Below are 144179 nucleotides of genomic sequence, written 5' to 3' on the forward strand. Positions count from 1 at the left end.
TGCCAATGTAATTTTTTGAAGTGTTTTAGTAACAATAAGCACCAGGAACTTGTGTCAGAAACTGTGCTGGCCAAAGTCGTGAAACCTCTACTAAGTAATGTAGGGAATTACCATACAGACAAAGTTTCCAGGTTTTCTTGTTCGTCGAAACCTCTTTCTTGAAAAGTGCTGAAGCTATAACTCTCTAGAGCACCACTTTATACGTAAAATTCTTTAATATTTCTCTTACTTTAAGATTTTAAATTTTGCTGGTATGCGTATCTAGTTGTATTCACGCGGTAAATGGGTACGTTTGGTGCTGCCATCTAGCGGCAGATTGTTTGTAAGGCGTGTTACACGTTTGAGTATGGAATGAGCAGGCAGTTTAAGCAGCCATCGGATGCAGATCGAGCAGGCAGTGAGTTTAACACAGGAAGGCGCGACTACCAATATTTCTCCAAGTCGCCGTAAGAGTGCAGCAGTAGACGCACAATCTTCGCTGTCAGTGTGGGTGTAGCACTGTGTTATTGGTGCATGAATGTGTGTGAAAACAAGTTATTTCGTACTATGAGTAAACGTGTCTGGTCATTTCCGTTCGTACAAGAGATATTTTGTATAGAACTGTGAAATGAATTAATTATGTTATGCTTATAGATATTTCAAAAGTGATTTTAAGGTGTTGGTACTTGTTTCTTTCCATTCGTGCAAGGTATATTTTTTTGTAGAACTGAAACTTCAGATTCCTTCCCCGAAATATTCAACTGTTGTATACCATTTTGCCGATCTCGGCAAGGTGGTTCGCAGCCAGAAAAGATACGACTCCATGAAATGCCGTCTAGAAGGGAATGAAGAGAAAAGCGGCTGTCGGCTTTCTCTAGGCAATGACCTAATAAAGGAAGTAATTGGATATCCTCAGATTACTCCCGCATCTGTGCCTTTTCACCTTATTTCAGAAGGTAATGGAGCCTGCGCGGCTCAGGCGGCAGTGCGCCGGCCTCTCCCCGCTGGGTTCTGTGGTTCAAATCCCGGTCACTCCATTGAGATTTGTGCTGGACAAAGCGGAGGCGGGACAAGTTTTTCTTCAAATACTCCGGGTTTCCCTGTCATATTTCATTCCAGCAACACTCTCGAATATCATTTCATTTCATCTGTCATTAATTAATCGTTGCCCTGGACAGGCTTCGGCAGCCGGCAAAATTCCTATCCTCGCTCCTAGATGGGCGATTCATTCATTCCATTCCTGACCCGGTCGAATGACTGGAAACAGGCTGCGGATTTTTTTCCAGAAGGTGATTAAAGCTGTGGAGGATAGTGGATTCCTTGCGATAAGAATTGTGACAGACAATCACATTTTGGACAACCTCAGATATCCAGACGATAATATTCCAATTAAACTAGAAACAGGAAATCAGATCCGAATTTGCGGGTACAAGGTTCGTGTTATTGAAGAGAGGATGGAATGTGACATTTGTGTCAGCAACATTTCATTGCTTAGACACCGCTAAATGGAAATGATTATGCATCAGGACAGGGGAGGAGTTTGATACCCAAAACCTTGTTTTATTGTTCTGGTGAAGCATCTGCAGGAGTTCGTTTAAGCTGCTGTGCTCTATTGTCGAAGTCCTTCAAACGTACGAGAGTAATACGAGGACTTGCGACGTCTTCCCTTTCAGAATACCGGGCGAGTTGGCCGTGCGGTTAGGAGCGCGCAGCTGTGAGCTTGCATCCGGGAGACAGTGGGTTCAAACACCACTGTCGGTAGCCCTGAATGTGGTTTTCCGTGGTTGCCCATTTTCACACCAGGCGAATGCTGGGGCTGTACCTTAATTAAGGCCACGGCCACTTCCTTCCCATTCCTAGGCCTTTCCTATCCCATCGTCGCCATAAGACCTATCTGTGTCGGTGCGACGTAAAACAAATATTTAAAAAATCTTTCCGAATGTATTTTGTAACAGCGTTAGGTCAAAGAACATCAGCAAACTGTTAATTATATTATCCTATCCAAGTTCGTAAGACCTCTATTACGGTATTTGATATTGCGTTGGCAAGAACACAAAAAGTACCTACGGTATCACTCCAAGCCTTAGACCAGGAAAATCTTTAAATTGTGCATGAAGAGGCCTACTGCGACTTCATACAGGTAATATTGCCGATATTTAATATTACTAATGTAATTTACGAGCTTCAGTGAACATATGACCATACTGCATAGTGTTTTGTAGGCTGTCATCATTAGAATAAGTTTAGAACATTGTGCGTCTATGTCTGCCATCTAGCGGAGAAATTTTGTCGCAGCGTAGTCGCAAAAAGGCTCGCATAGAGCAGGCAGTATAGGAGGATCGAGACGGCGGTGGTTGTTGTTCACACAGCATGGGTATGTCACCCGCATAGGTCCTACCCTTCCGAGGGCTCAGCTCAGACTGAATACTTTCGCCCTCCACTCTTGTGAGCGCGCTGTTGTACATCACTTCACTCACCCATAGCCCACGTGACGAATACGGCAGCTCCTATTGGTAGAAACATCTTCCGATTGCTATTGGTCGATTTGAGTTTGACACCTTGGACCACGTGGGACGACCACGTTTTTGACGTTTGTGACATTTTGCTTCACTTTGATTTGGATGCGTATATCTATTTTCTTCGTTTGCGTGTTTGAAGAAAAAGTACAAGATATTTGAGGTAAGCATCCTTAAGTAAGTTAATAAGTTGATGATTGATAGTTGCTTCTGTTCCCAAAAATGTATTTTTATTATTTTTGACTGTCACCTTTTTATTACCTTTTTGCATGGTGGTTGATATGATAGTTACATAAGCCTACTTGAAACAGACACCTTAAAATTCAGTTGATGTAATGTTATATTATGTCTGATAAGCCACTATCGTTTTGATAGTATTGATATTAGCAGTAAAAATATAAGCTGATTACAGTGTCCTTAATTATTTTCTTCTATTTCTTTTCATGTCTCAGACCGTGCATGAAAAGTGTCAGATCTGTGGAATGTACACAGATAGCGAAGAAGGCCGGCAACAGGGAATCTTATTTCATCATTTCCCTGTTGCTAGACCTAACATTTGCAGAGAGTGGTTGGACGTTGTGGTGGTCGAATGGTTGCGGCAGCTTCCCCCGAAGCAGCTGAGGAACCGCACTGTGTGTTCGAGGCACGTTCGTCACTCCAGCTATCCAGGACCCCTATCAAAGATGCTGTATAAAGACGCTATCCCGGAAAGAAGTAAGTAGTTGTTATTATTATTATTATTATTGTTCACAGTACCGGTACTGTGACCTATCACATTTTCCTGCGATTCATTTCAAATTGCTCTCCAGAGGTAATGATCATAAATTCATCAGTGCCAGATGAGGGGGAACCTCGCTTCTCATAATGAAATTGACTATAATGCCTGTCATACCTGAGCTTGCCTTACCTGTAAGTTGAAATGTGTACATTTCTTTGAGGCAGAGTGTAGCTGAAATACCTAACATTTATTATTCACAAAATAGTGCACACATGTGCAAATGTTATTCCTTGTTATAATCCATCAATGGCTTTACGTTGCCTGTATTGTGAAGGCGAGGTATTTAAATGAGCTCACTATCCTAACTGCCTCTTTATCCGAAAACGATTTGTACCGTTTTGTCCAGGTTAATTTTAAGTTTGTTGTTTTCAGAATATTTTTCAAGGCTGACCATAGTTGCTTGAAGATAATCTTTGTTGTTAGAACCTATATCTAGGTCATCAGCGTATAAGTACAATTTGGTTGCGTTAAGAATTATTTCTGTAACGTCTGCTGTGGCGATATTGAATAGAAGCGGACTGATAGATCACCCTGTAATACTCCACCCCACTGTTTAATAGTATCTGAAGTTGTTTTGCCATCATGAATTCCTACTTTATTTTGTGACAAGACATTGTTTAGTATTTACCTGCTTGTTACCATCATGTTTCCCAGATCTGTGTACATAATCTGTTGCACTAGAATCCATACAATGGCGCCTTTCACAAAAACTAAGTCAGTGGTACTGTACTGTTTAGGGGTATGTATATCTTTTCCATTGAGTTGTTGATTACTTTGTATCCTTCATCATTTATTAATTATAGTATAATCATTGTCTTTTGATATGGTTTATTAACTCTACAACTTAGGTCACCTCCCAGAACTACAGGCTCTTTATTTTTCACTATTTTGATGGCTTTCATAATGTGCTGAACTTCAGTGTCCACTCTTCATTTAGAGGATGGTTTGAGGTCAGGAGTTCTGGTCAGTGATCTACGTTGACTTGGTGTCTGCACAGGTGACCCTGGGGGTGCTTGGAGTGACCGGGTTGGCTAAGCAGAGGTGAACCAGGCCCATGGGGGGAGGGGATGGGGAATTTCTAACATTTGAATGTACCATTTTGAATTTATTTCCAACATCCTCTCAGCATGTAGGGGATCTTTTCTGGACTCAGTGAATATAAAATGTGCAAGTACAATTAGGTTTTCTTCCTTAAGTTCAACTGAACATGAATGGAGCAAAAACAGTTGTATGACATCTCTCAATACAGTTACTGTTAATATATTCATGTGCTTAATATTTAGGTGGACAATATCATATGCTCAATGTAATTTTATTGCTGTTTTGCCTACTGTAAGAACCACAGAGGGACCATAAGAACCATAATACATGTTTATGAATGAATGACATTATGAGATTTGAAAATCAATACCCTGCATTCACTGTAGTAGAGGAGGAAAAAATGGTACCATTCTTATTGTTTTTTCTTGTGCATGTAGGTGTGCCTGAATACGAGTCTGGTCCTCGGCCAAGGCCTTCAGCTGCTATGACTGCTGCTCCCACCACCTGCACTCCTACTGCCTCTGCTACTACTACTACTACTACTACTACTATCACCGGTGCTGTTGCTGCCACCACCATCTCCACGCCTGCTGCTACTACGAATAAACTTTTAATGAGTCATCGCTCGTCTGTGCTGACAGTGATATATAACCCTTAGAAAGAAATCTTCCCTTCCTGAGTGGATGTCGTTCATTGTAAAGAGTTGTTATTATGAAGAACTATTGAGGTAATTTCTTATTCTCTTCAGCCTGTGGACTGTAATTGTTGTTTCACTAATTGGTATTTATGTGCTCAGTGTTCTCCCTAGGACCTTTCTAATGGGTGCACCACCCTGCCGGTTTTAGAGACCGCTTGACTAAACCTAGATATATGCTAATTACATAATATTATTAATAGGTACACATTTGAGTCATTGGGTGCTCCAAATTCACCTATAAATACTGTAAATCTGCGAATTTAATTGATAAATCATTACCATAATTGCATCAGTTACATCGGAGATCAAATGTTTAGCTTGACCACTATGTAGTCGCGAGCAGGGGTCTGGATTAGCGTGGAATCGCATGCGAGCCCTCTATTCCGTATGACATCACAAACCTGTATGGCAGTCCACATGTCCACAGCAACCGAGTGGGAGGCCTAAGTCCAGTGTTACATGATTTGGAAGGAGCAATAGAACACTAGACGTTCAACGTACTCTGTTATAACTTGTTCATGATAATAACATTCAAATAGTTCAATTGTGCAGTTAATATTTACCTGTCTGATATTATTGTTAACGCCCTGAGGGGAACGAATTGAAATTTATATTCATATTGAAGTTTTACGTAGTATTCCCCGCCCGGCTACTCATTATTGCCACCCGCCTGACAAACATTTCTGGGGAGAACACTGGTGCTAATGTTATTATTGTTAATTTTACATTCAAATTAAGCAATTTCAGTTTATGAATGCTAATGATTGTTTAGCAATATATTTAATTTTGTATTACAAAACACCCAACAAGTAGGCTGTGCAGTGTGGTCATGTATCTATGAAATTGCGCTTGGGCAGTGGTGGGTTTGAACCCCACTGTCAGCTATCTTGAAGATGGTTTCCCTTCTTTGCAATAGGCAGGCAGATACTAAGGCCATACCGTAATTAAGGCCACAGTTGCATCCTTCTGAGGCCCATTCCATCGTTGCCATGAATCGGTGTATGAGCCTCATAGGCAAAAAAATGAGATCATTATGAAGCCCAGAACATCATTATAATTGTTCATAAAGGTGGAAAAATGTTAAGTTCATGTTCAGTGTTGTAATTCAAAATATGCCATACATCTGCATGTTTCAGACCCCCATTTGTCTTAATTGCATTCATAATGACTTTTATAAATTCCTGCCCTACAGTTGTTATATAATCAAACACTTTATTTAAACTTCATGGGACATGTATTATTATCATTAATATTAGTATTACTATTAATATTATTATAGGGAGATTAAGTACAGCATGAAACATATCTGCTAAATGGGAAGTGAAAAACTGTAATGTGGAGTTATTTTCAAGAGCAATGAACCTTTCAAACATGTGGTTTACTGAACTCATAGTCTGTTCCTTTATATGAGATCATCATTTGTATGATAATATTCAAATACTGAAGTGGAAGTGTCGTGTGATATTGTGTGAATGATTTGTGTAAAGAAGTCATAGTTTTGGTTAAGCATCCATTTCTACCAAAGGAGGTTTCACTGAAAATCTTGTATTTTGGAGAACATTTCTCATCAGAACACAGGAAATATATTATGCTCTCTCCTCTCTTATTTGCAGTTTGTATGCACATCCTCCTATACAAAAGTATGTACTGGTATGTATGCAGTGTCCAAGTAACTAAATTAATATTTGTGAATTTTGTGATGTTGGTAACCCATTCACTTGATGTGATGGTAACAGTTCTACAAACTTTCCTTATCATAGTACTGGGCAAGTTGGCCGTGCGGTTAGGAGCGCACAGCTGTGAGGTCGCATCCAAGAGATAGTGGGTTCGAACCCCACTGTCGGCAGCCCTGAAAATGGTTTTCTGTGGTTTCCAATTTTCACACCAGGCAAATGCTGGGGCTGTACCTTAATTAAGGCCACAGCTGCTTCCTTCCCATTCCTAGGCCTTTCCTGCCCCATCGTCGCCATAAGACCTATCTGTGTCAGTGCAACGTAAAGAAACTAGCCTTATCATAATTGTCCCCCTGTGGGTAGGGGGTGGGCAACCACGCAGCCCTTAATTGAATTTTGGCATTGTTTCCGCTTACTTGTGCCAGGCTCCCCACTTGGTTGGCCGGGTGGAGTGCTTGCTGTCAGACCACAGATCAGCCTACTCTGCAACCACCAACATAGATTTCTGCCTTCGATATACAGTAGGTACTAATGGCACTGTCTGAAGTGAGTTTCCACTGTCTTCAACAGGCATTTTGTCTAGATCACAGCAAAGGCCTTTGCACACCATAATGTTGTGGAAGTAGCAGCATATTGTTCATAATACTGTACTAAATTAGCATACAATTCCTTGGACATAGCTCTTAATAGGCGGAGCTATGTTGTGACTTGGCATGGTAATGTTTTGTGCTGGATCAGCTGCCATATTATTGTACGTAGATCCTGATGCTACGTATTTCTGTCCATTTATTGGAACTCCTCTCCTGCGGATGGACTGAAAGGAAGCATTATTTGTACCTCCTGCATGTTGTAAGAGGGAACAATCACAGAATCTGTAAGCGCTCTCTTGTCTTTTAAACCCACAAACATATTCATGATTCCATCTTTTTCCATGTAGCAGAAAAATTTAGATATATCCTACTGTCACATAAAATAGAACATTTTTAAGTATTGTAAATAGTGCAGATCAATGAATACACGGGATGCATACAATTTTGTAGCTTGACATTGTTTATCATCTAAATGCAGATGACTGATTGAATGATATGTTGTGTTTTGGTGCAGTATGTAGGAACAGAGTATGTGCTATCATGTCTTGGTTTCTTCAAACACTACTCTGCCAGAGATTTGCCATCCTCTAGTAGATGCAAAAGAAGTACAAATCTCAATATTTCTCAGTGTGTGGCGCTAGGTGCCTCTTTTGACAGACTGAAAGATGTATCATATAGTAAGTTCCTTGGGAAAATACAAATGGTGTTGCTGAAAACTTTTGCAATGTCAGTGCAACGTTAGACTCCAATAAGAGAGAAAAGTATTATGTTGTAACTTGTCAGTTCCAGTCTTTCTTTCCTAAATGAATGATTTTGTATTTGTGTTGTATTGCATAGTTTTCTGGCTGATGAATATTAATTGATGATTAACACTGCTGAATGTAATGTCATGAGATTATGATATACTATGATCACTAAAACTTTTGTGCAAATTTCTACACAATTTTATACCTGTAACACTGTGGATAGTAGGTAGAATATAGCTCCATAAACCAAAAGATCATGTTTCATTTCAATTTATCTTTGAATCCTACAAACTCCCTCCTTATCATATGAGTTTCCTTTCATCATTGTGGTTCCTGTGTATGGTTTTCTTTCTTACATTGTATTTATATTTTATTTCCTGCATAAGTGGCATATCTTGATAATATTGACTGTTACGGTTGGCTTAAGTAGTGTTAAAGAGGACTGATGTACGAGGGGATGTTAGTGCCTATTTCTATCATAGGTCTTAATCTGAGATAGGGATTGCCAATCCCACTCACCTTCTGGTCACTTCCTTCCTCCCTTTGTGAGTTAGCTTCCATTTTCCTCAGCAGAAACAAACAAAAGCAGCACAGGCAAGGCCAGTCACTCCCATCCTTCATGGCTTTGTGAATTAGTAAAAGTAAAATATAACTCCATAAATCAAATAATTATAATAAGCAGCACAAGCTGGTAAGCTTCTTTTCTCCAGCAAAAAATTATTAACAACAATAATAATAATAAAGCACAGGCCAACCTCCAGGTGTATTGTTGTTCAGAATGCAGTATTTCAGAAAAAGGTAACAAAGAAGGAAAGAAAGAAAAGGAAATTAAAGAAAAAATATGAGGAAAAAAAAGAACAAAAATATATTTAATATAATATTTAAGAGTGGGGGGGGGGGGGGCGAGAACCTGGGGACCCTCCGCGCGCTAAACGATTTAAATCGCCCGCCCGGTAATTTTAGTTCAGCCCTGTACTCACTAGAGGCGCTATTGTGCAATCCCTGGCGATCTTTGCGCAGCCGTTGCGTACAGAAGTGAAAAATAACGTTGGGAGTCATCTCTTACTAATTCTCTTTGTCACACAGCAAAGCCAAACTATAGAATTCATGCTAGGAACACGTTTCGCATTGGGAAATGTTATAAAGTATTATATATTGTGTGTGTGACACAGTTGTTTGCTTAAGATAATAAAGGTTTAGAAAATTCATATCGACTGATCATTCTGTTGGCAGTATTACCAGAACCGACAGTGCTCCCTTCTTACTCCTCCAACAAGTACAAAAATCTATCACTAAAAAGTGCGCATACTATACGTTGTATTTACATTGTATACGGATATTGAAGTAAATTACTGTACATGCAGTGAATAAGAATTTTAAAAATTGCATGCCTCTTAGTGCTATCCAGAAGCAGCAGAGAGAGATTCCCATACGTTGTTTCCAATGTAAAGTGCGAGTTGCAGAGTTGCGATGATAATGTTAGACTCACTTGCCTACTGCCATTCACAATCAAGTAGGAAAGTTTTCATTATAATGGGAGACCCCATTACCTACTGCATGGTCACAATTGATTTGGGGAGTTTTCATTACAATGGCAGGGGCCATTTCCTACCATACTTCCAGACAGATTACAGTCAAGGAGTTTTTATTATAATAGCAGGCACCTTCCCTACTGACAGTCAAAATTGAGTTGTGCTGTTATCATTATAATGATAGGCCCTTTTTCTTAATGACGGTCACACCAAGTTGGTGAGTTTCCATTATAATAGCTAGGCCACTATGCCTAATGCCAGTCACATTTTAGATAGGTAAATTTGTTTGTAATGGCACACACACTTGCCTATTCCCAAACACAATCAGTTAGGGGAGTTTTGAGCAAAATTGCATGCTCCCTTGACTTCTGCAAGTCAAATCGAGAAGGGAATTGGTAATTACATTGTTATTCCCTTCTTACTAATGCTAGTTACGAAGGAATTGGAGAAGAATCCCATTCCTACTGCCATTGAAAGTCGATGTGGAGAGTAATGATTACAATACTAGATGCCCCCCTGCTGAGAGTCACTATTGATGTGAAATATTAATTATAATAGCATACACACCCTTTCTACATCACTCCAAATTGACTTCAATGAATATATATATAGATCGACATACAAAGTATTTGCATGTTTAAAATATTGCAAACCTTCATTTACAGATTAACCGCTGCTAAACGATACATCATATCGACAAACGGATTGTACTATAAGATGCCTCATTTAGTGGTCTAAATGGCTGGTCTTAAGATATTTTCTCCTGTCTCATCTGTTTATGGGTGAAATTGAGTTAGAAACGTTGAATAGGGTGAAATTTGGGTAAGGTTTTCTCACAGTGCATTACTTTTCAGTACTAATATGACAGCTACAAACATAGATTTTGGCTCATGTATGGATACTGGTTGGGCCATGTTCATGTAGAATTAGATGATTCTACCTTTTGTATAAGTGATTTGAACTATGAATTATATGTGTACAAAGAGCAAAATGCAGGTATAATAAAAAAATAGAGTCAAATCTAACATATAAAGAATAGAGATACAATGAAACACCATAGGACCAAAGTTGTACATCACTTCAAATTAACTGAGATTGTGCCGTCCATTTAGTGATTCGACTTACCATTTAGCTTAATCAATATAAGAAAATATCATTGTTTAAGAAGCTTTTCTCGAGGACAGTCGAGATTTCTTCTGAAGACGCAGAGCACAGTTCCTTGCAAAACATTAAGAATTTCACCTCATTTTCTTGACACGGCATAAGCCCAAAAACCTAATACAGTATCATATTTCCACCTAATCGATACCTTTCTTTTATTTTGCCTTTGGCAATTTATAAAATCATTAAGAATAACAGGACATGTCCTGTATTGATTAGGTGGAAATATTTTCTTATACTGATTAGATTACATTATTGATACGTCAATGAAGTGGATAGTTTGTAATATTACCGTTTAGCTGAGAAATACCTTGAAATGAAGGTCTGAACCGACATTAAAATTGCCTCAATATTCCGATATTTTTGGGGGGTAAAAAATGAAATATGTAAAGATCTTGGAAGCTTCCGTCGATTATAGGCTAAGACATATAATTTTACCAAATGTCAATTTTCTAGCTTGTCTGGCAGATTGTGCCTCAATCGTGTTTTGGGGGAGGGGTTAAAAATAAGGACTTTCAGGAAACTAAAGATTGCAAATATGAAGATGGTCTTGAAATGGATAACTGTACAAAAATTTAGCCAAAAGGTCAATGTACAGACACACGGTCATTACTATTTTATCTATATAGATAAGGAATCTGCTTTATGTACACCTTTTGGGCTATGTCCACTGGACTTGGCCTGCAAAACCAACCGTTCATGATATCTCCCTTATTAATCCTCCTATCGAAAAAAATGCACATGAGAAAAAAGTTTTAGAAATAAATTTCCATCAAGGTTGGTCGATTTCCTGTCAGGTTGATCTTGTATATATTGTGGGAGAGTAAAATCACTGTTTCGGTTCCCTAAAAACCCTCAGTCCATTCAGCGAATTTGACATGGTATGGACCTAAAAACTTACCCGTGGACGGGTGGATGCTAAATATGAAGTTTGGTTGAAATATCTCCAGTAGTTTTCAAGTTATAAGAAATATGCTTTATACGCACCGGCTCTTGAGTTAAGTCCAGTGGGACTTGTACCGAAAACCGGTCCGTTAATGATATGTCCCTTAATAATCCTCGAATTGAAATTTATTTATTTAGCGTATGACATTAAAAATAAAGACACACAATCACAAATTAAATATACAGTACACTATGTAGGTTACAATTTCACTATCAAGCTTTGCAAATAGTCTATACAAGAAGGTTTTGGGTCAAGAAAGTCTTTTGGGCTACCCTGATAAGCACTCAGGGGACACTGTTCCACTATATGACGAACTGTTTGCTTAGAGGCACCACAGCTACATTCCGGAGAGGGAAGTTTGCCCCATTTATAGAGGAAGTCAGCGCACTTTCTATGGTCTACCCTGATACGATTGAGGGTTGTCCAGGTTTTGCGAGGTAGGTCAAATTCTTTTGGTATACTTGTTATACAGGGGAAGTTCTGATACTCAGCTGGAGCCATAGAAGTCCATTCTTGAAAGCAATCCTGCTGCAGGCTGAATTTGTCAACCAGGATTTTGGCAGTCCTTATTGGTGGATTTCTGGACCGAAGTCTGTTGTTCAAGGCATAGGGTATATCTCCATGAATTGGCAGATTGGAATTCCTCGACAGCTTCTGGTACTCATGCAACAAGACATTCTTTCTCCATAGGTGAGGTGGAGGAATATGGCTCAGAACTGGTAGCCAAGAAGTGGGGGTAGATTTTATGGTTCCCGATATAATGAGCAAAGTATGATTTAGCTGTGTATCAACCAGTTTTGTGTAACAGCTGTTCAGCCAGACTGGAGAGCAATATTCTGCAGTTGAGAAGACAAGGGCAAGGGCTGAAGTTCGTGAGGTCGAAGCAGAAGAACCCCAGGTGGTGCCACACAGTTTGTGGATGATATTGTTCCGTGACTGGAGTTTAGCTTTTGTCATCTTCAGATGTTCCTTGAAGGACAGTGTTCTGTCAAGGGTTACTTCCAAGGTATTTTGGATATTTGTTGTGAGGAAGTCTAGTGTTCTGGAATTTGACATTAAGTTCACGGTGGGCCAGTTTGTTGTTGAGATGGAAACGTGAGACTTCAGTTTTACTCAAACTTGGCCTAAGTCTCCACTTACGAAAGTACTGATCTAAGGTGGCGAAATCAACTGTCAGCGTATCTTCGGTATTCTCCATAGATTTGCCCTGCATTGCAAATGCCCAGTCATCCGCATAACCAAATGCTTTAGAGGCTGTTTTCGGTAAGTCTGATATATATGTTAAACAGCAGAGGTGCTAGTACCAATCCTTGAGGAAGACAGTTATTAAGGATCCTTTCCTTACTTGTCTTGTTTCCCAAAATTACATGAAACCTCCTGTCTATAAGCATGTTTTCGATGAGCTTGGCGATTTTCTTGCCATTCTCGAAGCAGTTTGTAGATGAGTCCTTGTCTCCATACTGTATCGTATGCTGCAGTAAGGTCCACGAACACAACTGAGGTTTTTAGTTGATTTTGAAAACCAGCTTCAATATGTGTAGTCAGAGAGAGAACCTGGTCTATGCAACTTCGATTTGGGTGAAAGCCCGCTTGTTCAATGGGTAGATGGTCAAGAACTACTGAGCCAATTCTATTGTAAAGAAGTCTCTCCAGTAATTTGTAAACCACACTCAGAAGTGCAATTGGGCAGTAGCTTTGGGGATTTTTACAAGATTTACCTGGTTTGAAAATGGCGATGATCTTTGTCTGTTTCAGAAGTTGAGGGATGGACCCTGTTTCTAAGATATTGGAGTAGAACTTGGCTAACCAGATCATTACATATTTCTCAGCATACACTAAAAATTCTGAGTGAATGCCATCGAAACGAGGGGCTTTTCCTGATTTCACATCTTTTAAAGCCATAGCAACTTCCTCTCGAGAGAATGGACAAGAAAATCTGCTGCCCTCAAGACTGTCTGTTTTCAAGGCTCTGATTTCCCTTTTGATTGCAGTGGTATGGTTGCGATCTTTAGGAGCATTTGAACTTGACACGATGTGAGATGCAACTTTGTTGGGGTTTATAGGAATAATGTCTCGAGCTACTCGGCTCCCATCTCCTAATTTCCTTAACAAGGTTTAGAAATTGATTACCATTAAGGAAACTGGGAAGTGTGAAACGATAGAAAAATGTACCTTCTGATGTTTAGTTTAATATCTCAGAAACTAAAAGAGATATTTCCTTGAACAATCTTTTGATATATTCAGAATTCATTCATCATTATTTGGGCAGAATATGAAACTTCTCTGTTTAAAATTTTGTGTCAGAAAGAACATTATAAAAATCATATCTTTTAAAAGTATTGTTAAAACTTCCCTTAACTGAGGTACCTTTTTCTGAGGAAATACTCAAACCAGACCCAAGAAACTTTTCATGCATGATATATAAACATTTTTGAGCTGCTGAAGTAAAATTATTGTCATATAATTTACAGGAGTTGAGAGTTTCTTTTTTAATATCCTAGTAAAAACTGAAATTTTCTGTAAGTTTTTAATACTCTTCAAGCTGGCCTCCATGAAACAATCAGTATATCTGATTAAATTTACTTCCACAAGCAGATCTATATAGTATCTAAGAGACTACTTAGTTTCAAATACATTTATGTGTTTAGTTTCAGAGAATAAGGTACACACAATTTCAAAGAATATGACTTAGGGAAAATCCAAAACGAATATTTGACTGTAGCTGGCATCTAATGATATTCAGCGTGCAGAGTTATGTTTAAACCTAGTTTTATTGCCTCAAATATAACTTCAGCACAATAACTGATACACCAAATTCTTCAGGAAAGATGGAGATTTTCTAAGTTCAAGAACAAAAATGGACTTTTTTGAGCAAATCACACTTCCCAGTTCCCTTAAGTTTGGTTGTGTATATATTTTGTGGAAGTGCAAAATCACGGTTTCGGTTTCATATAAACCCCCACTCATTTCAGGGATTTAGAAACAATATTGGCCCTAAAACCTACCCAAGGACAGGTGGATTCTAAATATGAAGTTTGGTAGAATGATATCCAATAGTTTTCAACAAACAGACACCAAAGCTAAAAAATATGCAGATGGTCATTATTACACCAGAAATGGACAACTGTATGGAAATTTTGCCAAAACAGTAAATGTTATATAGAAGATTCTGATATATGTGATTTTCGCCCTTAGTAATGTCATTGCGTGCAGTCATATTTGATTACTGCCTGTCAAGTCAAGCCTGATCACAGAAGAATACTATTCCCTGCTAGATACTCTTTGATCCTCTGACCTTCCCCAACTTCTGAATATACTCAACAGATGGCAGAACATTCCTAACAACGTAGATGCTGCTAAGAGAAAAAACAGTCTACGTACGTACAGATGGGAAGGTATCAAGTCAACTGGCCTTCTGTTTGACCGTTAACAAAGCACAGGAACAGGCTCTTGAAAAAGTATTCAGTGACAGCCAATTGTGTGTTGCACTATCTCGGGCTGGGTCGTTTGAAAATGTTAAGGTCAAGGTACGGCCGAATGGTTGATGCACAGAGAATATTGTACGGAAACAAGTGTTATAAACTACATTATGATTGAATCAGTTATTATGTACCGCTGTTAAATGTTCATGAAACTATTGAATAGGGCAGGCAAAACAATATGACTGTGACAGGAATATCAAGACGAGTTATCTGAGGAATGCTCCGGACCTGCACAGGTCCACTAGCATTATTATTAAATTGATTGGGTTGTCATATGCAAGCTTTCTTTAGTATAAGCTTCATTGTTATTTGTGTCAATATCATGCTGAAAAGAAAATCCTAGTTATACCAAAATATTTCTAAGGCTCGGAAAGAAAAACGAAGGTGCCCTTAGGAAACAGAAGAGGAGTGGGAAACTTGACTGTCTCTAAATACGTTCCACCACTTCTCAAAAACCAGTGAACACATTTTTATATAATCTCCAGTGTTCATCAATGGACACAAAAGCAATTCACACCTGTGCAAAGCTGTGGTTAAAAGCTAGTGAGTAATAATCAGAATGATGAGTGAAGACGTTGATGATGACACTTCATACTTTAAATTAATTACAGTTCTTTGTTTTGTTGGAACTCCCTTCTTTATTTTCTTTTTATTTTCTCTTACATAAGCTTACATACTAGACAAAAACAATAACAATAAGAACAAAATAACAAATGCAAGAAGCAATATGACAACATGATCTGCTTATTCACAGATTCTTTCCAGCATTTAAAGCAAGTGCGTAAGCAAATTGAAATTATGATAGTATAATCAGATCAGGGGAATTTACTTCATACTTCAGAAAGAGTTCTTCATGAGAGGATTGGAAGAAGTAGGAAACAGGAAGGTGAAACGTGTGCATAGAACATTGTGAATTGTCTTGTTCCCTTAAATCACACTCTATCTCTCATCACCTTCATTTTCAGAATGCATTAAAGAACATCATACTTAACAAGGCACATTCAAACTGCATTTTACCAAATAAAAGAACATTTATGCAGACTGTTCAGTAAGAAAGTACTTCCAGGAAGTGGGGAGGTCTTCTGTGAAATTTATTGTGGGAGGCAGTAGTACTGAAGAAATATCTGGCTGTCAAATAATTTTGGACCATATCTTGATTGATCTTCTGGAATCTAATAAATTGTTATTCATGGGTAGGAATGAATAGAAACTGTTTATACTGTCCTTATGTTTGATAACTTCATATAAAAGTGTAGTATTCCAAGAAGAAAGGGAACACTGAATTTATACATCAAGAATCATATCATTGTCACCACCAAATGAAATGAAGGTTTATACAAGCAAGCACATTTTAGTATCAGCTTATATTCAGCTTACAGCAATACTGAAGAATTTCAGGTACTCAGTGTACTTCTTGATCACAGCCTCGATCACTTCTTGTGGTGCTGTGCTGATGCAAGGGATATACATTGCAGTACTGACATAAAGAGTATTTTAACTATTTGTTACAAATTCACTAAATGAGTGATTATTTTATTTAAGCTGGAAATCAACTGATACTAAAATATAAATGGCTTATGTAAACCATTCCCCTTTCAGCAGTTATATATGTAGGAAATGATGTGCTTTTTGATGTATATAAACATGTTCTCTTTGTTTTAGACCTTAAGAACCTTCTGATCAAGTTTCATGAACTTCCTAAAAACTTCCAGGTTGTGTTCTTTATCTTGCATATTTTCTTCTGATCATCGGTATGAATGTTCCTTAAACAGGTTTTGAACTGTATTCATTACTTGTATCATCCTATCACAAAGTTGTATTCAAACAAAATTCCCAGTGAAATAAACTGCCCACAGCTTTTTGTACAATTGTTTGTAAGCTCCAGGTCATTTTACTAATTCCAGTTTCTAGATGCTAATTTGAAGATTGGCACCAAGAAGAAGTTTAGAAAGGTTTTGATGCTGTGAGGAAATGAAGGTGGATTTCAGGCTAATGACAGTTCATAATGAAGGATCTTTTGAGTTAATATTTGTACATAACTTCATCAGTTACAAAATTTATAGAAATATAACTCATTCACATTTCCGTAATTTGAGGCCCCAAATAAAAATGTTATAGGTGTAAATGTTCACAACTTGCAGTCATTAAGATGTAGTTGTCTGAAATACATTGCTTCTTACTGAAGTTCACTTGAGTAAATTAATCCATAGAACTTTCTTTAAAAAAAAGAGTAGTCTTTTCTCAGTCCATCTGTACTTATGATAGGCCTACTTATTATGCAATGCCAACTGAATTCCTTAAGTTGCATATTGGAAAGATTACTTTTCTAAGAAGCAATAAATGCAGATCTTATTATAGATTCATTGATATGCATAATGAAGAAATGACAGAACTATGTATTCTTCTATAATCATCAGGATGATAGCAGTTCCTTGTGGCAATACCCATATAATAAACTTTCTTCTCTTAGATTAGATGGAGATCATCACAAATGGATTGTGTCATGGCCCAATTGGTATAGTGTTAGTTGCATTACTACCATACAAATTAGTGCAGATATGGGACTGTAATGAGTGTCCACTGTGTATCTGAAATATACTATTTAAGCAGGTGGAAAGAATGACTTGATATCTACTGGTTGGTATTGATTAGTGACTGCCAGGTTTGTAAGTTAATTTTGATGTGTCAGGAAAGCAATTTGAATGCATATGTTCTTCCACTTACTTAATGCAGAGTTTTTTTGAAGCATTCAGGAATCAGACAAATAGAAATGACTTATCTGTTTCAGAGAATATTGTAATAAAAAGTACTGTATGAACAGCGGTCAAACAAATTGAAATTATGGAATGCTCTGACATCTCAATGAGATCTTGTTCCAACCTTTAATACTATAAAAAAAATATTCTTTTTTTTGGTAGTTTTAAAAATAGGACAAGGGAGATTAAAAACAACAGGATAGTTAAAACTTATTTTACATACATATCTTCATCCTGACACAACAAACATTTGTACTCTTAAAAATGTAAAGCAGCATACAAAAATTGCAACAGCCCGGCATTTCATTTATACTTTCAGTTCATTTGACCACTGCACTAACAGTTCTTCTGTGTACATGCCTGTTATTCAGCATGTATTTAATAAATCCTCAGTAATTATGAAAGCCCAGATTTATACTAATAAAAAGCCTTTTGTTACATGGTTTCTGCATAAATAATTAACAAAATGTAATGCCTGTTCGATTACAACTTATTTTACAATGCATGCAATAGCTGCATTTTTTTCTTCGTAGGAAGTGATGAAGCTGGTTGGATTGTAGGATTGCTAGGGAAAAGCTGCTCAAGCCATGGTAAGTGTGCCAGCTCCCATGCCAAAGCCTACACCCTTAGGACCAAAATTGCGACCGTAACAGCCACGGCAGTAGATATCTCCATTGGGGCCATCACAAAGGTTGGTTGAATCAAGTGAACGACGGCAGTCTGCACAGCTAAAGCAACGTCTGTGCCAAATCTGCAATGAAAAGTACATCATCTTTAAAATGCAATGTATGAATTACTTATACTTGTCAAGTAGCATCACATATGAACTTATAGCTTGATTTTCTAGAAAATATCCTGCACAAAATTTGGCTGCACATTTGAGCGGAGAACAGTCGTCCAGCATTGTTTAAGGAATGGCAGTGGGAATCCTCGCATTTACTCATTGTGCTTGATACCCAGTGGGCTCAATGAAAACTATATGCCACCAACATAGGTTTTCTCTTATCACTCGTGTATTATTGCTTCCATCAACGCTAGTGACGATTGTTACCGTGCAATATTTGGATCAAGACTGGGCCAGGAGGAGAACTTTCCTGCATGGTCATTCTCACTTCCACTTAGGATATTGTCAAGAAAATCGAACTATAGTAAACAAAAGCGGAAGACTGCATGATCAGTGTGAAATATTAGTGAATTATTTTGATAATATTGTTATGGCCTGGAACACTAATCACTGTAATGATGAATACCTTGAAAATTATTTTGATAATATTGTTATGGCCCAGAACACTAATGACTGTAGTGACCAATGTCTTGAAAATTGAAATGTGCTGTTAAATTAATCGGTATAATGATGACAAGGAAATTAAGTTGTTTAACATAAATATGTTAGGAGTAAAGACTTACCCTGGATTTACTAATCATTTGTTCTGCAGCATAGACAGCATAACCGCATCGTGGGCAGCCCTGTCCCTTCGCAGCTTTGAGGCCAGAATTAGGCCTAGCTTCTTGACTGAAACCACAAATGAAATAAAATTACTATACCTAGCATATAAGGCAAAGGAAGTTGATGTCGCTGAGATACTACTTTCTAAACAACAGGGCTCTTAGATCTGGATTTGGAGGATAGTTACTCTTACAGTGACCATTACGTAAGATGACGTAAGAATTGAACTCTTAAGATCCTGAACACAAATCTCCCACTGTCTGTATTGTACATGAAAGAGTCCCATTAGGGTCCTTGGTTGCTGCTTTTTTTTTTAATTTTTTTTTTTTTTTTTTTTTTTTTTTTTTTTTTTTTTTTTTTTTTTTTTTTAGCAAAGAATGAACTCTTCAGCAGGGATTCTATAAATAAGGAATTCCACCCAAGGATTGGAGGTCAGACATTTTCCTTACTTCCTCTGTGCTAAGTCATATTGCGGTAGAATTTCATTAATTCAACTTCTAATAGGAATTCTGTGTAACTCAACAATTTGATGAGCACTAATGGTTTTTTTTTTTAAATTGCTAAATTGTTTTCACGGGTCAAGAAATAAGAGCCATGTCTCTCGCTCTCTAAAGCAGACCCGGTCAACAGCTAGAAACTGCAGATGATAATGATGATGATGTCTCTCTCTCTCTCTCCTAAGATGACTTTGGTAATGGACCAGGGTGTCTTGGAAGCGTTGGAGAAGAGATACAGACATAAACTTCTTTCTTCTCTTGTCTCAGTTGTGGAAGAAGGGTGTCACATGATTGATAAACTGAAGAAAATAGATATGTTGGACATAGTGAGGTGGATATCTGAATCTTGGAATGAAATCAAACATATAAGCCTCGTTCGTTCCTGGAGAAAGTTGCTGCACTATTCATGGAGTGAGTTTCAAAAAAGGGAAGAGACTGAAAATTGTTAAATAGTGGACTTATTGAAGAAAATTCCGGGCTGTGAAGATGTTACTGGTGGTGATGTTGGGCAGGATGAAAACTGTAAACTTGTAGATAGTTAAATAATTGCACTAAGGAAAAAGAACAAAGATAAAAATGATGATGAATCATAAGACGTGAAAGACAAGGGAAAAGTTAGAAACATGACTGACAGAGAACAATAGGCTGCTGAAGGAATGCTCCATTTAGAGGAGCAAGGTGCAACTGCTCTCGATATTTTGTTTCTCCGTCATCTACGTGATTAAGCTGTACGAAGACAAAATGAGTACAAGAGGCAGTCAAGCACCACAACGTTTTTTCCTACAATGAACTAATCATTTCTTCAGTTTTGTATGTATGTTTATTCTTTAATTTTTAACAATTACTGTATTTTGGGGTTTGTTGTACTTTTTCTGTGACCTGTATTATGCTAAAATTTTCATTAGAGTAATATGCAGTAAAATATGAGTTCTGAATAACCCAAACCTTATACCGCAAAACTGAACTCGACACCCTCTTCATTCATATTAGGTTGAGTTTGCGAGACTGCTGTATTACCTTCCAACATTTACTATCAGCTGATACTGAACCAACAACCTCTTGCCTGAAGACAAATAACTCCTACTACAAATAGATGTCAAACCTTACTTGATTTTTAGATCTGTACAGATTTGTCTAAAATACCTTCCAAGACTGCCCAAATTTCAAGGTTATTTTAATGTTGAAAACAATTCTTAGTAGACAAACTAGCGGTCTCCATACTATGAAGAATGTAAAATTAAGCAATTTCCTCAAATGTGCCGAAAGTTGAAGGGCTAAAGGTCCAGGAAAGGTTTCAAATTGTGAGTCTTGGATAGCTCCATCAAACTAAAAAAACTAATTTTGAAAATCACTTCCAGTCTAAGTGCAGTTTTTAAAAAACAGACTAAAATCGCTTGTTTTCTTACTCGTTTTCTTTTTGATTCAAATCCTAGCCAGATTAATTTATTTACATAATTATTTCTGTATGTGTTCCTTGGTTCAATACTCTCAGGCATTTTTTGAGTTTTTGAAAAATGTCCACACCGAATGTAGTTATAAGGGCTAGAGTGAAACTCTTCCTTGACTCACTTTAGCGCTCGTAGTGGTAGAAAAATCAGTATCTATAAGCTTGACCATAATGGCCACAATGGTCCATAGTAATAACAGTGGTAGAAAAAGGCAAACTGTTAATCTAATTGACCAGATAACAAGATTAAGAAAAGGATTGTAACTTTTAGGAATAAGTAAAGAATATATTCTAATACTTTCATTATATTTTATTTGCCTAAAATTCATAGCTCATATCCCTAGAAGTTTTCAGTATTGTGTTGCTTGCCTGAAGGGATTGCTTGCCTGGAAATTTTTGGAGATGATACAGGATATTTCCATGAAATGATCTTCCTTAATCTCATTTACATAGGAAGAAAACTTTATGGAAATATCCTATTAAAAACTGTCTGTATGTATGAGGTACTTACTATGAGGCAGGTGGATTCTCCCCAGTACCGGTGGAAACAAGAGTAGGAGCGTGACCATAACCAAATCCCTTTGGACCAAAGTTCTTGCCATAGCAAGCCCTGCAGTAAATTTCCTTGTCTGGTCCATCACAAGCAAGGACAGAATCTAGTGGTCTATGGCACTGGCAGCAGCTGAAGCACTTCTTGTGCCACATCTGGAAAGTAAAAATTGAGGACATTCAATTTTATATGAAACCAAAATTAGTCCACTGAGTAATGATTAGGAAATTTATTTTATATACTCATTAATGCATAGCCAGAAACTGAAATTGATTTCATTGGCAATTTGTCATGACAAGTTTAGTTCAAAATTACTATTGTAGTCTTATGAAAATTTAACTTTTACAAAATAAAAACTCAATTATATATTTCTCACAATTATGTCTTTTGTTTACAATGTACATAAAGAACCGTGCTCCCACATCACTCTACTACAGACTCTGGAGAGGCCTGGTGGCAGGTCTTTCGAGTTGACGCCCTGTAAGCAATCTGCACAGCTGTGAGGATGGGACCCTACCTATGCTGAAGATGGAACACATACCTAACCCCCAAGCCAGAAGACTTAACCAATGAAAGTTAAAATTCCTCAGCCACCCGGGAATCGAATGCAGGACACCTTGCACCAAAGGCCAGCGTGCTAACCATTTAGCCATGGCACCAGACACTACCACAGACTGACAGGTATCTTTAGGATTACTTTTGAAAAGTCTGCATGCTGTTTCTTTGTTTATCTCTTTACTAATAGAGGTTCTGCATCCATTAGATTTATGACTTTCTGTCTGAAAAGTAACCCTCACCCAGCAACAACTGTTGCTAAAATTCAGTGGCAGGCTAACCATTATTGCAAGCAGAAGTGCACACATCTGTAGGTTACTCCTAAACCTTGTCAGTGGTGAAGGAACTTGCTGAAGACAATTGCCTTGAAGAAGTGCTTGAAGAGACTGAATCTGTCATGACCTGTACTGAATGTGCTAGATGTGGCATTGTGTTATGCCAAGCAGCAAGCGGAAGCTGAACCTACTGACACTATACTTCACAGAAGATTTGTACTCATAAATGAGACTATTTTAAAACAAAAGTCTCTGGACATTTTATTTAAAATTTAAGTTTGTGATTCTTTTAAACTTGGTAATGTTAACTCATATCTAACACAGGTATGTGCTGTGATTTTTAATCTTTTTTGGACTCATTAAACATTTATTCATGCATTACTCTTTGATTTGTTCTTATTTCTGTGTAATTTGAGTCTTTTTCAATTCGTGGCAGTGTCAGCTCGAATTACTGGGGCTCTACTGTAATGGAAATTCACGTTTACCAAAAGTGATTTGACATGATTATATAATATTTTTCAGATTTTAATTAGCTAAACGATATTATGTTGACTTACTGTTCCCTTAGCTAGTTGCTGCTCTGCAGCAAACACAGCCCCTCCACATCTAGGACAGCCTTGACCAGCTGGAGCCTTGATCGAAGTCGTGTCGGGATTGTAGAAAGGTCTTGCCATTGAAATCTCATCCTCACTGTAACAATAATGAATAGGAGAGTAAAATAAGCAGTCTGGATTGGAAACTTTCAATATTATAATTAATGAAAATGAAAATCACAGCCTGTTTTCAGTCATTCGACCAGGTCAGGAATGGAATGAATGAAGCCCCCCATTTAGCAGCAGGATAGGAATTATACTGGCTGCTGAAGCCTGTCACACTCCTCTGAGGCAATGATTAATGAATGACAGATGAAATGAAATGATATTGGAGAGTGTTGCTGGAATGAAATATGACAGGGAAAAACCTGTCCCGCCCCTGCTTTGTCCAATACGAATCTCACATGGAATGACCGGGATTTGAACCACGGAACCCAGTGGTGAGAGGCCGGTGTGCTGCCGCCTGAGCCACGGAGGCTCTCAATAATATAATTAATATTAAGAGATAATTTTTGGCTCTTTTTTACCAACAAGAAAATTCTCTTGGTTTAAGTATTCATAATTCAATTTCTTTTGTGAGGGTGGATGAAATTTATGAGAAAAGTTTTATTATCCCTTAATGGTAAAATATGTATGTTGGAAGCTGTGTTAAAGTCAGAACCAAAAGAACTGGATGATTTAAGTTAACAAATGGTATAAATCAAGGAAGTGCCCTCTCACCTCTACTATTTATAGTGGTGATGGATGATATACAGCAGGGCCTCTCAAATGCCCAAAATCTCACGCGTGCAAATCGAGGCGCATGAGATCCGTGCACTATGCATCGGTTCCACTCAGCTTGGCTCGGACCACTGCTTCTTCTCTGGGCTACCCGGCTAAGCTAGGCTCAACTCGGCTTGGATTTGGAGTGCTACAGAGCAACTGAGGAAGAGGGAGACAGGGAGAGCAAGCGAGGCAGGCATGGGGAAAGAGAGAGACAGTGCTCTTGCTCCAAATCAAGGAGTGGGGGTCTGCACTCTGGCCAGTCATCTTTTGCACCATGCACAGTGCATGCACCAGGCACATGCATTCTGAGAGACCCTGATATAAAGTAATACAGAAGGTAGCACAGACTATTCGGGAGAGAAGAATGAAAACAGTGTTGTTTGCAGATGATGTGCTAAAATGGGGAAACAGTAAGAGTGAAGTGCAGGAACATATGAATATATGGAAGGAAGTTGTGTCATCTTATGGAATGAAGTTTTCAGCCCAAAAGAGTGAAGTGCTGGTAATGGCATGAAACAAGAACTGAGCGTATAATAGCATGACAACATTAGGAGGGGAGCAGTTGAAAAGAGCTGAAAGCTTTAAATACAAGGGATACGTATTTGAAGAAAGGAAACAGATTGGAAATCAATGAAAGAGGACGGTGTGCAAATGGATTCTTTAAGAGTATGGGAGGATTGATATGGAACAGGGATGTAAGACAGAGATGTAAAGGAATTATCTACAAGACTTATTTTGTGCCAGTTTTGACATAATGTGGGTGATGAAGGAGAGGGATAAAAGTGGGAATACAAGCAGTGAAAATGAAGTTTCAAAGGTGTCAGGTAGCTTTAACAAGAATGGACAGAGTAAGAAATGAGAGAGTTCAGGAACTAGTAAATGAGCTACCCCTACATGAAATGGTATGGACATGTTAAGAGAATGGGAGAAGAGAGGATGCCAAGAAAGATGTTAGAAATGGAGTTGAAGGGAAGGAGATCTAGAGGAACACCGAGGAACAGATGGCTGAAAGGTATAAAGAAGAGCATTGAGGCAAGAGAAGGGAACTGGACCACATTGACAGAAGAGAAGTGGTGGGTGGACAGAAAATGATGGAGAAGCTTATATTCCAAGCAGACCCAGCCTGTGGTTGGAAACTGCTCCAGATGATGATGATGATGATGATAATGATGATTATCCTTAATGAATAGGCCAGCCGTATGGTGTAGATGTAGCATACCTGTCTTTATTCTTTGATTTCTGGCTCATCCAAGGATTTGGTAAATTAATTAACTAAATTTCATTCATCCAGGCCACCAACTACTCAGTGCGTTTATTTTATATCTGAGATACCATGCTGATTCACATTAGGAGTTAAAATTTAAGCAGTATGTTTATCACTCCTTGATTAGTTCACACAAAGGTGAGTGGATATTATAGAAATATAGAATATAGAATTTGCCATTGTAAAGTTATAGAAATATGGTGTCCATACTCACGTTAGTCCATCTGTCTGAAGGAATCCTGAACCACAGGCAAATCCATAACCATGAGGGCCAAATTTCTTGCCATAACATGTTTTGCAGTAAACATCACGATCCGGTCCATCGCATGCCAAGACAGAATCCAGTGTTTTTGTGCAGTCACGGCATTTGAAGCATTTACGATGCCATTCCTAGTGTAACAGATACCAATGAACATAAGTTTAATTACCTAGATCTTATTAACAATTCTTTCTTTGTGTACTTATATTTATTAATGAGAAACTGTATTTATTATGTATAGGTAGAATCAAGAATTTAAGATAAACAATGTGGAATCTGTAATCACCTCTAAAAATATAGAATAATGATATTTTCTCAGTCAGCGTGTCTATAAGAGTAAACTTCAGTAACATTAAAAAAAAAAAAAAGCCATTCAAAAAGAATGAACTCTGAATTTAACTCAAACTGGAGGTAAGAAGACAGGTATAATGATGACAAATCACTAAAATGGCTGAAAATGTTTGCAATTGCTATTACAATTTTTTTTGTCATTATGTACTTTGTAAATTAATTTTACTAAATTTAACAAGTTTATAACTGTTAAATTAAGTAAAGATCATCATTTTACCAGATCGTCCAAGAGGCATTTGGAGGGGTGAATTAAATGAGCTGGTTCTTATATATTGCAGTTGAGGAAAGTAGAGTTTGTTGAGGGAATTATTTGTTCATGCAAGAAAGTACAAGACAGCAAAGGAGGAGTGGCTGAAAGAGAAGTGTAAAGATGTTGAAGGTTGCATGGTTGTAAGAAAGGTATATGCTGCATATAAGAAAATCAAGGAAACCTTCAAAGAAAAGAGAACTGTGTTCACTACTCACCCTGCCCTTAGCCAGCACCTGTTCTGCAGCGTACACTACACCTCCACATCGTGGGCAACCTTTACCAGCCGGAGCTTGGATCGCACTGGTGTCAATCACTGTGGTTAATGGTGCTGCCGATTCACTGCACAAAGATAACAGACACCTTTGAAGTAAAGGTTGCAAAAAATATGGTTTAGGTAATATTGTTTAGACTATAACATATCAAAGGGGCTGCCTAGACAAGGTGGTAAAGGTATGCTCGGTTTTCTCGGAGGGACGTGGATTTGATTCCCCACCAGGAAGTTGATGAATTTAAGAAACAGAACTTTCACTTAAGTGGCACATGGCCCTGCACAAAATGAGAGTACCATATTAATTCCTTTGAACAAAGGTGGTCGGGCATAGCGTTAACCATTTTAACCTTACTTAGTCCTGAGGTTATGGATAGTGGAAATTTTTACCTTCCACCCCTCCAAGGGCCTTCATGGCGTGTACAGTGATAGCTTTGCTGTAACATATCAACCATATATAACGTGTGATCAAAAAGGTTCTGTTTGAGGGCGTTGCTGCAGCGGACATAAAACATAGTGCGACTCCAATGCAGGTATACATTTAAATTTAAGATTACAAGCACAGACGCGTAGGCAAAGGGATCAATGGGGCAGTTGTGTCATCCCAAGGTACGTACGTTAAATGCGGCCACGTGAGCTATGGCGATGTTATTACCAAATGTGTCCAAAAGGGGACCAATGTGCTGTTATTCTGCTCTTGGCTGCCGAAGGACAGACTCACACCAGTGGACATCCATCAGAGAATGAAGACTGTGTATGGGGCAGCATGTCTCTTGAAAACCACTATTGTGGAATGGTGCACCATATTCTGGGTAGGTCGGGTTTTGACACAAGACGTTGGTCGATCTGGAAAGCCAGCCTCATCCATTACAGACAACAACAAGCGGTACGTCAACTCAAGCGGGGGACACACGAGTATCCGACCTATAGTCCCGATCTCTCCCCATGCGATTCTCATGCCCTCAGTCCCCTCAAAAAGGCCTTGAATGGTCGACACTTCCTGTTGGACGAGGATGTGCAGCAGGCGATTACGAACTTCTTCACGCAGCAGGACACAGTGTTTTACCACAGGAGGTTCTTCAACCTGTTGTGTCAGTGGGATGAGCGACTCAATATTCATGGCGATTTAGCCTGATTGGCATACCGATTCAGGACTGTACGGCTATCAAATGGAAACTTTTTGATCGCCCCTTATAATAGGGTTAAGATTTCCTCTCATAAACAGGACTCACTTTATCTCACAGTACTTCCTGTTCTTTTAAGAGCCTCATTTTGATGTGAAAGATAAAGTAGCCAAGAAGATGAGCCCATCAAATTTTCTTATAGAAACTAAAGCCTAGAAAGTTTCAGTTACAAGATATTTCCTGAAACAGAACTGAGAAAAATTCTGTTTGGTGCGTGGCTTAATGGAAAATTTTTGTATTATAAAAGGGGTCCAATATCCGATTTTATAACATTAAACAGAAAATTTATGAAGTATTTATAAAGTGTCTACTTGTGAAAGTTACATAAATTTCAATTTAATTCGTTTATAAGCTATTTTAAACGTTTAAGACCTGATGAGGATCACGTTTTACATAATAGTATGTACTGAAATGCCACTTTAGTTTCTGCCAGGTCTCTTTTATTCCTCAAATGACTTAAATTTGATTTAACAAGTTGTTAGAAGTGTTGAACAAGAACGATGCCTTGCTCTCACCAGAGAGGGCGTGGTAGCCGATTGGCAGTCACTGGCTTCTCACCAAGGAGGCTGCAGTTTGAATCCTGAACAGTGCATGTGGGATTTTTGAATCTGAATCTTACTAGTGATTATACAGAAATCTACATGTACAATAACCATTTTCTGCCCATCCTGAAGGTGCTCAACAGAACTGAGATTTGAGAACTTGGTAGGTCTCTGAAACAAAGAAATGCCTTTGCCATGTTTCTGTAACTATTGAGCTGCATCTTTGAGGGCATTATCCTGTTGGAAATAACTAGTTGACTGGTGAGAAATTATTGTTGTGAACAGTAGCACAGCCAGGATCGACCGATGTGGGGGCGTTATCTTTACAATATGATGATAGCACATATTGAAGGTGCTTGTGTGGTGTGGGCATGCACTGATGCAATTGAATTATGTTGATATTCAGATTGCAATACAAAAATCGTGCATTAAAATACAGAACAAGAACAATATGATCAAGGTCAACAGTTTTACAGTTTATAGTCTAAAATCCAACTTTCGAGTCTTCTTCGAAAATTGATTCAAGAGATCTGTTGGTTCTACAGTTATGTCTCTGTGAATATTCAAGAGAGTCAACTTTCACTTGTTTATTGTCAGTTTTTGTGTATTTTCTTTCATAAAAATTCCACCCATGGGGGTTCTGCCCCCCCCACCTAGTAACCACACCCTTGACTACGCCCCTGGTCGTGAAGGAAAACACTTCCTCAGCAAATGATATTCTGATGAATTTTGATATAATATAGAATTCTGACCTAAATCAGCCATCACCTACCAAATCTCAGTCCTGAAAATTTTGTCCTTTTTCACTGATAATTATGAGATTCAAAATCAGGTTTAACATGATATTCAGATTGCAGTACAAAAATTGTGCATTGCAATACAGAACAACAGAACAATATGATCAAAGTCTGCTGTTTTACAGTTTATAATCTAAAATCCAACTTTCAAGACTTCTTAGAAAACTGATTCAATTCATATTTGTTGATAACAGGACATTGGCAAGACAAACATAGCCAAAAGAATAATTCCTTCAATATTGCACATAAAGACATACATAAATGTTTGTTAACATACTGTACTGCTTTTTTGAAGGTATGTATTTTAATTGTCCAAGCAAGTAAACAGATAACTAAGTAACTAACTAATAAACAAAGAATTAATCAAACTATAGATATGAAGTTAAGGTAACTAATATTCTGTACAGTCAGTGATACATTTAAAATAAGGGTAATATTATACCAATGGTTACAGTGAATGAAAACATTGAATATCACATGCCCTTCAACTAAAGGTATGGTATTGTAGTTAGATGACATTCTTTACACATTGAAATGTACTGTATTTCATTTGTTCTCATCACTATAAAAATAATTCTCCTTTTTTTAAATGTAAAATGATTTATTTTTCTTAAATAATTTAAAAGTAATTGAGCTCATAAAAATGTACATATATAGTACTCAAAAAAATTGCAATTCTGTGGGGGGGGGGGGGTGGAAAGGGTTGAAACTTCTTGTTTTCTATAGCTTTTTAGAAAGATAGATAAAGTCTTAATAATAAAATGTCAACCACTACTTAGTTATATATTTTTGTACATTTTTTACATGAAAAATCGACTATATATTATCTAATCGTGCATTCAAAAACAAAAACGGTGAATGACAATAGGGACACACAAAAAAAGCATTTCATGAAAGAAAAATGTGTACATTTTTTCCAGAAATGAGCATGAACTCAAAAAAACATAAAAAACTGGGTAGAAAACATTTCCAGGATTCAGCATGCTATTGTGGAATACAGTATCTTTTTTCTCAGATAGATCTGTTATCTTGCAAAAGTTAAAGTATGGGGCCAACCAGGGCTTCACAAGATGGGTTTCTAATCACAAGATACATTCTTACAGTTGGTTGATTGATCATTCCAAAGGGGACATGCAGGTAGTGCTGAATGTCTCTTATTATAGTACCAGAGTTCGAAGCTGTATTCCGTGGAGGTTCATAGAAACGGCTGTTAATTATGTAGAGATAGTGCCAACTTAATGTGTGGTGCTGTTTCAGTTTTCCATTTGAATGTTTGTGGGTTTCATGAGAATGGAAAACCTATGTGTGTCGTGAACTTCAAATTTCTGATAGGTGTAATGTAGTTCTCTTTGCACCTGACTTTTTAAATAATATACTAACAGATATGATAATAATGAAGCTTTTGGGGTTTTGTCCTGTCAAGAAAACAAGGAGTAATTCTTTACCTTTCATGGAGCATTCATACCTGAACATTTATAATTCTATCATTATTGTGACGAAAGAATCTCATACTAGATGCAAATGGATTAAGAAGACAGAGTACATGTTCTTCACCTTTGTGCAGCCAGGGCAAGCGGGCCCACACAACACTGTTTTCCTTGCTGGTAAACCACTGATGATGATGGACAAGTTCGAACATCTTGGATCAGTCATCGCAACTGATGGTAATATCGATGCAGTTGTCAAGCATCGCATCAGTGTTGGTTGGATGAAATGGCAGTCTCTTACTGGTGTTCTATGTGATAAGCAGATGGCAGTCAAATTAAAGGGCAAAGTGTACAAAACCACTGCCCCTATGAACGGCTCCAAATGTTGGGCAAGGCAGAAAGAAGCATGACCAGCGATTGCGTGTCGCAGAGATGCAGATGTTGCAAAGATCGGCGGGCGTCACTCTGCATACAAAGTGTGCAATGAGCATGGGCGAGGATCCTTTAAAATTGTGCCCATCCGCGACAAGATGGAGGGAAAACAGCTCCGCTGGTATGGTCACGACAGAAGAAGAAATGAACACCATTTAGTAAGAAAGCTCTTGCCATCAAAGAGCTGAACAGAGGAAGAGGGCATCCTAAGGCAATATGGAAATTAACTGCTGAGGCTGATTTAAGGAAAAGTGAAGTGCCATCAGATCTGGTAACAAGAACATTGGACATACTCTCTCCGAGTCAGACGAGCCGACCCAGAGTGAGCTCGGGAGTGCCTGTTTTATGGGTGCATATATGACAAGGAAAGAAGAAGAAGAAGTATTGTGCTGATGAAAGCTAAGAGTGTGTGGGGCTGGCAGAAGGCTATCCCCCTGTGGGTGATGTAGAAGTAGAATAACACCTATGGCATCGCCTGTCTGTAGTAAGAGGCGACTAAAAGAGGCACCAGGGACTCTTAACTTGGTAGCATGGATTAGCTGAGTCCTGGTATTGCTTCCACTTTCTTGTGCCAGGCTTCTCACTTTCATCTACCCTATTCAACCTCCCTTGGTCAACTCTTGTTCTTCTCTGATTCCACGGTATTTGGTTTGTGACTCCTATGGAGTCTTTCATTTTCGTGCCCTTGGAGCCCCTTGTCATTCTTTGACCAATAAACCTTCATTTCTTAAAGTGTCGGACCCCCTTCCATTGTTTTTCCTTCTAAAACCAAACCAAACCCCATGGCACTACAGCCCTTGAAGGGCCTTGGCCTACCAAGCGACCGCTGCTCAGCCCAAAGGCCTGCAGATTACGAGGTGTCGTATGGTCAGCACGACAAATCCTCTCGGTCCTTATTCTTGGCTTTCGAGACCGGGGCCGCTATCGCACCATCAGATAGCTCCTCAATTCTAATCACGTAGGCTGAGTGGACCTCGAATCAGCCCTCAGGTCCAGGTAAAAATCCCTGACCTGGCCAGGAATTGAACCCGGGGCCTCTGGGTAAGAGGCAGGGACGGTACCCCTGCACCATGGGGCCGGCGTTTTTTCCTTCTGATTAGTGTTAATAGAGGATGGTTGCCCAGTTTTACTTCCTCTTAAAACACTAATCACCACCACCATTGGTGGCAGGCTACACTGCTGGTGGGAGGCAAGAATGCTCGGCCTGCAGCGAGCAAAACAATGCCACTGGCGAATTGTTGAGGCTCACGATAAAGAAGTTCATTAGAAAGAGCTGTTAGCTGATTAACAATGGAGAAGCACCGAGAGGGATTAGGAAATGGAAAGTGTGAGAATCTCGTGCTGGCCTTCATAAGGAACTGAACCAAAGTGTCAGCTGCCTTGCGAATCAGCAACGAGTCATTTGGGAATTCATCAGTAGTTAATAAAACAGTTTTGAGTATGTGAAGACTGAGAAAGTTGACTACATGGTTTGGAACATTTAGCTGTTAGCTTGCATTTGGGAGATAGTGGGTCCGAATCCCACTGTCAGCAGTCCTGGGAATGGTTTGCCATTTTTGCACCAGTCAAATGCTGTGGCTGTATCTTAATTAAGGCCATGGTCGCTTCCTTTCTAATACTAGCCCTGGTCTATTCCGTCATCGCTGCAAGACCGGTCTGTGTAGGAAATGCAGCAAGCTGTGTAGCGAATTGCTCTGTAAACGAGGCTGCGCTGCGAGCGACCATGTTGGAGAGTGGGAGTTTGATGCATCAGAGGGCTGTGTGTTTGATTGCATTCATCAGTAGAAATACACTACTTTTATGAATAGGATTTTAATTGTACGGACCCTGATAAACTATTACATTACTGTATCTGCTCATTTGGGAAGTAATTTATTTGGCTTTAGTATAATATATAAAACATAGCATGCAGTTTCAGGCTGTAGTATTTATATGTTTTTTTAACTGTTTTAATGTGATAATTTTTCAGTACTGTATGTAAAATTATTTTAACTCTGGGACTAGTAGGTAAAGTGAGCTACTTTTCAGCACTGCCTTCTGGTAGAAACAATAATATGATAGGTACATATTTCTCGTGCTGTAACACATTGTATGGTACATTGCACCGAGCTACCTCTCTTCTGCATTACACCCGCCAATGCATCCCAACATCTTCGGACCAAACTGTTTGGCGTAGCACACTGTATGAATGAGAGAAGCACTATATATAGTAAAGTTCTTAACATGTGTACCACCAGGGCCAAGAAAGCAGTCCAAAACAACAGTTTTCAACTATGTGATCATGGAAAAGTGCTTGTTTCTTTTATAGTATGCTACAGAAAGAGACTAAACAATATCTGCAATATTGTCATAGACCACCTAAAATTAATCAGAAGTTATTGTCTGAAAAATCCTAGCTATTAATTTATAATACAGTGTGTGATTCTGCAAATGTAAGGAATTAGGCATAAAATCAAAATTAAAAGAAAAGAATTGTTTTTTGTGTTTTAAGTGTGCATTTTGTAATCCTTCTTAAGTGACAGTGCTCTGTAGAATTGATATGGATATTAAATATATTTTCTGTGAATTGTTTTGTACTGCTTAATCTTAGTCCTGAGGGTCATCTTTCAACTATACTACATACCCATCAGCCACAGCATCACTCTGCAAGGCACCACCTCCCTGACCATAGCCGTAGCCCTTGGGTCCAAACTTCTTACCATAGCACACTGCAGGGATAACATTTAAACATTAACAGGACTACTACTAAACACACAAAAAGTAAAGACCAGTTGAAGTGTTTTTAGTTCGAGTTTCGAGTTAGTATTGCTATTACTTTTCTTTTATTTTTCCTTTCATTTAAGTAATACCAGTACATAATTTCAGTTTCAATGAAAATGTGCATCTATCTCAAAAAGAAGAAATATTTCATGACTACTTCTGAAATATTCTCAAATATTTGCAACAAGTGCTGTGGGAAACAGACAGAAGAGAAGAATGCATGAACAGGACTGCCTTACTATAATATGAATTTAAATTTAAATGATTCCTCTGGATAATAGTATTAAGATGTTTGACATGATATGGGCTTTTAGGCTTATGCTGTGTCAAGACAATAAGGTGAAATTCTTTATGTTTTGCAGAAAACTTTGCTCCACATCTTCTGAAGAAAATCTCCATGAGGAGTTTTTTTTTTTTTTTGCTAGGGGCTTTACGTCGCACCGACACAGATAGGTCTTATGGCGACGAATGAGGAGTTGGACACACTCAAAGTCACATTCAAGGGTAATGGTTACAGCGATGTAGTGATTCATAGAGCTCTGCATCCCAGAATAATGACCAAGCAAAGTTCACAGTAAGAAGAAGTGAAGGGAACTGCCTGTCTATCTGCTGTATATTCACAACACCACAGATCGAATTGCCAAGGTCCTCCACAAGTACAATATAAAAATCGTGTTTGGTGCCGTCATTATAATTGGTTACATCCTGGGGTGTACAAAATTCCCTGTACTTGCAGCAAGGAATACATTGGCCAAATATGCTGGTCCATTGGTACTCGTATCAAGGAACATGAACAAAATATTCGTCTCAACCAGCCAGACAAATCAGCAATAGCTGAGTATGCCCTGTCATTGGGTCATGACGTCATGTTCCAAGATGTTTGAGCTCTTACCCACACTAGATACTAGAGGTCTGGGATTATATGGGAAGCTGTGGAAAAACATAGAAATCCTAACAATTTCAACAGGGACACTGGCTATCAATTAAGTAATACGTGGTTGCCAGCCACTAAGGATTTATGTAGGTAGTTCTCTTCCCTCTCCTTTCACTATTGTTATTTTGTTTCGGTGTTTTCCAAATTTGTATGTTCCTCATCACCAGATGTTTCATTCCAGGCTTGTTTCAGTGTCATACTTTCATAATGTGTGTAGACTCCCTCTCAGAGAGATTCTGATGGTGCCGTCAGCTTCCGCTTTGAATGCTAGCGCTGTACCACATATGGTGAGCCATCTGGTGATGAATGAACATACCACTTACACTTCTATTATAACGCCTGAATTAAAACCCTCATTATTGTAGAAGTCTTCCTCATGAACAGTCGAGATTTTCTTCTGAAGACTCAGAGTTAAGTTCTCTGCAAAACGTAAAGAATTTCACCTTATTGTCTTGACAAGGCATAAGCCACAAAAGTCTATATCATGTCTATAATTACGGGCCGTGAAAGTATCAATGGTAATACTATTAAGATGTTACTCGATTGAAAGTCTGAACGAGTAAGTCTAAACACACCACATATTGCTTTATTTTGCTCATTTTAAGATGTGTGTTGTAAGGTGTCATGTGACTTTGCCTATTTTTTTCCCTTTTAACTTGCATGGTTTGATAATGATATCATGATTATTATTAACAAGGAAAGGAATTATTCTTGCTCTCCAAGAACTAAACAGCATCTACATAATATTTTCAATCTGAATTCAGATCAAGGAAATATTTTAAATGAATTACTCTGGTGTATTGAACATCTTAGAGTGCATTTAGAGAAATATTCTATTTTATCCACGAGTAAAACATCTTATTCACTGAAAAATAAATTTCATTTAAAACATGCAGTTAGTTTGTAAATCATGCAAACGCACATATCATTCTGATTTTCACATACAGAAATGTGATAATGGCATAAAATTGAAATAAAAATTATTTCCAAACAACAACAAATTTTCATGAAAGTTGAACTTTTGCAGGATGTTAGGTGTGTATAAGTACAGTATATATGTAGTGTATGTATCATGAGTTACTGAATTCCTTGTTATTTAATAGTCAGTGTGAAGAGAATAGAAAGGGTCAAAAAGAGACCATTTTCCCTTTGCAAAAATCAAATGATCATAAATATATCTCCTGGTCATAGCCATCCATCAACAGTTGCTGATTTCAGATGGCAGCCAGCCCTAATACATAGCCTGCACGGTTGCTAGGTAACGTTGTCTGACCATCCATGTTATGGTTACACTGCCATCACACATTTTGTCACGTCATGTTACACAAATTTTTCAGATGACCCCCAGTCATAAGACATATTCATGCCAAAAGACAATGTAGATTATACCAGAGAAACAGGAAAACAGAAAGTCTTGCAGAGTTGATAGTTATTACCCCATAGCTATGGCTTTAGAAATGAATATACCCACTGACTCAAAACCAAGTCTCACAACCCAAGATGTCACAGCATTATGTACATAGCTTGAAATTATCATATTAGAAACTTCTTCAAAATCCACTTCCAGTTGTCAGTTTTCTATGAAATAAGACGACAGAACATACCACTGTTAATCTGCTTACTCCCAGTACGAACAGTAGCATCGGGCTATTAAAGTGACATCCCATCACGAGTACAGGAGACTTGACCTTAAGTTTTGATTGTACAGTAGGCCTATGAAGAGTTTTCAGTTTAGTTTTATTAGGAAGTTATTAAAAAATTCTTTCTGAAAATTCTCTCTGCTATGCGCTTACTCTTGTTTTTACTCTAAATCTCTTCTAACTGTAATATATTTTATTCTCCTGCAGTTTCCATAACACTTATCCTATTTTATGGATATTAATTTTGCATCTCTGAAATTAATTCTGTTAGTTCATAAATGTAAGATAAACACTCACAACTAAATCATCTACAGCATATACTTTTTCTGTGTTTTAGAATTAGTTCTGTTATTTGACAGACACGTCCACTGAATGTAAACTGTTTATTATCATAATTTACACACCTTTGCAGTAAATTTCCTTGTCAGGACCTTCACAACAATTGACAGAATCCAGTCGTTTTGAACATTCATTACATTTGAAGCATTCCCTGTGCCAGCCCTTGAAAATAATCAGATTAATGGAACAGTGAATTTATTTCATGTTAATGAAAGTTGTGGAAATCCCAGAAATGACAGGAAATGTAGAAAGTTGGAAAAGAAGAAATAAAATATAGTTGATATTATGAGTAGATTTTAACCAGGCATTTCATGTAAGTGATTGTCTTCAAAATGATCAACTTCATGAAATGCCAAAAAGAGAAAAAACGAAGAAAAACCTTTTGAGGTGTACTGTTGTGAGAGGAACTGGCTAAATTTCCTCATATTTACTTATGGTGCGGTATCCAAGCTTTGAAAAAAAAAAAATTAAAAATATAAGAGGAAAATACTGTACATGATGAACTGGTTCTAAATATCATAAACAGCATTCTGGAGGGAAAAGTGCGTGCAAATATCAACATTCAACTTGCATATAAAACAAAAACAACACGCATGACCAGAAAGGGGAAAAAAAGTAAAGGAAAAAAGTCAGTTACTTAATGTACTGGTCTTAAGTTTCAGTGTTCAAAAATTCAAAATAAGGTACATAAGAAGAAAGGGATGGATGCATCATGGCACAGTTGGCAGCCTATCGTATCACTTGTAGCTGCAAGAAAGAAGATAGTGAAAGAATGCAAGAAGGGGGTAATGCACATCTCAGATTAAGTCCGACCTAGGGTGCAGTATCAGGTTGAAGCTCACCCGTCAAGGCTGGAATTCTGAATCCAATGCTATTGCACTGCTCAGCATTATTTATGACACACTCTTGATCAGACCGGAATGGACTGAAAGATTAAATCAAATTACTCCTGATTATAACTCTTAAATAAGAAATTAATTTGGTAAAGCGCCGGTTATACTGCAATGTTTTAGATGAAAGATGATATGCCACACAGAAAAAAATAAAAACACAGAATTAACTTATTTTGGGAATATAATATTGTTGAAAATAAATTTCTAGTGTGTTTTCTTGAAGTTTTAGAGTATAAATTATATTTTAAAAATTGTGATTTGTAAAATGATAACAGATGTTCCAGTTTTAACCTGAACCTAATTGTTGTTTTCTTTCTTTATTATCTTGAAAATGGAAGACCTAAAACCCGATGGATGGACATTATCAAGGTTGATCTAGTTACCAGAGGATGGACAGTGGATGATGTTCTCCATGACAAGTTGTATATGGACAGGAAGAAGTGGAAGAGGCTCATTAACAGTACCTGGGAAACTGGAACTGTATAATGATGATGATGATGATGATGATGATGACAGTATTTCTTACCCTACTCTCGACTTTATTCCTCATGACAGCAACTGTGGTATAGACACAGTAGTCTTTTGGATTTGTAAATGAAAAGCAAGCAATCAAACTTGTCACTTTATATGACTCTTGATGTTGCATGGGACCACCACTTTTAACTGGAATCCAAACCACAAAACTGTGACTTTGCAATTTAGAAATTCAAAAAGCATGGCCAGTATTTGAACCATGGCCAATTTGTAATTGTTTCTCAAAAGAGTCTTTGGAAACATCATGACTGCCAAGAGGTATGAATACAGAAAAGTACTGTAAGACTATATCTGTGGTCATTTTGTTTGACACATTTTTCTAGGTGGCTCAGATGGCAGTGCGCTGGCCTCTCAGCGCTCGGTTCTGTGGTTCACGTCCCGGCCACTCCATGTGAGATTTTCACTTGACAAAATGGAGGCGAGACAGGCTTTTGTTCGGGTACTCCAGTTTTCCCTGTCATCTTTCATTCCAGCAACACTCTCCAGTATCATTTTATTTCTTCTGTCAGTGTTTACTCATTACCCCAGAGGAGTGCAACAGGCCTCAGCAGCCAGCACAGTTCCTGTCCTCGCCGCTAACGGGAGCTTAATTCATTCCATTTCTGACTCGGTCGAATGACTGGAAACAGACTGTGGATTTTCATATTTTTCTAGGTGGTGGGCAACAGGCATATCAAAATATTTTCAAATGGTCTCAACTCCATATAAAAGTTCTGCAAGATATGCCATTCATGGTTTTGAAAGATTCCCTCCAAATTACACAAAACCATCTGTATGTATGTCCATACTAGTTCCGTTTCCTGATATGGAATTGAACTTGAAGTAATTACCATTGAAATAAATAGAACCCATCTGTGGATAGCTGCTCAAAAATAATGAAAATTGCAATTAACATTCCTTAAATTCCAATGGAAATGAATGAAATTATCTTCTTATATTCATGGGTAGGCTGAAACTTTGTGGTTTCCTTCATATAAGGGCAGCTATCCATAGTGAATTTTCTTCCTCTGTCACATGAATATGCAGAAATATATAGTCAGAATTTCTTGTTAACAGATTATGGAGAATATGAAACAATTCTTATCATTCTTGAATGCCTGATTTTGAAATTGGTCAAGATTTGATCATGTCAGTATTATTCCACAGATTATTATTCTAAAAATGTCTCCCAACAGTAGGAGGAAAAGGGTTGACAGGTGTCTTAAGATACTTTGTATTGACACATGTATGTACGTTAAGAAACTTGAAATTTTTTCCTCTTTGTTTTAACTATGGTACATTTTTGCCAATAATTTTCTAATTATGTAATTGAGGTGACAGAGAAACTTGCAGATTTGGAGTTGAACAGTAACAATTTTGAGTACGCATACACGCATAGAGTTTTAATCATGACAATAACATCATTTTCCCCTTAACTTTCAGAATCTGCATGTTTGTCTGGATAATTCATAGTTTTACCTTTTCAAATGATAATTAAGACTTTTGCAATTCACTTGGCAATAGACTTTGAATGATATAATAAAAATGATAAAAATTTGACCCTGTGGGATTCTAGAAATAAATGTTAACATATGAAACTTTTGTGTTTTACAGATCAAAAATGGTTTGTCTCCTCAGTGAGGTCTCTGTCTAGGAAGATGGAACAAAAATCATGAAGTATGTAATCTGAAGTGAATTGGGTAGGCCTGCTGATGATGGAATTGTTTTTGTTGTTGATCCTTAATTTGGTTTTGAGAGGTAGGCACTCGTATGTGTGTGTGATCAGTCCAGTGACTTGAGTCATTCATAATAGTATGTGTTACTGAAATTATTTGTGATGTGAATTGAGAAAAGTCCACTTGAAGTCCAAGCAATTTGTTGGGACAAAACCATATTCAGGGTGGATACTGTCAGTGCTGAGATTTGAACTCTTACAGTTCCATATGAGAATGACCTCAGAAATAAGTCAGTTAGACAGGTCATCGAACCATCACCTCTCAAAGTTATTGGACTTTCTTTTCATTTAAGTCTTTGCCTTAAATGTTTCATACCAATTATTGGCCAAAACTATCACTGATTTACTGAATACCATAAGACACTGATAGCATTAATTAAAATGACCAACATCACCTGGAAGTTAAAAGTTTTGGTACAAATTTTACAGAATTTGTATTTGAAAAAAAAGAAATCTTACATTGTAACAACTGCAAATTAGATTTCAGAGCATGTGTTCAATGAAGGAGAAAACTATAAAATTTGGTTTTTGGTAAGAATACATGTTCTTGTTCATTATGGTATTCATCTAAATGAATGACAGATTGTTCTGAAGTATTTGTGTGAATGTGATTTCATTTTGGAGACTTTTCCATTTTTTGTTTTGTTTGCACTTTTTTTAAACTTATAAATATCAATATACATTGATTAGAATTGTATTCTAAAGAACAGTTCCATCTTCATTGGAAGAAGTGGATGACATAATTTCAATAACAGAAATTTCAATGTAATAATGATGGACAATAATTTTATTATTTACTTTTGTGGAAGCTTGCAAATATAGCATTGGACATACTCAGAACTCCATGGTAGTAATACAAAACCTAGGTCGGACTTTATGGGTCCACCACTTTCCCTACCTTTACAGTATATTTCTTTGTCAGGCCCATCACAATGTGAGGTGGAGTCCAGCGATCGATTACATTGCTTACAATGGAAGCAACCTTTGTGCCAGGCCTGTTATATTGAGGACATCAAATTGACAGTATATTGCACGTCACTTACACATCAAAGTTCTTAAGTATATTTTGAGTGAACATGTATGTCTTTGTGGTACATATATAGGGTTGTAATACAAATGTCAAAAAACACAGTTTTAAGGGACAAAATTTAGTTACTACAGGAAAATATTACTAAATATAACACATAATATTGACATTCACTTTTTATATCTTAAAATCACTTTATTATTTATTACTTCATGTAATTTTAATTTTCTAATTTCATATATAAAATGTCAAATTTTCAAATAGAAAAATGATAAAAAATTAAAATTAAGAACAAATATAAACACAGGGTGTAAGGAAAATCCTCTAATGTCCAGAATCAACTGGGAGAAAGTAAAGTAATGTAGTTTACCGGTTGGGAGTTACTGCGGTTGTTCTGCTGGTCCTGGTTCAATATTTTACTTTCGAATGACTGTGCAAGTGAAAGAAGTATTGTGTTTGTGCAAAATTTCAACATCTGGTGTTTGGCGTATTTTGATCTTCTATGATCACTAGACACCAAAAAGATGGGTTTCAGTACACAACTGTGATTTAACACGTTAACGACGGCGTATTGTTTTCAGAGTTTATTTGTTAGGAATAAAGTAAAAATTCAGGGATACCTGAACTCTAATGGATATATTAGATACTATTATATACTGGTATCTAAAGTATGGCCTTGAAGTATTAAGGTGCATTGAGTGCTGAGACCACCCGATTGGTCTCATCATCCACTAGTAATTCACAGGGTTGGCACGCACTCTGTGACCTGCCAGTGACCTCCCTGAAATTGGCAGTCTTAGGCAGTATTGTACAAACAAGCTAGAAAGTATAATAGCATAATCTGTGAATGACAGGTGGTGCAGCTACGTTATGAGATCCGCCTGTAGGTCTTGCTCTCCAGAAGTGAAGAGTCGCTGTGACCTGCTGCCATGTCTCTTAGTCACCAACATGTTAAGATGTTGTGATGGCTCATTTTGTGACATTTGGGCCGCAGACCTTTTCTTAAACGATGTTACGTTATCTGCCCCAGTTAACTCTGGATGAAAATTGTGATTCAGAGAGTTGGGTGGTATCCTTATTTTAATTGTCTTGATCCCTTTTAACATACCTATTATTCCTTTTCTCATATGAGTCACAAAAGCCTTGTCAGTATGGATTCTGGTAATGGATTTTAAGAACAGTGGATAAGTATATGTTTAGCTAACAGTTGTTCTTCTTGGCATAGAAGTAGATGTATATTCTTTCTATGTAAAATTTATTTATATTTTATAATGATTGTAAGTAATTTGGAGTATTGTTTCACCTGCTCTGTTCTCAGAAGAATCATGGGATGTAAAATTTGATCTTTGTATTGTCCCCTGTTATGAATAACTTTTTACAATTGGATTTATGTTACACTGACACAGATAGGTCTTATGCCGATGATGGGATAGGAGAGGGCTAGGAATGGGAAGGAAGCAGCCGTAGCCTTAATTAAGGTACAGCACTAGCTCTTGCTTGGTGTAAAAATGGGGAACCAAGGAAAATCATCTGCAGGGCTCTTGACAGTAGGATTTGATACAGTATCTCCTGAATGCAAGCTCACAGCTTAAGAAAGACTGTCATATACTTTAGTTCTAATGCCATACACCATTGTAGTTCAAATGCAAAGGAACTGAGTGAAATTCAGTAGTGTGACATTTGCAATTTCCTGAGTGTTACCAGTCGAAATTGATACTGTGAAGGAGAGGATGAAATTCGTACGAGTGTCCTGCTAATGTTTATGCTTTATGTTGTATTGGTCAGACCTATACTGAGAAGAAATAATTCTGTAATACTGACAATGGCTTGAATGTGATCTCTTAAATCTATGCTGTAATGGATTTGTTCTTACCCGTCCTCTGGCCAGCATCTGTTCAGCTGCATATACAAATCCTCCACATCGAGGGCAACCCTGTCCCTCGGGGGCCTTTATTCTTGTGCGGGCGTCCAGAACAGCGCTGTTGATAGCCGAACTGTAATCAGTAGGTACAGTGTTAATGTACATGAGTATTCCTTTTCTGTTTGTAGTATGTTCTGTCTTTTGTGGAATCTGATGAAGTTACTTTAAAAAAATGTAATATTCTGAAAGTATCCAAGTAGCTGGTTCATAAAATTATCTATTGTTTACTGTACAATTAAATAAAATTGAGATCTTGTATCTCTTTTATCACTAGAGCACATGATGTTAATAACATACATAAATTATGTTTAGTCATCTAATTAACAAATATACAGTCATGAAAAGTTGTCATACAGGACATTGTTTAATAAGTTTCATCAAAGTAGTTTGTTCTAAGCTACTTAAATCTGGGTGTAGGTAATCCAGAAGAATTTGAAAACACCATTATCAATGAAATACTGTTTTTGTTGTGTATGTTGAATTTTCAAAGAAATGTAGTTTACTGTGAAATCACTTCAAGGCAGTTAAAATTCCAGTACGATTTTAATATATACAGTTACAGTCACACTCTCAATGTATCAAATGTTTAATAAATTATTTTTTAAAAGTAAGAAAATTAATTTATTTTTGGTTCATATTTCAAAGGAGTCAGTGTACTCAGTGTTTTTGACTGTGACGACTGTGATTGCAGGAATATTCCAAAGGCGTTAGATGCAAAATGTAAACCAAAATATTTAAAATCATGACAGAAAATTAAACTTGAATATTTTGTAAGTTTCTGGAATATCTTAAAAATACCATGTAATTTGAACTTCCCCCTTATATATATATTTCAGGGGCTGTCTGGCGGTAAAGGCATGCTTGGTTCACCCGGAAGGACGTGGGTTCGAATTCCCGTCAGGAAGTCGTAAAATTTAAGAAACAAGATTTCCACTTTTGGAGGTGCATATGGCCCTGAGGTTCATTCAGCCTACACCAAAAACGAGTACCAGGTTAATTCCTGGGGGCAAAGGCGGCTAACCACTCTACCCCATCACGTGCCAAGATTACGAATAGTGGAAGCCTTCACCTTCCACCCCTCCACAAGGATTCTGAATGTTACAATTTGGAAAATAATAAACTATTCATATGCACAAATAAAAAAAACTGTTTGGACTTTATGAATGCAACACATTCATAGGGGATTAACACACAAAGTGGCCTAGATTAACAATTATGAGATATAAAGGTGGTGGAGAATGCTTAACGAGTCTCTGATAATGCCTATTATGATGTTGAGTGTATTTCTGGGGATACCTAACCCTTTCAAGATATTCCAGGTGTATTTTGTAGTACCTCCCCCACTACCAAAAAGCAATCCTTTAACTGACCAGTGCTCAAGTTGGATGTTGTAATATTCGCTTAAATATGGGAGGCACAGTTCACAAATATCTTTCTTTTCTCCGTTAACCTCAATGGCCTGCTCAATGTCTTTTTCAAAATGAATAGTGGGATCCAAAACTAGAGCAGTACTATTGCAATATCTTTAGGTAAGTGCTAATGGAAATGTTCTCAATTAAATTTAATAATCACCAAATCATGATTTTTTCTCATTTAGATAGGTCATGAATCTATCAACATTGCAGATCCTCCTCTGATCCAGTTCAAGCCTAACAACTCTATATTTATCTTGGACTAGTATAATGGTACTGTACCATTCTGTGCCTGCTGCAAAAGGAAAGCTGTGATCAGAAAAGAATAAAGATGTAAAATAAGGTTTACGAAACATTAACGGAAGCTATAATAAATTATTGATTAAGAACTTCATGTGTCTATTGCAGCATATTTTTCTTTTCTGAAAAGTTACGCATTACATGATTGCATTTTAAACTAATTTTAGGTGTCACACTATTGAAATTGAATTTGTATCATAAATTATATTTTGTGAAAGGAAAATTTTATCCAAATCATTGTTAATTAAAATGTTGTAGGTATCACCTCCATTAACACATTACCCAAAATGGTAGTATGTCTCAGACTTTCCTCAGCTTACTTCTCAAGTAGTTGGAGCCACTCGGGCTCATTTTGGATTCGGCTAGGTGTTTAATACCAGATGCCTTTCCTGATATTGTATGATTTTTCAGGACTTCAGAATATGAACTTTGATTGTCTCAACACCTCACCCTGCCAATTTAAATGCCTAAAACTCTCCACAAAATTGATAAAAAGGACAAATACTTAAATTCAAAATTTCACTGTGAAGGGGCTGTTAATGAGGATTAAAATGGCCAGGACAATTAAAGAAATCCAGAAGTAAAACTTCTTAAGGCATTCCCTGCAGAATTTGGCCGTAAGAGAATTGCTTAATTATCTGAGAAGAAGAAACAGTATTTAGCAGGAAGTATTCAAATTAACTTAAAATAAATGTACAGTTATAAAACCAAACCAAAACTAAACTCCACAGCACTTAATGCCCTTGAAAGGCCTTTGGCCTGCCCAGCGATCGCTGCTCATCCCGAAGGCCTGCAGATTACGAGGGGCCGTGTGGTCAGCACGACGCATCCTCTCGGCCATTATCTGGGCTTTCGAGACCGGGGCCGCCATCTCACCGTCAGATAGCTCCTCAATTCCAATCACGTAGGCTGAGTGGACCTCAAACCAGCCCTCAGGTCGAGAGAAAAATCCCTGACCTGGCCGGGAATCGAACCCGGGGCCTCCGGGCAAGAGGCAGGCATGCTACCCCTAAACGTACAGTTATTGGGATTTAAATTTACTGAAAAAATGTAAAGAATTTATAATTATTTTCTCAGAGGAACGTTTTTTTGTGTATGCTGATGAATATAAATGACCCAATTTTTATCTGTACAGGTCAGTTTATTTCTTCAGTATGAATGTTATTATTAGTGTCGCATTGCTTTAAGGTTACAAATTATAAGAGAATACCGGCTGGTTCCTTATTACAAGTGTAATTTGCTTGATATATAGCTCCGTTAGCATTATGTTGTCTTTATACATAACCCTCTTAAAGTTTTGACAACCACGTGCTACAAGATTCTGCTGAAGGAGTCACAATGAGTCATCCCGTCAGATATTTCTTGTTAAAAAATGCTTAGTAGCAAGGTAGTGAAAGCATTTTGTCTACTTTTCAGGTGTTATGGAGTAAAATATTTTGTCTTAATAAATACAGCATAGTAACTAACACCTAATTAGGAGTCAGAAATTTGTAAAGCAATATATCATTTTACTTTAGATAGCTTGGATATAGTTCCAGATTTTATTGTAGTGAAATTTTAGTCTTAACAAAACTACATTGCTGTAATAGTAGCGTGAAAGCGCAACAGATGGAATTTAAATTGAACCCACTTCTGAATGTTGTATCTAATGTAAGAAAATCTCCTAATTCACAGGAATTCTTACATGAAAATATTCAATTATTGCACATTATGATCATATAAAGCCCAGATACTGTTTTTTTTTTGTTGTTGTTACAATATAGCTGTATGTTTAGCACAGGCCCTGTGTTTAATTCTTGATCAGTTTGGGGGTTTTAATTTTAAAATTTTAATTTGAGAAATTTAAGAAAGCCAAGCAATGCTGCTGAGGAAGCTGTCATGCTGACCGTGTGGCACCTGGAAAGCGGTTGTCTTAGTATGCCAATGCCCTAATGGGCTGTTGTGCCAAGTGGTTTGATTAAAAAAATGACTATCATACAGTAGAAGCCCGCTATAGCGTGAACTCCCTTGTTAAAACCGTTTTTTTCTGTCCCTTGAAAATGCCTGTATTAAACTGTGTATTATCCTTCATTTAAGCCTACAGCTTGAATCCTATGTCTAATGCGTTCGTTATTACGAGTGATTAAGCCTGTGTTATTTTTTCCGTTATAGATTATATTGAATGCAATCGATCATCTTCGGTATCGTTTCATCGCTACTTGCACTAGTGAGCTCCCTCGTCGACATTCAAAGGCGATGTCAGAGTCGACTAGTAATACCCTCGTTCTCTCTGGTAATACCTCTCGACTGGTGTTCTGTAAAGTGTGTGACTGTGTAAACTAAATTCAAAATGATAACATGTTTCCTTCATAAATGCGTAAATGACATGACCTGTAACAGTTGTTAACTCGTTAAAAATTAGGACTGAAATAAATGATCGCTTAATTTTAATGCTATATAGCAAATTAAGTATGAATGTGAGACACATCCAGATACGGTAGGTGCAGAGCTTAGTTTATATTTTCTTGCGCCTGGTTAAATTTTGGAAAGGCTGTTCCTGTGTAAATTTATAGCAGAAAGGTTTGCCACAGAAGCCTCTGAGTGAAACTACTACAATTTTTAAGAATGAAATTGAACATAAATGTTCACATAGTATCAAAATTAGAACAATAACTAATGAGTAAGCTATAGTATGGAAATCATTCGCGAAAATGCAAGTTTTGAACAAACTGATTGCCGTTTCATACTGGGGTTTAGTGTTGACCACATTCTGTGAGGCAAATTCAGAGCATCAGGTTTAACACTGCCATATCTTCTGATAGAACATATTTAATACTTTCATCAAACCGACTTGGTCTGATCTTCAACAATATGAAAGTGGCTGAGGTATGAGCTAAGCCAATTACACCATTTCTTAAACAGCCAGTCCCTGTGATGACTAACGGGAAAGTGTAGCTTGTAGGATAGGTTGGCATGTACATTTTGAGTGGGCCTGTAACATCTTCTGACTTGCTGAGGAAAGCAACAAGAAACTACCTAGCTCTCCATTTCCCTATTATGTTCCTTCAGTGATCCCTGATGGTGGGTCTGTTAAAGCTGAGGACATAACGGTATAACTTTACATCCCGCAGCCCAACGTTTATAACATTATAAGGAAGTGAAAATAAGTTCTTCATAATAACTTTTAATATTGTATGTCATAAGAACCATGAAAAAATATAAGGCTTTTTAATAACTTGAAATTGTATTTTACTTCTCGTTATTCTGTTGTTAGTTTTCTTTGAAATCTAAACTTTTATATATCCTTGGGTCTTTATTATAATGTAATTTAAGGAGCTTCAATGTCAAAATAGGGATTAGGACTACCAACTTTGAATTTTCAAAACATTAGCGTATTTGAATTAAATAGTTATCTGTTTTTTTTTAGAAAATTGTCAAATTTCCTCTGCACATTCAAATGTAATAGTATGTGTAACTAGAAACAAAAAAGAATACGTAGCATTTGTGACCATCATATCATCTTCATCTCTTTCTATGGGTTCTGTATACTGATTTGTGTAGCCCATTTGTTTGAAATAGAAGCAGATTTATTTTTGTATTTATCTCTGAAGATCAGAAGAAGTCATTAGATATATAATAGATTCATTTACTGAATAAAATTTGAGGAAAGCAAGTTATAAATTGTGCTAGAAGTGAGTAGGAAAATATAAGTTTGACTGTTTTTCAGACATTTAGCATCAATTAATATTGCCCTGTATTCACAACTTTTCCGTTATGTAACTGTCATGCAATTCTCATTCTATTTAGTCAGACAAAAGACAGATCCTTACTAATACTAGTTGGATCATTAAACAAGCTTAAGCACAGCAGTTGTGATGGAACACGAACACAGCACATTGTTAATCACTTTTAGAGAAGCAATAACAGAACAGTCTCCCTGAAAAGTAAGCCTCATTAGCTTTATGTTGCAGCTGAGAACTGCCAGCACCTCTCTTCCGCATGTTAGAATCATTAGTAATGTGACATTGCCGAAAGCTAGATAATCGCTATCATGTTTCATATTATTAAGTTCACAAGCAGATCTAATTCAAAATTGATTGAAGGACACCTGAAAGAAAGAATTATAACAGTAAGCATGAATAAGGCTTAAAAGCAATGGGAAAAGGTAGAGCCAAAAGCTGTTCCAGCATCCACAGTTCAGGTATATAGGCTAGGATGAAAAAACAGTCATACAAATATATTTGCAGTGCACTGTATACCAACTTTTAATATTCTGTACCCTGTTTGATTCCCTTCTATTTATGATTGATTCATTGCTACATCATTGAGGGCACTTTCCTTATCCCATTACTTTATTAGCATGGGGGAAGAAAAAGTTTGTTAATATTTGCAAAGCATTTATACAGCATATGTAGAAGTGTCATTTCTGATATAAGATTCACTTAAAATTTATGATATGTTGGTGAGAAAAAAAGGTGTGTGTTAATGTTATGCTTAGGAAAGAAAAAAAAAGAAAGAAAAGAACAAAATACAAAACAAAATTTAAAAATGGCAAAAATAAAAGAAGAATGCAGGACAGAATTAGTTGCAGTGACACTTGTGGTATATGAAAAATAATTTCAGATATTTAAGGAAAGGAATGCAGTTTTGGAAGAGGAAGCAACTTATTACCATCCCTTCAAAAATTACATATAGCACTGAAGATAAAACAAAAGAAGTTATGATCCAGAATCAGCAAAAAGAGCTAATATTTATAAACAAGGACATTTCAAAAATATCAAAAAAGCATTTCTGTAACAAAAATCAAGGTAAATCAAATCCTTGTTGGAATGATGTTTGCCTACTTGTCGTGCTTCTACGTCTAATATAGCGGAGCATTGAAGCAAGTGCACCTTGGGTTATGAAGCAAGTACTGAAATACAGGAACTGTGTGCCATGCACCAACCAAACAATACTAATTTGTCCTCACCCATTGTGCAGGGCCAGCATTCAATCCAAGACCATGACGGTGAGCTGCTTCTCTTACAGTAAAGGTATAGTTGGGTATAAACACAGATTTCATTAGCACAAAACTCAACCATGCTTGTAATATCAGTCAGGAGCTCCCAGGATTCATAGCAAGGGAATTGTGAGTCACTTTCACATCACCAAAAAATAGTTTTGACCTTATAAATGAGAGGCACTTTTGAAAATGTCCTCAGACTTCAGTGTAATATGTAATATGTAATACCATGATTTTCATATTGAAAAGAGTTTGTTTAATAGTCAGGTTTTGTAAATTAAATATTACTCTATCACATTCATTAACATTCAGTACTTGTTCGTGAGTTGCCTATATTAAGTAGGTAGAGGTAGCAGGCACTTGAATTTTGCACTATTTTAATCATTTTTGAAATTAACGATTATCTTAGATCAACAATGTGAACGTAATCAATCAGTCAATCAGTCACTACTGATCTGCATTTAGGGCAGTCGCCCAGGTGGCAGATTCCCTATCTATTGTTTTCGTAGCCTTTTCATAAATGATTTCAGAGAAATTAATTTATTGAACATCTCCCTTTAAGTTATTCCAATCCCTAACTCAAACAAATATTTGCCCCAGTTTGTCCTCTTGAATTTCAACTTTATCTTTCCTACATCTAAAGACACCACTCAAACTTATTCGTCTACTATTGTCATCCACGCCATCTCTCCACTGACAGCTCGGAACACATCACTTAGTTGAACAGCTCATCTCCTTTCTCCCAAGTCTTCCCAGCCCAAACTTTGCAACATTTTTGTAACGCTACTCATTTGATGGAATCATCAATTATTGGATTATTTCCAGTTCTTTAATCAACTAATCCTGGTGAGGGACCCATACACTGGAACCATATTCTAGTTGGAGTCTTACTAAAGACTTATATGGCCTCTCCTTTACATCCTTACTACAACCCCTAAATACTCTCATAACCACGTGCAGAGATATGTAACCTTTATTTACAATTTCATTTATGTGATTACCCCTTTACTGTGGTCTAAAATTTTTTATCTGGACATGTTCACAAATTCTAAAATTAGGGAAAATCTGCCCTTTCATATAAATGTATACTTCATAATTGTTGTGGTTATTCTTTATTTTAGGTCACTACTTTATAAGTGCTCTTACGATCATTATTTCACAATGTTTTGTATACTACATAAGTGCTGCGTGTACTGTGTAGTAATTAATTAGCTATACCACCTGGAATACAGAATGATCATTTTTCTTCTGTATGGTTAATTAAAAGTTGTTTATAGAAGTAGTTCTACCAGGGGGGGGGGGGAGTAATTATGATCGTTTTTGGATACTTATTTGTTCTTTTTGTCAAAGTTAAGTTCAAATTGTACTAATGATACTAAAATTTTAATTTTATGATTTATTTGCCCTAGCGCAAAGAAAATGATCAAATTCATAGAGAAAAAGAATCATAAAAATATACAAAACCCATTGGTTGACATTTGTTTAATGAATTAATTATCTCTATAACAGATTGTTTTAGAGCAGCATCATCATCATTTTCTCAAATAAGTGGATCCTCCATGCCACCATTTGAAGGGAGAAGGTTTGGAATTTGAAGGAACTCAACATTTTTGGAAAGGAAAGAAACAGATAGATAATATCAATCAAGAGCTCTAGGAGAGAAAATATGAAGCCATTCATGGCAGATTTAAATTATAAAGTATTGATAAAGATCTTTATAAAAAAGTAATGTCTTTTTGTAATTCTTTCTAAACTGGAATGAACTGCAACAATCATGATGCAATATTATCTAAGTTTCTGTTATGTTTTTGGTACTATTTTTCATGACTGATATTAAACTTAACTGTCTTTTTATTATACTTTCAAAATAACAAAGTGTGCCTTGCTTCAGCTTCAGTATGAATTTATTGTGGAATTTTTAGTGGTTGAGTTTTGGCTTTTGAAACTGTGTCAGAAAGGAGGTGGTTATTGTTTAATTATTTATGTAATGTTTCATCTCAGTGTAAAATTCATACCACTTATGTATACTTCAATTTTGAGTGTAATTATAATAGAGGTTTTCTCTCAAGAATATTATATATTATAAAATTTCAGCATACCTGTGGCATGATAGACTGAGTTGAATCATATCCTAATTACTGTGTACACCAAAATTCCTTTCCTCTCAGTGATTTTATTAGCACTTTCAGAATTATACAAATACTCTTTTGTATATAATACAGGTTATGTCATAATATTCTTGCATGTAGTGACACATTCACTGGATAGATTTGTATTTGATTGTAATTTACTAAACATTCATTTGTGAAAAACTGTTTAAGAGCAATCAGTTCATCTCCAGATTTATTGGTTTTGAAACAGGCGTTCTTTAACTGAACATCTCTTTTTTGAAAACTAATAAGTTTGGATAATGCTGAATCAACAAACCAATGCATTCACAGAATGCTAAGTTTGTGAATAAAGTGGTATGTTAACTCTTTGTTGTATAAAAAGACAGTATTTGTAGGGATGAGGCATATGATAAAGGTTTAGTTATGGTGGCTACTATAAGATAAATGTTCGATCAAGCATTCCCAAAATTAATATCTGCAAGGACCACAGGAATTATTTTATGACTTCACCAACTGCTGTAAAGTGTTCTGTGTTAATGAAAATTTATTCCTGGATCTTATTTAAGTATTGTACTTAAGGATTTCTTTTTCATTCTGAGAGTTCATTTTAATCAAGACTTTCCTTGTTAATATTATGTTCTAAGGAAAGAAAGTTTACAATTTACTAAATCAAAATGATTCGACAGACCTGTTGTAGAAGTAATAAAAAAATTGTTTACAGTCATCCTTGCAGAGACCCATGACCAAGCTTAACGGGAATGTTATCACATATTTGTGTGAACGAAGGGAACACTTGACCGCACTGTCACTAGTCTCATGCCTGTTTGTTCGATGAAAAACTTGCAAGTTAAGAGTATAAGGGTAAAGGATTTGATTGTGTGGTCTCGACTGGTTGGTGACCGTTGGTAGGCAGGCATGGGCCGGACCGCCACGGCTGCTTACTGGTTTGCTTCAACGAAGATGGAACTTACTGTCTGTTTGCGAAAAGAAAGGGGAGGGCAAAAAAATGTCATCATGCATGTAGAAAAATGATTAAAAAAACAGTACCTGGTCTTTTATATACCAGGTTCAGGGGACAGTGCTACGGATGGCTATGCTAAAAACATTCCTTGATTAGCCTTTAGGTATCAAAATAAACAAGAACTTAACTACTAACTCTCCACACCAAAAAATTAGAGAAAAAATCACTTTTGTGTGGTTCTTGTGCAATTCACCTAAAATACAAAACTATATAAATCATTTATTACTCTATTGAAAAGTATCAGCAATTAAAAGCAATACACAACTGTATCTTCGGACCTAGGACTTCAGAATTTTCCTTTCATGGTAGAGGTCTCCATATGATTATTATTAATAATGATATTTGTAATTTAGCCAATAAAGTTCTTCCTGAAGAAAAAAAAAGAGTTTTATGGAGCTTTTGTATATAATGGGTGCTGTATTCTTCACATAGGCAGGTGTAGTCCATGGGGGTGCTTTCAGGCATGAATCATAAAAGCAAAACTTCTAAACTATATCAACCTTGTACTGTATTAAAGTTCAATAAATTGGTAACTATTAAGCACAGACATCCACATTATGTCTACAATCCTTGTAGTTCTGGTTTGCTTCAATGAAGTTGAAACTTACTGTTTTTGAAATATTGTGTCTGCCTGTAGCAGGCACTGAATGTGCAAATTTATGTTGCTATTGAGGGGATGTGGTATGTTGTGTAGCATTAACCTTGTTTTATCTCACAGCAGTAACAAGTTGATTAAATATATGTTCAACCCTTGTCCCATTTTTCTACAGGGTTGGATATGAAGTGAGATGAATCTTCATAGCAAGATTTTATGACTGGATGCCCTTTCCGATATCAAACTCATCAGAGGAGTTAATGAGATGAAATAAATGACATGATATATGATAGCAGGAAGGTAGAGAGTGAAACCCCGTGCTGGCACATAGCCTACTCCTGTCGAATAGCATCAACGGGTCTGCTACAGGCTTAATGTCGCCATCCAATGGACAAATCACCATCAATAGCGGCATATGCCATATGAGCACTGCAGAGAGGTTTGGAATTTAATCCAGGCTTTTGGCACTGAATCTAGTGATTAGAAATTGTATACCACCACTGCCAGCCAACATTCTGATGCTGAATTGTTTTCGACCAACAGGACTTGAACCGGCTAACTACGGTGTCAGACCATATCAGACCGTATAGGCAGACTTCATGCTTTAACGATCATGGCCACCAGGTGGGCGTAAATACTTGGATAAATATGAGTTCAAAATAATATTATGAAATCAGCTGAACAAAGGAAATGTTCTTTTGGTTATAAATTGATGTTGTGGAGAACAAATGTTTGCGAAAGCAAAATCTGGTAATACAGTTCCTTCAAACTGTTAAAAAACCAACAGCCTTGGCTTTCCAAGACAAATGGTGCCCAACCAAATGGCCTGCAGATACTGGAGCGACTGTCGGTGGCTCCACGGTATGCACTAGCCATGCGTCTTGGTGGGTGTGCTATGTGCCAACTGATGAGCCCAGTTTAGGACACGGGGGTGAAATGCTGGCAACCAGGAATGAGTTAGCTGGAAAATTTATAATGTCCAATAACGGACCATTTATATTGATCAGTGTGACGACATCTTTCTGATCGGGTACGCTAACTCTCATATCAACAGTTCCTCAGACAGTGTCTTGAGGCTGAATCTGCCGTTAATATCCTTAGACTGGCTGGGCCTTCAGGTAAGAGATAGGTGTGCTATCCCTACATCGTAGAGTTGGGTTCCAATAGCTTTAGCATTGCTTTTAGAAGAAAAAATGAGATGTGTTATTACAGGATATTATTTATGCATGATGGGTGGATATCTCAAAGTGATGAACAGATGCTTAACTTTCTACCATCACAACAGACAAGACTGAAATAAAAAGAAAATTTCATTCACCTATGCATGGAAATTGTTTATGGTATTTTGTCGTTAAGAAAAATATCCATAACTCATTTTTATACTGTAGATAAGAGAAGAAACTATTTTATAGTTTGAAAAAAAATATTTTGTTTATTATCTTATTTACAGTACAAATTGCTCAATATAGCGAACACATTTAGTGTAGTAAATTCTCTACTCTGTGACAAAATATTGTTAGCCTACGCTATGTTCTTTGAAGGTCATGCTGAAAAATGCTATTTATTATTAAGAATTTTCATGACCGATTTTCAAAAGTCTTATGACATTTGAAGTTTTGGTAATTATTGTTTTTTGATGTGGTTGTCATTTGCATTTGCTGTGTTTTGCTTGATGGCCCATATTCTATCAGCACCTGAACACCCCCAGAACGCATGCCTATGGTTTCACAATTAATGTGCAACAAGGAAAGCTTGGCGTCTCCATTTCAGTCATTCCATAGCCTTTTCAGAACTTGTAAGGGTGCAGCTTTGCCCTTGTTTTACTAATCTTTATAAACAATATCATTACAGAAAGTTTTACTGATTAATTACTATTAATGTATGTAATTTATGAAATAAGTTTGTTCTCTCTAGTGAAAGTTTGGTTGGTATTAGCTGACAAAATGCACATGTAGATTTGACTTGCATATCAATAGACTACCAGGAAGGTTATTTGCTTGGCCATACCGTTTACACTGCACGTGAGACAATACATACAAGAGACAGAAAAATCATTCCCATGTAGATACAACAATAACATCTACTCCTACTTTTATTGGATGACACTCAGTCTCTAAACTTAATTTGTAAAACACACAAGGTTAATGGATGGATGAGTTAAGAGAAAGCCATATGGTTCTGTGTATAAAACAGAACATAATTTAATTATAAGGGATAATTAATTGAATATTTTCAATTCTTTTTTTCCTTCAAAAATGAGAAATGAAGTAAAAGGCCCTTCAGTTATGGTGGAAAATTATAGTTCAAAGTTTGAGAAAAATACCAATAAAAATAATGTAAAAGTGTCTCTTAAAAAGATTCTAGTTATCATAAAGGTAACTGAATTATTTCTTTACAGTTTCTGACTTAATATTGTTCAGTGCACCTACTTTACTATTAAGAAGGGAGAACTTACTGGTAATTGTAATCAATGACATGTTCACAAATGATTAATATACCAGTATGCCTGAATAACATATGACTATATTTTAGTGAATATAAAGTACTCTGTCTTTTATAAATCATTTGGCTATAGGGAGGCATGATTTACGGTATCTTCTTATCAGAGTACATCCAAAACTTAAACTTTGAAAATGAAAATTAGGAAATCCATTGAAACTCAAAGTTTTTATCTGATTTAAATCTTTTGAAATGATTAATGAAAAACTGAATTGGAAAGAACCGTCAAATCAATGGCATTCCCTTTCATACACGGGAACATTATGACAAGTTCGGGTCTTACAATTTTTTCTGAGTGCATATGCACTACCGGTATCTAATTGTGTTTGTTTATTAACAAAAGTCCTGTCTCATTGCTTTCACTAGTTTTCAAAATGAGAAAACATCAAACTCAGTGCAAAAATACTTTTTAAATACTATAAAATAGATAGTCTTGTCATTGCATTGGTTATTTTTGCTTCCATTAGTGGAAAAGTTTGTTGAGTCTTTAATGCTCTTCTAAATGCTTAAGAGCCATTTTCACTTTGTGAAGTGTTATAGAAGATTCCAAATCAAACATAGCTTTTAAAATATGCACACTCTATGTTTGTGCAGAGGTTAATTGAAAAATAAATATTTATTCAACAATCATTGCTCTTCCATTTAACAAAAGGTGTTATCAAAGGAATTGGATTGTGTTTGAAAGTCCACTTTGAACATGGTCCTGAAGAACTATTTTACATACAGTAGAATGGTAATTTCACAATTAGAGCTTGAATCAAATATTGTAAGTGCTTATGCGCAGTTATCATTATATTAGCACCAAGACTCTTTGAAATTTATATAAGTTAAGGAAATAAATGGAGAACAGTGACTTACCAGGCAACATCTGCAAGACTTGTCTTCTACATTTGCCTAATATAATAGTCATCAGCAACATCAATAAATCTCATCAACTTTGACGTGGACTCCTTCCATCCTTCTATATCGACCTGACAATTAACACTCTAAGAGGCTGTGCAGTCACCATAGTACCAAACTTTCAAATCTCCTAACACACCCGTTCACATCTGTTTTCATCAAACTGCATTTAAAATTATTTAAATATCATAACCGTACTCTCCCACCCCATTGCTGTAAGCGACTCTGACATTGAACATCAGCTGTTGTACAAATCCAGGAATGCGTTAGACCTTAACATCAGATAACTGCTCTATTTATATTTCTCTTTTTCTCTCCACCCCTTCTGTCACTGTCCAGGCACACAATTTACAGAGCTGTTCTACCAACTAAGGTGTGTGCTATTGACTGAGTTCTTACCTGATAAATCGCTGCTCTCCATTTCACTCTGGTACCTATACTTGCACTGCTAATCTTGATAAGCTTAGTGGAGCTTATGAGCTAAATTCTTTTGTCATGCACTGCAAAAGAACTGATGCCACAATGATTGCAAAGCAGGGCAGCCAGGGGAAGATTTCCTACCATTTGTATGAATTCTGCTTCTTTGTCAACAGTTATTTACACTTTTCAGTGTATGATATCAGAATTTATTTATTTAGGCTATAATTTATTTCTGATTTTATTACATTAACATGCAAAAAGGAACTGTATGACTCAGATATGTCATTATGTACTAATATATATATATGCTAACTGTATAAAATTTTGGCTTGCTCTTAATGTAATCAAGGGGTAGAAATAATAAATAAAAGGGAACACAAGCAACATGGAAAAGAGGTTTAGGAATGTGTCTCATTGCACACTCAGTCTAGAACACAGGAGATAATCGCTTGCAAAGGGATAGGTATTTTATCATAAGGAAGCGCCCTCAAATAATGTAGAAGCACTATGCATATTTTTAAGTTTATCCAATCCTGATGATATAATAATCTTCCCATTTAAAAATTGCAGAGTCCTTTTTTCATTGTCTTTCCTGAAGCTGTTTCAAGAAACAGTGGTAGTATACCCTTAGACAAAAAGTAATGCACATTGACCAATTTTGGGTGATATCATACAGGTATGTCTCAAATGAGTTAAATTATATTTCTGTTTCATTCTATATGAGCTCTAGCTAATATTTGTAGAAGGTATGAAAGCCACTATCCATATTACTTATACAAATGCCAGCTGCCAGCTTTTGTCAGTGCACTTGTTATTTAATGAGATGATTAACTAGACAATGCCACAGAGGTTTTTATTTACAAACAAATGAATTTGAAAGGGGAAACATTATCAGACTGTAGCCTGGTTTCTTGGGTGGGTGGTGAACACCACAGTCTTTGGTTCATAGAGTCCAGAGTTCAATTCCTGGCCATGTTGGGGATTTCACCCACATATGGTTAACTCCTCTGGCTTGCAGACTGGGTGTTTGTCTCAGTACCATCTCTTCATGTACACACAACACTACGCTACCAACCACTTTAGGAGCATTCAATAGCAAATACATCCTTCCACATAGGGTCGGCATTAGGAAACAAGCCCCCTGTGTGACACCGTTCGCACCCATGACCTCCACTAGTAGTAGTAGCAACCATGTGATCAAATTGGCTGCACATTCACAGTCCTCATTCATCTATGAGAAGATGTTTAATGCAATGGATATACGAGGCTACTGAGAAAGGTTGAAGTTGGTGGCCCAGAATATCCTCATCTAGACTGCATGATTCAGTAGTGAGGCTAGCCCAAACAGCTCACACTGTCCACTGTTCAAAAATTTGAAGGAGGCTTCCTGAATCTTCCTCAACCATTCAGCAGCATTATAAGATTTCATTCATAATATCCTTTAAAATCCAGCAGGATTTATAGGATTGTGACAAGCTCAGGAGATGTGAGTGACATCAAGTTGCTTTAAGAGATGAGTGGCCTGTGTATTAAAGTTTGAAAAATAATTTGGAAGGCCTTAACTCCAGAGTTGATTATTTACCTGCATATTATCAATGCTGATGGTGTGATCCATCTTCTGTAATATTATGTTTCCATCAGTACTTGTAAGCGGGATATAAACAATAAAGAATTATATGTTGGTGGTGGTTATTGTTTTGAGAAGAAGCACAATTAGCAGACCGACCAACACTGGAAGAGGTTCGACTCTTTGAAGATCAGCTAAAGGGCATGAAGATCAAAGACACTCTTGGTCCCATGAACCTGTCACTAAAGAGAAAAAGACTTAACAATGCAATGCTAGACTCAGCTTGGGGGCCTATGGTCATGAGCTCATGCTGCCCTTGAGAATTACTCCTTTTGTGTGCTTCTTATGATAGTCACACATGTGTTCTACTGTCCCTGCCCACAGAGGTGTATACAAGGGCTTCCATGTCCCCTTTCAATGCCTTTAAGGGCACATCTGAAACTAGACACTATTTGTCGTTGATGTGCTTACATAACTTATTCTTGGCCATTCACGTCCTCAAAATATCCCCCTTCTGGGATAGCAGTTTCTATCGTAAAGAGATTTTAGGACTCTAGATCAGCCACTACAAAATACTGGGACCAAACCATTTACAGAACTATGTTAGAGTTCTCTTTGATTCCCTGCCTGATTATGTCCATATGTAGAAGAATTAATAACTTGTGCAATAAAGAGGTCATATTGTAAGGAGTTATTTATTTCCTTATTACATTGCATGTGTGCTTACTTTTAGGTGCATTACTTTGTGTTGCCCAAGAGTGCAAATGTAAACAGACATGCATATGTGTGAGAAGTAGAGAAGTCATTATTGGGAATGGAGTAATGCAATTATCATTCCTTGAGTTAAAAAATCTAATGCGAGATTCTCTCAATAAGCAACTCTATTCTCTGCTGCATGTCTGTAGTGCAGGTCATCACTAATATTCAATGACAACATTCTCAAGCACATCAGAGATAGGGTAAGAAAGTACTTTGTACTGTGGATCACATGTAGACAAATACAATTTTAATTTTGTGTGTAGACTTCACATTTTGACTCTTTGGCTTACTTAGGTTTTATCTTGAATTTAGGTGTGTTATAAAAATCCATTCAATTTATGTCTTTCTGTGGGTGGCAATTTCACACACACACAAGAAAAGAAAGCTGAATAGAATTTCTTCAAATTCGATATATAACTTGAATCAGTAGGCCTATACAGTAGCAGTATTAAGGGGACCAACACGACTAGCAGTATCATAAAGTTGTACATAATTAAATTCGTGCATAATACAATTTATGATATTTTATGTTCCATGCATTTTTCTGTATAACAGAGATATTCGTGATAAAATGAAATGGCATATGGCTTTTAGTGCCGGGAGTGTCTGAGGACAAATTCGGCTCGCCAGATGCAGGTCTTTTTTGATTCACGTCCGTAGGCGACCTGCGCGTCGTGATGAGGTTAAATGATGATGAAGACGACACATACACCCAGACCTCGTGCCAGAAAAATTAAACAATTATGGTTAAAATTACCGACCCTGCCGCGAATCGAACCCAGGACCCCTGTGACCAAAGGCCAGCACTTTAACCATTCAGCCATGGACCCGGACATATTCGTGATTATTTCGTTTTTCACAAACTTCGAAATATCTCCGGAAATATTAATTCCATCGAAAAAGTGTAAATAACGAACATTACATAGGAAATTTCATCTCCAATCTTCTGCATGAGGCATATTTTTACTGTGCTATGATGAAGATGTGCCTTTGCTGGCAAGATGTAGTGTTTACAGTGCACTATGTCTTCTGGTATAGGCTAGAGCAATTTTGTTACTTTCATTGATCTGTCTCAGCTTTATCCTTGGCTTTGACAAAATGAAAGTGACTGAGGTATGAGTGATGCTAGTAATGCCATTCCTTCTGCAGCCAGTCCCTGCTATGAATGGTGTGAAAATATTGCTCATAGGGTCGGTTGGTGCATGCATTTCAGTGGGCTTGGCAGACTGATATGTAATAGCAACTTCTGGCTCGGTGAGGAAAGCAACGGGAAACTACCTCACTCCTCATTTCCCTAGTACGCCTCTTCAGTGATGCCCAGGCCATCTATGACAGCTGATGGCGGAGCTGTTGAGGATCCAACCAGCCTTCGGGCTGAGGACTCAACATACATACATACATGATGAAGATAATCACGAAGTTAGATAAGTCTGTCAATGGTAAGCATCGCTGATGTGGAAGTAGTGTTCAGTCATTGCAGTGAACTAACTGATGATTGCCAGTCAGTAGGTCAGTAGTGTCGACTGTTGTCTTTGATCATCTGTACTAACATCGCCACTAAATGAATCGATTTTATTGTAGATTAACGTTTTGTTCACCTAATCGACCATCGATAATGCTCAATACAACGGTAGAAACCGCATCAAAATCCCATCGAACGTTTACGAGGTTAGACCACACTTACATAGCTACTGAGGACTTACAGATTGTTTATATGAACTCTTCAAAATAGAGCAAGTAACCTATACATTGCAGCTAAATTATACATTATGAATTCTCCTCTTTGTATGTGAAGTACTTTCTTAATGTCATCTCTGACGTTTTGAAAGATGAATTAAAACTTTCTTAACACACCTAAACACTTAAATATAAGTGAAACTTTTACTTTGGAAGATAGAGTCCCATAAAGTTAAAATAAGTTTGTAACACTTACCCCTCCTTAGGCTGCAGATGTTCACCCTGGTCCATGCTCAGGCAACCCGCACCACCGCCAAAGCCGTAGCCCTTAGGGCCAAACTTGCGGGCATGGCACACCTTGCAGAAAAGTTCACCTTCATGCTCGGAGCAGTTTGTAGAGTCGAGCAACTTGTTGCACATTCCTGAGTAGAGAAATGATTGAAGTTAGGGTAACTGGCAGTGAGAAAGATACATTTTTCTAAGTGCGGAAAGTAAACGAACTGTCACTGATGTTCATTCCCGTCTATGTCATTACCTTTCCTATGCATTTTTCATCCCATATTTGGTATATTCTTAAATTTCTTATCAGGGGTGGATTGTTACAGGCATTCAAAGGCGTTTATGTTGACAATCGGGTCACATTGAAAATTAATGGCTGAAACTAGGCCTAGTTACATTAGATGGATCATTTGCTGGAAGGTAATGAGCGACTGTAGAGGGACTTGGACGATGCTGTGAGGTGAACAGCTGATAATGGTATGATGGTAAATGGGATGAAACGTCAAATTGTAAGTTTCAACAGGAGAAAAAGTCCTCTCACTTTTAATGAGTGTGTTGATAGGGTGAAATGGAAATGGCGTATGGCTTTTAATGCCGGGAGTGTCCGAAGACAAGTTCGGCTAGCCAGATGCAGATCTTTCGGTTTGACTCCCGTAGGCGACTTGCGCGTCATGATGAGGATCAAATGATGATGAACACGACACATACACCCAGTCCCCATGCCAGCGGAATTAACCAATCATGGTTAAAATTCCCGACCCTGCCGGAAATTGAACCCGGAACCCTGTGACCAAAGGCCAGCACGCTAACCATTTAGTCATGGAGCCGGACGTTGATGGGGGTGATAGTACCCTCATGGGTAACACTGTAAGTAGCTAGATGTTAATATAAGGAAAGATCTCCATTGGGGTAATCATATTAAGGAGGTTGTACATAAAGATCACTTAGCATGGTTATGAGGGTATTTAGGAGTTGTAGTAAGGAAGTAGTCCGCCTCTGTGCATGGTTATGAGGGTATTTAGGAGTTGTAGTAAGGAAGTAGTCCGCCTCTGTGGTGTAGTGGTTAGTGTGATTAGCTGCCACCCCCAGAGGCCCGGGTTCGATTCCCGGGTCTGCCACGAAATTTGAAAAGTGGTACGAGGGCTGGAACGGGCCCACTCAGCCTTGGGAGGTCAACTGAGTAGAGGTGGGTTCGATTCCCACCTCAGCCATCCTGGAAGTGGTTTTCCGTGGTCTCCCACTTCTCCTCCAGGCAAATGCCGGAATGGTACCTAACTTAAGGCCACGGCCGCTTCCTTCCCTCTTCCTTGTCTATCCGTTCCAATCTTCCCATCCCCACCAAGGCCCCTGTTCAGCATAGCAGGTGAGGCCGCCTGGGTGAGGTACTGGTCATTCTCCCCAATGTCTCACGCTCCAGGACACTGCCCTTGAGGCGGTAGAGGTGGGATCCCTCGCTGAGTCCGAGGGAAAAACCAACCCTGGAGGGTAAACAGATTAAGAAAGAAAGTAAGGAAGTAATGGAGAGGGCGTATAAGTCTCTGGTAAGACCGCAGTTAGAGTATGGGATCCCACACCAAGACTACTTGATACGAGAAATGGAAAAGATCCAAAGGAAAGCGGCACGATTTGTTCTTGATGATTTCCGACAAAAAGAGTAGTGTTATGAAAATGTTGGAAACTTGGTGCTGGGAAGACTTGGGAGTAAGGGGACGAGATATTCGTCTATCTGGTATGTTTCGAATTACCAATGGAGAGATGGCGTGGAATGACATTCGTAGACGAATAAGCTTCAACGGAGCTTTTAAAAGTAGGAAAGATCATAATGTGAAGGTGGAATTCAAGAGGACAGCTTGGGGAAAATATTCATTCATACGACGAGGAGTAAGGGACTGGAATAAATTATCAAGGAAAATGATCGGTAAGTGTGCAAGGTCTTTGAAGAAGTTTAAGAAAGAACAACTGAATGACAGCTCTAAATGCAGATCATTGATGACTGATTGATTGATAACAGGGAGGAAGCATTTAGGGGGAAACATAGTAAGTAATTTGGAGTATGATGTTGACTTGGTCCAATGGGAAACTATACATGAAGAGTAGCTGGTACAAACAAGGCAGCAGGGTATTCGGAATTAAGATATGAAGGCTAATTGTAAGAAATCACAACACAGTTATCGATATAAGTTACAAGGTTCGTTATAGCTTTGGATACACAAGAAAGGTATACGATATACAGTAGTGTGATTAGCTTCATTGAACAAATTGAGTGGAATATACTAACCGCACTTGAAGCACATCTTGTGCCACTTAAGACCGCCGGCGACGCGCTCCTCTGCGGCGTACACGGACTTGCCGCATTTGGGGCACTTGGGGTTTTCAATGGGCTTGAATGGCATCTTGCTGGATGAGAATTATTGGCTTAACCTGGAAGGAAAAACAAGATACCAATGAGATTACTCAAGAGATACTACAGCAGTATACGGTTTCATTTAACATTATCAAAGTTTCGAAAGTTGTTTTTGAAAGATAGTGTTCAAATCCATACAAGGTGGGTTACTCTGAGGTGCTTTCACGGCCCGTACTTGTAGACATGATAATGCCGTGTCAAGAAAACAAGGTGAAACTCTTTACGCTTCACAGACAACTTTGCTCTGCGTCTTCAGAAGAAAGTCTCGACTGTTCACGGGGAAGACCTACAGTATTGTAGAAGTAAGTCTCCTCCTGAACAGTCCAAATTTTCTTCTGAAGACGCAGAACAAATTTCTCTGTAAAGCGTAAAGAATTTCAGCCTGTTTTCTTGACACGGCATAAGCACATATCAAGTCTACAAAACAAAATGTTACGCATGTTTTGCTTAAGCGTTCCTCAAATATTTCTCAAATAGTTTCCTTGCACAAGAGAATTACAGTAATGAAGCTCCTTCCTATAAATAGGTAGAAATTTGGGCCTGGAACGTACAGTATTTCGATGAATGATGATGCTAGGAGACTCGTGTGGATCAAATTGTGCCGTATTGTTTGGAAGGTACTCAAGAGTATTATAGAAATAATATTCGATGTTTGACGGAATTAAATTAATTTTAGTTTGTAGACTAGGCCTAGGTAGTAAAACTCCGATCATTTAACCTTTAAAATTTGGAATTTCCTTCTTCTGACAGAAGTAGTAACATTTCGTGAGTCCCAATCTGTGAATGGCAGATTGAATAATTTAATAGTTTATATGCAGCTTTCATTTATATCTACGGCTCTTTTTAATAACAATTATGCGTTAAGATGTCGATTTTATCGATGCACTGTGTTTACTTTTCTTTACAGCGTTATTATAAGTGTGTAGGACAATCTATTTTGTATTAAAGTATGTCCGGAAGAGAGAGGCAGTTTGGCGAATGAAGTAATGTTTTATGCATATGGTATTCGATTGCGTAAGTCTTGCACGGTGCTCGTGTCCCCCCCCTCCCCCCTCCTCTTCCTATAACGTGATGGAGGAAGGATGCCAGTTCTGCCAGCCACAGTTATTTCCCGCGCCTATAATTAACTTACAATGCGGCGAGAAATCTTGTCGGATCTTGCCGAGAAGAACCGAACTGTGCCGCGCCCACTTGCGAAGAGGGCGCGTGGGAACAAACTAGGGCCAAGTGCCAGCCCCTCTCCATCACGACTCACGATACCAGAGTACCCAAATTTGGTTCGCCACAGGTAAGGTTACACTCAAGTTGCTTCTCCCCTTTCGACAACAGTGAAGCTGCAGACCCTTGTTGGCGCCTGCCTTTTTAATTTATGCATCTTATAAAAATATAAACGGCCTTTTTGTTTGTAGTAAATAATTAAAAGAAAGATACGCCCTTTTAACGGCGCTTAGAGTGTATTTCGGATACTTTTCCGCCTATTTTTTTCGTGAACTACCAGTGATACAACGCCGTACAGGACAGCCGGACATTATACCACCGGTAGTACACACGCGATCTGCCTCCTTTTCTAGTCCTATTCTCTTTTGAAGCATTAATTAACACAGTCAAGGATTTGTACCCTCGCCCTATTGTTGATAGTTTCGGGAGTTATTTCTCGTTGTAAGTCTCGTATTATTCCAGCCGATAGTCACATCATACATTATGACTCTTTCCGTTCCCGTATGGCAAGAACTGAATTCCCCGCTAACTTTACTGAGAAAGCAGACACATGCGTGTATATGACAACCCGATATGTGTGTACACGCCTTCCCAAACGTCTTAATAATCCTATGATTTCGACCCTTTAGGGGTCAGCAGCAAAGGGATATTCTCGACTTACCGCACTGCAACATTCTTAAAAAGATAAATTCTGCGATTGTAGTAAAGAAAAAACCAGCGTTAGTTTATAAACAAGCAAAGAAATATTGTTTTTTAACTTTAAAGCGTGACTTAACAAAGTCTTTGTTGTTAAGCGCAATGCTGTAAGGGCTACACAGCGTCTACTCCTAAAATGTTTTCGTTTCGTCCCCTCCAGGCCTCCTAGCCAGGGAGATGCTCAGAGAACGTGAGGGGTCTATACTGTACTAGGAACGGTCCTTAGTGCAGGGGAATGGAAAACCACGGAAAACCATTCTTAGGACAGCCGACGGTGTGGACCAGTCCCTCTCCGTCTCCCGAATACTGAGGCGTAGAGACACGGTAGACCCGCGGCCACCCCTCCTCTGTTCGGTTGGTCGGTCGGAGTGCAGAGCTATTGGACCACGGACCAGCAGTAGCATGTTGTGAACCTATCGCTGACGGATTATTGTAAAAGCAGGAGTAATATAATCTATCAGAGATGAGTGATAGCAGAAGACATCGAGCACACCTTAACGAACAGTAATAAGCCTAGTAATTTAGCAAAGCGTAAGCGATCATTGTTGGTCTTAGCTTTTAATCCCTCCTTATGGCTGGGGGTCATCCCAAAATTTGCGTTACGAAATTAGCAATACAAAATGTGTTACGCCGTGTTATCTAGCAAGCGTGCAGGCTGTGATGTGAAATATTGATGGATGGCCATGACAGAGAGACATAGAGGAGGCTCTTTTAGCAAAGAAGCCTCATCTCATCGTCCTCTAGAGAACTAATTATTTCATTCATGGTAGTTTCATAGGAACTCAGTTTCCCCTTTCAGTCCACTGAATCCTACGCTTACCGACTCCAAATTCCACATAAATGCCTCTCGAAAACGACTCGTACGAGGCAAATAAATTAATCGTTATTAATTTGAGTTTCAGTTGTTAAAAACATGTTTATAATCATTTGATTTTCCCGAAGTAGACACAATTTTTTATGATTCCTTTTTCCCTTCATTCCTTAACGTTTTTCTCCTCATCATTTCGATAGTCGTTTTCCTGATCAGTATGGGCTAATGACGACGCGGGTTTACAGCTTATAAAAATCAATCACGACAACAGTCCCCACTGTCGCCAGCCAATTCGTTGCCATGACGACTGAATCATTTTTCCACATCAGCGGTACTCAACGTTGATAGATATAGCAATACAAGTCTAAATTTAGTAAATGTACGCATAATTATTATAATTAGTAAGGTAAAAAGGGTGTAAAGATATGGAAATGCGATTTTCTAAAACTTGTTATATTGAAGGGCAACTTGGACCCTTTAGGTGTTTCCTGGACCCACACGAAAAAATATGTTTTCATCTTCTGAAGACCCTTATTCATTGCTGTATCGAGGTAGTTCGCAGCTCCCTATGTTAGATGGCATCACAATGCAACGTTCAATCTGGTTCTGCAATAATTCACTTTGCAGCAGTGACGAAGGTGACGCGAATGTTTCACTGCAAACTTCTATCCGTATACTGTATTTTCATGGAAGTGGGTCTAACAGTAATTAAAGATTTCAGTAATTACATAAAGAGTAATAACATTGATATGGGAATCTTTCTCCCAAATACCAAGCAGTAGCGGTTCGTGACATTCTTCTCTGGCAGGGCTGTTCCGTCATCTCTTTCCTCTCCCCAATTAGTCCAATTCTTACTGACCACCACCACGATATGAATAATAGTAATAGAATGACACTGGCTGAATAGAACTCTGCTTGCACTACAACATCAATGAATGAATGAATGAATGAATGAATGAATGAATTAACTACATTACAATGACATTTATACACACACATTAACAGGCTAACAGGTAATGCAATACCGACTACTATGGCACTGCACTGTTTCACAGATCACAATCATAAGTGATAAAAACGACATTCATGAAAACAAATAAATAGTGCACTCCCAAATAACTCTCTTCTTGCTCAAACTTCAAAATATGAAAATATATTTAACAATTTGACCACCCTACAAATAGCGCCGTCAAGTTATGGTTACATTTAAAAAATCTTTATTGTATATTCTTTATAGAACTGGATTGTTTAAGTAGTCATTATAATGGAATTCATTGTTTTGGAATTAATCTCTAACAACAATTAATATAAGACGTGGGAGAAAAAGCCTAGGTACATTGTAAAGTGGTTGGCAATGTTGGCGAGGGCTCTGCCGTTCAGCGCTTACACCCGCCTGCACTTTTCCTTCCCCTGACAAGCCCATATCGTCCTTCAAGGATCCTCCCGCACCCCGCACACTTGCTAAGTCTTGGGACGTACTCAGGGCTCTGCTGCTATAGTCCGAGCGCCTCACGACTAAAGAGAAAACATGGTGCTTGCTGAACAGCAGCCACGGTCTGAAAGCGTTTGCCAATTCCTTGAAAACAGAAAAGCAAAATGTTTACAGTCGAAATAATAAAGATACTATTGTATAACTGAATATCATACCATGTAAGTTCGACTTCGCTACATTTGTCCGTCTCTTCATTTAATCAATTATTACAGACTGACATAACGTTAGTGGATGATATACCACACCCCCTACCGGTCTGTCCATCGGCGTCTAGGGGTGGCCAGCACGCCCCTGGATAAGGAAGGAAGACTCAGATATACTGTAGCTAAATATCCATCTCTGGTGAGATGTAGTGTTTATGTTCTGACTTGGGCTAGAACTAGAACATACTTAATTTCATGAAATTGATTGAGGAATGAGTGATGTTAGTATCGCCATTGGGGGAAATGTTCTTCAAGATCTCTGGGTATATAAATTTTAATGGGCCTGAGAGACTCATGTGGGTACCTTCTAGTCCCTGAGGAAAGCAAGGAGAAACTATCTCGCTCATTTTTCTAGTACGTCCGGGATTTCTATAACAGGTGACTGTGGAAATGTTGTGGACCCAGCCTCCGTTTCGATTGAGGATTAAACATACATGTGATGAGGATAGAAAATTCATCCACGGTATCCTCTGTCTGTCACCAAAGGGACCAAGGACTTTCAACTGGGGACCGCAGATTAGTAGTAGTTCCCCTAGTTGAGTATGGCATTGATTCCACTTCCTTGTTCCACGCTTCTTGTTTTTTCCGACCCCAAAGTTATTATGTTTGAGGCCTAGGGCATCTTTCTTTTTCACGCTCTTCGTTCTTTGGCCGATACCTTCATTTTTCAAAGTGTCGGACCTCCTCCATTTTCCTTCTGTTTAGTGTTAATAGAGGATGCCCTGTTGTACTTCTTCTTAAAACAATAATCACCATTGCCAAGGGGTTTAAAAGGACGAATCGGCCAAGGATTCCAACTTGGTAGCGTGGGTTGGCGACCACGGGGCACCAAAGGGAGACTGACATTGCTTCCGCTTACTTGTATACGGATTCTCACTTTCATTTAAGGATGTGGGTTGAAACGAGGTTAATTCAGCAGCGGGAGTCGAACTAAGGAACTGTCAGTTATGAAATCCAAGCAATAGGCTATGGATGTCGCCTCACTGATTATGCGACCCTTCAATATCTCTAGGCCAATAGGCTGGGCAGTAGTCGTCTTGGCAGGCATACATCCTCAATACGCCGTATGTGCTATGGGTTTATCTTGTTTGTTATTATTATTTTACTGATGACATTACGGAAGTGTTTTTTTGGAGTGTTGTTCACTCATCTGTTCCGAGCACTTGTTTCTCCAACTGAATAATAATAATAATAATAATAATAATAATAATAATAATAATAATAATAATAATAATAATACAATGTGCAGACATTTTTATTGGATGCCATCTGGCAGGTTTCTCATCAAATTCGACGTTCCATTTTGCTCTAGGCCTACTAAATGGCAGAGTAAGCTAAGGCCGTGTTTAGTAGCTATATTACACTACACCTAAATAATATTTGTACATATACTCGCGTTATCTCTTACGTTTCATTAACAGTTAATATAAAACGCCATCAAAATGACTAGATATGTTACCCGTTATCCACGGGAAGAAACGATCTATCAGTAATTACATTGTTGCAGCAACGCAGTGGGAAATGTGCGATTGCTTGTTTTAGCACAATTATTCAGTATACTGAAGAATCGCAAACACATCCAGACTTCTTAATGTACAGAAATAAATCTTGACTGTTTTTTATTTTAATGTTTATCAGTGCCAAAAATCCCTGCTCACGTAGAATGTTTTTGAAAATTGAAACAATGCAGATAGTAGTTTACATGCTTCTCGAACGTTCGAGTGGTTTATATACTGGACTTTCCACTGGGGCTCATGATCTTTTGGGATTGCTCTGTAGCGTATGAAATCTTCCCAAGGCAGGCCGAGTATGTGGCAATATTCTACCAGGTGAAACTGTGTGCCGCGAACCAAAAGTATTTGAGAACTCTTAATTTAGAGCATCTTGTATAGGTGTAGGGAAACAGTAGCGAAATTGAAGTAGGCCTACCTCATAATAAACAACGTTCCGGATGAGTGACAACGCGGATTGTGTCACGTAGCTGTCAGGTTTAATTCGAATCGCGCAGTCGGCAGCACTGGTTTCCCATTTTCACAACAAGGTATTCATTAAGGCCATAATCGCTTCCTTCTCATTCCTAGCCCTATGCTATACCATCGTCGCCATAAGACCTATCTGTCTCGGTATGTAGTAAAACAAACAGTAAAAGAATAAACAACGTTGTGTGTTCTGCTTTTTGGCACACAGATCAGAACATTCTGCAGAATAGTTTGTTCATGCCTATCTCGCCCGGTACCCGACGGACAACCGCGAGTTTACGCGAATAATGACGGACGGGGCGTCACGTGACTACCTTAGTGGCGTGTGAAGTTTGACAGCATCCGAGGACTCGTCTTCCGTTTTGTCACCGTTCGAAGTTGGACTCCTTTAACCGAGTGAGTTGGCCGTGCGGTTAGCAGCGGGCAACTATGAGCTTGCATTCGGCAGATAGTAGGTTCGAACCTCACTGTTTGCAGCCCTGAAGATGCTTTTTCTTGGTTTCCCATTTTCACACCAGACAAATGTTGGCTCTGTACCTTAATTAAGGCCACGGCCGCTTCCTTCCCACTCCTAGTCCTTTCCTCTTCCATCGTCACCATAAGACCTATCTGTGCCGGTACGACGTAAAGCTAATTGTAAAAAGCAAAGACTCCCTTCTTCGCAGGACGTCTCTTGAGTACGATGGACCAGGCTCGAAACATTAGCAGGTTGAAGAACACCGCTACTCCGTGGCTCCGCTTTCCTCTTTTCAAACTAATAATGACTAGTTTTTGCAGGTGACAAATGCAAACATCTCTTTATAGTTTTCAAACAAGCATTACTAATACGGGAACTTAACATTTCGTTTAGGAAACATTTTCTTATAATTCTCATAAATATCGCTAGTGATAACCATAAACTAGTTAATTTTTGTAATGCTAGTGCTCTTGTATGGTGACATTAAAGTGTCGATCAATCATCATCATCATATTGATCGATATGTAGCATAATTAAAAAAATAACAGTACCGTTTGGCAGCAATGCACGATACAGTCGCCACAGAGCTTATCATGATTAACGACATTGTCGAGTACTAGTTATTTATTTGTTGGAGACTCAAAAATGACTGGTCCTAAAAAAGAAACCCCTCCTAAGATAAAAATCTTGGCTGCGCCACTGCAAGTAGAATCGCGTCGATTTTAAAAGGGCAACGTTTCGAATGATATAATCAATTCTCTGTTACAATCTGAAGCAGATAAGTTTGCAGTTTCGAATGACTGTTGATAACGTAAGTCCAGATCCATTACTGGTAACACATCGCCTTAGTGTTCACTCCGCCTTCCGGTATGGGCTATAATAAATTTGTTATTTTCAATGCCCTAAATCTATCTCATACTTGGTTTTGGCAAAAGTGACTGAGAAACTGGTGATATTAGTAACACAATTCCTTATGTGACCACTGATTGGTGTTGCGAAAAATGTTGCAAACTTTCGACTGGGAAGACTTCGGAGTAAAGAAACGAGCTGCTCGACTAAGTGGTATGTTCCGAGCTGTCAGTGGAGAGATAGCGTGGAATGACGTTGGTAGACGAATAAGTTTGAGTGGAGCTTTTAAAACTAGGAAATATAAAATTGGAATTCATGAGGACAGATTGGGACAAATCCTCCGTATTCATTTGTACTGAAATAATTTATCAAGAAAAATGTTCGATGAATTTTCAACTTCTTCGAAATCATTTAAGAGAAGACTGATAGGGAATCTGCTACCTGGGCGACAGCCCTATCACTGTGGTAAATGGTGAGGGTGTGTCGCTCTTAGTTTTGGTTGGTGTGTGCATTTCAGTGGGCTTGGCAGACTGTATGTAATAGCATCTTCTGGTTCGGCGAGAAAAGTAATGGGAAACTACCTCACTCCTCATTTCCATGGTATGTCTCTTTAGTTACCGCTAGGCTACTTTTGACAGCTAGGGGTGGGGCAGTTAGGGATACAACTAACCTTCGAGCGGAGGATTCAATGTAGAACAATGCAAATGCGTTATTCATACTTGGACATTGACGACCTAGTCTGAACCGGAGTTTAATTGCGCTAGTGTGGCTAGTTACTTTCTGCCCTTCTGCTAGCCAACAACACGTGGGCTACCCATCTAAGCGCTGACCACACCCGATGTTGCTTAACGTCGGACATCTCACGGATGCGGTGTTTCAACATGCCTACGCCATATCCACACAGTAATATCGCGATCATTGCAGCGGGATGTCCAGATTCACGTGTCGTTCAAATCACAGCAAAGTGACATCATTCCAATAATCCCCATATGCATTGGCCGGAGTTCGAACCGAGGCCACTTTGGTGAATATCCAATGACGATGTCACTCGCCTATCACGCCCCCTCATGTATCTGAAGACCAAGATTAACACTGAAGTCCCTTATGTACCTGTATCTTTGCATATTAAAGAGGGCACGTACATCGTCACTGATCGCCAACGAGCGAGATTCTCTCACGGGCGACTCCTTATTTGGTTTGTCGGTAATGTTTTGTTCTGAAGTCTGGAAGTGGGGTACACTTTGGCGGTGAGTCAGTTGGAATGCAGCACGAATCCTATCCTCTTCGTTCTCCCCCCGTGAGAAGTGGGGTACACTTTGGCGGTGAGTCAGTTGGAATGCAGCACGAATCCTATCCTCTTCGTTCTCCCCCCGTGAGAAGTGGGGTACACTTTGGCGGTGAGTCAGTTGGAATGCAGTACGAATCCTATCCTCCTCGTTCTCCCCCCGTGAGAAGTGGGGTACACTTTGGCGGTGAGTCAGTTGGAATGCAGCACGAATCCTATCCCCCTCGTTCTCCCCCCGTGAGAAGTGGGGTTTGCCTCTTCATATCGCTGCCTTGCCAGCAACTTTGGGCACTGGCCAGGACAGAAGAAGCTTATCGTGGGTGTTATGAGCTAATATGCCACAGGACCATTTTATCACCGAAGTAGTGTGTGGAATGAACTATTCTTAAGTTGACCGGCATAGAAATTAATTAGGCCAGGAGAAATAATAATAATAATAATAATAATAATAATAATAATAATAATAATAATAATAATAATAATAATAATAATAATAATAATAATAATAATAATAATCACACATACGTTGAACTACAGAAAGCCACCCTCCTGAGCACCTGCCACATTGTGGGAAAGTTTCTAGGAACGACTTTTCCTCTGAGTTACGCCAAACAGCATGAAGTTTCAGGCCGCAGTTCCAGTAATACCGAAGAACAGATTCCCAAAACGGGGAGATAAGAAGTTGTTTAGCGACATCATCTGTGCATATTTATTGTATAAATGTATATGTCGTAATTATTTCTGCTGTAAATATTTGTAGATATATGTACCTATAGTTTCAAAATCAAGAGGGTGACTCTTTGCTTAGGCCGAGTCTGCCCAGTATGTTACCGGCACAAGCCGAGCCTTCCTAAATGAATGTAATAATAATAATAATAATAATAATAATAATAATAATAATAATAATAATAATAATAATAATAATAATAATAATAATAATAATAATAATAATAATAAATAATTTTATTTCTGCCTCAACGATATTCGAGAATTCAGAATCTGGGAAGTATTTTATTTTCTCATTTTTCCTCGTCCTGTTCTTTTCTAATCCCACGATCTCATCCTTCGAGGGCCAGGACTTTTCATCCATAGCACATAATAATGCTATGTGATTAACGTCCCTTTAGTTGCCGTTGGTTCTTAAAGGATGACGGGGTGCCGAAATTTTACTCCTTAAAGGGATTCTGTAAGTGCCACTAAATACACACTAAATACCTCTTTAATTTAAATTTGTAACACAGTCCAGCTTTTTGGTATTTAGAATTCGCCTGTATTCATGTAATTAACGGTGTTTAGAAAATGCAAATCGAGACAATTTCTTAATTCTATAGCTGTAAGGATACTAAAATTGAAGACCATCATAATTTTCTCTTAAACATGCAGCCGTATTCAGTCATAATTGAATAAAAGAAACAGTGGTGTAACTATCTATGAAATTCGATGTTTTAAAAATCCGCCGTAAACGAGGTGACTCTTACGGTTGTCCTGATTAACAGCAAACGACCATTTCCTGAATTAATTAGGCTGTTGCTGTTAGAGTTGATGAGTGATTCTAATATCTCTAGCATAATCTTAAGTATCCCCCACTCCCTCCCCCATGTTCTTTATGATCTCGTTACCGTGCGACGATTGCATGCTTCAGTTCCTAAGCTTATGAACGCCGCGACATTACTGCTCTAGGCAATATGTTCAGCACTGCAGTGAAGCGGCTAGCCTATTGCAGACTATTAGCAGGGGTTGAACACAACGTGTAAATTATGCTCGTCTTCAAATTTTGAGAAAACTCGCTATCTTTTTTAAGTTAGTTCCCGTAAAATAACATCATTCTTGTCACAGACTACAATTCCTGATCACTGTTGCATATCGAGACCTTACTGAACATCATATTCTGTGGAATCCATATTTTGAGCATTCACACGCCTTTTCTTGCAATTGCATACCAAAAACATTATAATACCCTTCGAAAAATGTACACTTTTCATTTAAATAACTATGATGTGGACTCAGTCAAACCAGTTTTCACGTTTATTAATTCTGAAAAGAAATAACCTTGACGTAGTGTAAAATTCGTTCTGTCATATTGATTGAGCGTTCTGAGCCGTCACTACTAATCTGAGATAATGAGTTTTTGTAATGTAGAAATATCGAGATTAAAAGTTCAGAATAATCTGAGAGTGGAAATATGGATCTAACTAAATAATGGAAATCATGTTTATAATAGATTCGGGATGTTTAAACAGTTAGACTGCAAACTCACTGGTAAGAAGTGTCTTCTTGCCCGATCTACCGTAATGTAGTGGAAGAAACATAACTTCAGGGGTTCTAATAGGCCGAGCCCCTTAATTCAGAACTGTTCTCTGGGCTAGAGTGTACTTGTTACTCGCTTCAGTAAGTGTGCATTCTAACATATACATGCCTAAACATCCGGGATAATACATAAATAAGTAAATACATAAGTAAAATAAACAAAATATGTGGCGCATTTGGCATCTTTGTACCTCCGTAATCATGAGCCATATTGTTTTGGTTTCGATACCGGGTCCGCTACCTCTCATATAAGACAGCTCCTCAGGTGGTCCCATGACGCTCAGTGAACCCCGTTCCAGACCTCAGTCCAGAATTAAAATCCCTGGACCAGCTAGAAATCGAACTCGGTTCCTCTGGGCAGGCACTCTAGGCCTACACGACGGTGCTGGTACATGAAAGTCAACAGTCGCAGGTTTAGAGTGGGACATACATCAATCCGGCTTCGTGGCTAACTGGTTAGTTCGCTTTCCTTTGGATCAAGAAGTCTCGGGTTCGATTCCCGGTCGAAACGGGGATTTTAACCTTCATTGGTTAATTTGTCTGGCTCGGGGACTCTGTATTCGCGCCGTCTTCACCATAAGGGATCATCCTGGGTAGAGCCCCATCCTCATAGACGCGCAGGTCGCCCATAGTCGTCCACTTCAAAGACCTGCAGCACGATTCTCCGTAGGACATTCGCTATTATTATTATTATTATTATTATTATTATTATTATTATTATTATTATTATTATTATTATTATTATTATTATTATTATTATTATTGGAACATACACAGCGTAAATTTTGATATTCGAGACAATGGTAAATGATACAACGATATAAAGGAGTGATCTCATGTATGTCCAACCTTGGTTCCTTTTCTCTACGGGGTCGGGGATGTAACATGAATCTAAGTAGCGAACTTTTACGGTCAGATTTCCTTCTTGATGTTGATGAGATGAAATGAATATCGTGATCTATGATGGTAGGAAGGGAGAGAGTTAAACGCTATGCCGGCACATAGTCTACTACTATTCAATAGCACCAGGTAGTATACTCAAGGCTTAACGTCGCCATCCGACAGACAAATCACCATCAACAGTGACATATGACCTCACTCCATTGGCACGCGATTTAGTGATTAGAAATTTGTATAACATCACTTCTCTTACCCTGTCGGCCAAGATTCTGATGGTGATTTTTTCTCCCCCCCCCCCAACGGGACTCGAACCGGCTAACCACGCTCACAGAGCATACACACTTTACGCGTTAACGATTATGGCCTTATCTTCAGGACAGTATTGAATACAATTCCTATAAAGTTAAACAATATTCCAGAATATGGCTGTCCTGTGTGGTATAAGTCAGCTCATGCAAAACAGGTTGATGTTGCCTTAAACGAGAGTTTCAGGATTATTTCAGGTTATTTGAAGCCTACTCCCATCAAGAAAGTGAACTATCTGGCTGGGATCGTTCCATCTGATATCAGAAGAGGAGTGGCTGCCAACAATGATAGGAGAAAATCATCTACAATGCGTCACACCCACTCTACGGATATCAACCTGCTGAAAGGAGATTAACATTGAGAAAGAGCTTCCTAACAACCACGAGGTACAGTAGCTAAACCACGAGTTGCCATACGGAAGGAGAGAACTAGTAATCTGTCTGAATGGATGGAACAGAAGGAATCTCTACCTCCTGGCCACACAGAGAACTGGTCAATCTGGAAGTCCCTGAACACACTGCGAACCGAAGTTGCAAGAACAAGGGACAACTTATATAAGTGTCATTTTCCGACCATGACAATTCTATATGATTGTGGCGAATTTCAAACAACACAATATCACTTATGTTGTCCATTGTGCCAATCCAGATGTACAATCAAGTGCTCTCAAAATGGCTAAGTTTTGGGCCGGAACTCTCATTTGATGAACACATATTTGTGTACTCGTGTCCATTTCATGCTTCATTCTTTTATGTATCATGTTTCATATTTTGTACTTCTGACACGAATAAATAATTAAAATATTCCAAGATTTGTCTTAAGTAGAGATGAAAATTCAGTATGGCCACTTGAGCACCGTGTTTTGAGTCATAGACCTTAGTAGTCCTCATTATGGGGCTTTGTTCTCTGAGCTATTATTATATATTTACTACTTATTTTTCATCGCACCGATACAGTGAGGAGCTGTTCTATAGGTGAAGTATAACAAAACGATTGCTCTGTTTAGTATTGATTCGTGTCAAAGTTGGCAGGCCTGCATGTTAGAAAACCGATCTCGACAACATCTCAGAAAATAAATACAAGAGATATCATATACCACAACCGCACCCACGAAGTTCGAGTCGGAGTTCACAAGACAAAACTATTTAACATTAAGTTAAATTTTATAAATAATTTTACCGTAATTCGTAAGGTTACTCTATAACAAGTAATAAAACCGTGGCATGTTTTGGTCTGATGAGAATTCATGGCGCATTCGAACAGAAACTATTGAGTATAAATGGCGACTAACGTATACCGATACTGAACCTCTGTCGTTTTTTACATAACATTATAATAGGCAAACTGAATATCAGTTAAGTTGTACAAGTTGTAATATGTTTTCTTGATCAACGAGTGACAAACAGTTATCGGGAATGGAGATATCTAACCGTTGTCTTTTCTGCCAAATTGAGATAAAACTCTTGTGCACATATCCTACTTTATAACAACCTATATTCCCTGTGGGGCGTTGTAACAAGAGCTCTTCAGCCAACAGCCATAGCAGGAAATGATCACGTGATATACAAGAGCTTCCCCGTCAAATGAACTCATACTTTGTGAGACATTGTTTGTGCAATATTTCAAGCTTCATTCTAATAACAATCCAGAAAGTTTTTCTGAAACAACAAACTTCTGTACGAGATTCTGGAGAGAAGTGAACTTCTGTATTATTTTAATACTTGTTGGACCACTTGACTATAAATAGTCAATAGTTTTCGTATCATGTTTCACCTAAACGAGTGACATAGATAGAGTCACAGTGTATACTAAACTATGGTTTATGAGGATGTTTCTTTCTTTGTCATACAAATTAAAAGTCCTTTGTTTGCAAGATTAATTTAATCTGTGTGTGACGGTCGATATAACTGACGTGCGACTTCGTTCTTAACTTCTCAAAAAGCCGATCATTATTCGAATTTCGTTCAAGGCAATAATCATTTTCTTAAGAGAGTGTTACGCCCTGTGGTTCAAATTCAGGCGAGATTTTCGAAATCAGAAGTCAGATTCCATGGCGTATGACTTATGTCTAGCAAAACGAGCGTTTGCTTGTGTTCGGAGTTTCTACCGCCAAGTAACCATCTGTGGATCCATGATCGAGTGTCAGTCTCCGAGCCCCAAGATTGTTGGTTCAAACCCAACAGAGGTAGGTGGAAATAAGTCCGTTCTGCACTCCATATCGGTATGTAAAATATTTCCGGTGACACAGTTGATGTTTACCCGACAAAATGATTTAAAACTGAGCATAGATAGCCCAAGGGAGATCCGTCTTTCCGCCTTCTGGTAGGGTAAAACAGAACGTAGAAAATGACACGCAAGAAGCCTAGATGGCGTCATTCCTGCACACGTTTTCTGAGGCCATACTATTATTATTATTATTATTATTATTATTATTATTATTATTATTACATCTTTTAACTTTATAACTAGTAACTACAACGCGAGATTTTCTTCGATCAAACACTTCACAATTGTTCAAAATATTCCTTGATGAAATATTTCCTGTCCAACGTTGTTGCTTTAAAATTAGGTTAATATTTTCTTCATGTCTGAGAACATTTTGTTGCACATACTTGTTCTTCCTGGACGGCGCGTGTAGAAGTACCAGAATTCGCAAGACTAATCGCAGTATGTTCTACTTTCCACTTCTTTAGTAACACCAAGCACAGTCCTTTACGGGCTAGCGAAGTCACTCTTATAAAATGTAAAACCAATTGAATTCACAATGCTGAAGAGAGATCATGAGAAACTCACTTATTTCAATGAAATCACATCGAAAATATGAAGCACTTGTTTTCTTCCACGATGTCTGAGAGAAGAGGAAACCTACCTTAATCGGTTGTCGTTCGGTAGGCTGATGGCCGGAACGCGAGCACCAGTCGGAGAGAAAGGGAGTTTGCCTTCCAGTCACTGGAATACCACTGTAATTCGAATGACAGCGAGCCCCCCCTTGCAAGGCCTAGTCTTTCGGAGGTGCCCGCTGCACACGGCACGTTACGGAGGAGGGGCCACGCTCGGAATAGATCAGTTGCTCACACTCGTGGGCTATTTTCGAGGGTGCACCACTCACTCACTTCCAACAACACTTTTATATAATAAAATATTCATGTTTTATCATATTAGTATCGCTCTTTATGTCGCTCTCAAAATGTCGACCGAAACTAGTCTTTATTTACAGATTTTGGTAACAACCTTTTAGCAATACTTCCCTTCGACTTCGCCAACTATATTCCATATTTTAAATTTGAGTAGGAGGAGTGATTCAATTACTCCATAACTTGTAAATTAAAAAAACAATGTTCAGACCAGACATCCCGGAAGACCGGGATTGTCCCGGTTTCTTCGTGATCTTCCTCGCGCCCCACTCAAATAGTTACTCCGTGTTATAATGAGGTTGTCAAATGAGAAACTCCTATTATGGAGGATAAGTAATTCTTTAAAAAATGACAAAAACCCTTACACAACAAACCGTACAAATTTGAAAAATAAAGTCATTGCTTTTTTAAACACAAACATGTTTTAATGTAGGTCTTGTCCATGAATATGAATTAATTCATTATTAAATAATTAATATACCGAGCTCGATAGCTGCAGTCGCTTAAGTGCGGCAAGTATCCAGTATTCCGGAGATAGTAGGTTCGTACCCCACTATCAGCAGCCCTGAAAATGGTTTTCCGTGGTTTCCCATTTTCACACCAGGCAAATGATGGGGTTGTACCTTAATTAAGGCCACGGCTGCTTCCTTCCCACTCCTAGCCCTTCCCCTGTACCATCGTCGCCATAAGACCTATCTGTGTCGGTGCGACGTAAAGCAACTAGCAAAAAAATTAATAATTAATTAAAAAATAATTAAAAATTAATTAAAAAATTAATACAATCGATGTATTAAGAATTTACTGAAAACATCTTTGTCCAGACCGTCGGTCCGTTCTATTGGAACGAGTTACTTCATTTTTGTTTTATTATCTCCGTTTACCTGCTGGTGAGTCATTAATTATTGGTAGGTTTCTAAATTCAATAACCTTTGAGTAATCATAAAATCAAGTTACTAAATTACCACTCCAAAATAGCAGGCGAAAGGTTACCTTCGCCCGGAATACATTGCTTGTTTAGCGGGTTGCACACAGTTAAGGAGCAATATCTTTACGCAAAGATATTGGTTGGCGAATCTAAACGATTAAAAATGACGGTAACTATAGGCAACCCTGCAATTGCAAACATTCTAGGTACAAATGTGACTTAATACTATCCGGAGAGAAATATGTCGAGTATGACACACCTAGCTCCCCTAGGGGTGGAGTAGGGTGGGAGTGACAAGTAATAATGATCGAAACGAACTATATTAGTGTTGAAGCCATAATTTTCCGGATCGCTGAGATGAAAAGTGGCACTCCGGATGACATTTAAGTCAACGTTCAGCCACCATCGCTATAGGGGATAAGAAGGGGTGAGAAGGACAATGTCCGCTGAACTCTCAGTTTTTGGGTTCACTAGGCTGATTGGTGACAGTCTCAATGTCAGTTGGAATCGTGTACATCACATCTATAGGTCGACGCGTAAATACGTACAATTATCGCTTATCTTTATTATTTATTTGAAGGGATCCGCAACTTCCCAGACAATATGGGCTACAACAAGAACAAAGCTACGCGCGAAACAAAATAATCTAAGACTGTTAATTAAACACACAGCAATAACTATGAAATAGTTTATAAAATACAATCAACGTCACAATAAAGAATCTACAAAATATAACTTGAGACATAATTAAGAGGCATTACAAATCCGAAAAGTAGACATTCAAAAAGTACCTGCGCAGCGCATGGAGCAATTTCATATTATCAAGGCACATAACCTGACCTATGTACGGCTCCATGGCTAAATGGGTGCTGGCCTTTGGTCACAGGGGTTCCGGATTCGATTCCCGGCTAGGTCGGGAATTTTAACCACAATTTTAATCAAATCAAAAGACCTGAATTTGGCGAGCCGAAGTCCTCGGACACATCCCGGCACTAAAAACCATACGCCATTTAATTACCAGACCTATATAGCACGGGTTATACAGTTTTTATTAATTTGCATTCAACAATGAGTTTCAGAGATTATACTCTATCGTGAGGTGGTGAATTGGTGGAATTTAATTGTTGATGTATTTGATACATTTTTCCATTGAATAGTATACTACCTCATTGAAGAGTAGGAGCTGTGTGCATTATGAAGTACGTTGGGTCAACTAAAAGTGTGCATAATTGTATACGTGTTGATGATCTATATACATGTCTATACATTTCTAGTGTGTCTAACATGTTCAGTGTTAACCCTTTTGGATGTGCGTATAAAATGACGAGATACTTTTGTATATTTGATACTTCATGGCCTATGTCATGTAGATATGCAGCAACTGCTGAATTTTTCATACTTATGTAGGTGTTTTTGAAATCTGATGTGAAGTCCTCTTCCGGTTTGTCCAATAAAAAACATTCACAGTTTTTGCAGGTGATTTTATGTACATTTTTTAAAATTTATCTGGTGTATGAACTGAGTGTGGCAGAATCTGACCCAAGTTGTTTTTGGTTTAGAAGCTGATGGGTATAGTTTACTTCTGTACGGCTATGGATATTAACACATAATCAACGAAAACACTGAAAATGCCCCACCAATTTCACCACCTGACGACAAAATATAATCTCCGGCATGCGCTGTGGAGTAAAAACTTTGACTGGTAAATTTAGTTATTACTGTTATTTCCGTGTAAGTAATAGACTCATAAATGTCTGAAATCATACCCATGTACTGTAATTTGGCGGCAAGACAATATTTAGTTTTTGATCAGGTGAGTTTTGTTTATCAAATCTGTGAGTAAGACAAATTTTGGTGGACCATTGCACTTTTATTCTCTCAACTACTGTTGCTATTATTTTTGTTTTAGAACTTCAATAGATAATTTCGCATTTTTGTTGTTTGTTTATTTTAACACTTATACAATTCTACAGTATATCTGGCATATGTCTACTACATTCATACTTTCTCGTCAAGATCTCAGTTCCAAAGCCTGAGTTAATCCTCTTCTTCATCATCAAGGCTTGTGCAAAACGTATTTTATTCATTGTAATTTCCTACACTGTTAAAGGAAATTATATTTTCGTGAAAAGGAAGATTCTAATTTTCTTCCCATTTATAACCAAAATGTGGTTAATTTAATGAAAAAACAAACAAACGGATGACCATAGGTGTGAGACATATTTAAAATCATCTGGTTTTCGCAAAGGGAAAAGTGGTTTATTTTCTCAGTGGAGTGCTTCCACGATTAATTAAGGGACGACGAGATTCTCTTTTTTCTTAATGTTGGAAAAGGCTGGTTTTGATCTTGACATGATATAAATGGCAGTATTACAAATGTTGGATAAGAAAAGTTTTACTTGAAGTTCTTGAAAGGACTACGGACGTGTTGCAGAAACCGTTATAATGAATCAGTAAGAGTTTTGCATGAACTCCCTGGAAATGTTATCAGACAACTTCGCAGACACCAAGAGAACAACATACAGTGTTCAATTCCACGATTAATTCAATTTGTCTGAGTTGCGAATTTTGCGATTTTCTCACTTGCCAGACTTAGATCACTAAATGAGAAATCTTCGTATTGCGTTAATGGTACCATATGTGCAGCTTATTTTCGTGTTTTGATATTTATTCGACGCATGGTATGAGGCTGTGGTAAAACATGCTCGATTCACTCCGAAAAACAAGGACTCGATTTTTCGCCTGGCAGTTGAATTTAGAAACTATTACAAAGCGAGCGACATGTTTATTTCTAAGAACAAGGACGGTCTAGTATCTCTGTAAAAATCATCCCACTTAGCGCTGAAGGTACGGGCAATACGACCTTTACGTTCACCTCCTTCAGGGGCCTTTATAGCCTATACATACACACATACATACATACAACACTATGGGAATCACTGTAAATACCCAGGAAAGATTTTCATTGGGGTAATCACATAAACGGGATTGTAAATAAAGAGTACCGATCTCTGCACATGGTTATGCGGATATTAGGGGTTGTGATAAGGATGTAAAGGAGAAGCCATATACGTCTCTGGTAGGAACCCAAGTATAGTATGGTTTTAGTGTATGGGATCCACACTAATATTTCTTGATTCGAGAATTGGAAAAATCCAAAGAAAAGTAGTTCCATTTGTTCTGGGTGATTTCTGACAAAAGCGTAGCGTTAGCTAAATGTTGCAAATTTTGGACTGGGAAGACTTGGGAGAAAGGAGACGAATAAGTATAAGTGGTGTTTTTAGAAGTAAGAAAGATCACGATATGAAGATAAAGTTGGAATTCAAGAGGAAAAATTGAGGCAAATATTCATTTCTAGGAAGAGAAGTTAGGGATCGGAATAATTTACCAAGGAGATGTTCAAGAAATTTCCAAATTATTTGCAATTATATGACAAAAGACCAGGTAAACAACAGATAGTGAAACTGCCACCTGGGCGAATGCAGATCAGTGGTGATTATTATGAAGCCATTCTGTAATTTTCTGTCATGTGACATTGCCTCGCATGCTTCTCCTTCGCTCTCAGTGATGGCCAATTCTTCTGATCACGAGTAAGTCCACTATTATCTGCAACTGGATTCAAAACATACACTGCCTGAGAAAAAGATTGAAGCACCCAGAAGGGTAGGAGGAAACGAAGTGAAGCATGTTGAGAGGGTACGTGGTGTTATTTCAGTGATCACAAAATAAAGTCAAATTTACAAAGCACTTGGAAGTACGAGTCCAAATATCAGTATGACGTTGCACCCCCCTGGCCTGGATACAGCCGTTGTATCCTCTCCTGAGGCAAGCTCTTGATACCCTGGATAGTGGCACTGGGACGGAGCTGGTCCCACACATGTTCTATCGAGGACAGATCTGGGGATCAACATCACGCAGACGGTTCATAGAGACACGTGCCGTGTATGGGCGAGCATTGTCCTGTTGTAAAATGGCACCAGGATACTGAAGCACGAGAGGAATCACATGTGGATGTAGGATGTCTGCGATGTAGCGTGGTTCCATCAGAGTTCCTCAATCACTACCAGCTGTGACCTGAAGTAATAGCTGATGGCTTCCCACACCATGACAACAGAGTAATACCGCTGTCCCTTTCCAAAACATTGGAAGAAGGGCAATTCTTCCCAGGTTGCCGCCATAACCGCAGACGATGGTCATCTGGGGTAGTGCAGACACGCGATTCATCGCTGAACACAATGCGACGCCATTCATCAGCAATTCACGCTTCCCGATCACGGCATCACTTCAGACGCAGCTATTTGTGTTGCGGTGGTAACGGCAGCCTATGCTTGGGACGGTAATTCCCCAGTCCAGCTGCCGATAGTTTCCGACCAATGGCGCGGGATGACAAAGACTGTTGCAGGGAGTCCATTACTTGTTCTCGGATGACAGGCGCAGATGTGCTTAGTGCACAGTGTGGTGATCCTCTCTTGTGGTGATCAGACGTGACCGACCGGAACCTTGACGATGAGTATGCCTGCCCTCACGTTCCCATGCAGTCCAGAATCGGACCACTGTTTCATTTGAATGCTCCACACATCTGGATATTGCTCGATTCGACTAGCCGGCCAAACGGAGACCCATCATGAGACCCCTTTCAAACTCTGTCAGATTCTGACAACGCTGCTCACACGAGTACGCGGCATCTCCGTGTCTTTCACAGTGATCACTCAACATCTGACGGTGTTCACGCCCTTTATATACCCTACTACGCCTGGTAACAACACTAATGCACTCCGGTGGCCGTTCTACCTGTCACAGACAATTGCAACCCTAATCATTTACATATCCGCCGATGGTGTGTACATGTGCGAAGTTACATTGACATCCGACCATTTCTTCTGGGTGCTTCAACTTTTTTGTCATGCAGTGTATTTCGGAAGGAGCCCACGCGACAACTTAAATCACAATTATATTATGAAACTTTTCTTCCTTGTTTGTGTTCTATGGGTCATGAAACTGAGAATGGGAAACTGAGATGTGTATATTTTGCAAAAAGTCTGTATGCCAGGTAAGTTATTAAACTGAACAAAATCGTTTCATCCCGGTTTGACAAACTTAAGACTGACAGTAAGTTTCACGTAGAACGTTGATTCTTAAGCAGTAATAGGCTAGAATACAAACTTACTGAAGCGAGTAACAGGCATACTCTAGCCTGCACAGCGGTTATACGGCGAAATTTGCATAAACATCGAGGGTACGGCATATTAGTGCTGCTAGAATTTATGTTTCTCTCGCTACACTATGGAAGAGCAGGCTGCACCACATTTCCTAATAACAAAATTACTTTGCATTCTATTCTGTTACTGCCGAAAGGACCGATGTCTAATTATAGGTATCGGATTCTATAGTGAAATATCTACTTATACTAGTGTGGTAAAAAAGTGGGTGCTTCGACATTTTTGAAATTAGAGTTGTATATCAATACTAGCAAATGTACCCGCGCTTCGCTATGGCATTCTACACTGTATTCGAATATCGAAGTAAATACTGTACATGCAGTAAATAAGATTGTTTTAAAATTGCATGCCTCTTAGCGTTATCCGAGAAACAGCATGGGGAGGTGCCCATGCGCTGTTTCCAATGTAAAGTGTTTGTTATGGATTTGTGATATAACGGCAGGCTCACTTGCCTACTGCCATTGGGAAGTTTATATTATAATTGCAGGTCCCATTGCTTACTGCGCGCTCCCAATCGATATGGGGAGTTTTCGTTACAATGGCAGCCCCCTTTCCTACTTCCAGACAAATAACAGTTGAGGAGTTCTTATTATAATGGGAGACAACTACCCTACTATCAGTCGAAATTGAGTTGTGCGGTTATCATTATAATGTCAGGACCCCTTTCCTACTGCCAGCCAGCTTACTGCCAGTCACACCAAGTTGGTGAGTTTCCATCAAAATAGCTGGCCACTATGCCTAATGCCAGTCACATTTTAGATGATGACATTTGTTTATAATTGCGGGCACCTTTGCCTACTGCCAAACACTATCGGTTAGGGGAGTTTTAAACAAAACTGCATGCTCTCTTGCCTTCTGCAAGTCAAATCGAGAAGTGAACTATTCGTTACGATGGTAGGCCTCCGTACTACTGCCAGTTACACAGGAGTTGGAAAAGGACCCCATTCCTACTGCCAAAGTAGGTGTGCGGGTACTGATTACAATAGCAGACACACCCTTTTTCGATCGCTATAAATCGACATCAGTGAATATATATAGATAGACATGCGTGTTTACAATATTGCAGGCCTTATTTACAGATTAACTGCTGCTAAACGTGCGTCATATCGACAAAGGATTGTGCCATAAGACGCCGGATTTATTGGCCTAAATGACTGGTCCTATGATATCTCATCTATTCTTGGGTCAGATTGAGTTAGAAACGTTGAACAGGGTAAAGATTTTGTAAGATTATCTCACACTGCATTACTTTTCGGATAATCATGTGACAGCTACATACATAGCATTTGGCTCACATATGGCTACTGGGGGGCCAATTTTCGTGAAGAGTTTGATGATTCTACATATTCCTATAAGTGACTAAAGGTATGAATTATGCATGTGAAAAGTCCAAATTTACTTAACATCGATAATAGAGAAAAATTAAAAGGATACAGATACGACAAAAAGTCATAAGACCAAGGTTGTAGATCATTCCAAATTGAACGGAGATTGTGCAATCCGTTATGTGATAGGACTTCCCGAAGGTCTGCACCATCATTAAAATTGCCTCCATATTTCGATATTCTTCGGGGATAAAAAGTGGAAAATTTAAAGATCTTGGAAGTTTTCCCTCCCTTTACAGGCTAAAACGTATAATTTTGTCAAATTTCCACTTTCTTTTTCGTCTAGCAGATTATGCCGCAATCTGGATTTTGGGCGAGGAGGGTAAAAATTAGGACTTTCAGGAAACTAAACCAAAAAATATGCAGTTGGTCATTATTACCCCTTAAACGGGTAGCTGTGCGAAAATTTCGCCAAATTAGTCAATGTAGAGGCACACAGTCGTTACTATTTTATTTATATAGATAGGTAAGGAATCTGCTCCACGTACAACACCTTTTGGGCTATGTCCGCTCGACTTAACCTGCAAAACTCATCATTCATGATATCTCCCTTATTAATCCTCCTGACGAAAAAATGCACATGCAAGAAAAGTTTCAGAGATGGAATTCCATCACGTTTGGTCGATTTCCAGTCAGGTTGGTCTTGTACTGTATACATTGTGGAAGAGTAAAATCACCATTTCGGTTCCCTATAAACCGCCAGTCCATTCCGGGAACATGAAATGTTATTGACCTTTAAACCCTACCTTTGGACAGGTGGATGCTAAATATAAAGTTTGGTTCGAATATCTTCAGTAGTTTTCAAGTTGTAAGAAATACGCTTTATACGCACTCGCTCTTGAGTTAAGTCCGATAGGACTTGTCCCGAAAAACGGTCCGTTAATGATATCTCCCTTATTCATCCTCGTATCGAAATGATGCACATGAGAAAAAAGGTTTAGAAATTAATTTCCATTAAGGCAGGTAGATTTGCATTATGTTTGGTTGTGTACATTTTGTGGGAGTGCAAAATCACGGTTTCGGTTTCGTATAAACCCCCAGTCAGTTCAGGGATTTAGAAACAATATTTGCCCTAAAACCTATCCAAGGACAGGTGTATTCTAAATATGAAGTTTGGTGGAAATATATCCAGTAGATTATAGCACTCGCGAACATACGGAGTAATTAAGAAGTTAAGAAAGTTGAAATTAATAGAAAACGGATTTTCGGAGGACAGCTGGATAACGACAAATATGTAAATGCCAAGTGAATGTATTGGAAAATCAAATGCCCCTCAATAAATTATGCTGGTGTGAGTTATGGACATAATAAAGCGGTAAAAGAGGAGAAATTTAGGCGCAGTGATTCTTAGGTAAACAGATAATAAGATGACTAATGGTGTTATTACCTAATCTACTCGAGGGCGGTTATAACCTCCAACGATATTCCGCCAATATCCTGCAGATAGGCCGATTGTCGCTTCTCTTGCCTTCTACCCAAGGAACAACCACGAATTTAAAAGGATGGTGAGGAAAATGGCAATACGTAACTTCCCTGCTGGCAAGCAGTCAGAGACGTTGCCATGGTAACCTATAGGTTTGTTGTAGGTCTGTCGGTCACTCAATGCAGAAAATAGCAAATTTCTCCGTCATGTGAAGAGTAAGGTAAATTATGAATATAACGAAAGTTGTTTATAATGAAGAGACATTTCACGCACGGTCCACGGAGTTTACAGAAAATCAATAGTACAAGAGAAAATGGAGGAAAACCGTTCCGGTTTTACTATAACCCCCGTCTATTCAAAGATTTTAAAATGATATGCAAATTGAAACCTTCCCCGTGATGAGTATACTGTAAATATGAAGTTTGGTTGAGATCTATCCAGCCGTTTCGACGTGATGGTGGAACAGACAAACAGACACACAGGTACGAAAAGTAAAACACACCGATTCGTTCTTGAGTTGACCTAAAACGGATACATATCTGAAAAATTGGCAAAACAAAAGAAATTACAGACAGCGGACCCCCTACAACTTTATCTATATATATATTACAGAAAAAATCAATTCAATTAAAAGAATGGGTGATTAGCTAACTTTCTACAGAGTGAATGAATAAGCAGTGAGATAAATATGTATAAAAATGAATGTTTGCATGTTTGTAAATGACACATCTCCTCCTAAATCACTGGAGAAAAATCAACGAAAACTGGTACATTCATAACTTATTGTCTGGAGACGAGCACTGTGGGGGTAAGACATTCCTAGCACCCTTAGGGGTGGGGAGCAAGGGGGGTTATATAAAAAATTAATCGAATAGAGTGTCGAATACATAGATTTCGGGGTCGCTGAGATGAATAGTGACACTCCGGATATTTTTGAGTATAAATTTGACCCGCTTTTGGGGTGGAAGGCATACAAATATTACCTACTATCGGGAAAAATACTGTGGGGGTAAGACGCCCCTAGAAACCCTAGGGAAGGCGGTGAAATATAATCTATATTACTAAATGGAAATTGATTTCGAACGATCTATATATACTTTACTGTATAGACGTGAATTAATGAGGCACTTACAAGGCATCTTAGAAACTAAAAACTTGGTACCAGAGAAGCTGATGACTTCAGAATCCCTAGAAAAATCGAACATTTTCAAGATACTTTGAGGGGGCCTCGCTGGGAGTCTCAAATTTGGGGCTCAGCATAAGAACGCAGTCGGATATATTTACCCAAAACGATAACCTATAGGTTTCGTGGGCTTAAAAGTTTCCTGAATGTCTTAATTTTTAACCCCCTCCTCCAAATCAAGATGGCGGCACTATCTGCCAGGCGAGCTAAAAATGTGAAATTTGGCAAAATTTTAGCTTTTAGCCTGTAACCGACGGATAAATTACGAGGTGTTTAAGTTTTTCATTTTTACCCCCGAAAAATATCGAAATATGGATGCAATTTTAATGACGGTTCAGACCTTCCTTTAGAGGTATTTGGTGGCTATACGGTAAGTCATATCACAAAACTGATGGCACAATCTCTGTTCCATTTGGAGTGATCTACAATGTTGGTCCTATGATTTTTTGTCTATCTCTCTTTCACTTATACGTTCGATTTGGATGTATTTCTCGATTGCACGTAAGTTTTTTTGCTTTTCACACGCATATTTCATAGTTTGACACCCTTATAAGAAAGATAGAATCATCAAATTCGACACACATATTGACACGACCGACGGCCATATGTGTGCCGAATTTCATGATTCACGCTTCCACACAAGTGTGCGAAAAATAATGTAATATGTTATAAATGTACCCAAATTTCGTCCCATTCAAAGTTTCTAACTCAATCTCGCCCATAAATAGATGAGATACCAGAACATTTATCATAGGACCATTCATTTAGACCGTTATATGTGGTGTCTTATCCTACTAACCGTTCGTCGATATAATGTACCGTTAATGAACAGTTAATTTTTAAATGAAGGTAAAAATGCGCATACTTTCGTTATGTCGATCTATATTTTTTCTTTGAGTTCAATTTTTTGCGGTCTAGAAATGTTGTGTGTACCTTTGTAATTAATACTTTTCAAATAGATAATGACTCTCAAGAGGAGGGCGTCTGCTATTGTAATCAGTACCCCCTACATCGACTTCGACTGCCAATATGAATGGGGTCCTTCTCCAACTCCTGTGTATCATTGCAATGAATAATTTCCTTCTCGATTTGACAGGAAGAAGGCTAGGGAGCATGCATTTTTTCAAAATTCCTTTACCCGACTGTGTTTGGCAGTAGGCAGGGGTGCCCGCCATTATAAAGAAATTTATCCATCTAAAATATGACTGACGTTAGGCATAGTGGCCTGCTATTATAATGGAAACTCACCAACTCGTTGTGACTGGCAGTAAGCTGACTGGCATTAGGAAAAGGGGCCCGTCATTAAATTGATAACAGCACAACTCAATTTTGACTGGCAGTAGGGAAGGTGCCTGCCATTATAATAAAAATTCTTCAATTGTTATCTGTTTGGAAGTAGAAATGGGGCCTGCCATTGCAACGAAAATTCTCCAAATCGATTGTGACCACGCAGTAGGATATAGGGCCTGTCATTGTAGTGAAAATTCCCATCTCGATTTTGAATATCAGTAGGCAAGTGGACCTGCCGTTATCATCAGAACTTCACAACTCGCACCTTATATTGGAAAGAAAGTATGTGGACCTCCCTATGCTGCTTCTAGAATAACGCTAAGAAACATGGAATTTAAAAAAATCTTATTAACTGCATGTACAGTAATTTACTTCGATATCCGTATACAATAGAGAATACCGTAGCGTAGCACGGGTACATTTGCTAGTATATATATCTTGCACAATACTATTTTTAAGTATTTTGTAAACCATGTAAATATTGTAAATAATACCTCATGTTACGATAGGCCTAGGGAAAATTTGTATATGTTCATGCGGCTCTCACTTTTCGCTAGACTTTCCATACTTCTATACATAAACAACTAATATCAATACACTCTAGACGTAGCATTCAGGAAATGAAGTAGAAACAGGAAAGGATGGGGGGTCAAAATTGACAGAGGAAAGTTGTCCAATTTCAGATTCGCATAAGATATCGTGTTATTTGCTAAATCTGCAAGAGAACTTCAACAAAAGATAGTTGAGTTGTCCGAAAGAAGTGAAGAAGTTGGTTTACAATTGAACCGTTCGAAGATGAGAGTTATGACCAACACCACTGAGTCACTTGTTGTAGTGGATGGCTCCAATAGAGGACTGCAGAGAATATATTTATCCGGGCCAAACAGTTAGCTTGAAAGGAAAAATGGACAAGGAACTTCAAAGAAGAATACAACTTGCCTGGGGAAAATTAAGGGTGCTAAAATGCATTCTCCTGGACAAATATATTAACATTCAGAAAAGGTTTGAAATTTTGGAAAGCTGCGTCATATATGGCAGCCAGACTTGGACTCCCACAAAGAGAGAGATGAAGATGATTCACGTGTGTTAACGGAAAATGGAGAGAAGAATTTTGGGAATTTACCTCACTGACGAAGCACGGAATGAAGGACAGCATGAAACAGAGTGAGGTGGAAAAAATAATTCTTAGTTTGAAAGTAATTGGAAAAGGGAACATAAAGTAAGTTTCTTGGGGTTGAGATTATCGGCATAAGGATAAAAGATAATTAGGGGCCGATGATCTTAGATGTTAGGCCCCTTTAAACAACAAGCATCATCATCATCATCATCATCAAAAGATAATTAGTGATTTTTAATATGTCTTAATAGCTTGAAACCTACCACAATGAGAAACACATTCACAGGAACTAGCTCACCCAATGAGTTCGGCTGAGCTACCTCTACCGGATGGTAGGAGGCCCTTGCCCTGCGGAGATCTAATGGGCTTTGTACATTTATAAATTGTAAATTTCTAATTACGAAACCTTCATCACTATCATGGCAATTAGTGCACTGAAAGGATCTATCTCCAATTTTGGGAACCGTGCATTTGGGCCTTAAATAATAAACGTCTTGTTTCTTTCTTTCTTTGATTATTCAATTTTTAATAAAGAATAGGTTCATGCCTAACAAATATTTGTAAGGTACTCTTCGTCGGTGTAGCAGCCTGCAGATGTCGTAGGAAGAATTTAAAATACATGTTTATGAACCATTTATATATCATATTCCGCCAATACCTCAATTTTTTTGAAAGTTTTTATGAAGCAATATTTAAGAATTAGTACTGGGTGATCTTGTTGGTTTTGTACCGGTACCATTTCATACTTATAAATTTCGTTCTCTAATCGGTTTGAGATATTTTCTGGTTTTCCTTGAAGGTATGTTGGCGCTTCTCATTTAATTTACGCATAACCTGACATTCATTTACCGCAGATATGATCTGTAAGTGATGCTAAAAGGTATCGTTTGCTGTTCTACACATATCCGTTCGTATTCATGCCCATCCTGAAGGTTGGAACACTTTGTTCATCGATATAATCAACTTGCACCCGAATTTACGAATCTACTTCTCTCAATTTACGTATTTAGTTTTTGAAATAATTAATCAGTTTACGTGAGCCTCCGTGGCTCAGGCGACAGCACGCCGGCCTCTCATTTTTGGGCTCCGTGGTTCAAATCCCAGTTACTCCATGTGGGATTTGTGGTGGATAAAGCGTAGGCGGAACAGGTTTCACTCCGGGTACTCCGCTTTTCCCTGTCTTATTCCATTCTAGCGACAATCTCCAATATAATTTCATTTCATCCATCAGTCCCAGCCCCAGAGGAGTGCGACTGGCTTCGGCAGGCGGCATAATTCCCATCCTCACCGCTAGATAGGGGCTTCATTTATTCTATTCCTGACCCAGTCGAATGACTGGATATAGGCCGAAGTTATTTTTCATCAGTTTGCATAACTCAGATCAGACTCAGGCTCAATTTACTTACACTCCATGAAACTTCAAAATCCGTCTAAAATGGGGGTTGAATTTTTGTTGGAATAAAATACTTCCTTCGCTCCTGTCTTCGTTCGAAATTTAAATATCGGACTGAGACCAAGCAGGGCAGCTGTGGAGACTCCCAGTAGATAAATTATGGTTGCAAAACTACTTTCCCCGGCTGAATCTGGATGTTATTTGTGTCATATCATCGTTTCAATTGTACTGCTCCCATTTATCACGGGCTCTGATTATTGGACGATGTTTTCCCCACAGTCTGTAGATCTACCTCATTATCACATGGGGCCATTTCTTCCGAGTCTGAATTTCTCTGGAAAGTCCAAGTGGATGGCGACCTGTGTTCTGGCCTCTAAAGCAGATTCCTCAGCTTAAGGCTAGCGAAGCCTTCTATTTCGGGCGCTTCTCCTTCCACTAACTGAGGCTTTTAGAACAAGGAGTCTAAAAAGCAATGCACCTACTCTACTTTGGTTGCATTAGAATGCGTCTGTATGCTGGCAAACGACTTAGTATGTGCACAAATACACTGGCAGCTACTGATATTTACCGTGGACGAAAATACGGTGGTTCGCAGTCTTGTTCGGACCACAGCTATTCTCCAAAAAAATAAGCAAGTAAATAAGTAAGTATATAAGTAAGGAAGAAAGCACACAAATGTGAAATTTTAGAGCATTTTCCACTTTATACTGCTTAAGTCTAGTCACCCCGAGGTGCGCTTGCAACCCCATGCATCGACAGTTAGAAAATTTCATCATCAAAATGCAAACACCATTCTGAATGCATGGTGCACACCAGAACTTGCATCACTCTGCAGGCATAAAGCACTTCTCTACAGTAAATTGAGAAAACACCCACACAACAGTATAATTAAAGAAGAATATAAAAGTTACTGCAATAGAGTTACAACCCTGAAAAGGACTCTCAAGAAGTCGTACTATGATAATCAATTTAAAAACAATCTACACAACACTAAACACACCTGGCAACTCATAAACGAAGTTCTTGGTAAACCTTCAAAGTCAACAATCAATATTACACGTATCAAGCTAGGGAATGAATGTTTTGAAGACAAAAGTGACATTTGTAATGCCCTGAATAATAATTTTATCTCAGTCCCTGCAACACTATCTTCAAATATTGTTCCACATCCTGAACATACTGCTACAATCAATAATCATCCTAATTCCCTTTTCCTAGAACCATGTTCTCCAGAAGAAGTGTCTACAATAATCAATTCTCTCAAACATGCTCGCTCAGTTGCTAGTGATGGTATTTCCAGTAAACTTCTCAAAATCTGTAATCGAGCACTCTCTGGTCCAATATCTGAATTTATCAACTGCTCTTTGGCAAAAGGCATTGTCCCTGATTCATTAAAGATCTCTAGAGTGGTTCCTATACACAAACAGAATGATAGATCCGACCCTGGAAACTACCGACCCATCTCAATACCACCTGAATTATCTAAAATCTTAGAAACTGTTGTCAAAGTTAGGCTTATTAGTTACCTCGAAAAATGCAATTATTTTTCCAGATTTCAATATGGCTTCAGAGAAAAGGCTGGGGTGAATCCTGCCTTAATGGACATTATAATTGAGCTTCAAAATTATATTGATAAAGGTTACAAGACTGCTGGGCTGTTTATTGATTTAAAAAAGGCTTTTGATACTGTTAGCCATGAACTTATGATATACAAACTGGAAAAGGCAGGTGTGAGAGGTCCCTCGCTGCTCTGGTTTAAGGATTTCTTATCAAATCGACAACAATATGTTCAGATTGGCATGAATAAAAGTGAGCTACAAAAGATCTGCTTTGGTGTACCACAAGGTTCCATATTGGGTCCAATTTTGTTTCTTATATATATTAATGACATAGCCCTGTGTTCTTTTAAGGGTAAAATATCACTTTTGGCAGATGATACTTCACTGTTCTATTCATCAAATTCTGAAGATGAAATAGTTGCAGATATCCAGCATGACTGTTATATCTTAGATGAATGGCTGAGAAAAAATCTTCTAACAGCCAATTACTCAAAAACTGTCTGTATGATGTTCGATAAATCACAAAATGACCTAAATGCAACTACAAATATATTATTTGGCACTACGAAGTTGAAATGGGTTAAAGAAGTTAAATATCTTGGACTAATAATTGATAGTGCCCTCTCCTGGACACCTCATATATTAAACATAAAAAATAAAATCTCTGTCTTGGTTGGTATCATTGGCAAGATTAAGTACCTACTAACAATTGACACTCTTCGTCTAATTTATTTCACAATGATACAATCTCGACTTTCTTACTTGTGTTTCATTTGGGGCAAAGCAACCCAAAATAACTTAAATACTTTGGAGGTCTTACAAAACAGGGTTATTAGATTTATGTATGGATTTCATCAACTATATTCTCGAAATAAAATGTACTCTGAAACAAATATATTACCTCTTAAGAAATTAATCTCATTAAACGCATCACTTCTTATTCATAAAGTCTTGCATAACAAAATGTTCACCAACTCTGAATTTCCTAAAGTCACTGACATCCATTCATATAAGACAAGGCAAAAAAATAAATTACATGTTCATCAAAATTATACAACAAGGTTTGGCACTAAGGGAGTGCAACACTTACTAATATCTGAATATAACAGCATTCCTGACAACATAGCAATCATCTCTAAAACTGTGCCATTTCGTAATAAGCTTAAGAAGTACCTGTTAGGCACTATAAATGTGTAACAGTTATTTCTCTGATATTTTCATTTCCAAATCTTAAAAGTCAAAAAGTTGTTCCTCATGTATTGTTACTCTGATGATAATCCACTTAATATAATCCTATCCATTAGATAAATTGTGATACTTTAAGTATATGTAAAACCACTATTATTACTCTTTCACTTTTAGACCTTATGCGTTAATCCGCCATTGTTGTGATTATCTATGTATTGTTCCTCTTGACAGAGCTCTTGCTCTCTGGAACCCTATTTATCAATAAATAAAAAAAAAATATACAGTGTACTGTAGAATGTAATTTATTCAATAGAACATAAATTCAGTGCATACAAGGTATTATGAAATGAACAAAATAACTATTGTGGAAAATCTAATTTCAAAAACAAATGAAATACGAACCCATAAACGCAACAATACGTTTATGTAAATCCATATTCAACTTCCATTATTAACACCATAATCATTTTTAACCATGGACAGTCCTTGTTGCTTTATAATACCATTCCATAGGCCGACTTCTACTTCCGACTGACAAAAATAAATAATTAAAAACTGCAAACATAACTTTGAATTAGCTGAAGAAAATGGGCATATTTTAGATGATAAACTGCCTTGAAACACCGCCATTCTGACTTCAAATTTTGAAAATATCCTCAGATATTCCGCTCATCGCTCCTACCATACGACGCCTATGTTTTCATGAATTTTACTGAAAGTGTATCCACCTCTCAAGCCTGAGTGTGTATATTTGGCTCGTTGCAGAACAGATGTCAATCGAAGAGTCAGGTTTCGTCCTCGTTAACCACATTAATCGATGCAGTCTTCTTATTAGTTCTTCACTGTGGAGTTTAACATGAAGTTATTCCAGGAAATTAGTACTGCAATTAATCCTTTGGTAGTTTTATATGTGTCGCTTTCAATACCTAAAATTCGATTCAAGTAACTGGTATCCATTCAGTAATATAGTTTGTCTATTAGAGCGGTGGTCAAAAAGTGTGGTGTTAAGGGGAATTAGGTCGACTTATGTCGTTATTGTTAAAATAGACATTTTCTTCATGTATATCCCTGAATAACAATAACAGAGAATAGAAAGGTGAAATCGGCGAGGAAGGTCACGTCTGGAATGCATGAGCCAAATCTTGTGAAGTATGAAATGAGCAAACTATACGGAACTGAAGAAAGGTCGAAAGAAAAGAAGATTGGAGACTGCTACAAATCAACCCATGAGTTGAGATAATAATAATAATAATAATAATAATAATAATAATCATAATAATAGAAATGGCTTCATCGTACGTGTCGCGTAGTTGTAAGCCTGCATTCAGAAAATTGTGGCTACGAACCCCAAGTTCGGCAGCCATGAAAATGGCTTTCCGAGGTTTCCGACTTTCACATCAAGAAACTGCTGGGACACCGGCCGCTTCCTTTCCAGACTTGATTATTTTCTAACCCCTTGTCGCCTTAACATTACCCTGAGTTAGTGCGACGTTTAACCTATACCACATAGTATAAAGTAACAATAATATTAATAATAATAATCAACAATCCATGTCAATAACGTAAGGAGTATTATTCCATAAGCATATGGTAAACAGTTGAAAATAAAGCATTTCTCCCACTGAGTTTGTCGTGATATAGGCTACGTTATCCGTTGTATGTTTCCTTAGTGCATGTATATTAAGTATTTACATTTTTAAGTTGACAAGTTTATATTTTACCAATCATACTTATTGTAGATGATTGTGAGGAAATTAAGTACAGTTTTCTTCTGCATTCTGGTGATGCAGCCGTACGGACAGGATGAAATTGTCACTTTCGATCACAGGGTACGTTATTAATGCACTACTAAGTCTTTCACTCATTTCAACCTTCATTGGTTAATTCCAATGGCTCGGGCGCTGGGTGTTTGTGCTGTCTCCAACCATAACCACGCACTGAAATTTTTAGCTGACATGCATCACCAGGCGTAAATTCAGTACCGTCAGACTCGTTGGCTGAATGGTCAGTGTACTGGCGTTCGGTTCAGAGGGTCCCGGGTTCGATTACAGGCCGGGTCGGGGATTTTAACCTTCATTGGTTAATTCCATTGGCTCGGGCGCTGGGTGTTTGTGCTGTCTCCAACATCCCTGCAAGTCACGCACCACACATAACACTATCCTCCACCACAATAACACGCATGTTACCTACGCATGGCAGATGCCGCCCACCCTCATCGGAGGGTCTGCCTTACAAGGGTTAGAAATAGCCACACGAAATTCAATTTTACCTCAGAGTTAATGAAGATGAATGAAAGTGGAAGGAATCGGCTGTGGTCTATGAATAGGACCTGTCGTGTTCCAACCCGCTCGCCTCCCGCCTCCGTAGCCGTAGCGCGTTACCACCCGTGGTCGTTCCACTCGGTGACAGTACTGTCAATATAAAGAATGGAATTTCCCTGGGAATTCGTGGAAACCAAAGCCTTTCATATAAGTTGTTTCAGAAAATGGAGAGGTTTCAATAGAATTACGTGCGAAATGGAATTATTCCTGCCTCTAAGTTAGAACACGCCAACGAAATATTTCTAGATCAAATTAATGAAACAAACAAAAATGCACCATTATAATGGAATTTTAAATAGTTTTCAGGTCGAAAATCTCTATTTAAAAAAAAGATTTCGACTCTTAAGTTAGTCTGAAACTTTCTTCTTACTCTATTTTTTTTTGCCATTTTACTTTACGTCGCACCGACACGAATAGCCCTTATGGCCACTATGGGATAGGAAAGGCTTAGGAATGGGAAGGAAGCGGCCGTGGCCTTAATTAAGGTACAGCCGCAGCATTTGCCTGGTGTGAAAACGGGAAACCACGGAAAACCATCTTCAGGGCTGCCGACGTTGGGGTTCGAACCCACTATTTCCGGGATGCAAGCTCACAGCTGCGCGCCCCAAACCGCGCGGCCAACTTACCCGGTCTTACTCTAAAAATATAGGTTTTTTTCTGATAACACTCCCAAATGTTGGAATATACAAGATGGTCGGAGACAACGTGAACCGGATATATCAGCATTAGAGGGTTGGTCACACTGATGAGTAATTTGAGAAAAATAGTTCAGTATCTCGCGCCGTTGTAATTTTATCAGCTGCTGAACTTCGTCAATCGGATCGTTTTGCGAGCGAATTCAAATGTGCGGCAAATTTTCACGTGACTTAAGAATGGCTTGAGATTCATGCCAAGAAATTACCATCAAACACAAACACACCGTTGGTGTCACTGTAGCGTACTTGCTATGACGCGGTCATGTCAGCTCGGAGGTCTCTATTCAAACCCCTCTCCTGGCAAAGTTTTATTTTTCGACTGGTGTTCTTGTGCCGGTCTTAAGTCACCTACAGATTTAACAGCAGTACTGCGCAAATACCATCATTTAACATTTTATTTTATATTTATATATTATTGGGAGACCATAACAGCGAGAAGCCGAATTACAGAGTTCCGCAATGAAAAATATATTTACAATGGAGTAGCACAATGCAAACATTAATAAAATAAGTGGAAGAACACTGAGGAAAAAATCTAATGATAAAAACAGAGGAAAAATTAAAATTAAATTAAAAACTAACAAAATAACTTAGAGACACAACAATTAAGGCAAAAGAAACAACGAAGACAATTTTAGAGACACAACAATTAAGGCAAAAGAAACAACGAAGAAAATTAAAGATTGAATGTAAAACGAAAGGTAGAACTTATAGCTAGGCACATTAAGATAAATAGAGATATAACGGTATAGTACTGTTCAAAAATAAATAGTAGGGGGGACAGCAATCAGAAGAGAAAAATGAATACGAAAAAAATGAGCTCGGTTAAGTTAAGGAACAATCGGTTAAAGGAGGCATACGAAGAACAAACGCCCAAGTTCCTGTCAGAAGATAAAGAGTTAAGGAGTGTATGAAGACCTGGGGGGGAATAACGATGAAGGTACAATTTTTCCAATTTTTGGGTGCTGACGCCATTTTGTGCAGCAAATCATGCAGTTTCTTTGTGTATATTCATTTGTGTGAATAATGCTAAGGGTCCGGTGATATTCAACAGTTGAATATTTTGTGGAAGATGGAAGACCGATGAGAGTCCTGGTATTTGAAGGGGAAATGATGATAGTCCATTCTACTCTGTTATTAAGGAAGAATTATATTTCTCGGGAGTTGGTATTTCTGTTTATTTATTCTTAGTGTGGCATTGTTGGGGTTACATTAATGAACATTTCCATTATTAATGCTGCAGTTTAGTAAAAGTGAGGTGTAAATCTAAAACCAAGTGCAGTGTTTCTGTGAAAATGGATCTAGATAAAAGTCCTGAATTGAGCCGAAGTGCGAAGAAAGGAAAGTACGGCCGAGTGTTTGATGCAGCAAAGAAATTAAGAACACAGATACACGAAATAGGACAGGACTGTAAGTACACCAGATTGAAGTGTTTTGATAGATTGAATGAAGAAAAGAGGAATGATATCATTAAATATTCCAACAGTCTCCCTGATCGAGATGCACAAAGGTTGTATTTAAGTAGTTTGATCAAAATAAATCTTGTACAAAGGAGACGCCCTAAGAAAGGTCAAAGCGAAGCCCTTCTTCATGGCCGCTCATATTCTTACACAGTTACAACTAAAGAAAATGGCGTTGTGATGGAAGTGCCCGTTTGCTATAGAACATTTTTGGCTTTGCATGGAATAACCCCAAGAACATTACAAACCACTCAAGAGCAAATGAAAGAATGTGGTAATGTGATACCAGACGGAAGAGGAAAGCACACAAATAGACCACATGCTCTAAGTGATGAAACCAGGAATGCAATTCATGAACATATTCATTCGCTGCAATGTCGTCAATCGCACTATTCTTTGAACCGAACATCAAAAGTTTATCTTCCAGAAGAACTCAATGCAAAGAAATTACACCAGGTGTACATGGAAAGGTATTCAAATAATCCTGTGTCTTATGACACTTATTTGCAAATATTCAATTCGGAGTACAATATTTCATTTGGATATCCAAGAACGGATACATGTAGTGAATGTGACAGTATGAAAGCCTAAGAGATGCATTTAAAAAATGAATAAGAGATGCATTTAAAAAATGAACTGGCATCTTTGCAACAGAAATCGATTGATCAAGGCTTATTACAGCAATTGACTACAAAACTGAAAGAACTTGAAACCAGGAAAGAGCTTCATTTGAGAAAGGCTGCCGCTTCTTATGAAAGAAAACGTCTCTGCAAGAAATTTTGTGCCAAAAGGAAGGAGGAAGAGGCCATTGCCATGGATTTTCAGAAGAATCTGTCAGTTCCAAATATAGCAAGTAACATGGTATGTTACAAACGTCAGCTGACAGTTCATTTGTTTAATATCCATATTTTAGCTACTGGAGAGTCTGTATTGTATGGTTATGATGAGACTATACTAAAGAGAGGAGCTGTTGATGTAATATCAATGCTTCACCGCTTTATATTTAACATTCTCTCCCCTGATGTGAAACGGCTTCATATATTCCGCGATTCATGTGCTGGCCAAAACAAAAACTTTACTGTATTTCGGTACATTCATTATGTAGTAACAGTTTGCCAGAGGCTGGAAAAAATTACGATGACATTTCCAGAAAGCGGGTACTCATATCTTGAGTGCGACAAAAATATGGGGCTGATATCACACACTGCAGTAACGGGGATACCTAAATATTGGTATGAGGTTATATGCCACAGCAGACTTAAACCAAGCCCATTCCAAGTTGTTAAAAGTCATCAATCAATGTTTTCTTTTCTTCTAATGGGCATTATAAAAAGAAGTCACCTGTGCCCTCAAGACCTTTAAAGGAAATAAAGGTGGAAACTGAACAGCCACGAATTATCTCACAAAAATCTAGAAGCTATAACGTTGCCTGGGGAACTGTCGTCGCTGCAGAGGCGAGAACGAGGACTTTGTCTGGGCTGCAAGAGGGGGAATTCACCCTGCCAGGGCCAGCTTACACCGAGATCCTGCCTATATCACTATCAAAATGGAAAGATATGGTGGTAATTAAACCTTGAGAGTTTTTTTATTAACATCCCTAAGTATTGTTATTTCACTAATTTTCATTAATTTTTCATTTGCAGGAACTGACCAAGTTTCTTACAACAGAACGATCAAAGCAGTTTTATGAGAATTTGCCACATATTCAAAGAAAACGCACGTTAATAAGGGTTTTTAAAATAATGTTCCATTGTTGTATATTGAAGTGTGCAGTTCAGCTTTGGCCACGGTCGAGCGCGGACGTATTGCGTGGAGGGTCCCGGGTGTGGGAGTAGAGAGAGAGAGTGTGGAGTGCTGGAAGGTTGTGTGGAGTTGTAACGACAATGATTGGTGTTGAACAATACAGAGCAACTATAGGAAAATGGCAGGGGAGAAAGAAGAAAGAAGAAGCGAAATCAGGTGGGTGTAAAATGGAAATGGAGATTAAAGGAGAATTATTGCTTGCAGCGGCGGTGGTTATGATGTTGCTATGGATTGAGGGGTCGAGCTGAACCCAGGCCCGACATCTAGTAGAAATGAAGAATGGGCAGACTTTGAAAAATTCAGAAGCCTTGTTAAAGAAGTGGTTGAAGAAGCCTGTCCCTTTGAGCAACTGAAAAATTTGATTCAAGAACAAACCAGGGAGTTCGAGAAAATGAAGGCATGGCTACGGGAAAGGACTGACGATATAACATCTCAAGTGAGGAGTAATGCCGAAGAAGTGGCAACACTGAAAAAGAAAATAGGACGATTAGAAGAGGAGACGCAGAAACTGAAAGCAGAAGTGGAAGCTAGCACTTTAAATCGCAGGAAGAAGTACCTATTTATATATGGTGTGCCGGAGGAGCGGAGAGAACACAGAGTGATTACAATCTATAAAGTAGTGGACTTAATACAGGGGAAAATGAAAGTTAATTTTAGTGAAGTGGACATAGACGATGTGCAGAGAGTGGGAAGAATTAGGGGCAACAGGCCTGTCAAATTTCAACTGTTTTCTACGCTGATGGCTGATGCTGTGATAGCCAATGCGGGTAATGTGCAGAGGGAAAAAAATATGGATTAAGAGAGACGTGGGAAGAGAGGCGATTAGAAATGAAAAAAATACTTAGAAAGCACAGGATTCTAGCTATAAATCAGGGGCTGAGAGCAACTATCAAAGGTCTAAAACTAGTAGTGTCAGGCAGCAACTGGAAGAGAATCTGGACTGTGAATAGTTTGATGGACTTAAAAAGGAAGATAAAACAAGATGAAGAAAAAGAGAGAAGTGCTGCGATCAGTGGGGAAGATAGGCAAAATACCAAAAGTAACAGTGTACTGTGTGATCAGAAACATGGAGAGGTACCAAGTGAAAATGTGACCAGAAACAGTGAAGAGGAAAGGCAGGAAAGTCAAGGCAGTAAAGTAAGGGAAGCGCAGGGGAAAAAGGCAAGGTCAGAGGCAACCTGGGGGAGTCTTGATGTGGGTAGGAGCATAGGGAGGAGCAGAAGCTTAAGGGACCTGAAGGGAGCTGAAGGTGGTGGCAAAGGAAGTCAACAGAGTGAAGATAGCGATGAAACGGCGGCCAAGAGAGCTGGTAAAGAGGCAGGAAGGAATAAAAAATTGACAGACATGTGAGGTACAGGTGGAAATGAAGGGGGTGTGATTACTCGAAGTAAAAAACATTAGAGTATTGAATAGTGATGACAGAAGTTGTAATTGGAAGTATAAAGTGTAGTCGGTGGAGGGTTATTTATAGATGAAATATGTGAGTGTTGAGAGGGAGTAGAGTTAGGATGGTGGAGGTTGAAATGTCGTGATGGAGATGTATAATGCGTAGTTGGTGGATGGTTAGTTGTTGATGAAATGTGTGAATGTGGAGAGGGAGTAGAGTTATGATTGTGGAGGTTGAAATGTGGTGATGGAGAAGTGATGGTATAGGGTTGTAGTATTAGATACTGATGAATATTAGGTATCGATGTATTATTCATTAGAGGATGGACGTGGCATGAAGGCAGTGGGGATGGCTACTGGGCGACCCTGTGGGGGTCATATATCCGGAGTATCCGAGGAACTTCATGGCATGTCCAAGGAGTATGAATATGTATGGGTATTGAATGATGGAGAAACGATATTGTAATTGGATGTATAATGCGTAGTCGGTGGATGGTTATGTATTGATGAAATGCGTGAATGTGGAAAGGGAGCAGAGTTATGATTGTGGAGATTGAAATGTGGTGATGGAGAAAGGATGGTAGAAGGTTGTAGTAATTGGATGTATAATGAGAAGTTGGTGGAGGGTTATTTATTGGAATGTGGTACTGGAGAAGTAATTAAGAAGTGGTGGTGTGTTTATTGTTGTATTAAATTATTAAAGAGTGAAGTTAAAGTATTGGCTGAGAGGTGATGATAGAGGTAAATAATGAAGTGTGTGAGGTATGATGAAATGGGGTGTTAGAGAAGTAGGGTGAGGTGATGGTGTATGTATTGTGTATTATGTAAATTTATTTGTGGTGGAATTGAGGAGATGGAGGGGTGTGTGGTGTATTCATTGCTGTAAGGTGGAGGTGGAGAAAAGATGGTAGAGGTGTGTCTTTTGGCTATATTGTATTTGGGAGAAGTGGTACATAGGGGTCTGTATGTATTTGTGAGAGTTTGGCAAATTGTGGTTTGTGGATGAGATGGCAAATTTAATGTAGAGTACGGCTTGGTATTTGAATTAGATCAAGTATGGTTAAGTAAGGATGAAGCAAGGATGAAGTTGCAACAGGAGAGGAATAAAGTCTGTGTGAGATGTTGAAATGCGGTACTGGAGTAGTATAGAAGAGTGGTGGTGTATTTATTGTTGTAATAAATTATTAAAGAGTGAAGTTAAAGTATAGGCTGAGAGGTGACGGTAGAGGTAAATAATGAAGTGTGTGTGGTATGATGTAATGGGGTGTTTGAGAAGTAGGGTGAGGTGATGGTGTAGGTATTGTGTATTATGTAAATCTATTTGTGGCGGAATTGAGGAGATAGAGGGGTGTGTGGTGTATGTCTTTTAACTATATGGTATTTTAGAGAAGTAGCACATAGATGTCTATATGTATTGTATATATTGTATTTGAGAGAAGTGGTACATAGGGGTCTGTATGTATTTGTGAGAGTTGGCAAATTGTGGTTTTGTGGACGAGATGGCAAATTTAATGTAGAGTATGGCTTGGTATTTGAATTAGATCTAGCATGATTAAGCAAGGATGAAGCAAGGATTAAGTTGCAACAGGAGATGGAGAATGTAAACACAGACACGGCTGGTGAGGTAAGGTTGTCTGGGCTCAGCAATCCGGAGTAGGTCAAGCAGAAGAACAATGGCGGTGATGGAATGTGCCGTGTCGACAAGGACATTGGGTAGAAGGTGTAGTCTTGCTCCGGGATTGCATATGTGGTATGCTATGTTTATATTTAAGTATGTGCTGGCCTTTCTTTGTGTATTTTTTCTTCTTCTTTCTATGGCCAACGGTTCATTGAGGGAAATGACCGTGGGCCATTTGTTTGTTTATATGTAGTTTAGTAAGTATAGAGAAATGATGGTGTAGATGGCAAGGAAAGAGGGGCAAGGGTGCAAGGAAAGAGGAACAAGGGTGAGAAGGTGAGAAGGACTCACCCGTAAGAAGCTGAGGTGGGGAAGGGCCCAAGACAAATATATTTAGGCTGGACATGACATGAAAACACTGAGGATGACTACTGGGTGACCCTATCAGAGGGAGTCACATATCCGGAGTATCCGAAGGACTTCATGGCATGTCCAAGGGGTACGTTTAGAAATGGAATGGTGAGAGGGAAAACATGTAAGGGTGGTCGTAATGGTAAGGGCTGGGTATTTTTGATGCTGGAAGGTGGTGCAGGAGAAGTATAGAGAAATGATGGTGTAGATGGCAAGGAAAGAGGGACAAGGGTGAGGATGACTCACTCGTAAGAAGTCGGGGTGGGGAAGGGCCCAAGACAAATATACTTAGGCGGGACATGACATGAAAACACTGAGGATGACTACTGGGTGACACTATCAGAGGGAGTCACATATCCGGAGTATCCGACGGACTTCATGGCATGTCCAAGGGGTACGTTTAGAAATGGAATGGTGAGAGGGAAAACATTGTCATCTGGTTAGATCTTGGGGCCTTCAGGAGGTCTCCACGGGCAGGGCCGGTCGGGTCATCATCGGGAGGGCGGCCTTCTTCTCACCAGGGGTGATGACTCGGCCGGACAGTAGGTTTTTATGTGGTGTTCTTTTCTTTTTGTCTTTGCCTATAATCTGTGGTGTTCTTTTCTTTCTTTGTATGTATATTAACTATGTCTGTTTTAAAGTTAGTAGAAGTTGTGTGTGTGGCTAAAGTTGAACGCTGTTATTTTTCTCATTCAACGTATGAATTTGGTATCTGTTTACTGTGATCTAGAGAAAAATAATAATAATAAATAATAATAATAATAATAATAATAATAATAATAATAATAATAATAATAATATTGAAGTGTTATTGTGTTTACACTCCAGAAGTTTAGAAGATATAATTTAAGTGTGATGATTAAACCTTGTTCTGCAATAAGAATTGGACACTCAATTATATTCCTGCTTATGTACATGCACTAATAGATAAGTGTTGATTATTCTCCATTGTTGTTTAATTTAGAAACATGAAACATTGTAAGTACATTCTTAGAACGTGGGTGCATTGTTTCACAGCCGATATTGTCTTAATATATGTATTAGTTAGGTAAGAACGCGATTCAAACTTTATATTTCAAATATCTCAGAACAATGAAAATGTGACCATCGTTATTTCCCCCAGGTCTTTGGTTGATATGCGGATAAATACAGTTCTTGAACAAGAGAGAGGCAGGAATACGGAATATGTAGGCGTGGATTAATCCTGGTTTTGCGAGTTGACATGCAGGGAAAAGAAGGATGCAGGTTCAGGAGAACGAAATAAATCGTTAACAGCGTTATATAGGAATCTAAGGTCGGCTACTTTTCTGCGACTAGATAACGGGTGAAGGTTTAACTTATCCAGTATCTGATTACTTCTCAAGTTTCGACGATCACATACTCTGGCTCTAACAATGGCACAGAAGAGTAACTGCACGAGGTCAATGTGATTCAGATTAGTGGGTGAAGAGGTAGACCAAATGGAAGACGCCAATTCAATAATCGGTAGGATGCAAGGGCGCCCATGCCCGGGGGCAGGGGGGAGGGGAACGGTCCCCCCTAGCTCTCAGGGAAAGGAAAACATCTAATGTAGTCAGGTGTTTTTCTTTCAATAAAATGGTTTAAAAGTCGGTATTGCGTAGAAGTGGTAACACCGCCCCCCACCAACAGGCAGGGGATACCGTTGGTGTTATTCTACCGCAGAAGAAAAGTCACCATCCATCTTACAAAATATTAAAAATACTGCATAACTCAGGTCTATCCCCCCATCCCCCTACAAACTGTCATATGGGCGCCCATGTTAGGATGCAAGATACATACCCTACGAGTAGGCTCTGAGGGCGTATTCCCCCACGAAGTTATCTTATTGTCTAACTTGAGCACCTAATAAAATGACGGCAGTGCTAGATATCGAATTATTTTTTCAAATTATTTATCAGTATGACCAACCCTCTAACGTTGATATACCCTGTTTACGTTGTTTCTGACCATTCTGTATAAGCACACACTAATTTTTAAATAGTGTATTTTATTCTGTTCTTTTCCGAACTCGTTCCTTAATGGAGTAGTGACTAGTTGTAAATAATATTTTCTTCGTTACAAATTTAGGATAGAAGTGATGACCACAAATGCCAAGTTTTCATGTTTCAGCTTGGTCACTTAAACCATGACTGATGAGACTGGTTGACTGGTTAACCATAGATCAACCATACATGTATTGGAAGATAGAAACGTCAATTACTACGGCCTTCACAATATTGAGATTCGAATTGTCTCTACATAACTTTGTATAACTTCTATCGTGTCCCCTGCATCAGGTAAAAGAGTGAAGAGAGCTGATATAGTAACGACGTGGCTTTTAATACACTGAGAAATCCGCAGCTTAGTTTAAAAGATAAATATTCTTATTCTGAGAGCAGATATTGACAGTGAAAAACTGCAAACTTTCCAAACTATTCAATCAGTCATCAATGATCAGATGGCAGATTCTCTATCAGTTATATTTTTTACATGTTTTCAAATAACCTACAAATTTTTCGATAATATTCCTTGGTAAATTATTGCAATCCATTTCTCATTCTGTGAAAGTATATTTGTCCCATTATGTCCTCTTGGATTCCATCTCTATCTTCATACGATGATATTTTCCACTTTTAAAATCTCCACTCATGCTTTTTCTTCTACTAATGTGATTCCACGCCATCTCTCTACTGACAGATAGGAACATACCACTTAGTCGAGCAGATCATCTCCTTACTCCCAAGTCTGCCCAGTCTAAAGTTCACAACATTCTAGCAACACTACTGTTTTGTCGGAAATCACCCACAACAAATCGTGCTACTTTCCTTTAGATCTTCTCCAGTTCTCGAATCAAGTAAGTCTGGTGTGTGTCCCATACTTTGGAATTATACTGAATAACCTTTCCTAAACATGAACTACCCTCTATCAAACCAGCTAGTAATTTCCCAAACGTGTCTATTACAATTAGAATGCTTTCGCAGCGCTTACATGCAACACATGTCAAGCTCACTGGCCTGTAATTAGCCGCTTTATGTTTATCACGTTTTCCTTTGTTCACTGGGACTAGTTCATTAGATATCGCTCCTTCAAGCAAACAGATATCAAATAAAAATTTCAGGTATGGCACATTGCCTATCATATACCTCCAGAAATATTATCAATCCCAGATGCTTTTATAGCTTTCAGCTTATGTATGTGTTTGTAAATGTCTTTATTACCATAGATAAATTTCAGTAATTCCCCAGTATTAATCACCTCCTCAATCTGGATATTATCCTTATAATGGTGGTGGTGATTATTGTTTTAGCAGGAAGTACAACTGCGGAACAATCCTCTATTAACACTCATCAGTAGGGAAAAGTGGAAGGGATCCAACACTTCGAAAAATGAAGGTACCGGCCAAGAAAGGACAAGGGCCAAAAGGGCGGGAAAATGAAAGACTTCCTACGCCTAGAAACCACTAATACCGTTGGGGTCGGAAAAGAACAAGATTTGACCAAGGGAGGTCAGATAGGATAGATAAAAGTGAGTAGTGTGGCACAAGTAATTTTAAGCAATACAAGGACTGACTCAGCTAAAGGTTCCGTGGTCTCCAACCCACGCTCCCAAGTTACGAGCCTCTGTGGCCCCTTTTAGTCGCCTCTTACGACAGACAGGGGATACCGTCGGTGGTATTCTACCGCCTCCCATCTAGAGGGGTCCGACGGCACCCCTTGATTTACTTTACAGATTTTATGACATCACAGGCATAACTGTCTTCAGAGCATTCTACGTTACCTGTCTTTCACCGGTTGTCGAATACGCCTCTCCAGTCTTGTTCAAATCTCAGCCACCTTGACCGCGTACAATCCTTCTTCTGTTCAGTCGTCAGAGCCGGGATCCCTATCTGTCACAACTTAAGCGCTAAGTAAGTACTCGGGAAATTAAACCTCAGAACTCTTTCAGCTCGAAGGAAAGCACAAAGCAACCAAAGGTGTACGGTATTTATCTCACCTGAGTTAATTTCCTCTACGTTCCTTCCCATAGTTCCAGAATGAAGACCCTACTCCCCCTTTTCTCTACTCCAAAGGTCCATCTCAGTACGTATTCCAGCAATGTATAATACCTTATCTAGACTTCTTCTTATCGTATTTTTCCTTCTGTCCTCTGTCATGATATTTCTTACATGACTTAGCTTCACTTTCTCCTTCTTGTTCTTCTCTGATCTTCCATTCTCTGTCTCTTTTGTTGTACTAATATTTACGTAAATTTTCCATTTCTTTGTGCCATTATTTTCGTAATTAAGTAAAATATAGTGTTTTAGTAGCGTTCGACTTGTACAGATTTTTTACTTTTATTTCATGTTCTTTGTAAATGCTTGTATATATATCCCATTTTAGATTATTTGTTGTAACTATTGTACAAAAGAGGTTTATTACGGATTTTTGTAATTCGGTGCTATGCAGATTCGGAATAAATAAATAAATAAATAAATAAATAAATAAATAAATAAATAAATAAATAAATAAATAAATAAATAAATAAATAAATAAATAAATAAATTAAGGAAACGAAGAAGGATATGGAAAGGTTAAGCAATTCGGAAGTCCAACTGTTAGAAAGGAATACGTTTAGGAATAAAGTGAAGAAATTGGAAGGGGTTCAAGCCGCAGGAAGAACTAAGAAGACCGGAAGAGCCTGGACAGATGGACAACAGAAGTAGGCCAGCGAACGCATGAAGGAGTATTGGACACAGAGAAAACTCCGCACGAAGAGAAAGAAGTGAAGTTGTAGCGTGGGGCTCAGGCGGCAGCATGCCGGCTTCTCACCGCCGGGTCCGTGGTTCAAATCCCGATCACTTCATGTGAGATTTGCGCTGGACAAAGCGGAGGCGAGACAGGTTTTTCTCCGGTAATCCGGTTTTCCGTGTCACCTTTCATTCCAGAAACACTCTCCAATATCATTTCATATCATCTGTCAATCATTAATCATTGACCCAGAGGAGTGCGATAAGCTTCGGCAACCGACAAAATTCCTGTCCTCACCGCTAGTTGGGGCTTCATTCATCCACTGCTGACCTGGTCGAATGACTGGAAACAGGCTGACCATTTTTAAATCATAACAGATCATAACAGAAATAACAATTTTGTGGAAAGAAAGATATTAACATTAAGTGAGGCCATGTGTAACGTATTAGAATTGTTGGGATTTCGAATAACTTACGCTGTTAAAGTAACTATGGATCATACCGCGTGTTATTTTAATCACATAGAGAAGGTTGTGAATTACGTAGGAAATCGAATAGTTTTTTACGTTACAAGTGAGGTTTTACAAATCAGCTGAGATGTTTTCATCGAGTTGTGAAGGCGGTGATGTAATAAACAAGGCCATGAAGTGTGCGGTAAAGTTACTTTGTCGCACATGTGCGGAAATAGTTATTTATGCAACAGTAACGCAACGTTACGAGCGAGATTGCTGGTCGGCGTAGTTTCGAAACGAGTCACTTTAGTGGCTGCTGTGCAGAGTATTTTATTTCGTATTGAGATGAATTTGCTTATTTTAAGTGAGATTAATTTAATTATAAATAATAGTCGTTCATCACGACGCAAATCGTCCATGATTGATCCAAAGATTGGCGTTTCCTTGCTTTGTTGTTCGTGTCTTGCTATGAAGGACAAGTTGCTTTAAGTCGCACCGAGTGAGATAAGTCTTATGGCTACGATGAGACAGGAAAGAGCTAGGAGTGCGAAGGAAGTGGCCGTGGCCTTAGTTAAGGCCAGCGTTCACCTGGTGTGAAAATGGGAAACCAGGAAAACCATCTTCAGGTCTACCGACAGTGGGGTTCGAATACACTATTTCCCGAATACTTATCCGACCTCTCTCGGTCAACTCTTGTTCTTTTCCGACGCCGGTGAAATTAGGTTGCGAGGCCTTGGGAGTCTTCCACTTTCACGCCCTTCATGGCCCTTGTCCTAATTTGGGCGATACCTTCAATTTTCAAAGTGTCGGATCCCTTCCATTGTTTCTCTCTGGTTAGTGTTATATAGAGGATGGTTGCCTAGTTGTACTTCCTCTTAAAACAATAATCACCACCATCACATTGGCGCTCGTAGTTGTAGAGAAAAAGGCAAACTGCTAATCTAATCGACAGGATAACGATGATTAAGAAAAGGATTGTAATTATTACTTTATTATATTTTATTTACCTAAAATTCGTAGCTCATAACCCTAGGATGTTTTCAGCATTGAGTTGCTTGCCTGAAGGGCTAGAACTGAGTATTTTTAAAAACCAACCCGCGCCATTGAGGTTCTAGATACTGAACAGTGTTATGTATTCTAGGACAAACATGTATCCTAGCCTTCGTTACCTACATTAGTGCTTATATGTTATTTTTTCTTTGCCACATATTTTTATTGTACAATTCCGTTGCCTTTCCCAGAGCCATCTACTCACTGTCCGCTAATTTATTTTAGGATTGTGCGCATTTCTTTCTCTCTTTCTATTTTAACTTAACATTCGCTGTCAAGATATTTGATCGTAAGTGATTCTGAATCCCTCCAGACTCTTAACAGATGGATCTTTTCCATTGTTTCGATTAGAAAAATAAATATTCTTTCATCTTGGTCTAATTACATGAGCGGTGGTTTAACCCAGCTTCTCGCCACAAATTAAGAAAGAGTGTGTACAAGCAAGTCATATTCTTGTCTCTTGGTACCAAAATAAGTGATGCGTCAGTAGTGGATTTCCTAGTGTGGACAAAGCCCTTCCTCGTTTTTCCTAACAATAATATAGTAGACCGTGATGACGTCAGCAGTGCCACACCCACCCTCTGGTGTGGCCAAGTGCTGACACTGTACGGTTAGTAGTGCTAAAGAGATCGAGGAAGTAACTGTATTACAAACTTTCAAGTCCCAAATCATTCTGTTAGAAGTTTGAAATACTTCCTTCCTGGTTGATACACTAAGAACAATCCTTTCTTGTAGCAACTGCTCTTTTATCTCAGAATACGTAGTGAAATATTCGAAGATATATGACTCAGTTCACGTAACTGGAATTTTTTTACGATAAAGGATGTGTTCATCGTTCGTATATATTTGCTGTTTCCAAGGTGTGAGTGTATTTAAACCTGCTAGTGGCGTGTTACATTCTATTGTGCCAGGCGGATATTGTGAATGCTTAGTGGTTTACAAAATCTGTTAAGAAAAATATTGCTAACTTTTATACGCGTCATTTTTCTAAGAGGAACGCGAAATGTTTAGTACACTCCAGACAAACATTTTCTACTTCCAGCGTCGTCTCCTTATAGAATGTTGGCGAGGATCTTGGAGTAATTTTCCTATTTTTCATTTCCCATATCAGCGTTGTCGAAACAGTGTCAAAGGTTCCACGCCCAGAATAATTTCCTCCACCCAGTCCAAGTTTACCTTCTATCTTCCGGTTTGCTATCATATGTATATCGGTTATTTGAGAAAGCGCACATGTCCACTTCTACTAGTTTTGAGAAAAAATGATAAAACTGCCTACACCTTCTAATGTTTGGAACTTGTGTCTGGTTTTTATATCAAATATTTATCACATCTTTTGTAATAATTCTGATTATTTTTTGAAAAAGAATGTTTTAAAAAGTGATATGAGAACTGAAAGTTGCTGGACATGAGTCATTTCTCAAATAAAGACACTTTTGCTAGCGAGAACATGATGTAATGCGGTTATTTAATGTTTACAAACATTGAAGCAAAATACATATGAAACTTTCATTATGTAATTTTCATCCTCAAATTGTCCGGATTCATGGCTAAATGGTTAGCGTACTGGTCTTTGATCAAGGAGGTCCCAAATTCAATTCCCGGCCGGGTCGGAGAATTTAACCTTCATTGGTTAATTCCAATGTGTTGGCTTTGAGTAACGGAATTACATTTTTGTAATGGTCAAATTTGTCAAATGAGTGATACCGTCAAGACGGACAATGTAGGGAAATGTTTTGAATTACATTTTTACATGAGAGAAATGAAGCAAGAATGAGCTACTGGGTGTGTGTATCCTCTTCATCATTAGAGTAGGCCTACATCATAGGTAGGGCCTCATCACAGACGCGCAGGTCGCCTATAAGGTGTCAAATCAAAAGACTTGCACCAAGCCTCTTCGGAGGCCACACGCCATTATTTTATCTTTCAAGTTTCCTTCATACAACAACATTAAAGTCGAAATTCAAAACATTTTCCTACATTGTCCGTCTTGACAGTATCACTCATTCGACAAATTTGACCATTACAAAAATGTAATTCATGTACTCAAGGCCAACAATTTTACGCCTGTTTTGATTGACTGAAGAGAAATGAAGCAAGAATAAGCTACCATAAACAAAATATCGCTCACAATATCTTAAAACATTTGTAATGACTTTACAATAATATGATCATTTGACACCGGATGTTCAGGCATTTATTTTGAAAATAGGCAAGCACCGAGCGAGTTGGCCGTGCGGTTAGGAGCGTGCAGCTGTGAGCTCGCATCCGGGAGATAGTGGGTTCGAACCGCACTGTCAGCAGCCCTGATGATGGTTTTCCGTGGTTTCCCAATTTCACACCAAGCAAATACCGGGGCTGTACCTTAATTAAGGCCACGGCCGCTTCTTTCCCATTCCTAAGCGTTTCTTGACCCATCGTCGCCATAAGACCTATCTGTGTCGGTGCGACGTAAAGCAAATAGCAAATATATATAAAATAGGCAAGCAAATCAGCACTTAAAAATTAGGAAATGGGCAGTACAATAAAGAAAAATAGACATTTAAATGGGCACTAAAATAATGAAGATCGTTTAATTTACACTTATTTAATACATATCTGTATAACTTTTTAGTACCTAATCTTACATAGCAGGTACGAGACCCGGCAACCCTCTTGACCAGTTAGTTTGTGGAGCGAGATTTGTGTAATACAAAAATATAGTTTGTGCAAAATGTTATTCTTTACATATTAAATTAAAAAGAAATTGTTCCCTTCATAATTAATATAATACATTGGAATTATATTTTATTTCCACAAATACATAAATAATAAATTATCCGTAACAACTCAAGAAAGGCAAATAAAGGCATAGCACTTTTAAATAAGGAACGAAAGCTAAAATAGACAAAATAATTACTGGTCCCATCGTTCCCAAATGTACGGAAGCTATCTTTATTTCACACTTTGATATATCCACCCAGATGAAAAAGGCATTTTGCTCAACTTGCGGGATCTACTGAACATTATTAGAACTTAGAGTTGCTATAGATGATGTAGTATCAGAAGGGACATTGAAAGTTAAAGGTGGTGGTGGTGATTATTGTTTTAAGAGGAAGTACAACGAGGTAACAATCCTCTATATAACACTAATAACAGAGAAAAAATGCAAGGGTATCCGACACTTCGAAAAATGAAGGTATCGGCCAAAGAAAGACAAGGGCCACGAAGGGAGTGAAAATGAAGGACACCCTAGGCCTCCATATGTAATACCGGCGGGGTGGGAAAAGAACTAGAGTTGACCAAGAGAGGCCGAATAGGATAAATGAAATTGAGGATCCTGGCACAGGTACGTGGAAGCAATGTCAGTACTCAGATAAGGACCCCGTGGTCACCAACCCACGCTCGAAAGTAAAAGTTAAGAACCCCTGAGCCCTTTTTAGTCGCCTCTTACGACAGGCAGGGGTCACCGTGCGTGTTATTCTACCGCCTCCACGCACAGGGGGGGGGGGGTGTTGGACTGATGGTGAAAATATTTACGTACATCCTGTAGTCAAAATACTCACTACGGGTGACGAGCTGTTGTCGCGTTTCTTTACAGGGTCGGGTATGAAGTGAGATGAATCTCCGTTGCGAGTTTTTACGCTGGGATGCCGTTCCTGACGTCAGCCTCATCAAAGGAGTTATGAGATGAACTAAATGATGTGATATATAATAGTAGGAAAGGAGAAGGTGAAACCCGATGCCGGCACATAGTCTACTAGCACCAAGGCTTAACGTCTCCATTCGTCGGACGAATAAACAGCATCCTATGCCCTCACTCCATATCAACACCGCGAAGAGGCCAGGCTTTCGGCACGCAATCTAGTTAGTAGACATTGTATACCACCACCTCTTCTACACTGCTGGCCAAATTCCCTTCGACTAATGGGACTCGAACTGGCTAACCACGGTGTCAGAACCATATATCCATGTCCACCACATGGGCAGTCAATATCTCTCAAAGGACAGCATAAATGTAGGGTGAAGAAAACCATCCAGACTTAGCACATTTAAAATTTCAGAAATAAAATGATGCATCTCTTTTAAATAAAACAATTATTTTTGATCACTTTTCACTTCTACACCAAATGCGTAAATTTTCACTGCGTTAATTTTTGTCCAAGAAAGTAAGTAACACAAGTTAGGTGCTTCTAGATCGTTTACTTTTCAAGAAATATGTACATAAAAGTGAAATATTCAATGTTACGGTAAATTCAGTCTTAAAGTTACACACATGAAAATATTCCATTGTCTTCACAGTTAGAACAATCCTGTCTCATAATCTGGTTATACAATAACTTTTCCCCCTTGCACCTCTTTTTCCTTTTACCACATTTTACACAGTCTCTGTCTTTACTTACATTTTAAATTGGTGTCTGTATAGTTCAGTTATTTCTCGGAAGCACTTGGTTTATCTTGGAGATCACTTTCGACTCTTGAATACCAATCCGAGATTAAAATACAGAGTGTATGGTAAAAAATCCACAGTTCTAGCCCTTCAGGCAAGCAATTCAATGTTGAAAACATCCTAGGGTTATGAGTTACGAATGCTAGGTGAATAAAAGATAATAAAGTATGACAATATATTCCTTATTTATTCCTCAAAATTACAATCCTTTTCTTAATCACCGTTATCCGGTCGATTAGATTAGCAGTTTGAGTCAATGCATTGTTTCGCTTAAGCACCACTACGAGCGCTAATGTGAGTCAATGCAGAGTTTCACATAAGCCTTTATAACTAGATTCGGTGTGGAAATTTTTCAGAAAATCGACAAACGACTGAGGGTATTGAACTAAGGAACACATTAGAGAAATAATTATGTAAGTACATTAATTTGGCTAGGATCTGAATCAAGAAGAGGAAACGAGCAAAGGAACAAGCGATTTTAGACGGTTTTTCCGGAACTGCATTTAGGTCAGAAGTGATTTTCGAAATTTGCTTTTTTGGTTTGATAGAGCTAACCAGACTCACAATATGAAATCTTTCGGGGCCCTTTAACCGTTCAACGTTCAGCACAATTGAGGAAATTGCTTAATTTTGCGTTTTTTCGTGGAATGAAGACACCTACTTTGTCTGTTAAGAAATGTTTTCAACATGAATAACATTTTCCCACTCGCGAACAATGACTATGTCCCTTGTACCCGCAGCATCTCTGGCGACCAAGGCTACGGTAACGACTAATATGACGTTACTTTCTTCACACATTACATTTCATTACGTTACACAAATTTTCGGATGACCCCCAAACATAAGACACATTCATGGGAAAAGTTTGAAGTGTACAGGAAGCAATATAATGAACCAGAAAATATCACATTACCGACATACAGTTGCCAGTGGTTCGCAACACATTCTTCTTCGTATATATAATCTTCACTTTTCAGGAGACAGGTCATAAGGGCCAAGAAGCCGAATACATGATTTAAACATCGAGGCACTTGGCTTATTTATGTATGACCTGATTTAAAACAAACATGTCTACCTATTCCAAATTCATAATTGAATTCTAATTAATTCGAAATTTTTTCTTAATTAACGTATCAAAAATATCTCCAACAAATTTCATAATAATTAGGTCAACGATGAGCGGTTTATTCTTTGACATAAGGACATTTTACTGTCAGGACGGGAAGTTTTTCCCCCACTTAAGTCCAATAAAATAGAGAGTTTTCCGACTCATCTGGTATTCTCGGAAATAGATAAGTAAAGGGGCATAGTTTTCGCCCTGGGACTCTCACGTACTCAACAACAACAACAACAACAACAACAACAACAACAACCACAAAGAAAGAGACATAAACTACGGGTCTGTGTTTGTAAGTACTACAGGCTATCGATAACCATTGAACTGAATGACCCATACCTATGATCAGAATATAAAATCACATAGCTTGATCTGATTTACACGAATTAAATCACCCAGATTAAACTGGCTGAAAAACAAACATTCCTGGGCCGAGTATTTTAATCATTTGTAATTAATTCCTCTAGCTCGGAGACTGAGTTTAGACACATTTTTAAAAAAGTTGAAAACATTTCTAGCAGACAAAGTAGGGATCCCCAAACTTCGAGAAACGTAAAATTAAACAAATTCCTCAATTGTGCCGAAAATTGAAGGGCTAAAGGACCAGAAAATATTTCAAATTGTGAGTATTGGATAGCTCTATCAAACTACAAAAGCAAATTTCGAAAATCACTTCCGGCTTAATTGCAGTTCCGTTTCTTTACTCGTCTTCTTTTTCGATTCATATCAACTTATTTACATAAGTATTTCTGTAATGTGCTCCTTGGTTCAATACCCTCAGGCCCTTTTATGATTTTTTGAAAAATGTCCACGCTAAATGTAGTTATCAGGGCTTAAGTGAAACTCTGCATTGACTCATATTAGCGCTCGTAGTGGTGAGTAAGTGAAACAATGCATTTACACAAATTGGTATAAAAAGGCAAAATGCTAATCTAATGGACCGTATAACGATGATTAAGAAAATGATTGCAGTTTTTAGGAATAAATAAAGAATTTTTCTCATACTTCATTATATTTTATTTACCTGTAGCTCATATCCCTAAGATATTTCCAACATTGAGTTGCTTGCCTGATTCTTTTTATTTTATTGTATAATTTGCTTTACGTCTCACCGACATACACAGTGACGATGGGATAGGAAAGGGCTAGGAATGGGATGGAAGCGATCGTGGTCTTAATTAAGGTACAGTCCCAACACTTGCCTGGTGTGAAAATGGGAAACCACGGAAGTCCATATTCAGGGCTGCCGACAGTAAGGTTCGAACCCACTATCTCCGGATGCAAACTCTCAGCTGCGCGGCCCTAACAGCACGGCCAATTCGCTCGGTACACACTTCTTCATTTACGCTCTACAATACCAAGCATTCCATCAACGAGCGTACGCCTCTGCAGTAAAAATCTAACCAGCCTTTGGACTGTCGACTCGACATACATAGTCAAATTAGCTTGGTCTCTTTTATAACTCAGCTGGTATTCATTCTTCTGGAAAATTATGGGTGTAAAACTTAAGACTATCTTTTGTACAGTCCTGACAAAAGTGTCTCAGCAAGTTAACGATATGCGTAAATTATTTAGAATTAAGATGTTATTCTGGTTATTAATAAATCCATGCTTCATCACCTAAAACGGTTATGTTCAAAACTTCAAGTACTTGTTGATTGGTGAAGATTCGAGCCACTGACGATATGATCTGCTTCTTTAAATTCGTGGACAACTGTAAATTTACTGCGGAGAGACTTTAGCCACGCATTGTACTAATTTTCTTCTCTTTATTCTACCGCTTTCCCCACATATGTGGGGTCGTGTGTGCGAACTGTTTGATACATTTAGATTTGTCCATGTTTCACGGCTGGATGCTCTTCCTGATGCCAATCCTATGTGGAGGGATATTTTCACTATTGCGTGTTTCAGTTAGTAATGTGGTCTGTTGTCTGAATGTGAAGAGGAGAGTGTTGGGACAAACACAGACAATTAGTACTCGAGCCAGAAGAATGAATCAGTCGCGATTAAAATCCGCGACCTGGGCGAGAATCGAACCCAGGATCCTCTGACCATTCAACCAAGGATTCGGGTGCATTGAACTAATGTCATAATTAAATAATATCTTTTACATGATAACACAAGCGCCACATTTCTAATTTGTAGAAATGCTTCCTATAATTATTTTTACTCTCGGTATAGAATGTCTCACCTCGATAAAGACGTACTTTCATTGAAAGGTTTTTGTGGAAGAAGTTTCTCTTCGCTTGTCTTTGTTATTTCTATTACATCACTCAGAATAGTCTCTTGTAATGTTCCGAGTGCGTGGTTAGATAAAGTGGCTCCTCACCTTGACAGGAGAAATCTATTCCATAGACTACGAATTGCTACATTATCCCGTATTGCCCAAGAGTTAGTGAAATATTAAATGCTGCCGTTAACGGGCAATGTTCTTACAATACACATTCGTCGGAGGAACACAATAGGAGATTGACATATTGGAACATATCGGACGTACGATTGCAAAGAGTTAAGTGTCAGGGAACTAACTGTCCACACTTGCATAGCTTAGCTATGTAATGGTTGCCTAATGCGCCGATGTGCATTAATGATTAAATCCATTGCTACTCTTCTATCTGTCATAACTCCTGAACAACTTACTACCCTTCTGACCCGCATTCAGTGATTGTATTAGTGTAAGCTTCGAGTGTTCGTGGGACTTCTAGCTGTCAACCTTGAGAAACGTGTTCTACATTCAAGTGGAACTTCTCGGTTGTGAAAACATCATCATTTGAGATAAAGTTGTATTTTATAAGCTTTAAATAATGTGAAAGAAGAAAAACGATGACATGAATGCATGTTAGCGATAAGACTAAAATTATGTGGTAATGTAATATTTTTGGACTAACATATAGAGCTCCTATTCTGTAAGGTCTGGCAGTACACACACACTTCTCCTGGTTGGAGAACTACCAACATATTCCACATATTTGTGGGTATGTGGGCTGAGGACTCGTAGAGAGGAGGGGAGAGGAGTGGGCTTATATCACTCACTTTACTTACAAACGGATCGCTTTACAAAGAATACACCAACTGTATTTAGGCCTATGGAATTTTGTTTTTGAACTGAATGAAATTTACTGTTCAGCCAAAAGGGATCAGAACGGAGCTCCATAGCTGCAGTCGCTTAAGTGCGGCCAGTATCAAGTATTCGGGTGATAGTGGGTTCGAACCCTACTGTCGGCAGCCCTGAAGATCGTTGTCCGTGGATTCCCATGTTCCGATCTATCTGTGTCGGTGCGACGGGAAACAATTTGTAGAAAGGGATCGGTTTCTTCTCTAAGATATACTTTACCGGGCGAGTTGGCCGTGCGGTTGGAGGCGCGCGGCTGTGAGCTTGCATCCGGGAGATAGTGGGTTCGAAACCCACTATCAGCAGCCCTGAAGATGGCTTTCCGTGGTTTCCCATTTGTACACCAGGCAAATGCTGGGGCTGTACTTTAATTAAGGCCACGGCCGCTTCCTTCTCACCCCTAGGCCTTTCGTATCCCATCGTCGCCATAAGACCTACCTGTGTCGGTGCGACGTAAAGCCACTAGCAAAAAAAAAAAAAAGACTTTGTTTACAATTGGCTTTATCTGCCTCTGTGTAATTAGCGGCGAACCCCGGAGGCCCGGGTTCGATTCCCGGCTCTGCCACGACATTTGAAAAGTGGTACGAGGACTGGAACGGGGTCCGCTCAGTCTTCGGAAGTCAACTGAGTAGAGGGGTGAAGGTTCGATTCCCCTCCTCAGTCATCCTCGAAGTGGTTTTCCGTGGTTTCCCACTTCTCCTCCAGGCAAATGCCGGGATGGTACCTAATTTAAGACCATGGCCACTTCCTTCCCTCTTCCTTGCTTATCCCTTCTAAACTTCCTATCCCCCGCAAGGCTCCTGTTCAGCATAGCAGGTAAGGCCGCTTGGGCGAGGCACTGGTCCTTCTCGCCAGTTGTATCCCCGGCCCAAAATATCATGCTCCAGAACACTGCCTTTGAGGCAGTAGAGGTGGGATTCCTTGCTGAGTCCAAAGGAGAAACCAACCCTGGAGTGTAAACAGATAAAGAAAGGAAAAAGGGTGAAAGAAAGAAAGAAAGAAAGAAAGAAAGAAAGAAAGAAAGAAAGAAAGGGTTACGTTGGGAAGAAATTTATTTTAAAAATCCTAACATTCTCTTGTGGTTCCCTATGACCCACTGCAGGATAATCTCGTCTCCTTCCCCATCCAATAATATTCAGCTGGAAACAACCCCGCTACCTTGAGAACAGAAGACCAATGACTAACGACCATCTGGCGGAGTGGCTCAGACGGGAGGGCGCTAGCCTTCTGAGTCCTAGTTGGCGGATAAGATCCAGAGCGGTGGAATTTGAAGGCGCTCAAACACTTGTTTCTCGTGTCGGTAGAACTCCTCCGAAACACGTAAAGGTAGTCTGTGAGGATAGGGATCAACCCATGATGAATTCTATTATCGAAGACAGGGCAAACATCCAGTCCCTAAGCCGGAGGAATTAACCAATTAAGGTCATCGAACCCGGTGCCCCTTGGACGGAAGACCAGCACGCTGACCATTTATCCATGAATGCCGGACAATGCTCTATTATAAGGTTGCCACAATGGACAAACAAATGGTATTATATTGGTTTACAATAATGTCTTAAACTATAGGAGTTATAACACGTAGCAATGATTTCTCGGTAATGAAATGGAACCTCATAAAGCTAACAAAGATATAGTTTATAGTTCCGGATCGACTAAACTAAAGTGCTTCCGAAAATTCACAATGAATCGAGGAATAGTCACTCGAGCTCCTATAATTAGTCCTATGACTTTAATATCCTTCAATCCAAATTTATCTTTATAATAATAAATTATGGTCGGTTCATAGATACGATTATTTTCCCTATCAACGTCTTCTGGCTGGTCTGTGGAGATGTCAAAACGAACTGTGGGATATATTATATTTCCCACACCCTCTGGTTACTTGTAGGCTATGATGTCAGTTCTCCTACTGCTACCGTTATCGGCAAGTCCGGATACCTCTTCGGCGACCCTATATTTTTTGTTTCTGAGAGTATTTGCTATAAAGGACCGAATCTTGTTATGTCTGGCTTTCCAAAGCATCTTTCCATGAGGGCAAGATCCCAAAATATGAGGAAGTGTTTCTATCTCTCTTCGCCAATGCCGACAGAGGTTTCATCATCATCATCATCATCATCATCATCATCATCATCATCATCATCATCATCACCACCATCATCATCAATGGAAGGACCATAATTAGAAGTAAAGCATCAGAATAAATTAAAGGTAAAAAAAGTAATGAAGAGAGGGAAGGAGGGGATTTAATCAGAATAAAAGGAATGAGAAATCCACAACTACTGTACATATGGGAACTGAGATTTAAGTGATGGTGGTGATAGTTGTTTTAAGAGGAAGTACAACTAGGCAATCTCCTCTATATAACACCAATCAGAGAGAAAAAATAGAAGGGATCCGACAATTCGAAAAATGAAGCCCTCGGCCAAAGAAAGACAAAGGCCACGAAGAGCGTGAAAAATGAAAGACTCCCTAGGCCTCGGGAACCTAATATCGTTGGGGTCGGAAAAGTACAAGAGTTGACCAAGGGAGGTCGGATAGGATGAGGTGCCTGGCACAAGTAAGTGGAAACAACGTCAGGAGACTCAGCTAAGGGCTACGTGGTTACCAACTCACTCTCCCAAGTTAAGAGCCTTTGGGGCAACTTTTATTCGCCTCTTACGACAGGCAGGGGATACCGTGGGCGTTATTCTACCGCCCACACCCACAGGGGGAAAAATGAGATTCTTTGGAATGAGGAAAACTGTTGAACCCTTGAGATTACGGAGTAATTGTTGAGGCAAACAATTTACTGGCAAACAAATGCAAGGACACAGGTAACATATGGCAGTGCCAGAAGAAGGATAAAGCAAGTTGCTGATGAATCACTGAATGGAGCAGGTGTACCATGTTGGAGCTTATCCAGTGGCACTGCTGACTCACAATCGGCCTAGTCTCTAAATATCTTCTTTTTCCTCGGCCTAGAACACCAATTATTATCAGGGTTAATGTGGTGTATTACTTAACGGTTGGTCTGGTTGGAGTAGTACCATAAAGGAGTACCTACTAAAACATAATTCCTGCAATTGAAACCTATATATCTACAAAATTAAAACTGAATGTCTCTCTGTATGTATTGGTGTTCGGCTATCATCATCACTCAACATTGATCTGCATTCAGGACTGTCGCCTAGGTGGCAGATTCCCTATCAGTTGTTTATATAATAATTTTGTAAATAATTTCAAAGAAGTTGCAAATTTATAGAACATCTTCCTTGGTGGATTATTCCAATCCCTATTTCCTTATCCTATAAAGGAATATTTGCCCCAATTCATACTATTTATTTCCAACTTTATCTTCATAATATATTTCTTACTTTTGAATTAGTCTATTCGAGCTTCTTCGTTTACTAATGTTATTACATGCATCTCTCCAACGATGGCTCGGAACATATCGCTTAGTCAAACAGCTCGTCTCCTTTCTCTCAAGTCTTCCTACCCTCACGTTAGTAACATTTTTGTTTCTTGCCGCAAAACACCCAGAATAAATCGTGTTGCTTTCCTTTGCATCTTTCCCATTTCTCGAACCAAGTAATCCTGGTGAGGGTTTCATATAAAATGTCCTCTCCTTTACATCCTTATTAAGTTATTACAAACCAAAATACCCTCATAATCATATGAAAAGATCTGTAACCTTTATTTACAACCGGACCGGGCGAGTTGGCAATGCGGTTAGGGGCGCGCAGCTGTGAGCTCGCATCCGTGACATAGTGGGTTCGAACCCCACTGTCGGTAGTCCTGAATATGGTTTTCCGTGGTTTTCCATTTTCACACCAGGCAAATGCTGGGGCTGTACCTTAATTAAGGCCACGGCCACTTCCTTCCCATTCCTAGGCCTTTCCTCTCCCATCGTCGCCGTAAGACCTATCTGTGTCTGTGCGAAGTAAAGCAAATGGCAAAGAAAAAAATTACACCCTCGTTAATATGATTACCCCCAATGAAGATCTTTCTTTATATTGACACCTATGTACTTACAGTGGTCTACTTCCACTCCAAGATCACAATTAAAGCTAACATGACCTTTCCTCTTGGTAAACTTACAACCTGACACTTCACTTCCATCTCACAACATTGTCGAGGACCGGGCGAGTTGGCCGTGCGCGTAGAGGCGCGCGGCTGTGAGCTTGCATCCGGGAGATAGTAGGTTCGAATCCCACTATCGGCAGCCCTGAAGATGGTTTTCCGTGGTTTCCCATTTTCACACCTGTACCTTAATTAAGGCCACGGCCGCTTCCTTCCAACTCCTAGGCCTTTCCTATTCCATCGTCGGTGCGATGCAAAGCAACTACCAAAAAAAAAAAAATTAAAAAATCCTGTAACTTATTTCTTATTCTATACAGTAAGTTTTAACATCAACCGCAAGAAACCTCATTATTATGATTCCAGTTCTTTTCTCAAATCGTTTATATACAGGGTGACTCAGCTAAGTTGTCCACCTCAAATACCTTCTGATCCGTTAAAGTTATAGACATTGGGCCGATTGCAGAAACGACTATGTCTACGGTTAAACAATGCCTAAGTCTGGCTGCCGCATTGCCGAGAGGTTATTTATCACTTAAACACTGTCTATGACCGATGTTCAAGTCATCGGTCATGTTTAAACACTGCCGAGAGCACTGTTTAACCTCAAATGAGAGGAGTGAATCACAATCAGAGGTTATGTCCCATGGAATATGGAATTTGTATCATCATGTTGAGACGATTCCGGGAAGAAAGGTTAGTCCGACGGCCTCTCTGTGGGTCGCCCGCTGCTAAATCGCAGCAATCCGTTTGACATGCACGGGGAGGTAGATCTTAAAATAAGGTTTCGCTTTTCAAGAGACCTGTTTCTTTAAACAGTCCCGGTAACTGTCAAACTGAATACAATTCTTGGCAACCGATATATTTTATTATATACATGGGGTAATTTCCATGGAATTATAGGCCGCTTCGACTACATACATGTCAGAATTACTTATCCCACTCGTCAGAGGGCTGTCACATACATCAACCGGGAGGGATTCACTTATATTTACTGCCAAGTAAACACACATAATAGTGAAAACTAAAAAGTAGGTTGTATGTGGTTTATACATAATTGTATAAGCTTTCGTCAACTATCAGACAGGAAAAGGCAAGTGGCGGTGATGGTGGTGATTATTGTTTAAAGAAGAGGACTAACGAAGAAGAGCCGTGGCCATAATAACAGCCCTACTATTTGCCTGGTGTAATAATAGGGAAACTACGGAAAACAATCTTCAGGACTGCTGATGGTGCGTTTTGAACCTACGATCTCCAGAATGCAAGCTACATCTATATGGCCCGCACAACACACTCGGGTACACATCACTGCTGCTTCATCTTCCCTTCGTTGAAGCTGCCGTATTTATGAGTAGATTACACTCACTCTAACAACGCTATAATCCAAGCTCCACTTCCCCGCACGGTGGCGTGTCGCTTTAGTGTCGATAATATTATGAGATTTAATTTCCATCGAAAGCGATACTCTTATCTGTCGGTAAGCATGCTCATGCTTAGCCATATTTATGGAAACGGGTGGAATCCTAGTTCACCATTCAGCCGCTAGGATCGCGTTCTTTCCCCTTGTATTCGCAAGGCCGTATATGTCGATAAGTAATTTATATCCTAAATAAAAAGAACTGAATGTTTTTGCGAATATTGACAGTACTTTATTTATAGAGCGGTGCTGCATTGGCTTGGATATGTCATTGAAGTTTCAAAACTTTCCTTTAGAGGGGCTTCTTATCAAGTTTCAAAACTTTCTCTTCTACTTGAGTGGCTCGAAGCAATGTTGTCTAATAGAGGTCTCAGAAATATTCGTAGTAGAAAAAGATGTGGTTTATCGTCTTTACACTTTCTATACTTAATTTCACTGATGAGCATGTCTTTCGAAAAAAAAACGTACACCTTTTAGTAACTCTCTTCGATGCAAGTACTGCGTAGCGGAGGTAACAAATTCCGTCGTTCACTGCAGAAGTGCCACAGACGACGATTTTCGATATCTGAGGGCTGCTCGATCTTGAAAACGAATAAGACACAATGTTGGACTTTGAGTAGCTGGAAAAGAGATATATTTGTTTATAAGCACTCCAATTATTCCAATTTTTACCACCCATGTGGTCTTGCCCAGGCCCTACCCTAACCAATCCAGACCAGTGGTATTATCCAGGCCCTACCCTAACCAATCCAGACCAGTGGTCTTGCCCAGGACCTACCACGCCCAATCCAGACCAATGGTCTTTTCCAGGCCCTACCTTGACCAATCCAGACCAATGGTCTTGTCCAGGCCCTACCCTAACCAATCCAGACCAGTGGTCTTGTCCAGACCCTACCTTGACCAATCCAGACCAATGGTCTTGTCCAGGCCCTACCTTGACCAATCCAGACCAGTGGTCTTGCCCAGGCCCTACCCCGACCAATCCAGACCAATGGCCTTTTCCAGGCCCTACCTTGACCAATCCAGACCAATGGTCTTGTCCAGGCCCTACCCTAACCAATCCAGACCAATGGTCTTGTCCAGGCCCTACCCTGACCAATCCAGACCAGTGGTTTTGTCCAGGCCCTACCCTAACCAATCCAGGCCAGTAGTCTTATCCAGGCCCTACCTAACCAATCCAGACCAATGGTCTTCTCCACGCCCTAGCCTAACCAGTCCAAACCAATGGGCTTGTCCAGGCCCTACCCTAACCAGTCCAGACCAATGGTCTTGTCCAGGCCCTACTCTAACCAATCCAGACCAATGGTCTTGTCCAGGCCCTGCCCTAACCAGTCCAGACCAATGGTGTTTCCACAGGAAACTGGAGGTCTAAGGGCGCTTCGCGGCTCTAACGTGGGGGCTTAGTTCCTAAGTAGATAGGTTGGCAGCTTTGTGCACCGTCAGACTATGTCCTCCACGAGAAGGCAGCGAGAAGTCAACAAACGACGGTCGTTCCGCGCGTACGTCAATGTATTGAAAGTTGGGTAACCAGGGCTACAGTAATGATGATAAAAGAAGCTCGTTACCACCTAGTGGAATCGAATCGAATCGAACCGTCGAAATTTCCATTCGACCGCTCACATCTAGCGGAACAGAACCGAACAGATTTATATGGGAAACTTAAAGCACATCATGAACGGTCTGGTAGTGCTAGCATTTTTCTGAGGAGGCAGAAAATGAAGGGAGTGAAAAAAAAAAAAAAGAGATCGGAGAATATTCTGGGTGCACGAAATTAACTCTCAGAGGAGCCGACATGAAAGTATTCAAGCTTATCCGAATGGTTATTGCGCGATGAGGTTCAATCTCAGTGAATTCAAATTTCAACAACTATTTCAGATAGTAGAATTTAACAAAACAAGTCAGTTTTATAGAAGAAAATGCTACTTCAGATGGAGTGGGAGTCCGGGATCAGTCTAAAAGTACGGTAGGTTGCGTACTGTGGCAGGATGAAGTCGTTAATCCAGGTAGCTTCCACATTAATTAAAAACTGTGAAGTGTATTTATTTGCCACAGCAGAGCAGTTTCGTATACATTACGGTTTGTTGGGAACACATGACCTACGACAGTGTCAAACGTAGAGAATGCCTCTTACGCAATTGTTCAACTGTAAATATAATAAACACTTTAAGGTACTGTACATCCCAAGTACTGATATACTGCATGTGGACTCGAATATAACATGATTTTGTGATGGAGTCAACAATAAGTATGACATAAATTGCATATAGGCTACAGAAATCTACCACGAAATTTAATATTCAAACCTGTTTTATTCGTCGTTGCCTCAATTATTTCCTCCAAGCTTTGTTCGTAATCTTTGAGAACAGCAGTTCTTGCAAATTTCAAACTTGCAATTTTCATTTCTGTTTGTGCTTAGTAGTGACATACGGTACCGGTATTGTAATTAGGATACGTCTGAAAGTAGTTTAAACTTATTGTAGTGTACTGTACAGTAGTATACGAGTAATATCTTATTAGAATTTAGCGTGCTTACTTTATTATTGTAAAACATTTGTGTAGTACCGGTATAGTAGAGGTATCTGTAGAAACTCTCTTACTAAAATTCTATTGTTGTAATTAGGATAGGCCTAATTGCAGTTTAGATTTGTGTGATTCTTCTGTATTCCTTTCGGTATTCAGTAATTAACAGGTGTTGTAAGATAAAAATAGAGTTCGACTAAGTAGTATTGTAGTGTAGTCGTTTATTAATTATCCTATTGTCGTGTGATCTTTGAGTACTATCCCATACAATATATCCCTCCGTTCATTTTTTACACCTATTTTATTTTTCCTTTTATTTTGACTTTTTTCGTAAGGAATGGCTAAGGAGTGCAAGTGTAGGGACTGTGGGTGTGGCGAGGCATTGAGGGGTATGAGGGAGGAGTTGGAGAGTTTGAGGGAGATAATTAGGATTCTCACAGAAGACAGGAAGGAAGATAGGCCTTCCTCAAACAATGTACAGGTTACAGTAGGTGTACAAGAGGGAGAGGGAGGAAAGGGGGGAGTTGTAGAAGACAGGTGGTCTAATGTTCTAAGGGGAAGGAGATTGCAGGCTAAGGGCTCCATTTAGGATCAGAATTCAATGTCTGTGCAAAATCGGTACGAGCCACTCCAGGTAGAGCAACAGAGGGAAGATGAGGAACAGGGAACTGTTGTTGAGATGTGTGGAAGTAGGAGGAAGGGAAAAGGTAGGAAAGGGAAATGTAGAGTAGAGGATAGGAAAAGACAGGTGGAACAGGGTCGTGGAAGGAGGAGGAAGTAACTTCTGCAGCTATCAGGAAAAATAGGGCTGACTAGGAGTGGAGAGGATCAAATGAAGTGGGTAGGGTTGAGGCTCTGGTCATAGCGGATTCCATCGTTAGACATGTGGGGAAAGTGTGTGGAGGAAAGGGAACCAGGGTAGAGTGTTATCCAGGAATTAGGTTGAGACAGATATTGAGGAAAGTAGAAGAGAAGGAGGTGGTAGTGTTTCACGTTGGTACCAACAACGTAAGGCAAGCTGATATAACTACCAACATAGTTGGGGATGTGTTGGATTTGGTAAATGCAGCACGGGTGAAGTTTTAGGAAGCGGAGATTGTTATCAGTGGAATTCTGTGTAGGAGGGATACTGACTGGAGGGTGATTGGGGATTTAAATGAGACTATGGAGTGGGTATGTGGGAAACTGGGAGTGAAATTTCTATATCCTAATGGGTGGTAGGAGATAGGGATCTGCGCTCAGATGGCCTTCACTTAAACCGCAGTGGTACGTATAAGATAGGAAATTTGTTTGGGAGGGTAATAGGGAGGTACATTCAGGGAAACGGGGTTGTCTAGGGAGCGGTGATAAGGGTACAGAGATCTGGAAGTCAAGTAGGGATGACATAAAAATATTAGTGTTGAACTGTAGAAGTATTAGTAAAGAAAGGAGTAGAATTAAGTAATTTACTAGATATCTATTTACCAGATATTGTAATATGAGTTGAATCATGGCTGAGAAATGATATAATGGATGCAGAAATTTTCTCACGGAACTGGAGAGTGTATCGTAGAGATAGGATAGGAATGGTGGGAGGGGGAGTATTCATTCTGGTGAAAGAAGAATTTGTAAGCTACGAAAAAGTTAAAAATGAGAAACATGAAATTCTCATTTCTCATTTCTAAAGATAATAGGCAACTTGATGTCTTTGGAGTGTACAGACCGGAAAATGGTAGCGCTGACAGGGGTTCAGAATTATTTGATAAGATAATCAGCTATGTGGGGAACGACATGGAAAGGAATGCGATTGTGGCGGGGAATCTGAATTTACCAAATGTCAGTTGGGAAGGAAATGCGAACGACAGGAAGCATGACAAACAAATGGCAAATAAGCTAATATGGAAAGGAGAGCTGATTCAGAAAGTGATGGAACCAACAAGAGGGAAAAAATATCCTGGATGTGGTGCTGGTAAAACCAGATGAGCTCTATAGAGAAACCTAAGTAATAGATGGCATTAGTGATCATGAAGCCGTTTTTGTCGTAGTTAAAAATAAATGTGTTAGAAAGGAAGTCTTAAAAGTAGGACTATTAGGCAGTACCATATGGCTGATAAAGCAGTTTTTAAAAAGTAACTATGATTGGTGGAAAACGGTAAATAAAAATGTAAACAGACTCTGGGATGGGTTTAAAGCAATTGAGGAAAGTGAAAACAGGTTTGTACCTTTAAAGGTGGTAAGAAATGGTAAAGACCCACCTTATTATAACAGGAAAATGAAGAGACTAAGAAGATGGAGTTTGGAAAGAGATAGAGTTAGAAATGGCTGTGGAAGTAAGGAGAAATAGAAGGAACTTACTAGGAAATTGAATCTAGCAAAGAAGTCAGCTAAGGATAACATGGTGGTAAGCATAATTGGCAGTCATACAAATTTTAGTGATAAATGGAAGGGTATGTATAGGTATTTTTAGGCATAAACAGGTTTCAAGAAAGACATTCCAGGAATAATTAATGAACAAGGAGAGTGTGTACGTGAGGTTCTTCAAAAGGCAGAAGTATTCAGTCAGCAGTATGTAAAGATTGTTGGTTACAAGGATAATGTCCAGATAGAGGAAGAGACTAATGCTAAAGTATTAAAATTTACATATGATAACAATGACATTTACAATAAGATACAAAAGTTGAAAACTAGAAAAGCGGCTGAAATTGGGAAGATTTCTCGGGATATACTAAAGACAATGGGTTGGGATATAGTACCATATCTGAAGTACTTATTTGATTATTGATTGCTTGAAGGAGCTATACCAAATGAATGGCGAGTTGCTATAGTAGCCCCTGTGTATAAATAAAAGGGTGATAGACATAAAGCTGAAAATTACAGGCCAGTAAGTTTGACATGCGTTGCATGTAAGCTTTGGGAAGGCATTCATTCTGATTATATTATACATGTTTGTGAATTTCATAACAGGTTCGATAGAAGGCAGTTCGGTTTTAGGAAAGGTTATTCCACTGAAGCTCAACTTGTCGGATTCCAGCTAGTTATAGCAGATATCTTGGATTCAGGAGGTCAAATGGACTGTATTGCGATTGACCTGTCTAAAGCATTTTACAGGGTGGATCATGGGAGACTACTGGCAAAAATGAGTGCAATCGGACTAGACAAAAGAGTGACTGAATGGGTTGCTATATTTCTAGAAAATAGATCTCAGGGAATTAGAGTAGGCGAAGTTTTATTTGACCCTGTAATAATTAAGAGAGGAATTCCTCAGGGCAGTATTATTGGACCCTTATGTTTTCTTATGTATATAAATGATATGAGTAAAGAAGTGGAATCGGAGGTAAGGCTTTTTGCAGATGATGTTATTCTGTATAGAGTAATAAATAAGTTACAAGATTGTGAGCAACTGCAACGTGACCTCGATAATGTTGTGAGATGGACAGCAGGCAATGGTATGATGATAAACGGGGTTAAAAGTCAGGTTGTGAGTTTCAAAAATAGGAAAAGTCCTCTCAGTTTTAATTACTGCGTTGATGGGGTGAAAGTTCCTTTTGGGGATCATTGTAAGTATTTAGGCGTTAACTTTTTTTTTGCTAGGGGCTGTACGTCGCACCGACGCAGATAGGTCTTATGGCGACGATGGGATAGGAAAGGCCTAGGAGTTGGAAGGAAGCGGCCGTGGCCTTAATTAAGGTACAGCCCCAGCATTTGCCTGGTATGAAAATGGGAAACCACGGAAACCATCTTCAGGGCTGCCGACAGTGGGATTCGAACCCCCTATCTCCCGGATGCGAGCTCACAGTCACGCGCCTCTACGCGCACGGCCAACTCGCCCGGTTAGCTGTTAATATAAGGAAAGATCTTCATTGGGGTAATCACATAAATGGGATTGTAAATAAAGGGTTGTAAATATCTCTGCACATGGTTATGAGAGTGTTTAGGGGTTGTAGTGAGGATGTAAAGGAGAGGGCATAAAAGTCTCTGGTAAGACCCCAACTAGAGTATGGTTCCAGTGTATGGGACCCTCACCAGGATTACCTGATTCAAGAACTGGAAAAATCCAAAGAAAAGTAGCTCGATTTGTTCTGGGTGATTTCCTCAAAAGAGTAGCGTTACATAAATGTTGCAAAGTTTGGGCTGGGAAGAATTGGAAGAAATAAGTCGAGCTGCTCGACTAAGTGGTATGTTCTGAGCTATCAGCGGAGAGATGGCATGGAATGACATTAGTAGAAGAATAAGTTTGAGTGGCGTCTTTAAAAGTGGGAAACATCACAATATGAAGGTAAATTTGGAATTCAAGAGGACAAGTTGGGGCAAATATTCATTTTAGGAAGGGAAGGTAGGGATTGGAATAACTTACCAAGGGAGATGTTCAATAAATTTCCAATTTCTTTGAAATCATTTAAGAAAAGGCTAGGAAAACTACATATAGGGAATCTGCTACCTGGGCGACTGCCCTAATGCAGATCAGTATTGATTTATTGATGGTTTGACATTATTTCTTAATGTTGTTGCAATAATATGGTACTCGTGGGTCTTAATAATAATGTTATTTGCTTTACGTCCCACTAACTACTTTTTAAGGTCTTCGGAGACGCCGAGGTGCCGGAATTTAGTCCCGCAGGAGTTCTTTTACGTGCCAGTAAATCTACCGACACGGGGCTGTCGTATTTGAGCACCTTCAAATACCACCGGACTGAGCCAGGATCGAACCTGCCAAGTTGGGGTTAGAAGGCCAGCGCCTTAACCGTCTGAGCCACTCAGCCCGGCACTCATGGGTCTTGTCGTAAAGGAAATTATATTTTTGAACTTAACTAGTAAGTTTTTCGTGTCCGTTCTAAGTAAGTGAATAAACTGTAACGAAACAGAAAGTTTCCAATCGTCTGCAGGAAACAGATGACTTCCCAGCAGAAGCTAATACACATTTGCGCCAAATGGCCGTTCGAAAGATCCCGATCTTCTGCGTAGTTTCACGGATGTTGATAATTCTGTTCGATTCCACTCTGCTAGTCGAAAAGTATTATTGACAGGGAATTCTGTTCCGTTCGGTTCGATTCGACTTGCGGCGATCACCAGCTCTATCTCCCGTTTAAACGCATGTTAAAAACAAATCCGTGTTCAGTTCGATTCCACTAGGTGGAAGAGGGCCTTAAGTAGCGTAAGATATATAAATACGTATATATACACATTTTTATTTGGGAAACGCCATTACAGCATCTCTCAATTATAAATAAATTATGCAAATGTAAAGACCTTCGTTTTTAAAACATTTTTATTTATCATAGTGACATCGAGGAATGACTGACCCGCATCGCGGCTATATATTTTCAGATCCCCCAGACAGATACGCAGACTATTACATCTACATTAATTTGAAAACTGGTCGTTAATGCTGTGCGATGGAATAGTAGTTTCTGGTATTTGCAGCAACTAATAACTTCGTGACTGAGAAGATTATCCTGGCTTCATCGGAATCAACAGCTCTCGTTAACTTAAACCTCATTCTAAGAGGAGTTCCCAGTAATGACAGTGTAAAGAATGGGCCATCCCATTCAGTGTTGCCAACTTATATTTTCAAGATCCGCTAAATACTACTAAAAATCCGCTGAAATTCCGCCAAGAAATCCGATCTCAAATAATGGGCAATAATAATAATAATAATAATAATAATAATAATAATAATAATAATAATAATAATAATAATAATAATAATAATAATCTGTGGAAAATTCTCGGCCCCCGAAAAATAGAAGATGGATATAGACCTAGGTCACGCAAAGTGACAGAAGAGCTTTCCTACATTGCAGCAGACATCCGCAAAAGACGTCTGAAATTTTATGGGCACGTCCGCAGACTGCCGGCAAGTAGACTGACACACAAGATTCTCACCTACATAGAACATCTAACTAATATTCTATGGGTACTGGAAGTGAAGACGGATCTGAAAAAAAAAAAAACCCAGATGAACTCAAGTGACACCGCGGACAGAAACCTTTATAGGAAAAAAAAATGGATGGAAAGTGCAACCAGAGAACGAAGTGAAAAAAGAAGACTGGAGCAAAGTGGACAGAAGAACGAAAAAGGATGCACGGAGAAAGGATGAGAGCTGTTTGGCAACTCAGAAAACAGAATCGTTAGAGCTTTGCTTGATCCATTGGGTCCATACGCACATAATAATAATAATAATAATAATAATAATAATAATAATAATAATAATAATAATAATAATAATAATAATAATCGTAAATGTCTGTACTCACCTGATCTGTGAGTTCCACTGGGATTAACCACCTGCCGGCGAGCTAAACTTTGTAGGCGTTTTACTGCCGGGTGCAAATTAGGTGAATCTCCTACCTCAAGGGCCACACACAGAACAGGCCAGTTCATTAAATGGTCTTCTTTCATAGCATAAATATAAATGCTACTCTCTCACAGTTTCATTATCTGTCGTCATTCGTCAACTAAGAGATAAGTAACCTTTCTCCACGCATTACAAATTTATGATACCACGATCTCATATCAGATCCAAATAACATGTTTTCCTCATGTGACTGCTAGCTCCTGACAAGAAATACGGAATAACTCAGAGACAGACTGGAGTACAATTTTTTTAAAAAGTAAAATGGACAAAACGCTAAATTCCGCTATAATAAATCTAGAATTCCGCCAAAAAATCCGCTGTCGGCTAAATGGTATATTTCTCCACCGACAGTCTTCTAATTCCGCCAAATTTAGCGGAAAATTCGCTAAGTTGGCAACACTGATCCCATTGTGCAAAGGAGAAGGAAACTTCCAGCCGTGTGCTCGGGAACTGTCCTTAAATTCACTGCTCATTAATATCAACTTACCAAATTCTTGATGTTCCACTTACTTGTGCCAGGCTCCTCACTTTCATCTATCCTATCCGACATCTCTTGGTCAACTCTTGTTCATTTCCGACCCCGACGCTATTAGGTTTGCGAGGGCTAGGGAGTCTTTCATTTTCACGCCCTTCGTGGCCCTTGTCTTCCTTTGGCCGATATCTTCATTTTTCGAAGTGTCGGATCCCTTCCACTTTTCCCTCCGATTAGTGTTATATAGAGGATGGTTGCCTATTTGTACTTCCTCTTTAAACAATAATCACCACCACCACCAAATTCTTGATGAATGAAGGTTATGAGTATTTCAAAGAGGTCCACGAGCTGGCTCCAATAGATTTCTTGATATTGTTGTTTCCAAGAAGGATTCTATCAGTCGACCAAGAGAAAAAGAACATTTATGTAGAGTGCATTCCTTTCCAGAGAAAGAAATATTGGAAACGCTACCGAAGCCGTTAGTTCGTTGTTCATGGCCTTCGGTTTGGCGCGCGGGAACTGTGTATCAATCCGTGGCCTAAGTACTTGCAACATTGGGTCTTTCACGTCAAGATCTCAATCAATCAATCAATCAATCAATCAATCAATCAATCAATCAATCAATCAATCAATCAATCAATCAATCAATCAATCAATCAATCAATCAATCAATCAATCAATCAATCAATCAATCAATCAATCAATCAATCAATCAATCAATCAATCAATCAATCAATCAATCAATCAATCAATCAATCAATCAATCAATCAATCAATCACTACTGATCTGCATTAGATTCCCTATCTGTTGTTTTCCTAGCCTTTTCTTAAATGATTGCAAATGAACTCCCCTTCCTATAAACGAATATTTGCCCCAATTTGTCCTCTTGAATTCCAACTTTATCTTCATATTGTGATCTTTCCTACTTTTAAAGACACCATCCAAACTTATTCGTCTACTGATGTCCTCCCACGCCATCTCTCCACAGACAGCTCGGAACATACTACTTAGTCGAGCAGCTCGTCTCCTTTCTACCAAGTCTTCCCAGCCCAAACTTTGCAACATTTTTGTAACGCTACTCTTTTGTCGGAAATCGCCCAGAACAAATCGAGCTGCTTTTCTTTGGATTTTTTTCCAGTTCCTGAATCAAGTAATCCTGGTAAGGGTCCCATACACTGGAACCATACTCAAGCTGAGGTCTCACCAGAGACAAATATGCTCTCTCCTTTACATCCTTACTACAACCCCTAAATACTCTCATAACCATGTGCAGAGATCTGTACCCTTTATTTACAATCACATTTATGTGATTACCCCAATGAAGATCTTTCCTTATATTTATACCTAGGTATTTACAATGATCCCCAAAGGAAACTTTCACCCCATCAACGCAGTAATAAAAACTGATAGGACTTTTCCTATTTGTGAAACTCACAACCTGACTTTTATCCCTGTTTATCATCATACCATTGCCTACTGTCCATCGCACAACATTGTCGAGGTCATTTTGCAGTTGCTGACAATATTGTAACTTATTTATTACTCTGTACAGAATAACATCATCTGCGAAAAGCCTTATCTCTGATTCCACTTCTTTACACATATCATTGATATATATAAGAAAACATAAAGGTCCAATAATACTGCCTTGAGGAATTCCCCTCTTACTTTTTACAGGGACAGATAAAGCTTCACCTACTCTAATTCTCTGAGTTCTATTTTCTAGAAACATAGCCACCCATTCAGTCACTCTTTTGTCAAGTCCAATTGCACTCATTTTTGCCAGTAGTTTCCCATGAGTCCGCCTCTGTGGTATAATGGTTAGCGTGATCAGCTGCCACCCCCGGAGGTCCGAGTTCGATTCCCGGCTCTGCTACGAAAATTTGAAAAGTGGTACGAGGGCTGGAACGGGGTCCACTCAGCCTCGGGAGGTCAACTGAGTAGAGGTGGGTTCGATTCCCACCTCAGCCATCCTCGAAGTGGTTTTCCGTGGTTTCCCACTTCTCCTCCAGGCGAATGCCGGGATGGTACCTAACTTAAGGCCACGGCCGCTTCCTTCCCTCTTCCTTGTCTATCCCTTCCAATCTTCCCATCCCTCCACAAGGCCCCTGTTTAGCATAGCAGGTGAGGCCGCCTGGACGAGGTACTGGTCATTCTCCCCAGTTGTATCCCCAGACCAAGAGTCTGAAGCTTCAGGACACTGCCCTTGAGGCGGTAGAGGTGGGATCCCTCGCTGAGTCCGAGGGAAAAGCCGAACCTGGAGGGTAAACAGATGATGATGATGATGATGATGATGATGAGTTTCCCATGATCAACCCTATCAAATGCCTTAGATAAGTCAATCGCAATACAGTCCGATTGACCTCCTGAATCCAGGATATCTGCTATATCTGGCTGGAATCCTACAAGTTGGGCTTCATTGGAATAACCTTTCCTAAACCCAAACTGCCTTCTGTCAAACCAATTATTAATGTTACGGAGATTTCCGTGGTAGTTAGAGGTGAAAGAAGGTGCGGGCTGGAATAGGTCTCAACTACAAAATTAAAGTTAATTTAAAACTTTAACAAAGGTTATATTTTCTTTTCAAAATCAACAATTAACAGAGTATAACAGGTACCAAGTAGCAGATCAACAAAATTAACAAATTACAGTTCGTTACAAGATTTGGGCTTCAAGCCCCAAGTTTAATTCCTGAGCTTTCAGCTCACAACCACAATTGCTGAAGGGCAGAAAACCCCTAAGTACGAGGAGCACTTGCTCCTAATTACCATGGTAAGAAAAAGAGCAGACCCGCTCTCAATTTTACAAGCCTATCAAAGGCTACAACAAACTTCATTTCTATCTGCCCTTAAGGCACACAAGGAAACAGGGGTAACTAGTACCCAATCTACTGGGCCTTCGCAGGAAGGAAAATAAAACGGGTTAAGTAAATGGCCCAAAATACAAAATGAATGGAGGTGATAACTTGCACTCCTACACCAAGGTTTTGTCTAAAACCTATGATGTGGCGCTAGGCCGATCATACAGGGGCTAATCCCAAGCTAGGGAGGTGGCACGTATGAGAAAATTTTACTACTTTAAAGAACGGTTATGAAAACGTAGTCACCTCCTTTTCAAAAATGAAGGGGAGTTCCAGAGGGTGAAGCACTCTCTATCCCCACTTTACAGTAATTTATAGATTTATAATTTATAGATTTTACATAGACAGAAAAGAAAAAAGTAGGTTACATACTAAAGGTTTCGAACCCTCCCCGAGAGTTAAACTGCTGAGCTAGCAAGAAATGAAGATGTTAACCGGCCATTACCTTGTAGGAGAACTGCTTCTTGAAGAAAGAGGCGCTTCCCGCCCCCTGCTACATATTCACACACTAAGTGGCCCCGAGACAAGGAAATCAGCAGTTTGTATACCCTCGTGGAACATTCGAGACCTTTCAGGAATGAGTAGACACACCCTTTCGTTTTTATTGGATAACAGCAAAAACTAATACACAAGACGAGGAAGAAACCCCTTATTGGTGGAAAATTAATTACGTAAATTCCTGATTGGTTACATTCAAAACGGGCGGAAAGAAAGGATTTATATTGCCAACCCACCAACCACAGAACAAAATGTAGTAAAAACAAAACTTAGGAATGCAATATTTCTTCAAGAAAGTTCATTCCATTGCACCAGAGTGTGTTACCATAGTTTTGGGTAGAGACATCTGTTAGAGATTGTCCACACTTCTTAATCGTTGAAAAACAAAAGGCAAATAAAAAACACTCAGTGACATCTTCTGAATAACAGTGGAATTAGTTCAGTAGTTAAAGTTCCAAGTTTCTCCAGTAGAGAAGTTTCAATTGGCGCAATATTTGAATTAGCGGCGTGGAGGTGTACCGCCCGGTACAATTAATTTTGCAAAAATGTCTTATATAATCAGAAAGAATGCTTTCCCAAAGCTTACATACAATGCATGTCAAACTGACCGGCCTGTAATTTTCAGCCTTATGCCTATCACCCTTTCTTTATATACAGGGGCTACTATAGCAACTCTCCATTCATTTGGTACAGTTCCTTCATGCAAACAAAAAACAAACAAGTACTTCAGATATGGTACTATATCCCAACCCATTGTCTTTAGTATATCCCGAGAAATCTTCCCAATTTCAGCCGCTTTTCTAGTTTTCAACTTTTGTATCTTATTTCAAGTTTATTACAGAGAGCATCGCCGCCGACTCTCTCTCTCTGTCTTTCTTAGCGTTTATCCAGACGCATGGCGTCCCTTGTTTTGCTGTGTCTCCTGAATGTTATTGGTTCACTGGTTTAATGGTCTTCCACGTGGTCGTATTCCACCCGGCTCAAATTGTAGAGCTGTTTTACAACTGAAGAGTCGTGCCTTATTACGTGACCGTACCACCTGAGGCGAGCTTCACTTACTTCGTCCACAATTGGAGCAACACCACATCTTTGTCGAAAGTCTTATTTCTCATACGATCACAACGAGTAAGTCGAAGAGTCCGTCGAGGCATCTTCATCTTCATGCTGTCCGTGTGCTTTCGTGATTGAGCGACGTTCTTCCCCATAAATGGTTGCTGGGCGTATCACGGTGGTGTAAATCATTGTTTTTAGTTGCTAAGGAATCTTTCTTTGTATCACAGAGGACTCCGGTAACTTGTATCCATTTGAGCCAAGCAGAGACATCGTCGTCTGAGGTGACAATTGACCCTACGTTTTTAAAATGCATGGGCATCTGCAGGTCCTGGTCGTTAATTCTGATGGTACCATTGATTTGGGGGCTGCACTCTAGATATTAAATCTTCTGGATCTCAACATCCAGTCTATTTTCAGCCAGTCTATCCGTCCAGGTTTGCGCCTGGTATTGGACTTTAAGGCGTGTTCCTTGAGCAAGTACCACTTCATATGCGTAGAGAAGGGTGTAAGGGTGCGGTGCAAGGCTGTAGTCGATGGTATACGCGGTTATACTCTCTGGTGAATTCCACTCATTAAAATATGACTTCTTATTTTTTGCGTATACCTTCTATTTTGTTTTCTTTTCTATTTAATTTCGCCATTCTGTCAGTGAGTTTCTACTCTCCAGCTACGCTCGTAATCATGAACATCGAAGATTCAGCCTGATGAAAAACATTATCAGCGATCACTTATTTAAGGTCACAAATGTTCGTTGCTTACGTCTCCATTCAAATGCCTCACCAGTTGACCGATTTTAAGCCTGAGAAATTCAAAAGGTTTTTCCAGTGAAAAGTGTGATCGCAAATCAAAAGGGGCACCTTGGACGGATTTTTAATAAATAGCTGGAAATTACTGAATAATCACATTAACATTCCAAAACTAGTGCATTTAAATATGGATTTCTTCTTTGTCATCATAAAATGTCCTCTGTAAGCCTGATTTATGCCAAACTAGTTGATGTACCCGTGCTTCGCTACGGAATTCTACATTGTATACAGAATTCCAGGCTAGGTAGTGTACACGTTGTGAGCAAGATTGTAATAAATTGCATAGCTCTTAACGTTACCCTAGAAACGCGACGGGGAAGTCACCAAACGTCTTTTCTCATATGAAGACTGTGTTAGGGAATTTTCATTGTAATGATAGGCCCGCTTGCCTACCATCAGTCACCACCAGGTTGGGGAGTTTTCATTATAATGGCAGACACTCACTCTCCACCAGCCATTTTACATCTTCAGAAAGACTGTCTTAGTGGTTTTTCCAACTGAAATGAACATAGGTTATTGCAATGACGTCAGTAGGAATGGCGCGATTAAAAGCAATACTTTCATATGAAATACTCCATCAAATGAAACACCACACACTTTCTCACTTTTAACGAACAGTACTATGCTGGAATTCCAGAGTTGGAATGACCAAGTCGCAGACAGTTCTCATCCGTGAACACTCTTCGTCTTTTTTCTGCGGTGCGGAAGGAGTGGGGGGGAGGGGAGGCGAATAGTGTAGAGTTCCAGGGCAGAAACTATGCCTTTTTACTAATCTGTTTCCGAGTAGTACCCGATGAGTCGGAAAATCTCAATTCACTACAATGGCAACGGAAAAACCTATCTGATTTGGAGGCAATTTTTTCCTCCAAGCCAGAGGAGAAGTCCCCTCTTCACTGCTAATTTGGAATTGAATGAATGTAGAATTTAATAAAAAATGAAGAGGAAGAAGCTTTTCTTAAGAAACTTCTCTTTTCAGGGTTGAGTTTTGAGTTATTTAGTGAATTGTGGTGCTATAATTTGAAATAGGCTTAAATAGTAATTCTAGACCAGGTCATACTACTACTACTACTACTACTACTACTACTACTACTAAGTGAGCCTCTGCCGTAAGTGTGCATACAGCTCATTCAAAACAGCGCGTCAGGGTAGGGATCGAATAACTGGAATACTATGATGAACCAGTGTGTTACGTACCTGCAGTATCAGAAAATGTATGAACCAGAGGAAAATGAAAATGAAAACCTACAACCTGTTTTCCAGTCATTGGCCGGGTCAGGGATGTAATAAATGAAGCATATAATAGGCTGTTAGTACGATGGGGTCGCCACTCCCAGTGATACATTAATGACTGATAGATGCTATGAAATGATATTGGAGAGTGTTGCTGGAATGAAAGATGACAGGGAAAACCGGAGTACCCGGAGAAAAACATGTCCCACCTCCGCTTTGTCCAGCACAAATCTCACATGGAATGACCGGGATTTGCATCACGGTTACCATCGGTGAGAGGCCGACGCGCTGCCGTCTGAGCCACGGAGGCTACATGAACCAGAGCAATGGCATGCTAGAGAAGAAAGTTTTCCAACTCCCCAGCTACTTCCCGCCAATGTTCAGTCGGGCTGTTATACTCGGTACGCAGTAGTAATCCCATCTATCGGAGTTGAGCGGGACCATAAGAAACGAAGAACATCACAACAAACAATGGTCAATGTAAAGTTATTGTTGATCAGTAACAAACAATGGGTCAATGTAAGATTATTGTTGATCAGTGTTATGCGCTTTCGATATTGTAGGCCTTGTGAAATACCACTCTTACCATAGTCGGTACAGTAAAACTGAATGAAACATAGATGATCGGAAATCGTATTGTCTATAACTTTTGTTATGTAGTTTTTTCGATAGCACCAGTAACATAGGTACCGGTATTTACAAACAGTACTATACTGGAATTCCAGAGTTGGAATGACCAAGTCGCAGACAGTTCTCATCCGTGAACACTCTTCGTCTTTTTTCTGCGGTGCGGAAGGAGTGGGGGGGGGGGGGGAGGGGAGGCGAATAGTGTAGAGTCCCAGGGCAGAAACTATGTCTTTTTACTAATCTCTTTCCGAGTAGTACCCGATGAGTCGGAAAATCTCAATTCACTACAATGGCAACGGAAAAACCTATCTGATTTGGAGGCAATTTTTTCCTCCAAGCCAGAGGAGAAGCCCCCTCTTCACTGCTAATTTGGAATTGAATGAATGTAGAATTTAATAAAAAATGAAGAGGAAGAAGCTTTTCTTAAGGGGGTTATTTCATTCCCACTCCTCAGATGAGGAACGGGTGGGTCAGCAGCTGGACTAGTAGCTCTTTGGCCGTGTTTAAGGGAAGAGGATCATAGAAGAAATCTAAAAAGTGGGGGTATGTGTTGTACATACCAGAGGAGGAAGCAAGAAATTGAACTGGCGCAAGGACACTGACAACAAGCTGGACCCAGGGAAGACCCGCAAAGCACCCCGCCCAAGCAAACCCCTACAAACACCAGAGGGACAGGGACGAGAAATTTATTTACGTATCTACGTATCTCGGGCGCACAATTCGGAAAAAGATAAATTGTTACATAGAGCTACAGGAGTGTTTACATATATTGAGCTGGTACAATGGGTGGGATCGGTGTGAAGTTGGAGTAAGGAGTAGGGTAGTGTTGGGACATAAGGTAATTGAGGGTTGTGGTAATATTGGTGATGGAGGTGGCGAGTAGGCGAAGAAGGTCCAATATCGGGAGGGGCGGTAGGAAGAAGTTGGGTTGTGGAGCGGGTAGGTAAATGGCTTGCGGTAGTGTGGGTGGCGGGGCAGGTGGGGGCTATGAGAAGGGGTATTTGAAGGGGAGCGGACAATACGGGGTGGGGAGCGAGAGTGCTCCACTCGGTAGGTTCTGCTGCGGAGACGGACGCCAGTGGTGATCAGATGGTCTACGTCGGCGTCAGATGAGAGTTGGAGGCGGATCATGAATGTTGGGCCGCGAGTGTTGAATATACGGAACGCTCGATGAGCTGGGACGCCTGCCAGTTGGAGTTCCTTCAGTATGTCCTGTTCGGTGATTGCAGGGTCAATGCCACGGATGACACAGCTCGGAGATGGATGCTGCTGTTGGGCTGTTTCGGCGGCTGCTTGTCCTTGGAAGGCTGGCTGAGCTGCAGAGGTGGCATCCGTGGAGTTGGCAGGGGGTTGCTGGGGACTGGGTAGAGCGGCAGGTAGGGAGATGGTGGAGGTGGACATGATAGGAGAAGGGTGGCTGGTCGTGGGAGTAAGGGTAGAAGTACACGAGGAAGTCTGGGCAGAAGTGATGAAGGTGTTAATAGTGGTAGTGGTGTTTGTGGACGTAATAGTGGTGGGGGGTGGTGGGGACTGCTGGGGTGTGCGAGGTGGATGGACGTTAACAGTGCGAAGGGGGTTAGGAGAATGGAATGTTTGCTGGATGAGATGCTCGGGAGTAGGGAGCACTTCATGAAGGCGGCCGTTGTTGGCCGCGCCGCTGGTTATGAGAGCTGCCGTTGCTTCTGCATGGAGGAGGTAGGCCAGAACCTGCGGCGATCTTGGAGCATCATCAGTGGGTCCGTCCCGGAGCCGGAGAATATTGTATATGGGGACGCCGGACAGGCTAAGTTCGAGGCGAATGAAGGTCTCTGAGAGAGCGGTGTCCTCGCCCTGGATGAGGCAAGTGTACATGATGGAGCGGGGGAGGCGACAGCCAACTAGGCGTCTGCCTGTTGATTATTCTTAGGCCGACTGAGTCGCAG

At 39.0% G+C, this 144179-nt stretch overlaps 1 protein-coding gene and 1 long non-coding RNA gene across 5 annotated transcripts; one reads left to right on the top strand and one right to left on the bottom strand.

The window, feature by feature from the left end:
- Positions 1-494: 494 nt before the first annotated feature.
- LOC137499049 (uncharacterized) lies at positions 495-8272 on the top strand. The gene is made up of 2 exons (XR_011017991.1): positions 495-3209; positions 4752-8272. It is a non-coding gene; the product is annotated as an uncharacterized lncRNA (long non-coding RNA).
- A 10018-nt stretch (positions 8273-18290) lies between these two features.
- On the bottom strand, positions 18291-79018 carry Mlp60A (Muscle LIM protein at 60A). Of its 4 annotated transcripts, none has more exons than XM_067143658.2 (12): positions 78860-79018; positions 63362-63504; positions 61061-61226; positions 42515-42635; positions 36539-36635; positions 33424-33508; positions 26366-26489; positions 25505-25680; positions 23226-23358; positions 21800-21993; positions 19305-19410; positions 18291-18648 (listed from the first exon to the last, which is right to left on the bottom strand). In XM_067143658.2, the coding sequence occupies exons 2-12, from the start codon at positions 63474-63476 to the stop codon at positions 18478-18480; spliced, it is 1488 nt and encodes a 495-aa protein (XP_066999759.1). In that variant the 5' UTR covers positions 63477-63504; positions 78860-79018; the 3' UTR covers positions 18291-18477. The 4 variants fall into 4 exon arrangements, with proteins under 4 accessions (XP_066999759.1, XP_066999761.1, XP_066999760.1 ...); XM_067143660.2 differs by lacking the exons at positions 33424-33508; positions 36539-36635 and adding exons at positions 32914-32980; positions 40513-40609; XM_067143659.2 differs by lacking the exon at positions 36539-36635 and adding an exon at positions 40513-40609.
- Between the last annotated feature and the right edge of the window lie 65161 nt (positions 79019-144179).

This window comes from Anabrus simplex, chromosome 3, assembly GCF_040414725.1.
Source record: "Anabrus simplex isolate iqAnaSimp1 chromosome 3, ASM4041472v1, whole genome shotgun sequence".
Taxonomy (NCBI): Eukaryota; Metazoa; Arthropoda; class Insecta; order Orthoptera; family Tettigoniidae; genus Anabrus; species Anabrus simplex.

What these genes read in the sequence shown, in the direction of transcription:
- Mlp60A (XM_067143658.2), bottom strand. Translation starts at nt 63,476, where the DNA reads ATGCCATTCAAGCCCATTGAAAACCCCAAGTGCCCCAAATGCGGCAAG. An exon ending in CAAGGAAATTTACTGCAAAG is followed by an intron (nt 33,509 to 36,538) that starts GTGTGTAAATTA and finishes TTATCCCTGCAG; the next exon opens with TGTGCTATGGTAAGAAGTTT. An exon ending in CTTCAGACAGATGGACTAAC is followed by an intron (nt 23,359 to 25,504) that starts GTGAGTATGGAC and finishes TTATTGTTACAG; the next exon opens with TGAGGATGAGATTTCAATGG.